This window comes from Oncorhynchus keta, chromosome 15, assembly GCF_023373465.1.
Source record: "Oncorhynchus keta strain PuntledgeMale-10-30-2019 chromosome 15, Oket_V2, whole genome shotgun sequence".
Lineage (NCBI taxonomy): Eukaryota > Metazoa > Chordata > Actinopteri > Salmoniformes > Salmonidae > Oncorhynchus > Oncorhynchus keta.
The window spans coordinates 15,042,212-15,158,494 of record NC_068435.1 but is presented as its reverse complement, the minus strand read 5'-3'; the positions used below and the strand labels follow the sequence as shown (position 1 = coordinate 15,158,494).

Below are 116,283 nucleotides of genomic sequence, written 5' to 3'. Positions count from 1 at the left end.
TGCTCACTGTTCTTGTGATCATTTTGACCCCACGGGGTGAGATCTTGCGTGGAGCCCCAGATCGAGGGAGATTATCAGTGGTCTTGTATGTCTTCCATTTCCTAATAATTGCTCCCACAGTTGATTTCTTCAAACCAAGCTGCTTACCTATTGCAGATTCAGTCTTCCCAGCCTGGTGCAGGTCTACAATTTTGTTTCTGGTGTCCTTTGACAGCTCTTTGGTCTTGGCCATAGTGGAGTTTGGAGTGTGACTGTTTGAGGTTGTGGACAGGTGTCTTTTATACTGATAACAAGTTCAAACAGGTGCCATTAATACAGGTAACGAGAGGAGGACAGAGGAGCCTCTTAAAGAAGAAGTTACAGGTCTGTGAGAGCCAGAAATCTTGCTTGTTTGTAGGTGACCAAATACTTATTTTCCACCATAATTTGCAAATAAATTCATCAAAAATCCTACAATGTGATTTTTTCTCATTTTGTCTGTCATAGTTGAAGTGTACCTATGATGAAAATTACAGGCCTCTCTCATCTTTTTAAGTGGGAGAACTTGCGTAACGGATGTGAAACGGCTAGCTTAGTTAGCGTGACGTCACTTGCTCTGAGACCTTGAAGTAGTAGTTCCCCTTGCTCTGCAAGGGCCGCGGCTTTTGTGGAGCGATGGGTAACGATGCTTCGAGGGTGACTGTTGTTGATGTGTGCAGAGGGTCCCTGGTTCGCGCCCGGGTATGGGGCGAGGGGACGGTCTAAAGTTATACTGTTACACTTGCACAATTGGTGGCTGACTAAATACTTTTTTGCCCCACTGTAACTAGACATGGCTGAACTGTCACAGAATTTCCCCATTATAAGGCTGTTGGTGACTAATAAGGAAGTTAGAAGAGGTCATGTTATTAAGAGGAACTTACTACTTTATACATGGCTTGGTCACATCCAGAATAGCGACTGTCCACTGTACACTCCCTTATGATATCAACAACTCAACGGTCACATTTTGGCACTGAATACTGGCCAATACAGCTGCGGTTTAATCATTATCCAGGGAGGACTTGTGTACCCAAACGTCTTTATGCAACATGCAAATCAAATCTATACCAGTTACCCATCTCAATTTCCCAGAAGTCGTTTTTTTGTGTGCAGTTACGTAGAATAATTTCAGTTTCAGTTTGAGGGAGGAAATTCTAACTATATATTTCACAGAGGAAGGTGGTGGACATGAGCAACTGGAACCGACTTCTGGCCTTCATGAAGAAACGCCACTCAGAGAACATCTCAATCTACTTCTTGTCCAAAAGTATAAGTAACACTGCATAAAGGGGTTGCTTTACCACCAGCAAACAAATTGGATACAGAGTGTTTTTTATAAGAAGGTTTCATTTAAAAGAGTGCTCTCTCTTTTGAAGAGAAGAATTTGGCTGTGGCTAAGTTCAATTAACTTCACCCATCAAAGTGATGCATTATTCCCAAATGCGTGAAGAGTCCGATGGACCAATGCGTCAAACGCGGCCTTAGTTAGTCAAAACAGAGAGCCGGGAGAATATCCTGACACATAGGCATTGGTTTAATCAGCTTAATCTACATTTGACATTTTTCACATTTTAGTCATTCAGCAGACGCTCTAATCCAGAGTGATTTACAGTTAGTGCATTCATTGTAAAATAGCTAGGTGGGACAACCCCATATCACAGTCATAGTAAGTACATTTTCCTCAAAGTAGCTATCAGCAAAGTCAGAGCTAGTAAGGGGGGTCTCCCACAACACCTCCCCCGTACACTGGTTGTGACCAGGAGTACAGCTACGACTGGTAGTGACTTTTGATAGCAGGTTAGGGTGAGCATTTTAGCTAACCCTAATAATTTTCCTAACCTTAACCTAATTCTTCTAACCTGCTACGAAAAAAGTAACTTCCAGTAGTAGCTGTATGGCACCTAGTCAGAACCCCGTACACAAGCACAACATATACGGTCATTGGGGTTTTCTCATTTGGGCAACAACCTGTCCTCCGTCCTCTCTCCTCCGTGACCAGGGAAGTAGTTGAGTGGTCGAGGAGTGTGTCAATTCGTTATAGGCAAACAGAAGAGTGTCCTCCCCTTCTCAACTGCCAACCTTCATTGAGGATACTCGTGTATCCTACCAGAGAAAGGTATGTCGCAAAACACTCCTGTGTATAGGTCCAAAAAGTTCCTATATGAAGCATCCCAAGGTTAATGCTATGTGCATCGTTTTTAAGGTATTGTGAAACTATTGAAATATGTAACTTTCCGGGTTTTATCTCTTTTATTGATTAGTTTACTGAGTTCCAAAATATACTAGCATGTTGATGGCTAGCTGGGATGTTGCCATTTTCTAGCGCGTCATTATCACAGATGTAGTCAAATAATGATTTACTTCTCTCATTGACTTCCCGGCCTGGTCTGCTTGGTCTGTTTCGAAAGCGTTCCCAGAAGTCTCACAATGTTGTGCATCTGGGTTTAGAAAGCTCCTGTTAGGTCTGAATGGGATAAATACCACTTGACATTGTAGCTTGTTTATAATAGTATTTTTGTACACGAGTTGTATTTTTTATATAACCTTTATTTAACTAGGCAAGTCAGTTAAGAACAAATGCTTATTTACAATGACGGCCTACCCCGGCAAAACCTGGACGACACTGGGCCAATTGTGCGCCGCCCTATAGGACTCCCAATCACGGCCGTTGTGATACAGCCTGGAATCGAACCAGGGTCTGTAGTGACGCCTCTAGCACTGAGATGCAGTGCCTTAGACCGCTGCACCACTCGGGAGCCCCTAGTTTTAATATGATCAACACTAAGAGGACCTAGCAATGCACTGCAGCAGCCATGGCATTTCTCTTGAAATGTTCTTTTCTTTTTCACTTTGACCTGCTGCTATCAGCAGTGACCTGCTGCTATCAGGCTGTTACTGAGTGAGTGAGTCAATGAATGGGGGAGGACCGGATGGGTGTGTGTGCGTTGAGAGCACTGGTTGAGAGAGTGCTGCAGCAAGAGCTGGGCTCCCGAGTGGCGCAGTGGCTGTATCACAACCTGTGGTGATTGGGAGTCCCATAGGGCAGCGCACAATTGACCCAGCGTCGTCCGGGTTAGGGTTTGGCCGTGGTAGGCAGTCATTGTAAATAACAATTTGTTCTACACTGATTTGCCTAGTTAAATAAAAGTGAAATAAAAATGGAAAAAAAGAGGCAAACTGGGTGGTTTGAACCATGGATGCTGATTGGTTGAAAGCCATGGTATATCTGACATGTACCAAGGGAATGACAAAAACACATTTTTACTGTTCTATTTACGTTGGTAACCAGTTTATAATAGCAATAAGGCAACTCAGGGGTTTGTGGTATATTGGCCATATACCACACCTCCTCGGGCCTTATTACTTACTCATAGCAGTTTAAAAATATTAAATCGCCATCAATTGATGTAACATTTAATAAGGGTGATTTATCTTTTCTCTTCCGACATATTCTTAAACTCGCAAGAATTGTTATTTTGATGGAAAACCAAATTTTGCTTCTTAGTCTACATTGTTAAAAATGAAGTTGATAATCCTTCTTAATTCCCTCGATAACATTATGTTAAAAAAAGGGTTATTGGATAAATGTGGTAACTTCTCTCTTGCTGCAAATGTTTTTGGGGCTAGTTTTGGTTTTCAGGGTCATTGGGTTTATATTTTAGCTAGACCTGGCAACCCTGTGTCTGATACATGTTTACTCGGTCTTGACTGGGTCTTGGACAGTGAGGACTCGTCATTTCTGCCAGAGACCATCCTAGACCAGCAGAGTAAAAACTAATACAGTAATTAACAGCTTCAATTGGACTGCAACAGGGAGAGAGAGAGACACAGCTACATGTGCGCTCTCACATTTTTCAACATGTTTTTTACAAAAAGATTTTGAGTTAGAAAAACGTGGATTTTTCGGCAGGGACATATACAGGATGCTACCCTCCACAGCAGATTCAAAACTCCAAAATAAAACCACATTTTGGACTAAATTACCTGGAAGGATTACTACTACCAAGGATTTCCTTTTCAAGCTATACAGAGGGTGCACTGGCAAACAAACAGCAGAGACAGACCAGATACAACTTCAATTCGCACTGCGGTGTGAAGTGAGAGGTGTTGAAGCCTTTGAGCCAAACAAATGGCAGGAGTCTCCCACAATCTCTCTACAAGAAATATGCCTCCAGAAATAAAAGCTTATCCCACAGTCTCTCTACAAGAAATATGCCTCCAGAAATAAAAGCTTATCCCACAGTCTCTCTACAAGAAATATGCCTCCAGAAATAAAAGCTTCTCCCACACCTACTCCCATTGCCTGCTGCACTGCTGCACGGATTCCACCTGGTGATCTGTTCACTGTCTGCCCTGGCCTGTCTCTCTCTGTCTGGTACAGGTACCCCCACCACACTCCCCCTCTCTGTTCACTGTCTGCCCTGGCCTGTCTCTCCCTGTCTGGTACAGGTACCCCCACCACACTCCCCCCTCTCTGTTCACTGTCTGCCCTGGCCTGTCTCTCCCTGTCTGGTACAGGTACCCCCACCACACTCCCCCCTCTCTGTTCACTGTCTGCCCTGGCCTGTCTCCCCCTGTCTGGTACAGGTACCCCCACCACACTCCCCCCTCTCTGTTCACTGTCTGCCCTGGCCTGTCTCCCCCTGTCTGGTACAGGTACCCCCACCACACTCCTCTCTGTTCACTGTCTGCCCTGGCCTGTCTCCCCCTGTCTGGTACAGGTACCCCCACCACACTCGCCCCTCTCTGTTCCCCGTCTGCCCTGGCCTGTCTCCCCCTGTCTGGTACAGGTACCCCCACCACACTCCCCCTTCTCTGTTCACTGTCTGCCCAAAATTCTGAATGCTGCCCCCTACCCTAGTGAGGTTAAAGGTAGCTGCCCCTATCATCGCCAAGCCTATATCCAACCTTTTTAACCTGTCTCTCCGTTCTGGGGAGGTTCCCATTGCTTGGAAGGCAGCCACGGTTCGTCCTTTATTTAACGGGAAGATCAAGCTGATCCTAATTGTTATATGCCTATTTCCCTGTTTATCAAAAGTGTTGGAATAACTTGTCAATATTCAACTGACTGGTTTTCTTGATGCCTATAGTATTCTCTCGGGTATGCAATCTGGTTCACGCTTAGGTTATGGATGTGTCACTGCAACCTTAAAAGGTCCTTAATGATGTCACCATTGCCCTTGATTCTAAGCAATGTTGCGCTGCTATTTTTATTAACTTGGCCAAAGCTTTTGATACGGTAGGCCATTCCATTCTTGTGGGCCAACTAAAGAGTATTGGTGTCTCCGAGGGGTCTTTGGCCTGGTGTGCTAACTACAGTGGGGAGAACAAGTATTTGACACACTGCCGACTTTGCAGGTTTTCCTACTTACAAAGCATGTAGAGGTCTATACTTTTTTTTCATAGATACACTTCAACTGTGAGAGAAGGAATATAAAAGAAAAATCCAGACAATCACATTGTATGATTTTTAAGTAATTAATTTGCATTTTTTACATACAGGAACTCAAGTCCTTCTGTTCACCTGAATTCCTCACAATCAAATGTCGACTGCATTATTTACCGAGAGAATTCTCTTCGATTATAATCACAGCCGTATATATTCCCCCCCAAACTTTATTTGACTCTATGTAAACTGGAAATCACATATCCTATGGCTGCATCCATTGTAGCTGGGGATTTTAACAAGGCTAATCTGAAAACAAGACTCCCTAAATTCTATCAGCATATCCTGGAAAACCCTGGATCATTGTTATTCTAACTTCCGCAATGCATATATGGCCCTCCCCCGCCCTCCTTTCGGAAAAGCTGACCACGACTCCATTTTGTTGCTCTCAGCCTATAGACAGAGACTAAAACAGGAAGCTCCCGCGCTCAGGTCTGTTCAACGCTGGTCCGACCAATCTGATTCCACGCTTCAAGACTGCTTCGATCACGTGGATTGGGATATGTTCCGCATTGTGTCCAACAACAACATTGAAATATACGCTGATTCGGTGAACGAGTTTATTAGCAAGTGCATCTGCAATGTCGTACCCACAGCAACTATTAAAACATTCCCAAACCAGAAACCGTGGATTGATGGCAACATACGCGCAAAACTGAAAGCGCGAACCACTGCTTTTAACCAGGGCAAGGTGACCGGAAACATGACCGAATACAAATAGTGTAGCTATTCCCTCCGCAAGGCAATCAAACAAGCTAAGCGTCAGTATAGAGACAAAGTAGAGTCGCAATTCAACGGCTCAGACACAAGAGGTATGTGGCAGGGTCTACAGTCAATTGCTGATTACAAAAAGAAAACCAGCCCCGTTGCGGACCAGAATGTCTTTGAGGACAATACAGTGCCACTGACACTGCCCGATACCAAAACCAGCAGACTCTCCTTCACTGCAGCCGACGTGAGTAAAACATTTAAACGTGTTAACCCTCGCAAGGCTGCAGGCCCAGACGACATCACCAGCCGCATCCTCAGAGCATGCGCAGACCAGCTGTTAGACCATATGTTTACGGACATATTCAATCAATCCTTATCCCAGTCTGCTGTCCCCACATGTTTCAAGAGGGCCACCATTATTCCTGTTCCCAAGAAAGCTAAGGTACCTGAGCTAAACGACTACTGCCCCGTAGCACTCACTTCCGTCATCATGAAGTGCTTTGAGAGACGAGTCAAGGACCATATCACCTCCAGCCTACCTGACACCCTAGACCCACTGCAAATTGCTTACCGCCCCAATAGGTCCACAGACGATGCAATCGCAACCACACTGCACACTGCCCTAACTCGTCTGGACAAGAGGAAGACCTATATGAGAATGCTGTTCATCGACTACAGCTCAGCATTTAACACCATAGTACCCTCCAAGCTCGTCATCAAGCTCGAGACCCTGGGTCTCGACCCCGCCCTGTGCAACTGGGTACTGGACTTCTTGACGGGCCGCCCCCAGGTGGTGAGGGTAGGTAACAACATCTCCACCCCGCTGATCCTCAACACTGGGGCTCCATAAGGGTGTGTTCTGAGCCCTCTCCTGTACTCTCTGTTCACCCACGACTGCGTGGCCATGCACGCCTCCAACTCAATCATCAAGTTTGTGGACGACACTACAGTGATAGGCTTGATTACCAACAACGACGAGACGGCCTACAGGGAGAAGGTGAGGGCCCTTGGAGTGTGGTGTCAGGAAAATAACCTCACACTCAACGTCAACAAAACAAAGGAGATGATCGTGGACTTCAGGAAACAGCAGAGGGAGCACCCCCCTATCTACATCGACGGGAAAGTAGTGGAAAGGGTAGAAAGTTTTAAGTTCCTCGACGTACACATCACGGACAAACTGAATTGGTCCACCCACACAGACAGCATGGTGAAGAATGCGCAGCAGCGCCTCTTCAACCTCAGGAGGCTGAAGAAATTTGGCTTGTCACCAAAAGCACTCACACACTTTTACAGATGCACAATCGAGAGCATCCTGTCGGGCTGTATCACCACCTGGTAAGGCAACTGCTCCGCCCACAACCGTAAGGCTCTCCAGAGGGTAGTGAGGTCTGCACAACGCATCACTGGGGGAAAACTCCCTGCCCTCCAGGACACCTAAACCACTCGATGTCACAGGAAGGCCATAAAGATCATCAAGGACAACAACCACCCGAGCCACTGCCTGTTCACCCCTCTATCATCCAAAAGGCGAGGTCAATACAGGTGCATCAAAGCAGGGACCGAGAGACTGAAAAACAGCTTCTATCTCAAGGCCATCAGACTGTTAAACAGCCACCACTAACATTGAGTGGCTGCTGCCAACATACTGACTCAACTCCAGTCACTTTAATAATGGAAAATTAATGTAAAAGATGTATCACTAGCCACTTTAAACAATGCCACTTAATATAATGTTTACATACCCTACATTACTCATCTCATATGTATACTGTACTCTATGCCATCTACTGCATCTTGCCATCTTTATGTAATACATTGTCATGACGTTGGCCTGGGGGGTTAGGTTTATGACAGTCATAAATACCTCTTCCCCCCTTTTCCTCTCTCTACCCTACTGATGTTACATTTGCAAAACCCTTGTTTAACATAGAGATTCTGGGAACATCAGTAGGTGGGGGGAAAGGAACTATATTCTGGTAATCCGAACAATTGAACATATGCGGTGGTACTTAATGAATATGATGTCAGTTTTGTTGTCATATGAGACATTCTCATCAATGATAAGATGACATAAACTCTACAGTGGAAAGTCTACACATCAGAGTTATCAGATTCACATGGAATTGTTGTTCAATTTAAATGATTGAATATGAAATTATTAAAACAGCTTGGAAAATTCAAAGAAAATTATATCAAGGCTTTAAAATTGGAGATTTACCTGTGGATGTATTTCAATGCCTACCTTCAAACTCAGTGCCTCTTTGCTTGACATCATGGGAAATTCAAAAACGAATCAGCCAAGACCTCAGAAGAAAAATGTAGACCTACCACAAGTCTGGTTCATCCTTGGGCGCAATTTCCAAATGCCTGAAGGTACCACATTCATCTGTACAAACAATAGTACGCAAGTATAAACACCATGGGACCCAACAGCAGTCATACCGCTCAGGAAGGAGACGCGTTCTGTCTCCTAGAAATTAACATACTTTGGTGCGAAAAGTGCAAATCAATCCCAGAACAACAGCAAAGGACTTTGTGAAGATGCTGGAGGAAACCGGTACGAAAGTATCTATATCCACAGTAAAACAAGTCCTATATAGACATAACCTGAAAGGCCGCTCAGCAAGGAAGATGCCACTGCTCCAAAACCGCCATAAAAAAGCCAGACTGCGGTTTGGTCTGATGAAACAAAAATAGAACTGTTTGGTCAAAATGACCATCGTTATGTTTGGAGGAAAAAGGGGGATGCTTGCAAGCCGAAGAACACCATTCCAACCGTGAAGCACGGGGGTGGCAGCGTCATGTTGTGGGGGTGCTTTGCTGAAGGAGGGACTGGTGCACTTCACAAAATAGATGGCATCATAAGGCAGAAAATGTATGTAGATATATTGAAGCAACATCTCAACATCACCAAGTTAAAGCCTAAGGAGATGATTGTGGACTACAGGAAAAGGAGCACCGAGCACGTCCCCATTCTCATCGACGGGGCTGTAGTGGAGCAGGTTGAGAGCTTCAAATTCCTTGGTGTCCACATCAACAACAAACTAGATTGGTCCAAACACACCAAGACAGTCGGGAAAAGGGCACAACAAAGCCTATTCCCCCTCAGGAAACTAAAAAGATTTGGCATGGGTCCTGAGATCCTCAAAAGGTTCTAGAGCTGCAACATCGAGAGCATCCTGACCAATTGCATCACTGCCTGGTACGGCAATTGCTCGGCCTCCGACAGCAAGGCACTTCAGAGGGTAGTGCGTCCGGCCCAGTACATCACTGGGGCAAAGTTGCCTGCCATCCAGGACCTCTACACCAGGCAGTATCAGAGGAAGGCCCTAAAAATTGTCAAAGACCCCAGCCACAGACTGTTCCCTCTACTACCGCATGGCAAGCGGTACCGGAGTACCAAGTCTAGGACAAAAAGGCTTCTCAACAGTTTTTACCCCCAAGCCATAAGACTCCTGGACTATTTGCATTGTGTGCGAAGTTAGCGTGTTTGAATGTTGCGAAGTGAGAGTACCGATAAAGGCGGGCAGGAGTGTTGGGTCAGTAACTGAAAGGTTGCTGAATCGAATCCCAGAGCTGCCGAGATAAAAATCTGTTGTTCTGCCCCTGTGCAAGGCAGTTAACACACTGTTAACCGGGTGTCGATGACGTTGATGTCGATTAAGGCGGCCCCCCCACACCTCTCTGATTCAGAGGGGTTGGATTAAATGCGGAAGACACATTTCAGTTGAATGCATTCAGTTGTACAACTGACTAGGAATCCTCATTTCCCTAAAGAGAGAGACAGACAAAGAGGGAGCATGCAGGGCTGTGGCCAATCTTTGCCTATTTCAGTATACCTATTAACACACCAGGAAGACCACTGTTGGCTGATTAGCTCACAAGCCTGTCCTCCCTGCCGTCTCTCTCTCCCAGAGATAAACACAGCGTGTTGTCGTTGCGTGCTATATTGCTCTGTGCATCTCCATTGTGGCATGTGTTGTGTTCTATCACTGTGTTCTAATCTAAACCCTGGCCTATTCAGAAAGTTGATTATTATCTAATTTCATTGCATAATTTTGAATTCCATCACTTTGGACTTGTTGTATTTCCTTGTAGTCTTTTGTGGTGTTGTGTCACGGCCTTCTTTCTCTGTGATATCTCTCTCATAATGTTGCTCCTCTGTTGTTTTGCCAGCCCATTAAGCATCTGACTGCAGCAGCATAAGATAAGCCCCCAAGGCACAAAGTCGTCACATGATGTATGATCCAGCCCATAATCATTTGAGCAATATGTGTCTGCCAGCATGCCATCCTCCTTCCCCATCAACCCCATCACCATCAAAGCAGGGATGGTCGTCTGGCCAACCCTTTCGCCAGATGAGACGTCTAGGGGTTCCATGTTGTTTCTGACTGGTTAAAGTTTATGTTATGGTGAAAGGTCATTGATATCATACTTCAAAGGCTTTCTTAACTCACCTCATAGTGATTATTGAATAACAAATGCTGTATCCAGGCCTCTGAGGAAGATGCAGGTGTCTCTGACCAGTGTCTTTTCGTTTAAATAAATGTGAGGGGTGCTCCAGTATGGATACTCTATATTGTTTTTCTAAGTAATTTGTCAACAAAAACAGACAAACAGTATTTTCTGCTCCTGTGCTCTAAGACCTGCTTGGATCGCCTATCACACAGATTCCTAGCTAATAACAGACTTGGTCTAAAGAGACTGGTAGGTGAATCTCAAGTATTAAGGGCAGCCATGTATACTGTATTTCTTTAAAGACATGCTCCGGAACGTTTGCAACAATCTTTTATTTAACTTTTATTTAACTAGTTAAGAACAAATTCTTATTTGCAAAAGGCAGACTGGGGCTCGGATTAAAAATAAAAACATATATAAAATATGAATATAGGACAAAACACACATCATGACAAGAGAGACGACACTACATAAAGAGAGACCTAAGACAACATAGCAAGGCAGCAGCACATGACAACACAGCACGGTAGCAACACAACATAACAACAACACGGTAGCAACACAACATGGTAGCAGCACAAAACACGATGCAAACATTATTGGGCACAAAGGGAAAGAAGGTGGAGACAAAAATACATCACGCGAAGCAGCCACAACTGTCAGTAAGAGTGTCCATGATTGAGTCTTTGAATCAAGTGATTGAGATCAAACTGTCCAGTTTGAGTGTTTGTTGCAGCTCGTTCCAGTCGCTAGCTGCAGCGAACCCAAAAGACGAGCGACCCAGGGATGTGTGTGCTTTGGGGACCTTTAACAGAATGTGACTGGCAGAACGGGTGTTGTATGTGGAGGATGAGGGCTGCAGTAGATTTCTCAGATAGGGGGGAGTGAGAGTTTTATAAATAAGCATCAACCAGTGTGTCTTGCGACAGGTATACAGAGATGACCAGTTTACAGAGGAGTTTACAGAGGAGTGCTGTGAGTGATGTGATGAGAGTGATGTGTCCTATAAGGAGCATTGGTGGCAAATCTGATGGCCGAATGGTAAAAAACATCTAGCCGCTCGAGAGTACCCTTACCTGCCGATCTATAAATTATGTTTCTGTAATCTAGCATGGTCATCTGAATCATGGTTAGTTTGACAGCTGGGGTGAAAGATGAGCGATTATGATAGAGGAAACCAGTTCTAGATTTAACTTTAGCCTGTAGATTTGATATGTGCTGAGAGAAGGACAGTGTACCGTCTAGTCATACTCCCAAGTACTTGTATGAGGTGACTACCTCAAGCTCTAAACCCTCAGAGGTAGTAATCACACCTGTGGGGAGGGGCATTCTTCTTACCAAACCACATGACCTTTGTTTTGGAGATGTTCAGAACAAGGTTAAGGGTAGAGAAATCTTGTTAGACATTAAGAAAGCTTTGCTGTAGAGCATTTAACACACAATCCAGGGAGGAGCCAGCTGTGTACAAGACTGTATCATCTACATATAAATGGATGAGAGAGCTTCCTACTGCCAAATGCTATGTTGTTGATGTAAATTGAGAAGAGCGTGGGGCCTAAGATCGAGCCTTGGGGTACTCCCTTGGTGACAAGCAGTGGCTGAGACAGCAGATCTTTTGACTTTATACACTTCACTCTTTGAGAGAGGTAGTTAGCAAACCAGGCCAAAGACCCTTCAGAGACACCAATACTCCTTAGCCAGCCCACAAGAATGGTCCTTAGCTGGCCCACTGCCTTTGGCCAAGCGTTGGCCAAGTCAATAAAAATAGCAGCTTAGAATCAACAAACATTTTTTTAAAAATGTAATACATTTTTTAATTACAGTTAAGAACAAATTCTTATTTTCAATGAAAGACTAGGAATAGTGGGTTAACTGCCTTGTTCAGGGGCAGAATGACAGATTTTGTACCTTGTCAGCTCGGTGATTCAATCTTGCAACCTTTCGGTTACTAGTCCAACGCTCTAACCCCTAGGCTACACTGCCGCCCCGTTAAATAAAGGACTAACCGTGGCTGCCTTCCAAGCAATGGGAACCTCCCCAGAACGGAGAGACAGGTTAAAAGGTTGGATAGAGGCTTGGCGATGATAGGGGCAGCAACCTTTAAAGAAGAAAGGTTGCTGATGTTTTTTTGGGGTCAAGTTTTAGGAGCTCCTTTAGCACCTCCAACTTAATGACTGCCTGCAGGGAGAAATGTTGTAGAGATCAAAGGGGAAAAAGAGGTAGAAGCATCGGGGATAGTTGCATTAGAAGGGGTGGAAGATGAGGAAATGTTGGACGGGCAATGAGGCATGATTGAGTCAAATTGGAATCCCGACTTAATGAAGTGGTGACTAAAGAGCTCAGCCATGTGCTTCTTGTCAGTAACAACCACATCCACTTTAAGGAACATGGGCAACTGTGAGAAGGAGAGTTTATTCTCTAGGTCTTTAACCGTTTTCTAGAACTTCTTGGGGTTAGACCCACAGAGAGAGAACTGCTCCTTAATGTAATTAACGTTGGCCTTCCGGATACCTGTTCCAGACAGGGGCAGACAACCAGGGCAGACGGTGAACAGATCGCCAGGTGGAATCCAAGCAGCAGTGCAGCAGGCAACGGAGTAGGTGTCACACCCACTTTGGCCACTTTGGAGAAGCTTTTATTTCTGGAGTCAGATGTCTTGTAGAAAATGCCAGTCTCTGAACAACAGGAGGGGTCTTCAAGGCCTCTGGATTTGGGTGGGGTAGCCTGCCATTTGTTGGGCTTAAAGGCTTCGACACCTCCCGCTTCACACGACAGTGCTAATTGAAGTTGTATCTCTGTGTCCTAGCAAGCATGGTAGCCTTAGCATTCAGTCCTTATAAAGTAAAATATACTAAGTACATGCATAATCTATGAGCAGAATTACTGTTTTACCTCAATTAGCCACAAAATGGAAGCTGTGCTGCTCCATATTACCTTCATTTCCCCCCAAATGGCCCAGCCTTGTAGAAATTTGAGTTCTAGCCAATGAGCTTCAGCCCTTGCCATTTGAGTGACAGCTAGCATGATGCACACACAGCAGAGCAAGACAAAGAGCAATGATGTGCTGTACATATCTGCACGCATGTGACGTAGTACTCAATTTTCAGGTGCCACTTTTGGCTTGTGAGCGCTACTTTTTTAAATTATTGAATTTTTTTTTTTAACCTTTATTTAACCAGGCAAGTCAGTTAAGAACATATTCTTATTTTCAATGACGGCCTGGGAACAGTGGGTTAACTGCCTGTTCAGGGGCAGAACGACAGATTTGTACCTTGTTAGCTCGGGGGTTTGAACTTGCAACCTTCCGGTTACTAGTCCAACGCTCTAACCACTAGGCTACGCTGCCGAACTACTGGCTAAAAAGCAAACAAAAAGATTGGAGAATCTCTTTTAGGGAGTCTGTTGTGTAGAGAGTATTGCTTGTCAACAGATGGTTGTCGGTTCAAAGATCATGGTTCAAAGATCTCAATTCAATCTCTAAATGATGTAACAGCTTTCATAAAATAATCTCACATCTTCTGAGATGTTGATCGTAGGAAACATAAGGGGGAATTATGCAATTAAAGAAGGCACTCTCAAACCCCATGAAAGCCCTGGGACAAATGTCTATCATGCTGAGAGAACTGGCCCAAATGTCAAGAGACAGCGGCTAGAGAGAAAAAGCTTTATGTTCACTCAGATTTGGGAGAAAACACACAGCTGTTTTTATAAACTCTCTATTTTTTGAAGTGGGAGGAAAAGTAAAGAATTTATTGCAGTGAACCACAATCCGGACATTAGAGGACATACCAATTAGTACATACCAATAGTAGTTAACACTCCTGCAAGCCTCTTTTTCATGAGTGATGCAGTTCTTGCAAGAGTGGCGAAATCTTCAACAGCATAAATTGGGTGTGAAACCAGAGGGTATAACAGGCAGGTGATCTTACAGTAAACTTGTTGCAAACCACCTTCAATTGGGGCAATTCTGTGTAAGTCCTGTTCAGCAAACATTTCATGTTCTATGGATGGAGATGGATCTTTGCAATGGATGATGCTGAGGTAACTGAGCAGTAGTAGAGGGCATTATCTGCCTGCCACCAGAGAACACTCTCATGAGGGCAGCTCTGATATGTTAACATGTTGTTGGACCCAAGTGCCTATATCCTCTCACTAATCTGGCTGGACCTGATGGAAAACATTGGATGTCCGGATTGTGTTTCTTGATTGATTCAATATTAATAGATCAGTGTGTGATATTACTATACATCATAGGGCAGAGCAGATGCCTTTTTCATCCTGGCCCTGAGCCCAATATAGGATGGGCCTATAAATGTAACATACATCACTTGGCTGCTCAGAGGATAACTGAATTAGGAGTGTAATCCGAGCAGGTGAGAGTATAGATATCCTGAGCTCCAACAATCTGTGCCAGCAGCAACATTTGGTCAAATAGCCTATGCTGTGGCCCCTAGCTACAGTAACACATAGATCTATGTCCATTGGTATTTCTCTAAAAGGTTTTGACATGAGACTTCAGAAATGATATCTCAAGAAGAAAATTGTGTGAACAGGAAGCCACAATGTGAAAGCACAGAGAAATGTGTTTGAATTGAGTAGGCCTACCCTCCCTGTAGTTGAGGGTCAATTTAAAAAGGCAATACATTGCCATATATTACTAATAGCAAATAATGGTATAACAACTGCCAAAACAGACCTGTTTATAATTGACCATGTGTATGGTAACAAAATATGTGCATGTCAAGCAAAAGCTATAGATTGTGTAGGCTACAATGCAACAAATACATTAAATCTCTATTGTTGCACGTGAACCATCCAGTTAGATAGCTAAAACGTTGAAAGGACGATGGGGACAATGAAAGGATTTTGATGCTACCATCGGGTACATAAAGGCAAACTGCAAACATTGCACACACAACAAGCCGAATATAATGTAAAAGCTGACTGGGAGAGTGCCACGTGAAGGTTTGAACAAATGAAAAGGTGCATTCAAGCATTCAACTCAATTGAAGTACTGGAGATAATCGCAAACGTAACATAACCATGTGACAGACCTACCATTGAGCCAGAGTAGTTTGGAGAGAAGAGAAGGGGTGCGCGCAATATGGGAGGGTGATTCTCGAACATCTTCAGCTAACAGTTCTCATGATGATGGTCGGAAAAGTAGGGGCGATACGGTTGCGACCTTTTCGTTTTTTAAACTAGCGCTAGCTACGTCTAGCCTTTTCTACAAGAGGCAGTTCTGAAAAGGGGACGATAAGGTAAACTACCATAAACATTAAAACTAATCTTTTTTTTTTTTAGCCTGCTCTACGTTTTGGGAACGTCCTGTTTTTATACGACGTTGTGATGAATGTTGTCTGGCTAGCTACATTGTAACGTCTGCTAGCTAGTTAACGTTATCCAGTTTGTTTTAGACAACCGCTATCTTGCATTGTTTCCAATCCATTCATTGTCGTCTAGCTGGCTAGCTATCTAAAGTAGCTAATATAGGTTGCTAGCTATGTTTTTGTAAATTACTCAATGGTGTATCGTTTGCAGTCGTCGTTCCTAACCCTTGGCTGTGGTGATTGCGATAGCTAGCTGACGTTACATCTTTAAGGCATAGAAACCTCACAAAACCCAACGGCAATTTCCAGGTTAGCAAGAGTGCCAATTTAACCTGTTACTGTTAGCTACAGTAACTAGTTATATGAAGTTAGCTATCCACCGTCTTATCTTTGTTGTGGGTTTTGGTGGATACAAACGTTTTTTTTAATTGTCTTGACATTTCGGGAAATGTAATTTGTCTAACTAGCTAGCTAAATTTACAATCTGCATTGATGTTTGTATTGCAACACGGGTATAATCTGTATAGTGAAATGGGATTTTGGGACCAGCAATACCGTTATTTTCCCTGCGCGCTAGCAAGGCGAACCAGCCAACAAACCAGGCAGCTATCGAGTTACATATGGCTCTGACGTTAGACTGGCAGTTACGAACGATAGTAACGATAATCATCTGGTACTTTATCTAGGGTTGGGTGAATATCCTCTTAGGTCTCCCTCGTCAACATTGACATTACCCAGTAACTCCCTGTACTAAAGATGTAATATGTAACTTTTTGGGCGACCCGAACAAATAGATTTGTCATTCTCATACAGTGTGACCATTTTACTCGCATATGCGCCTACATATTTTGATGTGCGACCTGGATTTTTAAAAACATTTTGGAGCACCAGTAGCCTAAACTGTAGTATTCTAGCTTTAATACGCCAAATATTTTTCTCCTAAATGTTGATGCCTACATTCACATGTGCTCCTTGTAAAAAGGGTCAGTTTAGAGCCCTGTAGGCAACAGTATAGATAATAGACTGAGTTGTAGCAGAAGTGTGTGTGCCAACTTGATGTAGGAGTTGTGCACAGCCACGCAGTCACGGATGAAACGGGTAGTTGGTCAGCGTGGTAAATGTGTTGTTGCCCACCCTCACTGCTTTGGGGCGGCTAGTAAAGAAGTTTAGGGTCCAGTTGCAGAGGGAGGTGTTCAGTCCCAGGGTCCTGAGCTTAGCGATGAGCGTGGAGGGGTCTATGGTACTCAAGTGCTGAGCTGTAGTCAATGAACAGCGTTCTTATGTGACTCACCACCTGGATTCAGTTTTATGTAGCAACATTTGAATTTCAGTTTTTTTTTATTGGATAAAAGTAGACTCAGCTACAAAATGGTATATCATTCACCACATTTTAGGAAACAATGGGAAAGTAATTCGTCGTTGAAAGTTGATCCATTTATAAACTCACTTTTGAGAACCGTCATTTTCAATGTTTTGGTACTACTGTTGGAGAGCCCTTTGTCTACACCCATTTAGCATTGTTCACACCCTCTTAAACCTTAGCCCCAACCACCTCTTTAAGGGTTGATCCAACCGTTCTGCACTAACTTGCCAGCTACTTCCAGACATAAGAGACAGAGCACAGCTCACTGAACATTACTCGCCCTATCGCTCTGTGGTTTTGCGTTCAGAGAGCACACTGGACACGAGTCAATAAGTAGGGTTGTTCCGACTGCTCTGAACCCACAACTACGGGGGAGGCAGGGTAGCCTAGTGGTTAGAGCGTTGGACTTAGTAACCAGAAGGTTGCAAGTTCAAACCCCCGACCTGACAAGTTACAAATTAGTCGTTCTCCCCCTGAACAGGCAGTTAACCGACTGTTCCTAGGCCTTCATTGAAAATAAGAATTTGTTCTTAACTGACTTGCCTAGTTAAATAAAGGTAAAAAAATAAAATGGTCAAGCACCCAAGCTAACTTGATAACATCAGCTAGCTTCTTCCAGACACATAATGAGAGAAGACCCCACTCTGACCATTTTACTTGGCCTAGCAGAGCTGGTTAGGCTTTTTTTCATGTTATCCAGAGCGTTGGTGACTAACTGCAGTTGGCAACAATTGAATTATGCTTTGTTGCCGACGTTTACTGACACCGGACATATTCAACGGGTGTTGAGCGCTAAAAAATGCATCCGTTGTTCTGCGCTCTCTCTGGCACACTAAGACAAGTCTTTTGTTAAGAAATGTAGCTAGCTAGATGGCTAGCTAGGTAAACAATGACTCATGACGTAATGTGAGTTAGTGAGCCAGCCTGCTAATGTTAGCTAGCTAGCTAACAGTACACTTTAACTTGAAATGAAAATACTTTGTCAAAATTAGTGGTGTCTTTTTGTTAAGACATTGAGCTAGCTAGCTAGCTAAACAATAGACCATAATCACAATTTATGAAGTTACTACCCTGCATGAATCTGCAGGTACCTAATCAGCCAGGTTCTATGGCTGTAACTAGTCAAGCAAATGTGTCTGAGATATGAAGAATAAGATCATACACATAACATTAACTAGCTGACCAAGCTAGCTGACAGTACATTTGAAATTAAACCACTTTCTGTCAAAATTAGAAACGTGTAATATCTGAATCTTACCAGTATACATCATGGTTGCGTCTCCTGTCTGATGCCATGCATGGTTGTCTTCGTTTTACGATGTAATCCAGACTGGGGTCTTCTCCTTAGCTATCATACTCGAATTCCACTGATTGCAAAACTGGGTCTTCCAGAAAGTGTAGATACACATAATGTTAACTAGCGAGCCAGCTAGCTAACAGTACACTTTAACTTGACGTTAGGTTTATGCAGTTTTACTACACAATACTTAAAAAAAAAAAGCATGCTATGTGATAGACCAATTCAAACCCATCTCTTGGCATGTCCAGCCCACTCATTATCTCAGCCCATCATGGCTAGCGGGAAGATTGCTCTCTTTTTTCTGGGGCTTAGCCAACTGCTCGTAACTTAACAATTTTCTTCGTATTTACAGATGGCATACAAATGTGATATTAAGGCACATGAAAGTTAACATGTTAGAGAAGGCATTTCTGCCCAAAAATGCATTTTGGTTAAAAATAATGAAACGGCTCTCCTGTGAAGTCGTGACTTGCGACATACGCCTACTTTCCTTAATTGGGTTACATATAGGTATTTGTTTTGTTCAGAGCCAGGTTTCCCAAAAGCATCTTAAGGCTAAGTTAACCGTTAGAACCTTCGTAGGAGCATCGTAATTCTCTGAACTGTTTCCCAAAACCATAGTTATTAAAATGCACTTGACAATGCTTATAATCTAACGCCTGCATCAGACCATTCGTAGAACAGCTAAGTGCGTTGTTTGATGCTTTTTTGCCCTTACATGTCACTTTATACGCAAGATATCTGCTTAACATAGAATCACAGGGTTTGTCTCACTGTGACCACCGATAACTTCAGAACGAAGTTGACTGCAAGAACAAAGTTGCCAATATCTTCGCAATTAATTCAAACAAGCAATGTATACAAATGTAATGGTTGATCAGTTGTCAGTATTGTGAAATATTTCTAATGTTAAGGTAATATTTTAATTGAGAAAGCTGATCAGAGAGCAGCTGTCTTTCTTTCAATCCCCTCAGTACCGACGCATGCTCCAACGATGTCTTAGCTACTGTTCTCTCTGCATGGTGCTTCTGGAAACTCATGTTACATCATTAAAACACTCAATAGCCTAAGTTCCATTGCTAGCAGGAAACCCGGCCCGGTTTGGTGAGGGAAGTATGGAGTGCAATAGAGATCGCATGATCTGTTGGGATGGTATGCGAATTGGAGTTGGCCCATGGTGTCTGAGATGATGGTGTTGTGAGCCATGACCAGCCTTTCAAAGCATTTCATGGCTATAGATTTGAGTGCTACAGGGCAATAGTCATTTAGGCAGGTTACCGTGGCATTCTTGGGCATGGGGACTATTGGCGGTCTACTTGAAACAAGTTAGTATTACAGGGTCAGGTAGAGGTTGAAAATGTCAGACACTTGCCAGATGGTCAGACCTTGCTCTGAGTACGTGTCCTAATATTCTGTGTGGTCCCATGACCTTGGAAATGTTAACCTGTTTTAGAGGTCTTACTAGCATCGGCTACGGGGCAAGTGTGATCACTGTCGTCTGGAACAGCTGGTGCTCTCATACATGGTTCAGTGTTGCTTGCGTCAATGCGAGCATGCGAGCATACATTTATAAGGCTGTCTTTTGAAAACTCTGCTGTACCTAATGTTATTGATACACAGTACCAGTTTGGACACAGCTCCTCATTCAAGGGTTTTTCTTTGTTTTTACATTGTAGAATAATAGTTAAGACATTAAAACTATGAAAAAACATATAGAATCATGTAGTAACCAAACAAAAAGTGTTCAACAAATCAAAATATATTAGAGATTCTTCAAAGTTGCCACCTTTTGCCTTGATTACAGCTTTGGACACTCTTGGCATTCTCTCAACCAGGTTCCAACAGTCTTGAAGGAGTTCCCACATATGCTGAGCACTTGTTGGCTGCTTTTCCTTCACTCTGCAGTTCAACTCATCCCAAACCATATCTATTTGGTTTAGGTCTGGTGATTGTAGATGCCAGGTCATCTGATGTAGCACTCCATCACTCCCCTAGGTCAAATAGCCTGAAGGTGTGTTTTGGGTCATTGTCCTGTTGGAAAACAAATGATAGTCCCACTAAGCGCAAGCCAGATGGGATGGTGTATCGCTGCAGAATGCTGTGGTAACCATGCTGGTGCCTTGCATTCTAAATACAGTGGAAAGAAAAAGTATGTGAACCCTTTGGAATTACCTGGATTTATGCAGAAATTGGTCATAACATTTGATCTGATCTTCATCGAAGTCACAACAATAGACAAACACAGTCTGCTTAAACTAATAAAACAAACAATTATATGTTTTCATGTGTTCAACAAAGAAATTAAAGGAGAGCCGCACACTAGGAGCTCAGATGCAATAATTGAATAACCTAATATCCAACGTTTCAACAGACAAGCTGTCTTCATCAGGATATAATGACAAATGCTGCAGGGTGACTAGTTTATATAGTGTCAAAGGACACACAAGTGTCTAATCATGGCTAGGTGTAGCCTGATTATTGGTTAATTGTCATTAAAATTGCATACAAAAAAACACATGGATAGCATACGATCACAGATACAATTTGACTAAATAAGCCTACAAACATTTACAATGAATAGCAAAATCACAAGAATGGCTTCAGATCAAAGTCTACGTTGAGACTGAAGGGAGCAGGGGTCTTTAAATTAAAGATCCAGACAGCCTCTCGTTTGACCAAATTGTCGAGGTTACCCCCTCCTAGAGAGGGTGACACGTTCGATGCCAATATAACGTAAGGAGGAAATCGAGGGGTTTGCTTCCAAAAAGTGGGCCCGCAACTGGTTAAGTTTTTGCACCTAATGGTGCTCCGAGATTCATACTTTTAATTCGCATTTTGTTTTACCCTCAAATTTTTACCACAAGGACAAATTATAAGATAAATAACTGCCTTAGTGGAGCATGTGATAACACCTTTGATTGGGATCTTTTTCCCTGTTTGGGGGAGTTTGAAGGATCTACATTTATAACTGCCATTGCATTGAGCACAGCCATTACCATGTAGTTTCCATCCAGTAGCGGTGCAACTAGATGTTGTGCAGGGATATCTTGGGGTGGTAAATCAGAGTTTACCTCTTGATTACTGCCCCGCTGTAATGAACTTCGTCTGTTGTTTGTAGAGAGTCAGACCGAAATGCAGCGTGTAGGTTACTCATGACTTTTAATGAAGAATAATGCGGTACATGAAATAACTGAAAAAACAACAAACGAGTGAAACTAATACAGCCTATCTGGTGACTAACACTAAGACAGGTACAATCACCCACGAAATACAACGCGCACTCAGGCTGCCTAAATACGGTTCCCAATCCGAGACAACGAGAATCAGCTGACTCCAATTAGGAATCGCCTCAGGCAGCCAAGCCTAACTAGACACACCCCTAATAATACACACTCCCAATTAATACAAACCCCAATACGAAATACAACATATAAACCCATGTCACACCCTGGCCTACCCAAACATATAACAAAAACACAAGATACAATGACCAAGGCGTGACACCCGCAGGAATACGACCAACATTACCCATACTGTCATCGGATCTTAGAATGTGCCAATGTTTGAACGATTTCATTCATTTGTTCAGAGCACGTTGAATAGCGGGTAGTTAGAGCGCCAGAATGCTTCTTTTTGCGAGACTGACCTTGAAAAAGATAATGTCTCGGTTTGTTGTGAATCTTCTCAATGGCAGTATTAATCTGACCATTTTTGTACCCCTTCTCCCTGAATTTTCTTTGTGTCTCAGACATATTTGGTGTCCTTGCAGCAATTCAACCAAGAAGGCCTGATTCCTCTGAACAGTTGATGTTGAGATGTGTCTGTTACTTGAACTCTGAAGCATTTATTTGGGCTGCAATCTGAGGTGGAGTTATCCTCTGCGGTCCTCATGAGAGCCAGTGTCATCGTAGTGCTTGATGGTTTTTGTGACTGCACTTGAAGAAACGTTCAAAGTTCTTGAAATGTTCCGCATTGACTGACTTTCATGTCTTAAAGTAATGACGGACTGTCGTTTTTTGCTTATTTGAGCTGTTTTTGCCATAATATGGACTTGGTCTTGTACCAAATAGGGGGTGGCAGGGTAGCCTAGTGGTTATAGCGTTGGGCTAGTAATAAAGTTCAAATCCCCTGAACAAGGCAGTTGACCCACTGTTCCTAGGCTGTCATTGAATGTCAGAACTTACTTGCCTAGTTAAATAAAGGTAAATAAAAATAGGGCTCTTCTGTATACCACCCCTACCTTGTCACAACACAACTGATGAACTTTTAACAAGGCACACCTGTTAATTGAAATGCATTCCAGGTGACTACCTCATGAAGCAGGTTGAGAGACTGCTAAGAGTGTGCAAAGCTGTCATCAAGGCAGGGTGGCTACTTTAAAGAATCTAAAATATACTTAGGTTCCTACATGATTCTTCTCTATGTGTTAGTTATGTAGAAAATAGTAAACATAAATCAAACCCCTTGAATGAGTAGGTGTGTCCAAAGGTGTGACTGGTACTGTACATGCAAGTTACCATACCCTGTCTCAGGGATGGATAATGCTGGAAATTAGGTAAATAAGCTTTTAATTTGTGGACCTTGGTGCCTCTAGGGCATTTCAGACGGCTGATTAATTAAGTACCTTTTTTTCTGAAAAATGTTTATTTTTATGATTTTGTTTTTTAAATCTGTTTTGCTTTTTGTATTGTGTATATTTTTATTACAGGGCTCATCTGTAAAAGAGACCGTGGTCTCCGCATGACTCTGTCAAAAGTGTTTGTGTTGAGTAACCTTGATTAGAGAACGCTGATGTGCACACTGGCTGGAATGTTCTGTTTTGACTTGACTGTTTCTGTGAGAAACAACCCAAAGCGGTGTCTGTCAGTGTACACTGTTTATTGAACATATGCTATGAGCAAGACTGAGAGACAGTTGTGTTATTAGTTTTTTAAATTTTTAATAATTAGTTGCTGCTATGAATAGTCCTCTCCGATAGAATCTTCTAGTCATACCTATAGAATCAGGATACAGTATGCCTTTTCTTTTAAGCCCTGGAGAATATCTGTTGCTCTTAACATTTTATGCTGCACCGTCTCTGTTCTACTGGTTGCTGTAAAGAGTTATTATAATCTTATTTCTACATATATTCTACACAAGCCTCGCCCATAAGAGAATGCTGCCACCACAATACTTGAAAATACAGCTTTTTTAAAAACTTTGTATTGGATTTGACCCAAACATGTAGTTTTTAATTTAGGCCAAAAAGTTAAGTGATCTTGCAAGACTCCAAAGAAATTAATGGCCTTGTTGCAAACAGAAGAGATGATTTGGAGGGGATTCTTTTAGCACAGGCTTCCTTCTTTTTCTCTTTGTCATACTGGCCATTAATGTGGAGTAAGTTTAATGTTCTTGATTCCAGATGTATTGTGGTGGCAGCATCATGAAATGGGTATGTTTGTCACCGGCAGGGACTGGAGTTTGTCATGATCAAAAGCCCAGGTAAAAAGTTAGAAGAAAATCATTAATGAGCTGAAGGTGAAGAGGGGAGTTGATCCTGATTTGATAACCCTCACAGATATCCTCCAATCACAATGATTTATCCAAGTACTGGGACTCTGTCACTTTTTTTTTTCTGTCACTTTTTTTTTCTCTCCACAGAACACCTTGGTATCCGATTGCTAAGCAACCATTTTTTAATTGTCCATATGACACCAGTCTGTCAAAAGTTGCTAGCTCACATCTAGATTTTCTAACTAAATACATACTGCAATTCCAACCACAAAACCTATTTGCTTAGATTTTAAGCATCAGAATACAACTAGCCTAGCAAACAGCTAAATGTTTTTTATTTTGTTATTTAAACTATGAGGCTCCACATATAGTCATGGAAAATGTTATTTTCAACGACCAATGAGCAACTCATTGTCTCTGGCAATGAGATGGTGTGCCAAGGCGTGGAATGTTAGCTAAAAAGACTGCTACTCAGACTACAGACATTCAATCCCCTTCTGGATCAAGATCCGTATTGCTTTAACTACTGCCAAATATTTCCATAAAGAAACTAAAACACACAGGTGCAAAATCAAGGTGACTTACAAAAATGAGAGAGACCAACAGCAAGCAAGGGATTGTGTTGATGTAGTGTCCACAACTTAAGAATATGGTATCTGAAAAGATGTATCCCAAAAGCATGATGGTGGGGACATGCTAACAGAAAGGAACGAGGTGGGTAGCTAGCTAATTGTGTCATTGTGGCAAGTATTTATGCGTACATGCATCTGATCTATTAAGTTTAATTTTTGTTCGATTATCTATTCATTAGGCCAGGGTTCACCAACTGGTGGCTTCTGGGCCAAATCTGGCCTGCCTGCAATATTATTTGGCCCCCCCAAATTAATTATTTAGATAAATAAATATATACAGTTAAAGTCGGACATTTACGTACACTTAGGTTGGATTCATTAAAACTCTTCTTTTTTTCATTTTTTTCAACCACTCAACAAATTTCTTGTTAACAGACTATGTGAAATGTCATAATAGTGGAGAGAATGATTTATTTCAGCATTAATTTTTTTCGTCACATTCCCAGTGGGTCAGAAGTTTACATGCACCCAATTGGTTTTTGGTAGCATTTCCTTTACATTTCCACAAGCTTCCCACAATAAGTTGGGTGAATTATTGCCCGTTCCTCCTGACAGAGCTGGTGTAACGGAGTTAAGTTTGTAGGCCTCCTTGCTCACACACGCATATTCAGTTCTTCTCACAAATTTTCTATAGGATGGAGGTCAGGGCTTTGTGATGGCCACTCCGATACCTTGACTTTGCTGTCCTTAAGCCATTTTTCCAGAACTTCGGCAGTATGGTTGGGGTCATTGTCCATTTGGAAGACCCATTTGCGACCAAGCTTTAACTTCCTGACTGATGTCTTGAGATGTTGCTTCAATATATCCACATAATTTTCCACCCTCATGATGCCATCTATTTTGTGAAGTGCACCACTCCCTCCTGCAGCAAAACACCCCCACAGCATGATGCTGCCACCCCTGTGCTTCACGATGGTGTTCTCAAGCCTCCCCCGTTTTTCTCCAAACATAACAATGGTCATTATGGCCAAACAGTTTTATTTTTGTTTCATCAGACCAGAGGACATTTCACCAAAAAGTACGATATTTGTCCCCATGTGCAGTTGCAAACCGTAGTCTGGCTTTTTTATGGTGGTTTTGGAGCAGTGGTTTCTCTTTTGCTGAGTGGCCTTTCAGGTTATGTCGATATAGGACTGGTTTTACTGTGGATATAGATACTTTTGTACCTGTTTCCTCCTCTTCAAGGTCCTTTGCTGTTCTAGGATTGATTTGTACTTTTTGCACCAAAGTACGTTCCTGAGCGGTATGACGGCTGTTGGGTCCCATGGTGTTTATACTTGCGTACTATTGTTTGTACAGACGAATGTGGTAACTTCAGGCGTTTGGAAATTGCTCCCATGGATGAACCAGACTTGTGGAGGTCTATAACAATTTATTTTCTGAGGTCTTGGCTGATTTCTTTTGATTTTCCCATGATATCAAGCAAAGAGGCACTGAGTTTGAAGGTAGGCCTTGAAATGCATCCACAGGTACACCTCCAATTGACTTAAATTATGTCAATTAAGCCTATCGGAAGTTTTTAAAGCCTTGATATAATTTTCTTGGAATTTTCCAAGCTGTTTTAAAGGCACAGTCAATTTAGTGCATATAAACTTCTTACCCACTGGAATTGATACAGTGAATTATAAGTGAAACATAAGTGAAACAATCTGACTGTAAACAATTTTGGGAAAATGATTTGCGTCATGCACAAAGTAGATGTCTTAACCAATTTTGCCAAAACTAGTTTGTTAACAATAAATTTGTGGAGTGGTTGAAAAATGAGTTTTAATGACTCCAACCTAAGTGTGTAAACTTCCGACTTCAAATGTGTGTCTGTGTGACCATTTTGTGGTGCTGAAACGTAGTGCTTCAACGGCAGCGCAATCAATAGGTGAACAGTGTCTTGTACTGAAAATATAGCTAAGTTATAGTTAATATAGCAACAGATGGGGAAAACAAATACCAGTCGAGTCATTTCAACAATCTTCATTTTAATTTGACTTTACTAAACAAGGGGGCTTAGTTGGAGTCTATTTCTTCTATAAAATAGCCTACCTCAGCCAGTTAAGTTGTGAGGCTCAACAGCATCTTTCACAATTTATTTTTATTTTTTAGGCCTATTTACAGTTGCAACTCAACAAAAATGTAGCATTCTAACAAAAATGTAGCATTCTAACAAAAATGTAGCATTCTACATAAAACAATCATTAAAAGAAAAAAGCGATGTGTTGATCAGGATACCCTGCTAATTAACGACAGAACAAACATAAATGAATGTCAGCTTGACATTAACAATAATGTTAGTATTTACTAAATATAGGCCACTAAGTGACTTACTCAATGAGAAAAGTTGTCGTGTGAGATGGGTTTGATTTTGATGCGCAGGCAGTCCTCGATTGACTTATGTGAAAGCCGGTTCCTGTTGTGAGTCTATATTGGGTTCATAGAGGAAAATGAGTACTTGCAGGTGTAAGTCGATCCAAACATTAACACACAAAATACAAGTTTCTTTATTGTGCTGTATTCCTCTGAGCATGCCACCCACAAGGCTTCGGCACTCCTGAGCACATCCCTGATGTGCTGAAGTACAAGTAGCTTTCCAGATGAAAAGTCCCAATCGAACAACTCGAGCTTCTTAGTGAAGGCCTCATGTTTTTCCACCATGTCCACGGCTGTTTTCCCTCTTCCATGTAACTGCAGATGTAACCCATTTTAAGTGACAGAATATGTCGGGCCAAAAAGCTGTTTGTGTAGCTTGCAGTTAATGCTTCAATGTTTGCCTCTGTCTGGGGCAGGAAGGCCACTTTGAATCAAATCAAAGTTTATTTGTCACGTGCGCCGAATACAGCAGGTGTAGTAGACCTTACGGTGAAATGCTTACTTACAGGCTCTAACCAATGGTGCGGTTAAAAAAAGGTGTGTGTATGTCGGAAAGTAAAGAAAGAAAGTAAAGAAATAAAACAACAGTAAAAAGACATTTGAAAAAGAGTAGCAAGGCTTTATACAGACACCTGTTAGTCAGGCTTATTGAGGTAGTATGTACATGTAGGTATCGTTAAAGTGATTATGCATATATGATGAACAGAGAGTAGCAAGGCTATATACAGACACCTGTTAGTCAGGCTTATTGAGGTAGTATGTACATGTAGGTATCGTTAAAGTGATTATGCATATATGAACAGAGAGTAGCAAGGCTATATACAGACACCTGTTAGTCAGGCTTATTGAGGTAGTATGTACATGTAGGTATCGTTAAAGTGATTATGCATATATGAACAGAGAGTAGCAAGGCTATATACAGACACCTGTTAGTCAGGCTTATTGAGGTAGTATGTACATGGAGGTATCGTTAAAGTGATTATGCATATATGAACAGAGAGTAGCAAGGCTATATACAGACACCTGTTAATCAGGCTTATTGAGGTAGTATGTACATGGAGGTATCGTTAAAGTGATTATGCATATATGAACAGAGAGTAGCAAGGCTATATACAGACACCTGTTAGTCAGGCTTATTGAGGTAGTATGTACATGTAGGTATAGTTAAAGTGATTATGCATATATGAACAGAGAGTAGCAAGGCTATATACAGACACCTGTTAGTCAGGCTTATTGAGGTAGTATGTACATGGAGGTATCGTTAAAGTGATTATGCATATATGAACAGAGAGTAGCAAGGCTATATACAGACACCTGTTAATCAGGCTTATTGAGGTAGTATGTACATGGAGGTATCGTTAAAGTGATTATGCATATATGAACAGAGAGTAGCAAGGCTATATACAGACACCTGTTAGTCAGGCTTATTGAGGTAGTATGTACATGTAGGTATCGTTAAAGTGATTATGCATATATGATGAACAGAGAGTAGCAGAAGTGTAAAAAGAGGGGTTGGCGGGTGGTGGGACACAATGCAGATAGCCCAGTTAGCCAATGTGCGGGAGCACTGGTTGGTCGGGCCAATTGAGGTAGTATGTACATGAATGTATAGTTAAAGTGACTATGCATATAAGATAAACGGAGAGTAGCAGCAGCGTAAAAGAGGGGTTGGGGGGGGCACACGATGCAAATAATCCGGGTAACCATTCGGTTACCTGTTCAGGAGTCTTATGGCTTGGGGGTAAAAACTGTTGAGATGCCTTTTTGTCCTAGACTTGGCACTCCTGTACTGCTTGCCATGCAGTAGTAGAGAGAAGTCTATGGCTGGGGTCTTCAACAAATTTCAGGGCCTTCCTCTGACACCGCCTGGTGTAGGGTAGCCTAGTGGCGGCAGGGTAGCCTAGTGGTAGCCCAGTGGTTTGAGCGTTGGACTAGTAACCGAGCTGACAAGGTACAAATCTGTCGTTCTGCCCCTGAACAGGCAGTTAACCCACTGTTCCTAGGCCGTTATTGAAAATAAGAATTTGTTCTTAACTGACTTGCCTAGTTAAATAAAGGTAAAATAAAAAAAAATAGAGGTCCTGGATGGCAGGCAGCTTTGCCCCAGTGTTGTACTGGGCCGTACGCACTACCTTCTGAAGTGCCTTGCGGTCGGAGGCCGAGCAATTGCCGTACCAGGCAATGATGCAACTGGTCAGGATGCTCTCGATGTTGCAGCTGTAGAACCTTTTGAGAATCTCAGGACACATGCCAAATTGTAAGCTCCATGCTTAGAGTCAAAAATACTTTGTAAACAGCAACATTTTCATTGAAAATAAGACACACTGGCTTGGTATTGGGAAAAGATGGTAAGATTGACGCATATCTCTCTGTACGTTGTTCCTTGGAACTTCGATTTTCACTATCCACCTTTTTTCTTTTGATACTTTTTGAGAGCGACATTTTCTCTTGCTATCAAGCAAATTATTCTGATCAAATGTTGACGTAAAAAAAAGGTGTAGGCTATGTAGACATGTTTTTCCCAACCAATCAACCCACAGAGAAATAGACTAAATAATATTTGAATATGAGCGTAATCAGATCGAAATTATGTTATTGTTACTGAATTTATTATGTAGCCTACTAATCGAATGTGTTAAACATGTTGTTCAATTTGTAGTTTCGGCCAATTAATTGTGCTAATATTATATACTAATTTATGTTCTGGCCCGCCGACTATTAGCTCAATAAAAATTTGTCCCAAGACCAAACCTAGTTGACAAACCCTGCATTAAGCAGTCATTTGTTTTTTTTCTCCAATAGGCCTGACATATCACCTCTTTCAAGAAACTTTCTGTGTTGATAGTTATTTTGCCTAAAATAGGCCTACCTATAGAAAAATGTAAGAACATTTACTTCCATGATCTAGCCCTGTTTATTACTAAGATGTAAAATAATTTAAAAGACCATTATTAATGTTTTGTGGAGCTTTTTATTCTAATATATTATCACACCGGTGTGTGTTGTGTGCACTTCCAGTAATACTGTGTATGGTACATAAACAGTATGACGTATGAAAATCTGGATACCACCTAACCCTGCCTTAGTCTTATGAAAAATAAAACTAGGCTTCGGTTTTCAGCAGGACATTTACTTGCATGCCAAAGACACACCAGAATGACTTTCCAAGAGGTGGTAAGTTTCCAAGGGGGGTTGTGTAGACTTTCACTAGCAACTGTATATTTAGCTCTAAATGACGTGCACATGTTTTATGCTTAATTTCTAGCCTAGGCAAGATCTCAGTCTTTCCTTTACAGACCTGTTCACAGTCCTCATTACAGGACTAAAGTCTAGACCAAGACTACACACTGTGGGATGACCAGCTTCTTCATAGGTGTCAATCAGTTGTGCGTGGCAGCAATCGTATCTGGTGGTTTTCTGGAGTTTGAGTGTGATTGTGTTGAGTAACTTTGTTTAAGAACGCTAATGTGCCCACTGGATGGAATGTTCTGTTTTGACTCGACTGTTTCTGTGAGAATCAACCCAAAGCGTTGTCTGAGTCAGTTTACACCGTTAATTGAACATATGCTATGAGCAAGACCGAGAGACCAAGTTGTGTTATTGCTTGTTTTTTTATGAAATGGCGTGCTATATGAGAAGCCTAATCCTGCTATGAATAGTCCTCTCCGATAGAATCTTCTAGTCATACCTATAGAATCAGGATACAGTATGCCTTTTCTTTTAAGCCCTGGAGAATATCTGTTGCTCTTTACATTTTATGCTGCACCGTCTCTGTTCTGCTGGTTGCTGTGAAGAGGTAATGTAATTCAGCTCTGTGCACAGTTGCCTCGCTCCACCGGGCTTTTAAAACCATCGTTAGCACATGCCCCCAGCTGTTCGGAAAGAGAAAAAAGACACTGAAATGGAATTTGATTTCAGGTTCAGTTTTACATGTCACATCCCACAAATCCAAGGCATAATGTGTCTCCACAGGGTCTGTGCTAGTATTGCACGGTATACCGAAACTTAAGTACATAAAAAAAAAAGTGTATATATATATTTTCGGCATTTAAATTTTTTACGCTCAGTACTACTGTCAAGTGTGTCTCACGTGACTTAGAGGATCAAGACTATCAATCAGTGCAGCCCCTTTATAGAGTGAAGAGCAGAGTGCCTGTGCCACCTATTCATTCATTGCTAGAGCTGTCTGGGCTGCATTGTTAGCTCCTCACTCATGCTGCACATAAGTTAACCCACTTGAATAATGCAACACGGCATGTAGAAATGTTGAAACTGTTCATTACAGTTTGAAAAACAGTGTCCATACAAGCTAGAAGACTTTACAAAATAAGTCCTAAAACAAGCTCAACTCAATGCATGCACTGTGAATAGACCTAGACTACATCTTGATTTACCCACTTTACCAATCAAATAAATGATTACCTTTATGAAATAAGTATGTTTTGCTTTACAAAGTACTAGGGTAGTGAATTAAGTTGAAAGTTTTATATTTTGTTTTTAACCAAAGTCAAATTGATCGTATAATTGATTAATGCATATATGGCTGTCTCTAAATAATAGACAAAGTCTGTTAAAAGTAATGGTATTGAGCTCAAAAGATTGCCAATGATTGAACAGGGCCTGGTTTCCCAAAAGCGTCTTAAGGCTAATTTCGTTAGAACCATTTGAGCTCGGACTCCCGAGATTAATCGTTAGAACCGGTCCCAGAGCAGTTGCTGAGTTTCTGTCTGGATCAAGTGCCATTCTGTGACTTGACCTAATATGCATTATTTATTTGTTTGTGGTATCGTGATACTAAGCCAGGTACAGGTATCGAAGTTAAAATTTGGGTATCGTGACACTATTCTGTGCATAATAATAGTCAATGAAGATGTTTGGGATTTGCTGCTGTGACAAAATTGCTTTGGTGTTGGGTTACATTTTTTTTTACGGTAGACATCCGGGCTGGGGTTATTTGTAAACTGCACAGAAGAGCTAAATGAATGTGATTAAGAGATGACCACCATCTCTTCACTCATCAGTGCTGCATTCAGATCTCAGGGCACGAGTGAGTAGGCATAGTGCCTTTTTGTCAAGGTGTAAACAATGTGGGAACTAGAGTTAAACCGTTTTATGATTTTTCAATATTGATTTATTGGAGGACCAAAAAAGGCGATACCGATTTAAATCGGCCAATCTTTTTAAAAGTGTGTGTGTGTGTAATGATGCCAATTACAACAATGATGAATGAACAAGGAACCCTTTCATTTGAACTTAATACATAATCTATTTAGTCTCAAATAAATAATGAAACATGTTCAATTTTGTTTAAATAATGCAAAAACACAGTGTTGGAGGAGAAAGTGCAATATGTGCCATGTAAAAAAGCGAACGTTTAAGTTCCTTGCTCAGAACATGAGAACATATGAAAGCTGGGGGTTCCTTTTAACATGAGACTTCAATATTCCAAGGTAAGAGCTTTTAGGTTGTAGTTAATCATCAAATCAAATGTATTTTTATATAGCTGATATCAGCTGATATCTCAAAGTGCTGTACAGAAACCAAGCCTAAAACCCCAAACAGGAAGCAATGCAGGTGTTGAAGCACATTGGCTAGGAAAAACTCCCTAGAAAGGCCAAAACCTAGAGAGGAACCAGGCTATGAGGGGTGGCCAGTCCTGTTCTGGCTGTGCCGGGTGAAGATTATAACAGAACATGGCCAAGATGTTCAAATGTTCATAAATTACCAGCATGGTCAAATAATAGGTCTGGGACAGGTAGCACGTCCGGTGAACAGGTCAGGATTCCATAGCCGCAGGCAAAACAGTTGAAACTGGAGCAGCAGCACGGCCAGGTGGACTGGGGACAGCAAGGAGTCATCATGTCAGGTAGTCATGAGGCATGGTCCTAGGGCTCAGGTCCTCTTGAGAGGGAGAAAGAGAATTAGAGAGAGCATACCTAAATTCACACAGGACACTGGATAAGACAGGATAAGTACTCCAGATATAACAAACTGACCCTAGCCCCCGACACAAACTACTGCAGCATAAATACTGGAGGCTGAGACAGGAGGGGTCAGGAGACACTGTGGCCCCATCCGATGATACCCTCGGACAGGGCCAAACAGGAAGGATATAACCCCACCCACTTTGCCAAAGCACAGCCCCCACACCACTAGAGGGATATCTTCAGAGCTTCCTGAGACAAGGCCGAGTATAGCTCACAAAGATCTCCGCCACGGCACAACCCAAGGGGGGGCGCCAACCCAGACAGGAAGATCACATCAGTGACTCAACCCACTCAAGTGACGCACCCCTCCTAGGGACGGCATGAAAGAGCACCAGTATGCCAGTGACTCAGCCCCTGTAATAGGGTTAGAGCCAGAGAATCCCAGTGGAAAGAGGGGAACCGGCCAGGAAGAGACAGCAAGGGCAGTTCGTTGCTCCAGTGCCTTTCCGTTCACCTTCACACTCCTGGGCCAGACTACACTCAATCATATGACCCACTGAAGAGATGAGTCTTCAGTAAAGACTTCAAGGTTGAGACCGAGTTTGCGTCTCTCACATGGGTAGGCAGACCATTTCATAAAAATGGAGCTCTATAGGAGAAAGCCCTGCCTCCAGCTGTTTGCTTAGAAATTCTAGGGACAATTAGGAGGCCTGCGTCTTGTGACCGTAGCGAACGTGTAGGTATGTACAGCAGCACCAAATCAGAGAGATAGGTAGGAGCAAGTCCATGTAATGCTTTGTAGGTTAGCAGTAAAACCTTGAAATCAGCCCTTGCCTTAACAGGAAGCCAGTGTAGGGAGGCTAGCACTGGAGTAATATGATCAACTTTTTTGGTTCGAGTCAGAATTCTAGCAGCCATATTTATCACTAAATGAAGTTTATTTAGTGCTTTATCCGGGTAGCCAGAAAGTAGAGCATTGCAGTAGTCATTTCTGGACAAAGTTTCTGATTCTTGCAATGTTAAGTAAATGGATAAAGCTGTCCTTGAAACAGTCTTGATATGTTCGTCAAAAGAGAGACCAGGGTCCAGAGTAAGGCCGAGGTCCTTCACAGTTTTATTTGAGACGACTGTACAACCATTTAAGATTAATTGTCAGATTCAACAGAAGATCTCTTTTTCTTGGGACCTAGAACAAGCATCTCTGTTTTGTCCGAGTTTAAAAGTAGAAAGTTTACAGCCATCCACTTCCTTATGTCTGAAAAACAGGCTTCTAGAGGGCAATTTTGGGGCTTCACCATGTTTCATTGAAATGTACAGCTGTGTGTCATCTGCATAGCAGTGAAAGTTAAAATTGTGTTTTCAAATGACATCCCCAAGAGGTAAAATATATAGTGAAAACAATAGTGGTCCTAAAACGGAACCTTGAGGAACACCAACATTTACAGTTGATTTGACAGAGAACAAGCCATTCAGAGACAAACTGATATCTTTCCGACAGATAAGATCTTAACCAGGCCAGAACCTGTCCGTGTAGACCAATTTGGGTTTCTAATCTCTCCAAAAGAATGTGGTGATCGACGGTATCAAAAGCAGCACTAAGGTCTAGGAGCACGAGGACAGATGCAGAGCCTCTGTCTGATGCCGTTAAAAGGTCATTTACCACCTTCACAAGTGCAGTCTCAGTGTTATGATGGGGTCTAAAACCAGACTGAAGAATTTCGTATACATTGTCTTCAGGAACAGCCTTTTCAAAAAATTTGAGAGGAATGGAAGATTCGATATAGGCTGATTTAGTTTTTTATATTTTCTGGGTCAAGGTTTGGCTTTTTCAAGAGAGGCTTTATTACTGCCACTTTTAGTGAGTTTGGTACACATCCGGTGGATAGAGACCTGTTTATTATGTTCAACATAGGAGGGCCAAGCACAGGAAGCAGCTATTTCAGTAGTTTAGTTGGAATAGGGTCCAGTATGCAGCTTGACGGTTTAGAGGCCATGATTATTTTCATCATTGTGTCAAGAGATATAGTACTAAAACACTTGAGTGTCTCTCTTGATCCTAGGTCCTAGAGTTGTACAGGCTCAGGACAACTGAGCTTTGAAGGAATACGCAGATTTAAAGAGGAGTCCGTAATTTGCTTTCTACTAATCATGATCTTTTCCTCAAAGAAGTTCATGAATTTATTACTGCTGAAGTGAAAGCCATCCTCACTTGCTTTTTAGGATTGTTCTTATTTTCCTCAATTAAGTTGTAAAAATAGGATGATTAAGCAGCAGTGAGGGCTCTTCGATAATGCACGGTACTGTCTTCCCAAGCTAGTCGGAAGACTTCCAGTTTGGTGTGGCGCCATTTCTGTTCCAATTTTCTGGAAGCTTGCTTCAGAGCTCAGGTATTTTCTGTATACCAAGGAGCTAGTTTCTTATGAGAAGTGTTTTTAGGGGTGCAACTGCATCTAGGGTATTGTGCAAGGTTAAATTGAGTTTCCTCAGTTAGGTGGTTAACTGATTTTTGTACTCTGACGTCCTTGGGTAGGCAGAGGGAGTCTGGAAAGGCATTCAGGAATCTTTGTCTGTGAATTTATAGCACGACTTTTGATGCTCATTGGTTGTGTTCTGAGCAGATTATTTGTTGCAAACGTAATAAAATGGTGGTCCGATAGTCCAGGATTATGAGGAAAAATATTAAGATCCACAACATTTATTCCATGGGACAAAACTAGGTCCAGAGTCTGACAGTGAGTAGGTCCAGAGACATGTTGGACAAAACCCAGTGAGTCAATGGCTCCGAAAGCCTTTTGGAGTGAGTCTATGGACTTTTCCATGTGAATATTATAGTCACCAAAAATTAGAATATTATCTGCTATGACTACAAGGTCCGATAGGAATTCAGGGAACTCAATGAGGAACTTTGTGTATATGGCCCAGGAGGCCTGTAAACAGTGTTTAAAAGGTGTGTTTTAAAAATGTTTTAACTAGGCAAGTCAGTTAAGAACAAGTTCTTATTTTCAATGACTGCCTAGGAACAGTGGGTTAACTGCCTGTTCAGGGGCAGAACAACAGATTTGTACCTTGTCAGCTCAGGGATTTGAACTTGCAACCTTCCGGTTACTAGTCCAATGCTCTAACCACTAGGCCACCCTGAGTTGGTTGCATAGATTTCATGACTAGAAGCTCAAAAGACATACTACTTTTTTTTTTTTTGTAAATTGAAATTTGCTATCGTAAATGTTTGCAACACCTCCGTCTTTGCGGGATGCACAGCCGATGTGGTCACTAGTGTAACCAGTAGGTGAGGCCTCATTTAACACAGTAGATTCATCAGGCTTAAGCCATGTTTCAGTCAGGCCAATCACATCAAGATTATGATCAGTGATTAGTTCATTGACTTTCACTGCCTTTGAAGTAAGGGGATTTAACATTAAGTAGCCCTATTTTGAGATGTATCACAATCTCTTTCAATAATGATAGGAATGGAGGAGGTCTTTATCCTAGTGAGATTGCTTGGTCGAACACCGCCATGTTTAGTTTTGCCCAACCCAGGTCAAGGCACAGACACTGTCTCAATATAGTATTTATAGGACTATTTCTCTCTATACCACTTGTATTTCATATACCTTTGACTATTGCATGTTCTTATAGGCACTTTAGTATTGCCAGCCTAATCTCGGGAGTTGATGGGCTTGAAGTCATAAACAGCGCTGTGCTTCAAGCATTTGCTAAGAGCTGCTCACAAACGCAGTAAAGTGCTGTTTGAATGAATGCTTATGAGCCTGCTGCTGCCTACCACCGGTCAGTCGGACTGCTCTATCAAATCGTAGACTTAATTATAATAAACACACAGATTCGAGCCTTTGATCATTAATATGGTCAAATCTGGAAAACTATAATTTCGAGAAAAATTTGTAATTTTCTTTCAGTGAAATACGGAACCAACGCTAAGTCTAAATATTGCTGTTACATTGCACAACTTATGTTATGTCATAATTATGTTAAATTCTGGCAAATTAATTACGGTCTTTTTTAGGAAGAAACACAGTTCGCAGCGAGCCTGGCGCCCCAAACTGTTGCATATACCCTGACTGCTTGCACTGAATGGAAGAGAAGTAACATCATTTCCCTAGTTAATATTGCCTGCATTTATTTGAACTAAATATGCATGTTAAAAAAAAAAACAATAATACGATTAGGTATATTTGTGCAATGTTGATGTAGGCTGTGATTCAATGATAAATTAACAGGCACCGCATTGATTATATGCAATCCAGGACAAGCTAGTTAACCTAGTAATATCAACCATGTGTAGTTTGTTTTTTATAAGGTAAGTTTAATGCTAGCTAGAAACTTACCCTGGCTCATTGCAGCTATAAGGTCCTTTTGACGCTGCACCCAGTGTAACAGGTGGTCAGTTTGCCACGTAGTTTCCTCATGGATTGCAATGTAATCGGCGTCCAAAAAGGCCATTTACTGATTATGAAAACTTGAAATCGACCATGCCGATTAATCGGTCGACCTTTAGTGGGAACCAATGGTTGGGGAGGCCAGTTGGATCATATTACCTCAGTTATGGAGAGTTTTTGAAATATAAACACGTCTGTTTATAGGCTAGGCTCAGCCTAGTTGGATGTTTGCTCAGCAGGAAACGTTTTGTTGACTAATTTCAACAATTGCAGTTAAACAGCTGACAGGCAGTGTGTGCCACCTTCTGCAACACACTGGCTTCTCATCTTCTCCCTCCCTTCTTGAGCACTGAGTAATGGAAAGCTGGAACTAATAACTTGGTTTGGTGAGCCACCTTATTGTGTAATCACCTCATTGGGTAAGCTAGTCTTCGATCAGTTGTCATTTAAAGAGAGTAGATTGGGAAAGGTTTAACAGCCTAAGCCATTTCTTACAGCCAGACAGCCTATTTGCACACATTACTGACTCCTCATTTCTCCTGTACTTTCACTTCTCTGCATCTCCTATATCCTTGTAGGTGATGTGCTGCATGGTGCCATGTGAATGACAGAACCACAATGAAGTCGTCACACAAGCTGCTGTTCGTCCTGTGCCCCATGCTGGTCCTGGGCTTCATCTACTACTCCTCTGGGAAGCTACACCTACATGTATGGGGCCAGAAGCCACGTGAGTTACACTAGAAAGCCTACGCCTCTCCACTCATCCATCCATCCATTTGTCTATCGTACTGTATGTTAGAGAGGAGACCGACCAGCAATCTATCTATATGCTTTTCAGCCTGTTGATTTACTCCTGTCTTTCTGTGTCTGTCTCTGCTTGTCAGTCAAGATCTGTGTCACTGGCCTACAGACAATACCCCCATAATGTCAGTGGATTTATTTTTAATACAAATTAATACAAAAATGAAAAGCTGAAATGTCTTGAGTCAATAACTATTCAATGCCTTTGTTATGGCAAGCCTAAATAAGTTCAGGAGAAAACATTTGCTTAACAAGTCACATTGGGGAAGGCTGAGGTTTCATAGTTGCTACCCATTGGTCAGAAACTGGTTGAATCAATGTTGTTTCCACATCATTTCAACCAAAGTATTCAATGTGATGTTGAATCAATGTGGAAAACTGATTAGATTTTTAAAAAAGTCTTCAACCTCAGGGAATTTTGTCTCTCACCAAACTTTTAACCTAAATCCAATGACATGGTGACATTTCTTGTTGATTTCACATAGCATTCAACTCAACCAAATGTAAATCAAAACTAGACATTGAACTGTCTGTGCCCAATGGGTAGTGTTACTACAAGGACTGTGATTGGCTATGTTACTATGGCATATCAGCACACAAACTGTAAGGAATATTTTCAAACAAAGAATTAAGGAAATTAAACAATGTTTTTTTCCCTGTAACTGAAGATGAGTTCTTAGGTTCTTATCTTTGCTGGAAATCAAGATGACGAAGTCTTACACTTCCTGTTCAGAGGCCACAATGTTGCAATGTTTCTCATGATGTTCAATGATCAGTACACAAGGTGCCTTCTGAAAGTATTCACACCCCTTGACTTTTTCCATATTTTGTTGTTACAACCTGATATAATTAAGATTTTGTCACTGACCTAAACACAATACCACGTGGAATTATATATTTTACAAATTTATAAAAAAGGAAAATCTGAAATGTCTTGAGTCAAGTATTCAACTCCTTTGGTATGGCACACCTAAATAAGTTCAGGGGACAAAATGTGCTTAACAAGTTTCATGGACTCAAACTTTGTGCAATATTATATAATGTCTGAATGACTACCTCATTTTTGTACCCCACACATACAATGATCTGTAATGTCCCTCAGTCGAGCATGAATTTCAAACAGATTCAACACAAAGACCAGGGAGGTTTTCCAATGCCTCACAAAAAAGAGCACCTGTTGGGAGATGGGCAAAACAGACATTGAATATCTTATTGAGCATGGTGAAGTTATTAATTACACTTTGGATGGTGTAGCAATACACCCAGTCACTACAACGATACAGGTGTCCTTCAAAGTTCAGTTGCTGTAGAGGAATGAAACCGCTCAGGGATTTCACCATGAGGCCAATGGGGACTTTAAAACAGTTAGTTTAATGACTGTGATAGGAGAAAACTACAACATTGTAGTTACTCTGCCATACTAACCTAATTGACAGAGGGAAAATAAGGCACTAAAGTAAAACTCTAAAACATTTAGCAGAAAAATTAACTTTATGTCCAAGAGTGCAAGGCGTTATGTTTGGGGCAGACGCAACAATGCTGAGTACTACCCGTCGTATTTTCAAGCCTATTGGTGGTTGCATCATGTTATGGGTATGCGTGTCATCGGCAAGGACTAGGGAGTTGTTTTTTTTTAAGATAAAAAGAAACGGAACAAAGCTGAGCACAAGCAAACTTACTTAATTCTGCATTATACCAGAGACTAGGAGAGGAATTCACCTTTCAGCAGGACAATAACCAATATACACTGGAGTGTCTTTCCAAGACCGCATCGAATGTTCCTGAATGGCCTAGTTACAGTTTTGACTTCCATCAGCGTAACCATTTTCAACTATTACCATATGTTTATCTAGCTGTAGTCAACAACCAACTTGACAGAGCTTGAATGGTTCTAAAAATAATTATGTGGAAATATTGTACAATCCAAGCATGCAAGGCTTAGTCTTACCTAGAAAGACTCATAGCTGTAATCACTGCCAGAGGGGATTCTAACATTCACACTTATGTACATGAGATATTGCTGTATTTTCAGTAAATGTGCATATTTTCACTTCATTTTTGAGTTATTGTGTGTGTGTGTAGATGGGTGAGTTCACATTTTGAACTACATTTCTGAACGGTCTGCGCACATACAGTAGCGCAAAAAAGTATTTAGTCAGCCTGCAATTGTGCAAGTTCTCCCACTTAAAAAGATGAGAGGCCTGTAATTTTCATCATTATTGACCAAATACTTATTTTCCACCATAATTTGCAAATAAATTCATTAAAAATCCTACAATGTGATTTTCTGGGTTTGATTTTCTCATTTTGTCTGTCATAGTTGAATTGTACCTATGATGAAAATTACAGGCCTCTCAGCTTTTTAAGTGGGAGAACTTGCACAATTGGTGGCTGACTAAATACTTTTTTGCCCCACTGTATATAGATTCATGCTACACACACACACACACACACACACACATCACACACATCACACACATCACATCACAACGGCTGCTACCAGACTTATTATACTGCTCAATTTGTACACTGCCCCCATCCCCTCAATACACGTGTACATCTTGGACTATAAATAGTTCCTTCCTTCCTGTTCCTAAAATATTTATTCTATTCTACTGAGACATTTACTTTATGTTCATATTATTTTATTTCTTATTGTGTCATTGTCGAAGGAACCTGCGAGTAAGGTTTCATGGACGATGTATCGCATGCATACGACTAATAAACCTTGAATCTATATATGTGTGTATTGCCATTCCCTAGGTAGCCGAAGCCAATTTCTCTCATCTATTTCCTGTAGTTGATGAGGACTAAAGTTCCAGCTGCAGGGTACCACTACAGGTTGACGGCTGTGAGAGCCCTGTGGTCAGCTCTGTACCCGCCTGGCATGTTTTGGGTGTCTGTTGGTTATGAATCAGGGATGGTAAATGAACAGGGCTACGTAATGGTGGAAAGCCTGACTCTCCCAGGGTGTGGATGGTTGGGTGACGTTTCACTGTTGAGTGGTCACTGAAATGTATCTTTGTAACCAGCAGAGGGGGCTAAAAGATTTCCCATAAACATTCCCTGGAACTTTTAGAACTGGCTGCCAGTAGGAAAACACTGTAGATGCACTTTTCACAGGAAGTGTTTGAATTGAAGTTGAAGTTTGTGCTTTAGACTGTGGTTGCCTCTGATGAGTAACTTGTAGCCTGAGACATTGTGAAGGAAGCTTGAGAAGCTAAGAGGGACATTTTGGAACACCGGAGGGCGTTGAAATCCCACAGTGAGACTGGCATCCAAGAGGGGAGGCCAAGCTTCTTCTGCAGTATAAAGTAATTAACTTCTTTTAAAGTTATCAGAAGCTCCAGTTAAGGTGTCTTACTCCATTACATTCCCAGTAAGCATTGTAATTTGCATTACTCATGCCCCTTCAAAATAACTCATTTGAGTATTTTTCATTTGGATCGAAGTTTGTCATTTTAATTATTCCAAAATTATTAATATGTCCTTTTGATTTATTCATAGATGATTCTGAAGTGACTGTTTCCAATTATATTTTTCAACACGAAGACCATAAACATTTAGTCCAGAAAAACCCTGGATTTGGGAGTTGTTGCTTTTTGCACACTGCTGCCAGATGTTAAGGTCCGGAGGTCTGTTTGTTCAAGAGGATAGGGAGCATGTTGACGTCCCTTTTGTGTACTCTCCCCGACTTTATCTGTTATATCACTACAGAGGATCAAACCGGATAATCCCTGTTCTATACTTTTGAGGTATTCTACTCTGGGAGTCTTTTTAAATCACCGTTCAGCACATTGTGTTGTGTATGAGTTATGGTGAAAAGATACCCTTTTTCTAACTACTCTTATGTAAATATTTATCCCTACAGTGAATATGCTGTTAACTTGCTGACCACCAGTGAATTGACTTCATGTTCTACAATGTAAAGCACTAAACTGGTGTGTCACTAATGATCAACAGAGCAGCTAGGCCACAGGGCTGAGTCATGTTGGAACCCTGATAGTCTATTTCTTAGCATGTCGACCTGGCAACTTGAACTTCAAACAAGTAGATATTGATGTTTTTATTCCCACTGCAGCAACTCCAGAGCATGTTTTGACACTTCTGAAGTTTCTGTGACAAGACCCCTTTGTGCATTGCCTTTACACTGTCAATATTTAGAGGGTTTCCTCCTCTAATTTCAGGACTAGAGTAGTGAGGTTGGCCCATATAGTCTGGTTGTAGTGTCAAGAGACTGAACCCCTTCTCACAAATCTAAATGACCACGGACTATGGGAACTTATTCATCAAGATGGATTTGAGTGAGTGCTTCAGTCAGTCTGTCAGTTTGATATCAGAGCCTCTCGAGGCCTATACAGTGCCTTGCAAAAGTATTCAGAACCCATGGATTTCTTCACATTTTGTCTTACAAAGTGTAATTAGAATTGTAATTAGTTACTTAGGTGGTGGGCTGAATGAAAATGTGAAGTTGATGTATCCCCTTCAAGGGAGGAGCTGATGATCATAATGTTTGTGTATATGACAGTAAAACATTCTTACTATGACTATATACATTTGTTGGCACCTTCAATTCTTGCATTTTTTTCCCATAAAAAGGATCATTCTTGGCCGCCCAGGCAAATTTTCTGAACTTCTAAACTTTGGGCTCCCGAGTGGGGCAGCAGTCTAAGGCACTGCATCTCAGTGCTGGAGGCATCACTACAGACCCTGGTTCGATTCCAGGCTGTATCACAACCAGCCGTGATTTGGAGCCCCATAGGGCGGCACACAATTGGCCCAGCGTTGTTGGGGTTTGGCTGGGGTAGGCTGTCATTGTAAATAAGAATTTGTTCTTAACTGACTTGCCTATTTTTAAATAAAGGTGTAAAAAAAAAATATTGGAACCAATCAGTAGCGTGCAATACGAATTGTCTTGATCATATGAATAGGGAACTCTGTAGACAATTTTTTTGAAAGCTAGCCAATGCTTGATTATATTTACAATCTTTATCCTTTTAGATTTGTGGTCTTAAATTATTACTTGGAATAAACTGATAACTAAATGATCCTTGACCTGGAATGACATCATCTCCTGCTATATAGCAACAGTGTTGTAATTTACATTGCTAGCTACATTACTATGGTTCTTTTGTGTTCTAAATTGGTAGTCATTTTACAGCTTGCATTGGTGGTATCATGTTTCTATAACTAAATAGACTACACGTTTAAAAAAGTCTTACCTGGTAGCAGTTTGTCGGACTGAGTTCTCTCTTGAGCTGTAATCACCAGCTGTCTACTACCTTAGATACGAATAATGTGATTGGCAGACATGATCAGCAGGGAGTGCCATGGATAGTACACAAGTTTAGCTTGGTTTACAGTTCAGTACTCTGCGGCATTCGCCTGTCCCAGCTAGCAAACATAATTATTGCAATTTTATTTTAAAAAATGTAAAAATTGTTGCAAGAATTATCATTGCCAACAAACAGAAATGTGTTCAGAATAAATAAATCTACACCTGCTCCTCCATCGACAGAGATAGATCATCTTGATAACTAAAGCAGATGGCTTGCTACGGCCCACCACCTAACTGTAAGTAGTCCTCCACCACAGACAAAATAATGTAGTGACAGGAAACAGATTGAGGGTGTGATATGAAGTGAGAGAACATTTTCACACTAATTTTTGTATGATGTTGGTGTAGTTAGCATTGTAGAGGAGCTGTTGCTAGAGCAAAATGGAGAGGACCGCTCGACGTGTTCTTCTCCCAGCCCTCAGCGCTGCTGCTTGCTACCTTGCTGCCTGCTACCCTCAGCACTGTCATGCAGGTGTGACTGAAAGTGGACACTCACTGTTTCTGTCTGCTGGTACATCACATGAGGGTGTCAACTGTGAAAGGCCACACCTGTGCAGGGTTCTCTGGATCAATAAGGGGTTCAGGTGGTGGACAGGCTTGGGATTTTAGGGGGAAGGCCATTTGCCCTTCTATAGGTGTCCAACCTGCCAGGGCACCAAGGCAATCTGCCAGGGCACCAAGGCAATCTGCCAGGGCACCAAGGCCTTTAACCAAAATAGTCAATTAAATTGATTTGAAAACTGAAAAAAATGTTGCCGGGGAGGAAGAAAACCGCTCAGGGATTTCACCACGAGGCCAATTTTAAAATGGTTACAGAGTTTAATGGCTGTGATAGACCGCTGCACCACTTGAGTACTAAGGCACTTCATCTGTAGTGACGCCTCTAGCACTGAGAGACCCTGGTTTGAATCCAGGCCGTATCACAATAAGCCGTGATTGGGAGTCCCATAGGGCGGCTCACAATTGGTCCGGGTTTGGCTAGGGTAGGAAATCATTGTAAATAAGAATTTGTTCTTAACTGACTTGCCTAGTTAAAGGTTAAATAAAAAAAAGTATATTGAGGATGGATCAACATTGTAGTTACTCCACAATACTAACCTAGTTGACGGAGTGAAAAGAAGGAAGTCTGTATAGAATACAAATATTCTGAAACATGCATCTTGTTGACAATAAGGAACTATAGTAAAACTGCAAAAAATGTGCCAAAGAAATGAACTATGTCATGAAAACAAAGTGTTTGGGGCAAATCCAACACATCAAATGACTGAGTAGCACTTTTCATATTTTCAAGCGTCGTGGTAGTTGCATCATGTTATGGGTATGCTTGTCATCGGCAAGGCCTAGGGAGTTTCTTTAGGATACAAAGAAACGAAACCACTCTGGAAAAACACCAAAAGAAAGATGCCCAGGGTCCTTGCTCGTCTGCATGAACGTGTCTTAGACATGCTGCAAGGAGGCATGAGGAATGCAGATGTGGCTAGGGCATTAAATTGCAATGTCCGTACTGTGAGACGCCTAAGACAGCACTACAAGGAGACAGGACGGAACGTCCTCGCAGTGGCAAACCATGTGTAACAACACCTGCACAGGAACGGTACATCCGAACATCACACCTGCGGGACAGGTACAGGATGGCAACAACAACTGGCCGAGTTACACCAGGAACACACAATCCCTCCATCAGTGCTCAGACTGTCCACAATAGTCTGAGAGGCTGGACTGAGGGCTTGTAGGCCTGTTGTCTGGTGAGGACTTGCCTTACATCTCCTATCGGCACAAACCCACCGTCGCTGGACCGGACAGGCCTGGCAAAAAGTGCTCTTCACTGACGAGCGGTTTGGTCTCACCAGGGGTGATGGTCGGATTCGCGTTTATCGTCGAAGGAATGAGCCTGTACTCTGGAGCGGGTTCGAGGTGGAGGGTCCTTCATGATCTGGGGCTGTGTGTCACAGCATCATCGGACTGAGCTTGTTATTGCAGGCAATCTCAACACTGTGCGTTACAGGGAAGACCTCCTCCCTCATGTGGTACCCTTCCTGCAGGCTCATCCTGACATGACCCTCCAGCTTGAAAATGCCACCAGCCATACTGCTCGTTCTGTGCGTGATTTCCTGCAAGGCAGGAATGTCAGTGTTCTACCATGGCCAGCGACGAGCCCGGATCTGGTGCAGTTCATGAGGAGGAGATGCACTGCAATACTTAATGCAGCTGGTTGCCACACCAGATACTGACTGTTACTTTTGATTTTGACCCCCCTCTTTGTTCAGGGACACATTATTCAATTTCTGTTAGACATAAACTGAACAAGTTCCATAGACATGTGGCTCAGTTGTTGATTCTTATGTTCATAGAAATATTTACACATGTTAAGTTTGCTGAAAAGAAACGCAGTTGACAGTGAAGACTTTTTTTTTTTGTTTTTTGAGTTTATATATAGATGTGTGTTTTCACTTTGTCATTATGGGTTATTTTGTACACATGGGTGAGATTTAATTTTTTGAATCAAGATTGTAACACAACAAAATGTGGAATAAGTCAAGGGGTATGCATACTTCCTGAAAGCACTGTATATAGTCTAAACGGAAGTCATGTTTGACAGTCTGTCGTATGTATGTATGTATGTATGTATGTATGTATGTATGTATGTATGTATGTATGTATGTATGTATGTATGTATGTATGTATGTATGTATGTATGTATGTATGTATGTATGTATGTATGTATGTATGTATGTATGTATGTATGTATGTATGTATGTATGTATGTATGTATGTATGTATGTATGTATGTATGTATGTATGTATGTATGTATGTATGTATGTATGTATGTATGTATGTATGTATGTATGTATGTATGTATGTATGTATGTATGTATGTATGTATGTATGTATGTATGTATGTATGTATGTATGTATGTATGTATGTATGTATGTATGTATGTATGTATGTATGTATGTATGTATGTATGTATGTATGTATGTATGTATGTATGTATGTATGTATGTATGTATGTATGTATGTATGTATGTATGTATGTATGTATGTATCATATTAATGTCTAACGGCTTGATTCTGTCATACTCGAGGCACTGTTCGCTCAGATAGGACAAAGTCCAGTGCCTGTTGCACACCACAACGCCACCCACCGCAATCTGAGCGGAGGCAGTCTAAGATTTTAAAACTTTTGAACCATAAACGTAATTTTTTTAACCTGGACGTTTTTTGCAGGGTAATTTTATGAGGCATGTCTTACCGTGTTCCGACCATAGGAATGTTAAGGGGATTATTTCATAACCTTTTCCTCTTATGCCATTGAAACCAGTATTTCTCTCATGTTCTCAACTTTCTTTCCAACGACACAATCCCTGTCATTAACATCCCATGCTAGTTGTATAATTGACATCTTCCCTGTTTAAACACTTACCAATGATATTTGAGTCTGTCATATTAACAACCATTGCTAGTTGTTTAAACACTTTTCTAAAGGATATTTGAATCACTGTCCTGAAACTGCTCGCATTTGTGCTTTTTTATATTTGGAAACATTTGCGCTTCTAGACTACTGCCATGTGATCATTGTTGCTCTTATTATGTTAAGAAATTAGTTAATTTATTCACATTTTAAGCTTAAAGTTCTGATCTGTTGCTTCAGCCTCATTGCTTTTAAAAGTTATTTTTGAAAGTGGTTGTATTAACTTGATCTGTTGTCCCACAACTGTCCCAAAGACATTTTTTTATTTTTTCTATTTCTCACACAGAACAACAAGCTGACTAATAGAATGGGTAAACTTTTGTACTATGGGGATAGTAGATTGACAGGCTAGTTATTTTGCTGTTCAATACTGATCTTGTTGGCTGATGAAAAGTAAACGTTGGACAGTTCTTCAATATGCGCCTCGGAACTTGTATTTATAACTTGGGAATTATAATTACTATATTCAGCCCAAGGGCACAATGGCCACTTTGGCCGCAAGACATGAGTGGATTTGACGGCCATGGCGAGGTAATGGGCGTGGTCGGTGCGGCTAAATTGTAGAGGCCCCCATCTTGGTGGTATAGACATTTTTGCGTTTTTAAGCCAATATTCTGCAATTCTATGCATTTTGCCATGGCTAATGCTGTGTTCTTATGCTCAAACATAGTAACACAATCAATACTGCTGAATTGTTTTTGGATTCTTCAATTCTTCTTCAATTCTTCCTGACTGTTTAGCTTTTATTTTGTAGATGTATTTATTTTTCTTCTCAAAGATGTTATTATTTAATATTGGTCCATTATGTTTCTACTCCCTTTATCTGGTTTTAGTTGTTTTAAGTCGACACAAGATAATTTTCCATTCTGAATTTTTATTTTATTTTTATACAATAATAATATACACTATATACAGAAGTATGTAGACACCCCTTCAAATGAGTGGATTCGGCTATAAAATCGAGCACACAGCCGTGCATTCTCCACAGAGCTCCGTGAATTTCAACGTGGCACCGTCATAGGATGCCACCTTTCCAACAAGTCTGTTTGTTAAATGTCTGCCTTCGTAGAGCTGCCACGGTCAACTGTAAGTGCTGTTATTGTGAAGTGGAAATGTCTAGGAACAACAACCGCTTAGCCGTGAAGTGGTAAGCTACACAAGCTCACAGAATGGGACCCGCCGAGTGCTGAAGTGTGTACCACTTATCTAGTTTTGTCCTCAGTTGCAACACTTACTACCGAATTCCAAACTGCTTTTGGACGCAACGTTAGCACATGAACTGTTCGTTGGGCGCTTCATGAAATGGGTTTCCATGGCCTCGCAGCCTCGCACAAGCCTAAGATTACAATTCGCAATGCCAAGTGTCGGCTGGAGTGGTGGAAAGCTCGCCTCCATTGGACTCTGGGGGCAGTGGAAACGTGTTCTCTGGAGTAATGAATCACATTTCACCATCAGGCAGTCCAACAGACAAATCGGGGTTGCGACCTGACCGACTGCATAGTGCCAACTGTAAAGTTTGGTGGAGGGGAAATAATGGCCTTGGGCTGTTTTTTATGGTTCGGGCTAGGCCCCGTAGTCCCAGTGAAGGGAAATCTTACCGCTACAGCATACAATGACATTCTAGACTATTGTGTTTCCAACTCTGAATGTTAAATTCTGTGTTTCCAACCGTTTGGGGAAGTTCCTGTTTCAGCATGACAATGCCCCCGTTCACAAAGCAAGGTCCATACAGAAATGGTTTGTTGATCGGTGTGGAAGAACATGACTGGCCTGCACAGAGCCCTGACCTCAACCCCATCGAACACCTTTGGGATGAATTGGAATGCTGACTGCGAGCCAGGCCTAATCGCCCAACGTCAGTGCCAGACCTCACTAATGCACTTGTGGCTGGAAGTAAGTCCCCTCAGTAATGTTCCAACATCTAGTGGAAAGAGTGGAGGCTGTTATAGCAGTAAAGGGGCGACCAACTCCATATTAATGCCCATGATTTTGGAATGAATGTTCGACAAGCAGGTGTCCATATATTTTTGGTTATGTAGTGGATAGATATATTTTTTTTACACTGTTTGGACTTATGTGGCCCGACAAAGGATTTCAAACTGCTATGTTTGGTGCATCACTCTCTTGTGGTAGACTGGCTCCTGTGATGATGCCTTACCCATTACTTAGGTTTTAATTTGGGCAAGGCAGCAAGCACGCTAGGCTATACAATTAGATAACACAGTAAATACTCAATTAGGAAGTTAACACCGACTTGTTGCACCACTAAGGGATAGTTTTTAAGTTTGTTAAAATGTCAGTTTTAGTGCAATCTCCACTTAAATAAAAGGATAGTACCAAACAACCCAGTGTTTGCCAGCCTAGAATCCCTTTGCCCCCTGCTCTGCTTTCATGTTCACACAGACTGCAGTATTTCTTCCTTCTCATTGTTCAGCAGAGGCCTGTTGGTTGGGTTTAATAATCAGCAGTTAGATAAAAGAACACGACAGCTGTCCTCTGCTTATTTTGATTAAGGAACATTTTGTTGCTTTTGAAGACCTGGGATGGTTCTGTTTGAACTTGAGCTTTCATTATGCAAGAGTTCACCCTTTTTTTATCTCTTTGAAATACAAATTAAAAAGACAAATATGTAAAGGAAATGTGGATCTGTTGCCAACTGGTAAAGATAACAAACAACATTTGTGAACGGAGCAGGGGGATTCACAGGTCAGGGTGGGTCTGCAGTGCTTTACCCATCCGATGGGCAACAGTTGCATTTATGAGTCCAGCATTCTGTAATGGGCCAGTGCCTAAAAGTCTAATAGATTGTAGGAGTAGCCGCCTCTGTCTTGAAAATACTTTGTTTGGCAAAGAAACAATACGGTCAATAAGATGCGTCTCTGTTATTGAGTTTTCTATCTGACTGTCTGTTTGTGCTGGTTTGTCCTTGTCTGCTCTACCTGACTCCCAGGCCTATTCTTCCTGTCCAGCTCTCTCGGTCTCAGTTGCTGAGCGGACATTCTGTCTCATCTGACGTCCTCTCTAACCCTTCTGTTTGCAGAGATTGATTCGGAGTCCACTCTCATAGTCCCGACTAAAGGTCAAAGCACCACAGGTAGACTGAGGCGCTAGCCCCTTTACATTGAGTGGTGGTGGGAAAGTGGTGCAACCGGGCTGCTTAGGGGCTCACTTTGGTATAACAACTTTCCACTAACAACAAAAACCTTGCATTTGATCCTCTCCTCTTGTTGTCTGACCAGAATGTATTCATTCACTCATGTACTGTGGTCTTTGCTGTTACCTTTCAGAAACCACAACCACAAATACTAAAATAATCATAAATGTGCATTTCGTAGATGATTACCAGCACAGTGGGTAGGCATCTTGATTTTGGGGGATCCAGACTCTTGGTTTTTAATGGAACCTTGGGCTACTAACGTCACTAACCTCTTCCTCATTGGCCTCTGTGGTATTAGGGATTTGTGTCTTGTGCGCATTTCCTGCCTTAACCTTATCGGGCTGCTGACACTGGTTGCTGTGGTTAACCCCACCGGACCGGGCCTAACTGACCCTTTTTGTGTTTCAGAGTTGGAAGCGGACGTTGCTCTCACCGTGGGACAAATAGTAGGCTCAGGTACAAACCTTCCCCCTCCCTCTTTAATAATGCAGCTCCATGTTCCTCCTGGAACACATCACACCCCACCAGACAGGTTGGGGGGTTCCTCATCTAGAAGATGTTCATGCTTCTCACAAAGATAATCCTCCACTATTTTGTTTCTTGCAGAGAGAGCTTCTCTGCGGTTGACATCATCCCAATTACAAGTTATGTTTTCAAAGGTTAAAGGTGTAATTTATGATGAAACTATCAGTAAATCGGATCTTTGACAGATGGCAAGTGCTACAGGGTGGGACATGGTGCCGGGCCAGACTCCCTGCAAGGCTCTGTCGCTGACCACTGATTTTTACAAAGGTCCCATGCTTGGCTCCTTTTTCCTGGAAAGGACTACTGGACAAACTCCCAAACTGTTTTTGAAATGTGTCCCATTGGCATGGTGAGAGAAATGAGTGTGACTGGCAAATGTGATTCTGTTTCTCTTCAACCTTTTGAACCAAGTCAACAACCACACACCGGACGGTACTGGTGTCCGTGGGGTTTCAGTTGGTTTGATCATCCCAATGTGAATGGAGCAAATAAAGCACAGCTGAATCATTCATGTCACTCCATTGAATGATGCAACAGCTCCCTCTGTTGTTGAGCATAGAACAGCAGCTCTATATCAGCCTTTTTAAAAAGGAACATCAAGTTAAAGGTTAAGCAGTGACAGAGTCTAAAGGGTGTCTGGTACTAGGTGGTTTCAGTGGCTGAGGTTTATGATACAGACAGGGTCCTGCTGCTTCCTCTGCTCAGCTCTGGCTACGACACACACACTCATAGCTGCTGCATTAAAACCCATGGCCCATCTCAAGGCAGCCTCCTCCTCTTCTCTCCTCTAGCATCCCTCTGAAGGCACAGTGCAACCACAGGAGTGCTGAGAACTGCTTCCCTTTCTCCCCCTTTGCTTATTGTGTTATTTTGATGAGGGGTCATTTATGTAATTGCTGTCCTTACATGTTTACTCAGTCACAGATATTCAGTATTTACTGGCTTCATCAGAAGATGCTGTTCAGTTAAGAGTAATGGTGACGGTCTGGATAATTGCAGGCTGTAGTAGCTAGTAGAGATTCACTAGTAACACGTGTTCACTGTGTTTCACAGATCAATGGAAATAGTTCAGTAGTAGTAGGTTCCAGAGACCTGGGGTATTGTGTTGACCTAACACTTTCAATGGAAATAGTTCAGTAGTAGTAGGTTCCAGAGACCTGGGGTATTGTGTTGACCTAACACTTTCAATGGAAATAGTTCAGTAGTAGTAGGTTCCAGAGACCTGGGGTATTGTGTTGACCTAACACTTTCAATGGAAATAGTTCAGTAGTAGTAGGTTCCAGAGACCTGGGGCATTGTGTTGGCCTAACGCTTTCACAGAATGATATATGAACTAAGTCAGCATGCCTCGTAGTCTATTGGCGTCATGCCGAAACACATCCAGGTCACAATGATGGATACATGTGTATTTTTAATTAATTATTACACAAACGGACTGAAGTGGAATTCAAATAACTGTCTTGCGGAATTGATTTCCCTGTTGAAGGACACTATTACTAAGCTGTTAACCGTTTTCTCTTGTCCAAGCAGAAAAAAGCAGGTAGATCTTTTTAAAGACGTTAGGCCTTTCGCTTCTTTCCCCTTCGCTACTAAAAAAGCCTAAATGCTGATGAGGCTGGAAACGGCACCTATGGACCGACCCCACACGGTCCTCCTCCATAGGTGAACCACAACTGCTGTTTTGAACTTATCATTTGGACTTGAGACACGGTGAATGTTTTTGGCTTTCCCTAACCCCCGCTTGTTTGACCGGCTGCGAAGATCTCTAACCTGCTTTCAACAGAGTGTTTTTGGCTTTCCCTAACCCCCGCTTGTTTGACCGGCTGTGGAGATCTCTAACCTGCTTTCAACAGAGTGTTTTTGGCTTTCCCTAACCCCCGCTTGTTTGACCGGCTGCGAAGATCTCTAACCTGCTTTCAACAGAGTGTTTTTGGCTTTCCCTAACCCCCGCTTGTTTGACCGGCTGCGAAGATCTCTAACCTGCTTTCAACAGAGTGTTTTTGGCTTTCCCTAACCCCGCTTGTTTGACCGGCTGCGAAGATCTCTAACCTGCTTTCAACAGAGTGTTTTTGGCTTTCCCTAACCCCCTCTTGTTTGACCGGCTGCGGAGATCTCTAACCTGCTTTCAACAGAGTGTTTTTGGCTTTCCCTAACCCCCGCTTGTTTGACCGGCTGCGAAGATCTCCAACCTGCTTTCAACAGAGTGTTTTTGGCTTTCCCTAACCCCCGCTTGTTTGACCGGCTGCGAAGATCTCTAACCTGCTTTCAACAGAGTGTTTTTGGCTTTCCCTAACCCCCTCTTGTTTGACCGGCTGCGGAGATCTCTAACCTGCTTTCAACAGAGTGTTTTTGGCTTTCCCTAACCCCCGCTTGTTTGACCGGCTGCGGAGATCTCTAACCTGCTTTCAACAGAGTGTTTTTGGCTTTCCCTAACCCCCGCTTGTTTGACCGGCTGCGAAGATCTCTAACCTGCTTTCAACAGAGTGTTTTTGGCTTTCCCTAACCCCCTCTTGTTTGACCGGCTGCGGAGATCTCTAACCTGCTTTCAACAGAGTGTTTTTGGCTTTCCCTAACCCCCGCTTGTTTGACCGTCTGCGAAGATCTCCAACCTGCTTTCAACAGAGTGTTTTACTTTGGTTTCTTTTCTTTCTGAAAATCCACAGGCTGTTTACTTGGCGAGAGACATACAACTATGGCTAGGACACTGATAGTTGACTATGTTCAAGATGAGGATGGATCACTGTCTTCATCAATGGGATGATTCTTGGTTCACAAGCCATTTTGAATCCTGTTTGTTCATTTCAGTTTTCTTACCCCTTTTCTGTCTCTTTCTTTCTTTATAGTGTATGATAAGCAGGGCTTTCTGCTGAAGCTGGATGCAAAGTTGTAAGTAAAATTACATTTTGTAAAGTAAAATGTCATTTTAAACCCAAAGGGAAACATCTTTCATCTCCAATTGATAGTTGTAGCAGATGCTAAATATGCTAATTTAGCAGATGCATATGCTAGTTGTCTGATCTTAATGGGCTAAATTCAGTTTTAACAAATCAGAAACTGAACTGGAACTAGTTGCCTGAATATTAGTATTGTGGCCTATTAATCTCATTTGCATCGCTAGTCAATTCAAATAAACATAATTAATTTGAATTATTTTTGCCAACTTTACACCAAGCAATTATGCTGGGTCGAATTATTATAACCACTCATCAATCCCTATATGATTAATAAATGTCAATGTGTGTTTAGATAAATATCTGTTGGTATGGCTTATATGCAAACTTGAGTAATTGTATTTTGTTGGCATGTCTGTGTGTTGATGCTCCCTCCCACTGTAAACTTAAATTCTCATCACCCCTCCACCATGAGTATTCAAATTTACAGAAGTCAATACTTTGTAGACTGATTACAGCTGTGAGTCTTTCTGGGTAAGTTTATAAGGGCTATCTGCACCTGGATTTGTGCAACAAAAAAAAAGTTTTTTTTAACGTTTATTTAAATAGGCAAGTCAGTTAAGAACAAATTCTTATTTACAATGACGGCCTAGGAACAGTGGCCTTGTTCAGGGGCAGAACGACAGATTTTTACCGTGTCAGCTCAGGGATTTGATCTAGCAACCTTTCGGTTACTGTCCCAACACTAACCACTAGGCTACCTGCCGCCCATTTATTATTTTCAAAATTCTTCAAGCCCTTTCGATTTGGTCGTTGATCATTGCCAGACCACAAATTCAGGTCTTGCCATAGATTTATGTAAACCGTAACTCCGCCACTCAGGAACATTTACTGTATTTTTTTGGTAAGCAATTCCAGTGTAGATTTAGCCACGTGTTTTAGGTTATTGTCCTGCTGAAAGGTGAATTCATCTCCCAGTGTCTGGTGGAAAGCCGACTGAACCAGGTTTTTCTCTGGGATTTTGCCCGTGCTTAGCTCATTCAGTTTTATTTTTATCCTGAAAAATTCCCCAGTCCATTACAATCATACCCATAACATGATGCAGCCTCCACTATGCTTGAAATATGGAGAGTGGTACTCTGTAATGTGTTGTATTAGATTTGCCACAAACAACTTTTTGCCCAGAATACAATGTGTTAATTGTTTTGCCATTATTTTTGCTGTATAAATTTAATGCCTTGTTTCAAACAGGATGCATGTTTTGGATTTTTTAAATTCTGTACAGACTTCCTTCTTTCCCCTCTCTGTCAATTAGGTTTGTTTTGTGGAGTATCTACAATGTTGTTGATCCATCCTCCATTTTCTCCTATCACAGCCATTAAACTCTTAACTATTTTAAAGTCACCATTGACCTCATTGTGAAATCCCTGAGCGGTTTCGTTCCTCTCTGGCAACTGACTTCGGAAGGAAGCCTGTATCTTTGTAGTGACTGGGTGTATTGATACAACATTCAAAGTATAATTAATAACTTCACCATGCTCAATAAGATATTCAATGTCAGCTTTTTATTTTTACCAATAGGTGGCATTGGAAAACCTCCCTGGTCTTTGTGGTTGATAATGTGTTTGAAATTCACTGCTCGACTGATGGACCTTACAGATAATATGTGTAGGGTACAGAGATGAGGTAGTCATTCAAAAATCATGTTAAACACTATTACACACAATGACTCCATGCAACTTATTATGTGACTTAACAACATTTTTACTCCTGAACTTTATTTAGGCTTGCCATAACAAAAGCTTTGAATACTTATTGGCTCAAGACATTACAGATTTCATTTTTAATTCATTTGTAAAAATTCTAAAAACATAATTTGACTGACATTATGGGGAATTGTGTGTAGGCCAGTGATAAAACATCAACATTTAATCTATTTTAAATTCAGGCTGTAACTCAACAAAAATGGAAAAAGTAAAGGGATGTGAATACTTTCTGAAGACACTCTCTATAGGCACAACTTCAGGAGAGGGTTTAAATGCTGCTTCTCATCATCTAGACCTGCTATTACAACTGCCTACAGCAGTGGTTACCAACTGATCACTTCCTCTGACCTAGCAAAGATGGTCCGTTAGCAAAGAGACTCCAGCCCAGTCCAATCCAGCTGTAGCCTGTCTATGGGCACACACCCCCTTCACCCTGCCATGCCCCCATCTCATCAACACTTCCTATGTGTGACGGATAGGCCTCCCATAGTGCACCCCCCCTGTTTATTTGAACTAGTCACGTGCCATATAGCGGTTAATTCATGAGCATGATAGTAATGAGGAGGAGGTAAAATGGGCTGCTGGATGGAGTGTTAGAACGTGACCTCTCTCCTCCTACATGACCTCTAAATAGAACAGGACAGGCATGGGATGGGCTGAAGGGAACATGTGGAGAGGAGAAAATAAAATCAACATCTTCTCAAACTATTTTTAGTTATTTCTTCCTGGGAGATCTTTGTCTAAATTGGATTGTGTGGAAGTGCAGTGTTATCTGGTCATGTTGTTCTCAGTCTCATCTAATAACCTTTTGTCCTTCCCTCTTGGTGACATTCACAGGTCAGCAGAATTGGCGTACAAGTATGGCAACCTCAGCGAAGGAGTGTGCAAGCCAGGCTACGCAGCTGCCAAGATGACTGCCATCTATCCAAAGTGAGAAACTCTCTCCAGGGTTTGATTAGCGTCCTTGGGTGCATGTTGAATCTTAAGAGGATTCCTCTCCTTGTACTTAAGAGGATTCCTTTCTACTTTGCACTGCTGAAAACTGGTCATTTGAAGCCAAATGTTTTATATCAGTTTAGTTCCATTGAAGGAGAGGAGTTCAGGAGAGGCAGCAACTCTAAGCTATTGAGATGCACCCCTAGAGACGTTATGACATTTCTCCAGCCAGCATGGCCCACGGGGATCAACTCGGGAATAAAAGCCCCCACATTCCCACACAATCTTTTTAGTCATTAATTTATATCCTCACTACACACACTATACCAGGATCAACTACATTCAGCCGTGGGCAGATGGTCAGGGGGCTGGAACATAATTACAAATCATTTGTAGACTACAAATTGACCGCAAGAATCCCAAATGGATATAATATTTGACTAAAATGTAATTTCAGGCCTTGCTTACATTTGTATACGATCACAGATATCTCTCTATTATGCGTGGGAATACTCGGGGACAAATAGAATCGGGCTGCCAGCTGAGGAACCTTGCACTATGCCATGTCCTCGTCAGCTTTCCGAACACAAAAGCATCTCTGTTGGCAGAGCGTAGCCCTGTCCTACCCCATTTGAAATGGATGCCAGAAATTAGCCTTTTGTCCGAGGGGCAATGACTTCCTGTCCAGGAGGGCATGACCCATCAGATCTTCCTTCACGGAACACTCAACGGCCCTCCATGATGTCACTGGGCCTTTGATGCCATTCCAAAACCGTCTCCTCTTCAGCCATGGGTCATTGTCTCATGAGTGCTTAGCAGGTCTGGCTAGTAAAGGGGCATGTTGAACAGAGCAGAACAATGGCCCGGGGCATTTTTCCTCAGCTGCCCCTAAATGTGGAAGATGGCGACTCCACCTTAACATAATGTACGATGATGCTGTGATGATTCATACGTAGTCTTCAAAAAGACAGCTAGTGGTTGCACAGAATGCTTCAATTGGGTTAGACAGTTTTGAATAATGAAGAAGACCAGCAATGACAGGATATTTCTTGTATTTTGTGTTTCTTATTCTTTCTGAAACAACATATTTGTATGGTTAACTATGACTCTCATACGGAAACCAAAAAGGGGTCATCGTGGTATGTTACACAAATAGTCTTAGGCCTTTTCTCTGGAGTCAGATAGCTCGCCCAAAGTTAGGATTACTACGTTGGGGCGCTGCTAAATTACAGCAGTCGTTAAAGAAGAAGCCCTACGGTTTTCAGGCCCGTCCAACTACGAGGCTATGTGTTAACAATGTCTCCCAACGACTTCCTCTAATCAGCCACACGTGTCGGTTCAAAGTTCCCTACAAACAGCCTCCGCTGGGACAGCATTGATTATTACCACATTCACAGTAACACAATTCAGTTAGTACAATTAATGACTTATAGTGACAAAGTTGTGTGTCTGTTAGATGTCCTGTTAGAGTTTGAGTGCCATGTGTGAAAAAGCGAAATGTCTGGTTCGTTCATGCATGACATGTGCAACCACAGATTCTAAATAAGCAAACGGCTACCTCTTCTTGGCCACTTTGCTTCCCTGTCAGGCCACTTACATACAGAGCTGGGGATGCCACTCATCTATGCCACATCTCAATCCATGTTTTGGTCTCACTCTCTCATGACCAAATAAGTTGATGATTCATGTAAAAACGTTGCCTACTTTTTCTTCTTGGCAAACTGAATTTCACATGAATTATTTAATCTGTAGTAGAAACAAAGTATATACACTGACAGTTGTTAACTTGACCAAATAAACCCCACCCCCTCAACCTTCTGAAGCGAGACCCCACCCCCTCCATCCCCCTTATTTGTTCTCTTCCAAAAGGCCCTGCCCCACGGAATACAATATTTTCAACACCTCCCCTCACGCCAAACTGTTTGTATTGGAGCCCTAAATCAAGTGTTGGCGGTGAACTTGAGCGGAGCGGTTATGAAAATATGGCCCCCAGTGAGAGGAAATGAGCACAATGTGCCCTGGCCTCACGTTTTGGGAGCCCTCTCTCTTTAAGACAAGCAGACCAGATCCCTGTCTGTCCATGGACGAGGAGACTCTTGACCGTCCCAGTTATTTATACCGCGGCTGGACCCCTGTTGCCACATGTTGATGAATTGCGGTTTGTTTTGGCAAGGGTCTACTTCTCTGTCAGGTGAGGTGAGGAGAGAGCTCGAGAGAGATGGAGTCAGACATGACTGACTTTTTTTTTTCTTATTTCTCCCTTCTGACACTGGTACAACTTGTGCCTCAAGTGCAATTAAGGAGTTTGGGGGAAGTGTCACATTTTGGGAAGTTGAAAAGAGTCTCTTCTTGTTAAACATGTTTGGCCATTGATTTCAGACACGCTTAGTAGGAAGTGAAGTCTGGTAATCTGATAGCGGACTCGGATTCCTTTGGTGTTAGCCATCTTCCGCTTGACTTGTCGCACTTAACTGGCGGCAGGTAGCCTAGCGGTTAAGATCATTAGGGCAGAAAACTAAATGTTGCGGGTTCAAATCCCCTAGCAGACTAGGTGAAAAATATGTCAATGTGCTCTTGAGCAAGGCACTTAACCCTAATTGCTTCTGTAAATCACTCGGGATAAGAGTGTTTGCTAAATTACTAAACTGTGGGCAGCTATAACTAGAGGTTGGTTAAAATGGCCCATGGCTGTAAACACAGCCCCACTAGGGGTTAGTTAAGCCACTGAGTTCCTCCTTCAGATGTGGAGGACATGTTGTGGTTTGCGCCCCGGACCTGTGAGTTGTAGAGAATGTCTTGTTATTGTCAGTTTAAACTGAGAAGCTACCGGTGTTGTATAGACATATAATTAGGATCTCTTATGGCGTGTTAAGGTTTCATGTGATGCCAAATGAATTGTTCTTATTAGGAAGGTAAGTACTTCAAATGGGTTTATCATGTAATTAATAATGCATTTCATTCAACATTTTCGGACTAGAATCACCAAAATGTAATCAACATTTTACCAAACTCACTTTTAAAAAAAAGCTACTAATCATACAAATAACTTCTCCGCAAGAATAGTGTCTGACATGAACCATCCTAGGACCAGTAATGTCCTTGTTATCCCCCTCTGTTTAAATACCAGTCTGCGAGCTTGTTGTGAAAACCTTCACTGTGAGCTGTAAAAGTGGAGCATTGGAGCTGCAGGCTTGTTAAACGACAACCCCTGTGCTCTCCCCAGCGAGACAGCAGGTCATAAAAACAGACATCCATCGTCCGGCCACACTTCCAGAAGCAGCACGTACAGCCCAGGTCTGAGGGGCCTGACTGGGGGAAGTGGCTACTTCTGATTTGAGAGGAGGGCTTTATCAAAGGGGGTCGTCACAGCCAGGGGCCGGGGGTGGAAATGCTTAAATGTGCCGTGTACCCTTAACAGTCACAGCTTCTTTGAGTATGCCAAATGCCATTAGTTTTATTTGAAGCCTCCGAGGGCAGGGGAAGTGGGTTTGTAATGTCATGGCACATTTTCCTGGAGCCTAAAAATGTTTTAAAATCTTCAAAGGATGATTTTTGTTGTTTGCTTTGTTTCTGTACATCAAACCCGTCTGTATACCTGTAACTAACTAAGTTGGTGTCGGAATACTTTTCTAGTGCGCCAACTGTTTCTGCACAGATTACCAATCAACACTGCCCTCTTGAGTAAAACGGCCCCTTCCTCGAAACAGCCAGGCCCCAAATCATCTGGGACAGAAAAACACTGACATCAATACATCGTCAGGACACGTATACCCAAACTATGCGTCAAGAATGATTTAGACCTTTTCCTGGGAAAAAAACTTTGTCAATGAGGGTACATGCAGGAGGCTTGTTCTCTTTCTCCCCTGTGTTGTGTCTTTTTCTCCCTTGAGCCAGACCGTTTTGCTCTGTGTGTGCAGGATTGGTTTGGGGAACGGGGCGAAGCGGAAAAGTGGGATGACGTTGTTAGATTGATGAGTGGAACAAGCGTCTCCTCTTACGGTCTAGTGTCTTTAACTCCTGGCAGGACATTCACACCAGAGCCCTAGGGGTCACGGCAGAGATGAGTGGGGGCCACTTCCTTCTCGGGGAGAACAAGAGAAGAAACGCTTTTAGAAAAAAACTAGTGTCCTGCGAGACATTGGTGTACCCCCAGACACATGTTCTCTGCTTGATCCCTCACTCACTCACCCCTGCATGGGCGTTCAGGTTAACTCCATTGCTCATTGACGAGTGTCAATCTAACTTGATTAACACGGCACGTTATCTGTGGTGGACCTCTCACAGCACGTTATCTGGAATAAGACAAGGGTTTGGCTGGCTTTTGAACTATGCATCTGGAAATGAGAGGGTGCAACTAAGTCAACACAACTCAAAAGTAGGCCTATTTTGTTTAACTTTAGTCCTCCTGGACCTTCACATGGTTGAACAGACAAATCCTCTAAAATATAATCTCTCCCGTTCTTCTCTCTGCTGTTCTCACAGGTTCATGAAGCCAGCTCCCATGTTTCTTGACCGGAACTTCAAGCGTCTGGCCAAAGTCAGCAGTTACTTACCTCCATTTGGATTCAAAACACAAGGTAAGACACATTGCGTGTCTAATGTGCACAAATTGGACTATGCCCCCTTGAGCAACGCACTTAACCCTAATTTCTCCTGTAAATCACTATGCCCCCATCCATGTATCTCATTGATGTCAATGGATGTGTCATTAACTTGTCATTGTGGTTTTGGAACTGCGTATGGATGGTGGTTTGAGCTGGATAGGTAAGATAAAGAGAAGAGGGTGCCAGGGCTCTACCATCCTTATCACCACGCGTCAGTTAGCACATCTTTACTCTTGGTGATAGAGCTGGCAGAACAGCCCTCCTGGCATACTTGGTCTAATTCTGCTCCTGTCATGCTCTCTGATGTCTCTACACACTGCCTCTGACCGTGCCATTACCTGGGGTGGGGGGCAGGGTAGAGGGTGAGAATGGGATGCATGAATACTACAGGACATTTCTTGCTATGGCAACATCTGGATAGAGACAGCACTTTTCAATTTCTCTGAACTTCTACAAACTTCTATGGCATTTTCCAACTTCAACACCCATTCTAAATGTATGGCAAAATGCATTAAACTATAAAGCGACTTAACATAAATTATTATTATCAGACGCTCTTATCCAGTGTGACATACAGGAGCAATTAGGGTTAAGTGCCTTGCTCAAGGGCACATTGACAGATGTTTCAGCAAGTTGGCTCGGGGATTCGAACCAACATCCTTCCGGTTTCTTGCCCGACACTCTTAACCACAAGCATTTCGCTGCACTCGCATTAACATCTGCTAACCATGTGTATGTGACAAATACAATTTGATTTGATTTGAACTGCTAGGCTACCTACCGTTCTTTCCTCGACTGTGAAGTAGTCATGTCTCAATACGGGGTTAGGTAGCTCACTGACTGCCAAAAGACTGACAATCTATGCATTTCATGAATCAAACTTCAGCACATCCGAATTGGGAAGATGAGGTAAAAAGGGTGTGGCCTGAGTGCATCCTCTCGCATATTTTCCAATACTTATGAACGAAGTGAGCGTAAAGGTACACTGAATGTTACCTATGTGCTCTGGCAAGGGCCCTCTGCCCACTCTCACATGCTGGTTTTCAAAGGCAAGCACCTTGTGTGCACCTGGTTTCTGTTTTCTCCACGGATGGTGACTGCAGTACTGTTTCCCTTGTCTTTGTATGGAGAGAATACGTGTGGATCTTGAATAGCACTCCAAAGGATTCCAAATTAGAATCCCTACAAAATGTTAAGCATGAAAATAAACATTTTATTTGAGCTTTTTTTGCTGCCAAGCTGCCACGGAGGTTTACCTGAAACAGTCTTGTTCGCTAGACTTTATGCAGGTGAAAGCCCCTCCATCATGCTATAAGCCAGCATGGGGAGCATTTTCTTAAAGGGACCTTTTTTACCACCTAAAGCAAGGGATTCCTAACCCCCCCCCCAGGGACCCCAATTTCAAGACCCCCACATTTCAGGTACCCCTATTTCATGCCCTCCCCCAACGCCCGATTAATTATTCATTTGTTTAGCTTTTTTGTTTCCCTGCCATGTTACATTAACATGGCTCATGACATCTTTTGGATGGGGCTAGTTCATTCAGGATAATATGGTCAAATAAAACCTAGACCTGATTATTTTAAAATGTAACTATTATGTTAAAATATTATTTATATACATTTAAGTATACATTTATTTGCATAAAGGGAATAGCTCAATTATTGCTACAGAGTCACCCATTGTTTAAGATGCCTTCCCATTCAAAGTCCATTTGAATTGTTCTCCTTTTTGTACCCCTTGACTTTAGCTAGTCATGTCTAAGCCTCTGACTGTTAAATAGACAAACCAAGGATATCCCCATGTGCATCGGAGCTAAGCTTTTGGATTGCCTAGACCAGGCTTTCCCAATCACCGGGCCGGGGACCGCTGGCCTAGACCAGGCTTTCCCAATCACCGGGCCGGGGACCGCTGGCCTAGACCAGGCTTTCCCAATCACCGGGCCGGGGACCGCTGGCCTAGACCAGGCTTTCCCAATCACCGGGCCGGGGACCGCTGGCCTAGACCAGGCTTTCCCAATCACCGGGCCGGGGACCGCTGGCCTAGACCAGGCTTTCCCAATCACCGGGCCGGGGACCGCTGGCCTAGACCAGGCTTTCCCAATCACCGGGCCGGGGACCGCTGGCCTAGACCAGGCTTTCCCAATCACCGGGCCGGGGACCGCTGGCCTAGACCAGGCTTTCCCAATCACCGGGCCGGGGACCGCTGGCCTAGACCAGGCTTTCCCAATCACCGGGCCGGGGACCGCTGGCCTATACCAACTGACCAGACCACAATGCACCTAGAATAGATAGTTTGATAAAGTTGAGATATTTCTGACCTGTATACAATTATGCTCTTTGCCAATCCCAAGTGATTCATAAGCATTGACGATGTATTAATGTTAGACTGACCAGTCTCCAGTGTTTCCCTTTACCTTTTGTCTACTCTGCTCTATAGCTGCATGCTGTAGCATAATTATCAGAGACCTCCAGTCCCTCTTCCATATTTCAGCTGAAGATTTTCATCGGCAGAACCGTGTACGTCAAGGCGATGGTTTTGTCTGAGCTGCTGCCCAGACATACTTGGCTGAAGTGTTTATCCTAGTCGCTAATAACAATTAGCAGTCATGTCTCCCCCCTTGAAGAAAACTTCCCTTCTGCGATTTCGCACCCCCTCGAGTCGAGTGTGGTCTGGTCCTTTGTTTTTGCTACCCGAGGTGATGCTTGATGCCGGACATCGACACCTTGTCCAAACAATGGGCCGCTGCTCTTTTTCTGCTTTTTAATCATTAGAGGGATAAAGATGTAAGCCTGCTGCATTACTCTTGCAAGAGACCCATGTAGATGCTTAAATGTGATTATACACTATATATACAAAAGTATGTAGAGGGAAATCTTAATGCTGCAGCATACAATGATATTCTAGACAATTCTGTGCTTGCAACAGTTTGGGGATGGCCCTTTCCTGTTTCAGCATGGCAATGCCCCCGTGCACCAAGTGAGGTCTTTACAGAAATAGTTTGTTAAGATCAGTGTTGAAGAACTTGACTGGCCTGCACAGAACAATGACTTCATCCCCACCGAACACCTTTGGGATGAATTGGAACGCCGAATGAGACATGTGCCGACCTCATTAATGCTCTTGTGGTTGAATGGAAGCAAGTCCCCGTAGCAATGTTCCAACATCGAGTGGAAAGCCTTCCCAGAAGAGTGGAGGCTGTTACAGCAGTAAATGGGGGATCCACTCCATATTAATGCCCATGATTTTGGAATGAGCTGTTTAACGAGCAGGTCTCCACATACTTTTGGTCATAAGTGATACTTTCAAATATTACTTTTTTGGACAAAAGATATACACTACCGGTATAAAGTTTTAAAACACCTACTCATTCAAGAGTTTTTATTTTCTACATTGTAGAATAATAGTGAAGAGATCAACACTATAAAATAACACATATGGAATCATGTAGTAACAAAGTGTTAAACAAATCAAAATACATTTGAGATTCTTCAAATAGCCACCCTTTGCCTTGATGAGTAATGCCAGATATGTAAACATTAAGTGGTTAAGATAACGTAGAATAGTATAGAATACTGGATATACATATGACATGAGTAATGCCAGATATGTAAACATTATTAAAGTGACTAGTGTCCCATTCCTTACAGTGGCCAGTGATCTCTGGTCTATGCCTATAGGTCGTCTCTAATGTGCTAGTGATGGCTGTGTAACATTCTGATGGCCTTGAGATAGAAGCTGTTTTTCAGTCTCTCGGTCCCAGCTTTGATGCACCTGACCTCTCCTTCTGGATGATAGTGGGGTGAACAGGCAGTGGCTCGGGTGGTTGACGTCCTTGATGATCTTTTTGGCCTTCCTGTGACATCGGGTGTTGTAGATGTCCTGGAGGGCGGGTAGTTTGCCCCCGGTAATGCGTTGGGCAGACGACACCACCCTCTGGAGAGCCTTGCGGTTGCACCGGGCGGTGATACAGCCGACAGGGTGCTTTCAATTGTGCATCTGTAAAGGGTTTTAGGTGATACCCACATTTCTTTAGCCTCCTGAGGTTGAAGAGGCTCTGTTGCACCTTCTTCACCACACTGTGGGTGGTCCATTTCAGTTTGTCAGTGATGTGTACGGAACTTGAAGCTTTCCACCTTCTCCACTGCAGTCCTGTATATAGGGGGGTGCACCCTCTGATGTTTCCTGAAGTCCACGATCATCTCCTTTGTTTTGTTGATGTTGAGTTAGCGGTTATTTTCCAGGCACCATACTCCCAGATCCCTCACCTCCTCCCTGTAAACTGTCTCGTCATCGTTGGTTATCAAGCCTACTACTGTTGTGTCGTGTGCAAACTTGATGATTGAGTTGGAGGCGGTTCTCATGAGAGCCAGGTTTATCATAGCTCATGAAGCTGGTTGAGACAATTCCAAGAGTGTGCAAAGCTGTCATCAAGTCAAAGAATGGCTACTTTGAAGAATCTCAAATATATAAAATGTATTTTGACTTGTTTAACACTTTTTTTTAGTTACTACATGATCCTATATATTTTATAGTTTTGATGTCTTCACATTTATTAGAAAATAATAAAAAATTAAGAAAACACCATGAATGAGTAGGTATTCTAAAACATTTGACCAGTAGTGTAGGTCTCCCAATAATCTGGCCATGGTAGATCTATGACTCATATGAGAAGCAAAGAGCCAAGAGGTGCTAGCGGGCTGTGGGGGCGAAGACCAATATGTCTTACAACGGAAGACTTCTGATATATGTATTTTACAACGTTAGTCACCTGGCCTGTGGCTTATCCTTATCTGTAATTGAATAAATGTGGGGGATGTTCTCTTCTCCAGACCTCCAACTCTCCCAAGGACCACCTAGCCTGCTACAGCATTTTCTGGGAGTTGAAGTTCTCGACAATTGTTTATTGAAGAGGAGCTATTAATCCTTTTATTATTTTTGTCTGAACTAGCAATAATAATTCATTGTAGTTGATATCTAAACTCTTTTTATTTTATTTTTAGAAACAATCATAGACATTATTCTAACTGCCACAAAGAACTATGGGCTGGGTCAAGACGTTGACAGGTAATTACCACAGGAACGAAGTACACTCGCACACAAACGCAAAGTGTTGAAGTCGGAAGTTTACACCTTAGCCGTACACCTTAGCCAAATACATTTAAACTCAGTTTTTCACCATTCCTGACATTTAATCCTAGTAAACATTCCCTGTCTTTGGTCAGTTAGGATCACCACTTTATTTTAAGAATGTGAAATGTCAGAATAATAGTAAAGTGATTTTATTTCAGCTTTTATTTCTTTCATCACATTCCCAGTGGGTCAGAAGTTTGCATACGCTCAATTTGGTAGCATTGCCTTTAAATTGTTTAACTTGGGTCAAACATCTCGGGTAGGTCCAATGTTGGTCCATTCCTCCTGACAGAGCTGGTGTAACTGAGTCAGGTTTGTCGGCCTCCTTGCTTGCACACGCATTTTCAGTTCTGCCCAAAAATGTTCTATAGGATTGAGGTCAGGGCTTTGTGATGGCCACTCCAATACCTTGACTTTGTTGTCCTTAAGCCATTTTGCCACAACTTTGGACATATGCTGGGGGTCATTGTCCATGTGGAAGACCCATTTGTGACCAACCTTTAACTTCCTGACTGATGTCTTAGGATGTTGCTTCAATATATCCACATAATTTTCTTACCTCATGATGCCATCTATTTTGTGAAGTGCACTAGTCCCTCCTGCAGCAAAGCACCCCCACAACATGATGCTGCCACCCCTGTGCTTCACGGTTGGGATGGTGTTCTTCGGCTTGCAAGCACCCCCCTTTTTCCTCCAAAAATAACGATGGTCATTATGGGCAAACAGTTCTATTTTTGTCCCCATGTGCAGTTGCAAACCGTAGTCTGGCTTTTTTTATGCCGGTTTTTGAGCATTGGCTTCTTCCTTGCTGAGCAGCCTTTCAGGTTATGTCGATTATAGGACTCGTTTTACTGTGGATATAGATACTTTTGTACCTGTTTCCTCCGTAGCATCTTCAGAAGGTCCTTTGCTGCTGTTCTGGGATTATTTGCACTTTTCGCACCGAAGTACGTTCATCTCTAGGAGACAGAACTCGTCTCCTTCCTGAGCGGTAATGGCGGCTGCGTGGTCCCATGGTGTCTATACTTGCATACTATTGTTTGTACAGATGAACGTGGTACCTTAAGGCGTTTGGAAATTACTCCCAGATTTGTGGAGGTGTACATATTTTTTTCCTGAGGTCTTTGCTGGTTTCTTTTGAATTTCCCATTATGTCAAGCAAAGGCACTGAGTTTGAAGGTAGGCCTTGAAATACATCCACAGGTACACCTCCAATTGACTCAAATGATGTCAATTAGCCTATCAGAAGCGTTTTAAGCCATGACATAATTTTCTGGAATTTTCCAAGCTGTTTAAAGGCACAGTCAACTTAGTGTATGTAAACTTCTGACCCACTGAGATTGTGATACAGTGAATTATAAGTGAAACAATCTGTCTGTAAACAATTGTTTGAAAAATCACTTGTGTCATGCACAAAGTAGATGTCCCAACAGACTTGCCAAAACGATAGTTTGTTAACAAGAAATTTGTGGAGTCATTGAAAAATTAGTTTTAATGACTCCAACCTAAGTGTGTAAACTTCTGACTTCAACTGTACATACTAGCACTTACACACATTCTCTTTTCAAACATTCTAACTGGCCAGACATTCTTCTCTTCCAGTTTAATTTGTAAAAGATGCATTATCGTGGGCAATGGTGGTATCCTGGCTAATAAGTCTCTGGGCTCCCGAATCGATGATTACGACATTGTGGTGAGGTGAGTCTTTACTAATGTAAGGGAAACGCGATGCTAGTTCCAGGGGTAAAGAAAAAAATTAAGTCCTTGTTGTTGAAATTCTTACACAGGGACACTTGAAGTCAATCTTAAAACAATCATTGTTTGTCAGCACGCTGAAGAGGTTCCAACCAAAGCACCACATGTCAATTTATTTATTTAATTTAATATTTTTAACTAGGCAAGTCAGTTAAGAACAGATTCTTATTTACAATGACGGCCTACCGGGGAACAGTGGGCTAACTGCCTTGTTCAGGGCCAGAACAACAGATTTTTTACCTTGTCAGCTCAGGGATTCGATCCAGCAACCTTTAGTTTACTGGCCCAATGTTCTAACCACTAGGCTACCTGCCGCCCCAATCAATCAGGAGCTCTGCTTGGGCAGTCCCAGCAGTTGTCTTATGCTATGATGATCTGGACGAGACTGCTGTACATAATACAAGTTATATTTGTGATTTCGCTTAATTAATCATTACCATTTTGTTTCATTCATGTGACCAACTAATACTGGTTCATAACATGTGACAGACCAAAACCACAAGGCTTCTTCTCTTTAAGCTAAGACCTTGAAACTGCGAGATCGTTCGTCCTCAAAACAAGTACTGACAAAATGCAGATACTGACGAGTGAGGATTTGTTCAGTCAGTCACTTGCGTGAACACAGAAATTGGTTATTAGATCAGCGCTTGAATAGAAGACAGAAATTAGTTATAAGAAAAGCACAAATGTTAAAATTCCAAAAACACTGAATTTGATGTGATTATATCCTGCTTATTGTCGATTCCTCCTGAACTCTGAAGCTTGTTAATGTTGATTGACTTAGGTTAGGGCTTAGATTGATATGAGTGTAAACCTACTGTTTTATCAGTACACCATGAAGGATACTGGGCATTTGTTGGCAAGCCCAGTATCAGAATGAAACTAAATAGAAGCTAAATGACCATTTTATTGTTTTGATTGGCAAAAATTGTAGTCATATTTGAGAGGGAGTGAAACTTAATTCTCAAGTCCCCAGTCTTGTTATGATGTCAACACACAATGTATAGAGCCCCACAGTGGAGCTGTCATAATACCCATAAAACCTGCGGTCAAACGGAATGGTTCCAATTGTTTTTCCACCATTCATTTTTCCCATAGGGAATTTCGGAAACATTTCAAAATAGGGTTGTGTTTTGTGTAGGCTTACCCTGGCGTGATGTTTTGATAACCTTGTAAATCTCTCGGACAAGGTAACTTTAATATATTTGGCTCTATTTACTCAGATTCTAAAATGCTAATTAGCATCAAAGTAGACAACATTCAAGACTACAAATCACAGCAAGCTCCCGCACATCATCTTTACTGATGGGTATTGTGTCAATTTAAAACTATCAAGAGACAGTTCACAGAATTGTCAATTTAAAGAAATTTAGCTGACTTATTCATTACTAAATTTAGCTATTAGATAGTTAATCCAGAGATTCTTACCTTTGTCTTGATTTGGCAGTCTCGTCCAGATCATCATGGCATTTGTAGTTCTTTATGGTAGCGACATTAGCAGCTAATTAGCATTTAATTTTGGGGGGATAAATACAGGCAAATATATTGATAAAAGTAATGTTGTCCTAGAGAGAATTACACGGTTCTCAAAACGTCACACCAGGGTAAGCCTACATGAAACACAGCCATTATTTTAAGTGTTTCTAGAAAAACGATTTTTGTTTGATTGCTAGGTTTTATGGGTATTATGACTCATGCTGTGGTACTCTATTCGCCCACATAGCGCTTCTTCTCCAACCGCAGGTTGAACGAGGCTCCGGTGACTGGTTTCGGCAAGGATGTGGGCACCAAGACCACCATGCGTATTACCTACCCCGAGGGTGCCATCCAGAAGCCTGAGCGATACGAGAAGGACTCGCTCTTCGTCTTCTCTGCCTTCAAACCGCTGGACTTCAAATGGCTCAGACAGATGGTCTTCAGAGAGAAGCTGGTGAGGCATAAGTCCAGGCTGACTGTTGTTACCTTTGCTCATTGGGACCACTAAGAAATCCATCACACACAGTTAGTTGGTCATGTTACTATGAGCTTGTGTGCATTTCCACTGCTCTGAAAGATGATAATGATTTCTTTTGCATATTGTCCAGCCCCACCTCCTTTCTAGGTCTTCCATTGCTTCATAACATTGAGGCGACCACATACGCATGAATCCCACTGGATGTTTTGGCTAGTTTAAGTGCTTTCTGTGGCACTGAGTGACTAGTTAATTTTTTTGTTCACGCCATTTTGGTCGTAAACAGACTGTCTTCTGTCGCAGTCACTTGCTCGTCCTGTGACATTTAATAGATGTGGTTGTGAATTCTCACAATGCTTTCCCATTTTATCATGAATATGGAAATCACTTTAAATTGTGGTTTTATAGAAAAAACTGTCTGAGTTAGTGTTCCTCTCAGCTTTTCATTCTGCCATGACATAAAACAATTTTCCCATTTTAAGGACCTTTTGACAAGCCACTGACTGCCACGTTTGAGTGACAGCCTGTGAATTGGCCTCTTAATCTATGGCTGGGTGACTGAATGGGTCTTTCCTTATCTCTGACGGGAAGGATGGCAGTCATTTGAATGACTCTGAGGACACAATCTGTTATCACTGAAAGAGCTTGCACAAGCACTCTCGCTTGTCTGTAGTCACTCCACCGCAGTCAGGGTAGGGTATGCTCAATTCAAGGACATTCCCGATGGAGCAAAAAACGGTGCCTTTCTTTGAACTTCAATCTTGGCTGGGTTGAGTTTCTCCATATAGGGGGCTTCCTGCTCATTTTCTACAGGGATTCTTCTTGCAAATCTGGCAAGCCAGCGTCTTGGGAACAGACTTCCTATCCAGCACAGCTGTGTGACTTTCAAAATACAAGTGACTTTCAAAATACAAGCTTCTGGAGAGATGGAGGGGTTAGGAGGAAGGGAGTGAGAGAGGGGTTAGGAGGAGGGAGAGAAGAGGGGGTAAAATAAGGGTTAGAGTGAGCGGGGGTACTAGTAAGTGAGAAAGAGAGAAATAGTTGGCTGCTTGATAGCCCCTTAGCCTTTCGAATTGGGCAGATTTGTCTGGACTAATCAGCTGGTAAGTAGCGGGACAGTGGAAATGGCGGACGGAGATAATTGATCTGGCCTCTGGCTTCTGACAGATCAGCCTTTGATCTGCAGGGGAAGGAATCATTTTTCTCATGAAGTAAATTGCTGTTCAAAAGTACCGGCTCTTTTCCATGACAGCGTTTTAGCTGTGATGGCGCGCATGCACTGAACTCATAGTCACACCAACTCACTATTTCACTGAACTCATAGTCACACCAACTCACTATTTTGGTTTGACTTTGCCCCATGGAGCTCATTGTAATTAACTACGCAAATGTCTGAATTTTAGAAGCTGGACTTTTTTATTGAAACTGCGAAAATCACTGACAACCATAATAGGGCTCTGAGATCAACTCAAGGCATTATTTTATTTATTTAATTAAGCAAGTCAGTTAAGAACCTCTTACGTCCACCCGACACGCAGGCGTCGCATCTAGCCATCTGGAAGTGCAAATGCGCTACGCTAAATGCTAATAGCACTCGTTAAAACTCAAACGTTCATTAAAACACACATGCAGGGTACTGGATTAAAGCTACACTCGTTGTGAATCCAGCCAACAAGTCAAATTTTTAAAATGCTTTTCGGCGAAAGCATGAGAAGCTATTATCTGATAGCATGCAACACCCCGAAATACCTGAAGGGGACGTAAACAAAATAATTAGCATAGCCGGCACTACACAAAACGCAGAAATAAAATATAAAACATTCATTACCTTTGACGATCTTCTTTGTTGGCACTCCTAGATGTCCCATAAACATCACTATTGGGTCTTTTTTTTCGATTAAATCGATTAAAATCGGTCCATATATACCCTAAATATCGATCTATGAAAAGTGTGTGATCAAGGAAAAAACTGTGTTTTAAAACGCAATGTCATTTTTTAAAATTAAAAAAGTCTACGATAAACTTTCACAAAACACTTAAATACTTTTGTAATCCAACTTTAGGTATTAGTAAACGTTAATAATCTATCAAATTGATCACGGGGCGATGTGTATTCAATAGCTCCACGTCTTCAAATCATGGTCGGAAATTTCTCATCCAAAACATCCTGTCTGAGACCGGAAGGAATGGGCTCTCTCTTACTCGTTTGACCAAGAAACAAAGCCCAGGCAATTGACAAGACTGGCGACATCCTCTGTGGAGAGGGTAGCAAGTTTTAAGTTCCTCGGCATACACATCACAGACAAACTGAATTGGTCCACTCACACTGACAGCGTCGTGAAGAAGGCGCAGCGGCGCCTCTTCGACCTCAGGAGGCTGAAGAAATTTGGCTTGTCACCAAAAGCACTCACAAACTTCTACAGATGCACAATCGAGAGCATCCTGGCGGGCTGTATCACCGCCTGGTACGGCAACTGCTCCGCCCTCAACCGTAAGGCTCTCCAGAGGGGTGGTGAGGTCTGCACAACGCATCACAGGGGGCAAACTACCTGCCCTCCAGGACACCTACACCACCCGATGTTACAGGAAGGCCATAAAGATCATCAAGGACATCAACCACCCGAGCCACTGCCTGTTCACCCCGCTATCATCCAGAAGGCGAGGTCAGTACAGGTGCATCAAAGCTGGGACCGAGAGACTGAAAAACAGCTATCTCAAGGCCATCAGACTGTTAAACAGCCACCACTAACATTGAGTGGCTGCTGCCAACACACTGTCATTGACACTGACCCAACTCCAGCCACTTTAATAATGGGAATTGATGGGAAATGATGTAAATATATCACTAGCCACTTTAAACAATGCTACCTTATATAATGTTACTTACCATATATTATTCATCTCATATGCATACGTATATACTGTACTCTATATCATCGACTGCATCCTTATGTAATACATGTATCACTAGCCACTTTAACTATGCCACTTTGTTTACTTTGTCGACATACTCATCTCATATGTATATACTGTACTCAATACCATCTACTGTATGCTGCCCTGTACCATCACTCATTCATATATCCTTATGTACATATTCTTTATCCCCTTATTGTTAGTTAGATTACTTGTTGGTTATCACTGCATTGTCGGAACAAGAAGCACAAGCATTTCGCTACACTCGCATTAACATCTGCTAACCATGTGTATGTGACAAATAAAATTTGATTTGATTTGAAGCTGTAGGACTTGCAATCTCAGCCCCATGTAATTTGCTTTCCAATAGACAATACATGCAAGTGCCGCATATATTTTCCAGATTTTGGTGATCAGTTTTTCTTCCGCTTTTCGATGAAACACACGTTATGTTATAGTCACAGCCGTGATTTAACCAGTTTAACCAGTTTTAGAAACGTCAGTGTTTTCCATCCACACATACTAATCATATGCATATACTATATTCCTGGCATGAGTAGCAGGACGTTGAAATGTTGCGCGATATTTAACAGAATGTTCGAAAAAGTATGGGGTAGGCTTAACAGGTTAAGAACAGATTCTTATTTACAATGACAGCCTACCAAAAGGCAAAAGGCCTCCTGCGGGGACAGGGGTTGCGATTTAAAAATATAGGACAAAACACACACCACAGCGAGAGACTTAAGACAACAACATAGCATGGTAGCAACACCATATGGTAGCAGCACAAAACATGGTACACACATTATTGGGCACAGACAACGGCACAAAGGGCAAGAAGGTAGACATAACAATATTACACTAGTTACCCAAGATAATTTGCTTTTAAGTGAATACTTTGTAAAGTATTTTTAGCGACTGTATTGAAATGTTTTAAATTGGTGCTGACTGCTGAGATGTTTTACTTGTAACGTTTACTTTTATTCTACTGACACACACAGACCGGGACAGCCGCAGTTGTACACCGTGTTTCCAGCGAGTCCACTTCAATACGTTCGTATGTAGTAAGTGTATCGACGTTTGAATTGTCTTTTTAAGTGTTTTGTCACTTGACAAATGAGGCCCATCATTGTGAATTCCTGCTGATGAAAAATGATCCTAGATTCTCTGTTTGCTCCTAGAGATGGATTAGTATTTTACACACGCGCGCATGCGCACACACATTCCAGTTATTGCCGCAACCAGTTTCTCAGCTTGTTTAACTTTGGATGTTTTTTCTTTGACGGGTAAATAAAAAGGAATGACATTTAATGTTCAACCAGACATTCAACTAACATCAAGTATTTACGTTAAATTAACCTGAGTAGAGACAGTATGGGTGATTTGGGGGAATTGAGTCATGAAGATGCTTAACATGATATTCTCAGTAAACAACCAGTTACCATGGTAACAGTGTAGACAGTCATATCTGTTGACTGGAAACTATTTAACTATATCTGCTTTTTAGTAATTTTGGAAACCCTCATCAGAAGACAAGTAAATCCTGTTGACTGGCTATAAGCGTAGCTTCATTGCTACCGAAGTAACTGCATCATAAGTGGCCTAAACTATTGCTGTGGAAATGCATACATACATACATACATACATACATACATACATACATACATACATACATACATACACACACACACACACACATACATACACATGTACACACACACACACATACATACACATGTACACACATACATACACATGTACACACACATACATACACATGTACACACATACATACACATGTACACACATACATACACATGTACACACACACATATACACACACACATACATACACATGTACACACACACATATACACACACACATACATACATACATACATACATACATATACACACACACACACACACACACACACATATACACACACACACACACACACACACGTTATGTCTTCAGGGACTGCGGCTAGCAAGCTTCATTGTGCTGTCATGTTTTTAACCCCTCGCATTTTCACCTCTAATACCAGAGCATGAGCAACTGTACAAAGACCACGAGCTTTAGAAATATCATGTTTTTGGACTCCTGGTATACTGATCCTTACACACAGCCCCCTCCTCCCTTTATATTTAACTTTGAACAGTTGCGCTGTGGGAGCTTTGATATCCTTTGTGTGGCATGGCCGCTGACAGGTGAAAGGAATGCGAGGCGCTTTCATGATGCCTATCTCTCACCAGCTTTGAAAGGGAAGGTTTCTCGTTGCTTCTTTAAGGTGGGTGGGAGGTGCTAATTAATTAAAGGTGCTAATTAAAGTGACTCCCCTGTCATGGCAGTCCCCTTCCCCTTTCTCATGGCGGAAGTGTTTGGATGAGTAACTGACTGAAACCTTGTTACTAAAAGACATTAAAGGTTGAAATGCCATAATAATTTGCAAAGATGTTATTCAGTGAACTGTTATTTAGACACGTCCCATGAGAAGTCAGGAAGTTTGACGTTGCAGTAAAAAATTGAGTAAAGTGAATTAATTAAAATGAAAGGTGTTAAACACTACATAAAAAAGTGTTTGGACACTTGCTCGTTGAACATCTCACTCTGAAATCTTGGGCATTAAATGGAGTTGGCTCCCCCTTTGTGTGGTTTGCACTGTTCTGTGAAGGGAGTAGTACAGTGTTGTACCAGTTCTTCAGTTTCTTGACAATTTCTTGCATGGAATAGCCTTCATTTCTCAGAACAAGAATAGACTGGCGAGTTTCAGAAGAAAGGTACTTGTTTCTGGCCATTTTGAGCCTGTAATTGAACCCACAAATGCTGATGCTCCAGATACTCAACTAGTCTTAAGAAGGCCAGTTTAATTGCTTCTTTGGAAGCGCTCCTGAGCCCGTTGGGGCGACAGGTATTCTAGTGGTTAGAGCGTTGGACTTGTAACCGAAAGGTTGCAAGATCGAATCCCCAAAGCTGACAAGGTAAAAATCTGTTGTTCTGCCCCTGAACAAGGCAGTTATCCCACTTCCTAGGCCGTCATTGAAACTAAGAATTTGTTCTTATCTGACTTGCCTAGTTAAATAAAGGTTTAAAAAAAAAGAAGCCCATTGGAAGCCCAACACCTATCGCTTACAGTACACCTACGGTGTAGCTGGGCCCTCCAGACATTCAGAACACCCAAGGAGTAGGGCTACTGGGACGGGGTATGGGGGTTGTTTTTGGACAGGGAGGCAGCGTCCCTCTCCCTGCTTCTCTCTGGTTTGCTGTTACCCTGTCCAACTTGGACTGACTGTCTCGGCTGGCTGCTTGTGGCTGGGTGCAGGGTGAAGAGTGTTTGTTTTCATTTGCATAGGGGGGCCTTATGACCATCTGCGTATGGCCTGCAGATGTGAACGCTCTCACTTGCTTGCCCCTCTCTCCCTTTCTTCCTTTTGCCTTTCCTCCTTCCTTCCCTCCCTCTCATTCTATATGTCAAGCAATGAGTTAGAATACTAGAATACGTACTGTATAAAAAACGTCTAATTTCACTTTAACAGTGTTCCTGCTATTTATGAACTGAAATGCAAACAGGACGCCATATAGGCTAGACATCTCCAGGGTGTTCTATTCTGGGGCCGCCTTCATCCCATTGAGAATAAAAACATAACATGAGTGGCTTATCGTCAATTACACATCTATGGAGGGAATGCACTTTGTTATATTGTGTTTATGTCCACCCTGCGAAGCACCTGCGGCAACTATTAGGAGTTTTTAATTATATTTTTACGAGCCCCATCTCTTTTCGGTCTTATGTTCCAAAATTTGAAATGCTTTTTTTGACACTGGAAAAAAAATCACATCTTCAACATGGTATATCACATGCTGCAATTGGAGGAACAATGGGAAAGTAATGCTGCTTGGAAAGTTGATAAACTTGTAATCCCACTTTTGAGAAATGTTTTAGTTCAGTTTTTACACTTCATTGTTCACACCCTCTTAAGCCTTAGCCCCACCCATCTCTTTAAGGATTCACATGTGAAGCCATGTGCTAAACAGAGTAAGGTAGTGTAGTAAACAACCGAAGATTAAGACTAAAAGGGCTGAAAGTAGTCTACAATAAGGAAAAACTCCAGGTAAAAATACACTTTACAAAATAATGTCAGCTCAATAAAAGTTATGTAAATCATGTTGGTGGTCAATTAAATAATCAAAATGTTTATGCTTTACATACCAAGTGTTGTCATCGATTCCTTATAGAGAAACCACACCGCTGCGTTTGTCACATGAGATGGCAGCAGCTTTCCACCAAACTTTTTGTCCCGGGTGGCGTCCTGGTACTACTATTGCGTTATCCTCTGCACAATTATTGATGAAGTTCACAACTTGCTGCAAGTCTTCATGCTTCAGGTGTAACCTATGCTTGCTTGGTCCGGCTCTCTTTTTGATGGGATGCATTAGACTGTTCTCCTTGTATGACTGGGGGAGGAGAGTCGGGTGTGTTCTGCTATTGCTGAAAGACAAATTATAGATACATATATTTTAGCATTATTAGACTAGGCTTACCCAGACACGCTTGTCTAAATTGATGGGTCATGTGAAAGAGCGGCTCTAACCACCCACAAGCCACATCTAGCTAAGTGGATGATTCTCTACTGTCTATACCTGTTCACATGTTCATGAAATACAATAGATGGCCGTAATCACGTAGACACCTGGCTAAATTGATGGGTTATATAATCATCAGGCTATAACTAGCAATGCAAACGTCTTTCTGAGATTTGATTAATATTACTAAACTCAGCAAAAAAAGAAATGTCCCTTTTTCAGGACAAAGATAATTAATCAAAGATAATTCGTAAAAATCCAAATAACTTTACAGATCTTCATTGTAAATGGTTTAAACACTGTTTCCCATGCTTGTTCAATGAACCATAAACAATTAATGAACATGCACCTGTGGAACATTCGTTAGAACACTTAACGGCTTACAGACGGTAGGCAATTAAGATCACAGTTATGAGAACTTAGGACACTAAAGAGGTCTTTCTACTGACTCTGAAAAACACCAAAAGTAAGATGCCCAGGGTCCTGCTCATCTGTGTGAATGTGTCTTATGCATGCTGCAAGGAGGCATGAGGACTGCAGATGTGACCAGGGCAATAAATTGCAATGAGACGCCTAAGACAGCGCTACAGGGAGACAGGACGGACAGTTGATCGTCCTCGCAGTGGCATACCACGTGTAACAACACCTGCACAGGATCGGTACATCCGAACATCACACCTACGGGACAGGTACAGGATGGCAACAACTGCCTGAGTTACACCAGGAATGCACAATCTCTCCATCAGTGCTCAGACTGTCTGCAATAGGCTGAGAGGCTGGACTGAGGGCTTGTAGGCCTGTTGTAAGGCAGGTCTTCACCAGACATCACCGGCAACAACGTCGCCTATGGGCACAAACCCATTGTCGCAGGACCAGACAGGACTGGCAAAAGTGCTCTTCACTGACGAGTCGTGGTTTTGTCTCACCAGGGGTGATGGTCGGATTCGCGTTTATCGTCGAAGCAATGAACATTACACCGAGGCCTGTACTCTGGAGCGGGATCGATTTGGAGGTGGAGGGTCCATCATGGTCTGGGGCGGTGTGTCACAGCATCATCGGACCGAGCTTGTCGTATTGCAGGCAATCTCAACGCTGTGCGTTACAGAGAAGACATCCTCCTCCGTCATGCGGTACCCTTCCTGCATTCTCATCCTGACATGACCCTCCAGCTTGACAATGCCACCAGCCATACTGCTCGTTCTGTGTGTGATTTCCTGCAAGACAGGAATGTCAGTGTTCAGCCATAGCCAGTGAAGAGCCCAAATCTCAAACCCATTGAGCATGTCTGGGACCTGTTGGATTGGGGGGTGAGGTCTAGGGCCATTCCCCCCCAGAAATGTCCGGGAACTTGCAGGTTCCTTGGTGGAAGAGTGAGGTAACATCTCACAGCAAGAACTGGCAAATCTGGTGCAGCACATGAGGAGGAGATGCACTACAGTACTTAATGCAGCTGGTGGCCACACCAGATAATGACTGTTACCTTTGATTTTTACCCCCTCCCCCCTTTGTTCAAGGACACATTATTCCATTTATCTTAGTCACATGTCTGTGGAACTTGTTCAGTTTGTCTTGTTGAATCTTGTTATGTTTATACAAATATTTACACGTTAAGTTTGCTGAAAAGAAACGCAGTTGACAGTGAGAGGACGTTTCTTTTTTGTTTTGTTTACAAATATCATACACTTAGTTGGAAAGCCAGCCAGCTAAACATTAGCGAGGTAGTATGCTTTAACTTGCAATTACAAATGTATAATTTCTGAAAATGTAGCTTGACTCTTACAGGTATACATGAATGAATGCTTAACTGACATGGTTGCTTTTAGTTTGAAGATGTAATCTAACTGCGGGTGTTTCATACAACAGCCTTCTGTTTTCTCTTTTCGATTGCTTCTGCATTTTCAATCAAACTTCAGAATGTTTTCATACTCCGCTTCCAGCGGGCATTCCACTGATTTCAAAACTCTGTCAACTTCTTCCGTGACAACACTGTCCCCATCACTGTCATCAGAAGACTCTACAATGTCTGGTTAAATTAAAATGTTTTCACTTAAGTCAGGGATTCCTTTTTCAGAATCAGCATGGCATGATCGTCCTCCAGAAAGTAGTCCATCACAACTTTTTCCAGCTAGTCTTTGTCAATACCACCTGTGAAATTTAGGGCAGCAATGTTGCTGAGAGCAGGAGCAACACTTTTGCAATTCTCTATGGCTATATCTTTCAACTCATGGTAGCAAAGATTCTGAGCAGCTTATGTAATAGACAGAAGGTAGCGGGAAGGTTCCTATCTTTTTCGTTTCCAAACCAACGAGGCTCGTAATTGAACGTTTTTATTTGGATTTACAGATGACATAAATGTGTTTATTAAGGGACATGACAGTTCACATGTTCAAGAATGCATTTTTTCAAATGAAATGCCTCTCTTGTGATGTCTGTCATATGCCCAGCTTTCTGTAACAGGTCACATATGTTATCTGGCGGGGGGGTTGTGTGGGGTGTAGAGGCTGGAAGGGTTATCGCTGCGATTACAAATCAGTCCGGAACATGCAGACCTTTTTGAGGAAATCTTCCATACACTTCAGATGTTTAGATGCTTATGTTCCGCCACCACTTTTTCCAGTGAGGGATTTCAAAATCTTGTTTGGGATTTGTGCCTTTTTAGTCTTTTCAACACACCTGTCCTCAAACGCCACTTTCATCAGACTGTTGGTTGCCATAATTTTTTTCCACTCCGATTGATCCCCTGTTCTCTGTACATCTTAATCTCCCGGGTCTGTCATTGTCTTGCTCTAATCCTGCCCTTGACTCTCTCGTGTAGGTTTATCTTTTTCCTAGACGGAGCCACTTACCAGAGCCTCTGTAGTGCACTCAGCAGTTGATTTATGAGGCAGTCAATGTTTTTGAAGTATTAGACTATTCCTGCAAATACAAACCGTATCCAGACATTCCTAGTTAGTCTCCAGAAAAAAACACACTACTTGACATTTTGATATTTGTTCAGTCTCCTCAACACAATTTTCTAAAATGGGAGCATTTCTGGGAATGTATCTCCTCAGGGTCACTAGTGTTTACCATCCATACACACATTCTGTCTTCCACAGACCAACCTGTTATTAATCATGGGGGGAAAGTGTTTACCTTACCAAGTCTTGCACCTGTTTTATGATTGTTGTTGGTAGTTAGAGTAGATATGAAATGACTTTCTATTCATTTTTTTTACTCAGATTTGTTAAACTAAGCAGTGTTTTAGTTTTTTTGTGCATTGAGGCTGTTGAAGAGGGAAGATTTTAGAGACTGAGTCATTGAGTAGGAGGCCAAGAAATTAAAGCTCAGACGCACTGGTAGGATTGTCAAACGTTTGCCTGCTGACAGTACTTAGCACCTCTGACTGCCGACACTGTTCAATCTCTTTTGTGTTCACACAGCAAAGACCTTGGAAGTTGTCAGCCAATCAACTTGTTAAAATACTCCAAGCCAGAAGGTGGCAGTAGTGTTGTTTGGCAATTCATATCTGTGTGTATTGCTTATGGCCTAGATTTCAAGCTATCTGTGCTAATGTTGCTATTTTGTAGAAACCCTTGTTGATACAGTACTAGCCAGATGGTAACAGCTACAGTGCCATCAGAAAATATTCATACCCCTTGACTTATTCCAGATTTTGTTGTTACAGAATTCAAGATTGATTAAATATAAATACACACAATACCCCATAATGACAATGAAAACATGTTTTTAGAATTGTTTGCAAATCTATTGAAAATGAAATACAAAAATGTATGTAATTTACATAAGTAGTCAATACTTTGTAAAGCACCTTTGGTGGCAATTACAGCTTTGAGTCGTTTTGTGTATGTCTGTCAGCTTTGCACATCTTCCTTTCAGATTTTTTCAAGCTCTGTTAAATTAGATGCTGTTCACTGCCACTCCCCAATCTTTAAAAAAAAAAAAAAAAAATGTTTATTTTATATTTAACCTTTAATTAACTAGGCAAGTCCGTTATGAAGAAATTCTTCTTTCCAATGACGGCCTACCGGGGAACAGTTTTTAACTTCTTATGGCTTGGGGGCAGTATTTTGACGTCTGGATGAGAAGTGTGCCCAAAGTGAACTGCTTGTTTCTTCAGGCCCATAAGCTAGGATATGCATATAATTGCTAAATTATGATAAACACTAACATTTCTAAAACTGTTAAAATATTGTCTGCGTGTAACAGAACTTATATGGCAGGTGAAAACCTGAGAAAGTCATCCAGGAAGTGGGATTTTTTGAGGTGGGCATTTTCAATTGAATGCCTATAGAGTATCTAATGGGTTAGGACCCAGATTGCTGTTCCTATGGCTACCACTAGATGTCAACAGTCTTTAGACATTTGTTTCAGGCTTGTTTTCTGAAAAATGAAGAATGAGACCTTTTGTCAGTGGACTGAGGAAGAATGCAGAGCTGGTTTGTGCGCATGACCGATATTCGCACTGTTGTTTTTCCTTTCTATTGAATACGCTATTGTCCGGTTGAAATATTATTGATTATTTAGACAATTGACAACCTGAGGATTAAATCTAAACATTGTTTGATATGTTTCAACGAACTTTACCGGTACTATTAGAATGTATTCGTCTGCATGTTTTGACAGTGGACTACTGAACAAAACGCGCAAACAAAACAGAGTTTTTGGGATATAAAGAGGGACTTTATCGAACAAAAGGAACATTTATTGTGTAGCTGGGACTTGTGACTGCAACCATGTGAAGATCTTCAGAGGTAAGTGATTCATTTTATCGCTATTTCTGTCTTTTGTAATTCCTTTACTTGGTTGTAAAATGTTTATGCCAATTCAGTGTTGCTTTGGCTGTATGCTTGGGGTCATTGTCCTATTGGAATGTAAATCTTCCCCCCAGTCTAAGGTCGCTTGCACTCTGAAGCAGGTTCTCATCAAGGATTTGCCTGTATTTGGCACCATTCATTGTTTCCTCTATCCTTAACAGTCTCTCAGTCCCTGCTGCTAAATAGCATCCCCATAGCAGGACGCTGCCACCACCATTCTTCACGGTAAAGAGGGTGTTAGACAGGTGATGAGCTGTGCCTGGTTTTCTCCAGGCATAGCTCTTTGAATTCAGGCCAAATAGTAAAATATTTCTCATCAGACCACACAATCTTTTGCCTCATTATTTCAGTCTTTCATGTGCCTTTTTACAAATTCTAGGCATGCTGTCGTGTGCCTTTTTTCACAGGAGTGGTTTCCATCTGGCCACTTTCCCATAACGCCCAGATTGGTGAAGTGCTATAGAGACTGTCCTTCTGGCTGGTTCTCCAATCTCATCCAAGGAACTCTAGTTCTGTCAGAATGGTCATTGGGTTCTTGGTCACCTCCCTGACCAAGGTTCTTCTTGCCCGGTTACTCATTTTGCATAGAGCTGGCCGTCCGACTAGAGTCTGGGTAGTTCCATATTTTTTTCAATTTCCCAAACGATGGAGACCACTGTGGTGTTGGAAACTTTCAACACTCTAGAAATAGTATTTTATTAATTTATTTTACCCCTTCCCCAGATACCTCATCACGATTCTCTCTCGGAGATCTACGGACAGTTCCTTGGACTTCATGGTCCAGTTTCTGCTCTGACATGCACTGTCAACTGTGGGACCTTACACTGAGTATACAAAACAAATCTTCTATTTTCATGACAGACTGACCAGGCGAAAGCTATGATCCCTTATTGATGTCACTTGTTAAATCAGAGTTGATGAAGAGGAGACTGGTTAAAGAAGGATTTTTAAACCTTGAGACAAGGATTGTGTATGTGTGCCATTCAGGCGGTGAATGGACAAGACAAAATATTTAAGTGCCTTTTGAACGGGTTATGGTAGTAGCTGCCAGGAGCCCACGTTTGTGTCAAGAACTGCAACGCTGCTGGGTTTTCCACGCTGTATCAAGAATGGTCCACCACCCAAAGGACATCCAGCCAACTTGACACAACTGTGGGGAGCATGGAAAGGGGGTGCAACTCCATATTAGAAAGGTGTTCCTAATGTTTGGTATACTCAGTGTACGCACTAAACACACACATGCATAATTGACGCCACACACAGTCACACTTCACACAGGCTGCTGCTACTCTGTTTTTCTATCCTGATTGCTTAGTCACTTTCACCCATACCTACATTTGACATTTGAGTCATTTAGCAGAAGCTCTTATGGAGAGCGACTTACAGAAGCAGATCGGGTGTAGTGCCTTGCCCAAGGACACATTCTTCTTTCTTTTTTTCCCCCCACCAAGTCAGCTCAGGGATTCGAACCAGCGACTTTTCAGTTACTAGCCCAACGTTCTTAACCGCTATGCTACCTGCCACAATGTACATATTACCTCAACTACCTTATACCCCTGCACATTGACTCGGTACCGATACTCCTTGTGTACAGTCGTGGCCAAAGGGTTTGAGAATGACACAAATATTAATTTTCACAAAGTCTGTTGCCTCAGTGTCTTTAGATATTTTTGTCAGATGTTACTATGGAATACTGAATTGGGGGGCAAAAATAGACTGCAATTAATTGCATGGCAAAAAGAGACTGCAATTAATTGCAATTCATCTGATCACTCTTCATAACATTCTGGAGTATATGCAAATTGCCATCATACAAACTGAGGCAGCAGACTTTGTGAAAATGAATGTGTCATTCTCAAAACTTTTGGCCACGACTGTAGAGTCTCGTTATTTTATTGTTACTATTTCCTTTTTATTTTTGCCATTTTTTTGGTTCTTTTTAGCTCTGTTGTTGTTGGGAAAGTGCTCGTAAGTAAGCCTTTCACAGGAAATTCTACACCAGTTATATTCAGAGCATGTAACATACAATTTGATTAAATTTGAAAATGCAAAACCCTGTATGGGATTATTGCTGGAAAGGACAGAAGCTCATTTATTGTACTGTCAGAAGATGTCAGAGTGTGTAGAACAGAGACAAAAGGGAAAAACACATCTGAACAGCACCCACAAAGAATTTCAGGATAAAGACGAGGTGAGCCTGCTATTATTTTATTTTTGGAATTCAGTCAGGATTCGTCTCCTGATATCATATGAACACATAAGACATGGACATTTTTTGAATTTAAGGAGATGTGTGCTAAAATTGCTAACTTTTCTCCACTCAATGACATAATGTGTGGAATTGCAGAGATTATGCTTTTAAACTGCACATTTCTCTCCGTCAACAAGAAGGGTGTAAACATTTTGGTGTCGCATGGGCTGTGAGATTGGGGTTTGTTACTACGCCAATCATTTAAAAAATATATATTTTATCTTTATTTAACTAGGCAAGTCGGTTAAGAAAAAAATATTATTTACAATGACTGCCTAGGAATAGTGGGTTGACTGCTTTGTTCAGGACCAGAACTACAGATTCTTAGCTTGTCTGCTCTGGGATTTGATGTAGCAACCTTTCGGTTACTGGCCCAACACTAACCACTAGGCTACCTGCCGCCCCAATGACTGACTATATATCCATCCGGACCTTTGCCACCTAGGAAATTTGTGCGTCTCGACCATCTAAAATAGTACTTGGGTACCACTGCTGTAAACCTACAACTCATACACTACATGGCCAAATGTATCTGGACACCCCTTCAAATTAGTTGCTTTGGCTATTTCAACCACACCTGTTACTGACAGGTGTGTAAAATCTGGCACACACCCATGCAATCTCCATAGACAAACATTGGCAGTAGAATGTCCCGTACTGAAGGACTCGGTGACTTTCAATGTGGCACCGTCATAGGATGCCACCTTTACAACAAGTCAGTTCGTGCACCAGTCAACTGTAATTGCTGTTATTGTGAAGTGGAATCGTCTAAGAGCAACAATGGTTCAGCCGCAAAGTGTTAGGCGACACAAGCTCACAGAACGAGACTGCCGAGTGGTTAAGTGTGTAGCGTTTAAAAATCGTCTGTCCTCGGTTGCAACACTCCCTACCAAGTTCCAAACTGCCTCTGGAAGCAACTTCAGCACAATAGCTGTTCGTCTGGAGCTTCATGAAAGGGGTTTCCATGGCCAAGCAGCCGCACACAAGCCTAAGATCACCATGCGCATGTGTCGGCTGGAGTGGTGTAAAGCTCGCCATCATTGAACTCTGGAGCAGTGAAAACTCCTTCTCTGGAGGGATGAATCACCATCTGGCATTCCGACTGACAAATTTGTGTTTAGCGCATGCCAGGAGACCGCGAGCTGCCCGACTGCATAGTGCCAACTGTAAAGTTTGGTGGAGGAATAATGGTCTGGGGCTGTTTTTCATGTTTCGGGCTAGACCCTTTAGTTCCAGTGAAGGCAAATCTTAATGCTACAGCATACAGTGACATTCTAGATGATTCTGTGCTTCCAACTTTGTGGAAGGATGTTTCCTGTTTCAGCATGACAATGCCCTGTGCACAAAGCGAGGTCCATACAGAAATTGTTTGTTGATCGGTGTGGAAGAACTTGACTGGCCTGCACAGAGCCCTGACCTCAACCCTATCGAACACTTTTGGGATGAATGGAACGCCATCTGAGAGCCAGGCTTAATCACCCAACATCGGTGCCTGACCTCACTTGTGGTTGAATGGAAGCATGTCTCCGCAGCAATGTTCCAGCATCTAGTGGAAAGCCTTCCCAGAAGAGGCTGTTATAGCTGCAAAGGGGGACCAACTCCATATTAATGCCCATGATTTTGGAATGAGATGTTCGACGAGCAGGTGTAGATCATTGTAGTGTAAATCGTTCCTAGCCTCCACTGCCTCCCTACATTATGTCCCTAACACTTTAAAAAAAAAACTGAAACTACATTTAAAAAAAAAAATTGTTAACTGAAACTGAATAGAAACTAGTGAATCAAGTCTGAAATCGAACTGAAACTGAATATCAAATAAAAGTCTGAAAACAAATAGAAAATCACAACTATAATAACCTTGGACCCAAAAGTTTGGTGTGCTTTTTGCCATGGAAATGCAATACAAACACCACAATTGAGTACGTACACTTGTGGATGCTGGGGCTGTGGAAGAGGAATTGATGAGCCTTTTGTTAGGCATTGAAAAAGGGTCACCTGGTAAACCAAGGTCAACACTGGTGGAACTGAGGTAGTTTGGCCAGATCTGAGGCCCTTGTCTGGATGAGAAATCTTAAACGTACTCCCATTCTCTCTCCCTGCTATGCAAACAATTACCTTTCCAATTAAGGTCTGTTTTAACAGGTGCCAGCGTCAGGGCACACACTTCAATCTAATAATCTAGACTAATTTAACCAAAAACCTGCCTTGAGAGAAGGGAAACAGCCATTTGCTCACTGCCATTGCCCAACAAGCCATACACACTCCTGCTCACCCCAGTGTGTGCGTCCGTGTGTATGTGCACACACATTCATCTGTGTGTAAGTATGGTTGACTCAGGTTTAGTATGGCGTGTGATCCTGTCCTACTCGCTCAATCTGTAGCTTCCTGTTTGAAAAGATAAAACAGACCATCAGGTGAGTTTCTCCTGACTGACTGGTCCAAGGGTCACAGCGCAGTGGAAATCACTTCCTGTCCCCCAGGGGCCTGTTCAGAGACTGTTCTCAGGCTTCTGAGTGATAGAACTTAATTCGATATGTAAACCTGTATCTAATCTGATGTTATAGGCCTAGTAGCTTCATTGGAAATGACCCGTGTGCATTGAAAAGCAGTGCTGTTACCTGCTAATTAGTTGTCCTCTTGGATGTATCTTTCTGAACTTTCTCTTATTACTCATTTATCTGTCTCCTACGTCATACATGACACTCTTGTCTGTACGGTGTATTTGAGTCGGCACCATCCCTGCTCTCCACAATAAAAAGCATTTACTTACAGCTTCTGCAGCGCTTCCTGCCAAACAGATCCCCAAACACAAGCAGTATGTTGACAGGAGAGATTAGGTTTTCCTGCCACGGCTTGCCGAGGAGGCGGGGGCCCCTGGTTGAAAACACGCTGCTCAAAGCCACCCAACTGCCTCTCTCATTGCCCCCTCCCTATATCAAAGGCGGCAGGGCAGGACTATTTGAACAGGTGATTCCCATTTACATCTGCTGACCCCTTTGGCTGTGTGCCAGGTAGTCAGTCAGTCAGGCAAGCAGCCAGGCAAGTGTCAGCCAGTGTTTGTGTCAGAAAGCTACTGTAATTTGTGTGGGACATCACGCCTGATGATGCCTGATGAGGGATGTTGACATACAGAGGACTAGGGCTAGCCGTAGCTACTTGGCTAACGTTTTAAAATATTATTGTGGATTTGGAAGGTATAATTTTTTAAATGTACTAATCAGATTTGAATGTTCATTTTCTGGCTTTAGATGTGCCTTGAGTGAAGTAGTGCCTTGCGAAAGTATTCGGCCCCCTTGAACTTTGCGACCTTTTGCCACATTTCAGGCTTCAAACATAAAGATATAAAACTGTATTTTTTTTGTGAAGAATCAACAACAAGTGGGACACAATCATGAAGTGGAACGACATTTATTGGATATTTTAAACTTTTTTTTAAAATCAAAAACTGAAAAATTGGGCGTGCAAAATTATTCAGCCCCCTTAAGTTAATACTTGGTAGCGCCACCTTTTGCTGCGATTACAGCTGTAAGTCGCTTGGGGTATGTCTCTATCAGTTTTGCACATCGAGAGACTGACATTTTGCCATTCCTCCTTGCAAAACAGCTCGAGCTCAGATGGAGAGCATTTGAACAGCAGTTTTCAGTTCTTTCCACAGATTCTCGATTGGATTCAGGTCTGGACTTTGACTTGGCCATTCTAACACCTGGATATGTTTATTTTTGAACCATTCCATTGTAGATTTTGCTTTGTTTTGGATCATTGTCTTGTTGGAAGACAAATCTCTGTCCCAGTCTCAGGTCTTATGCAGACTCCATCAGGTTTTCTTCCAGAATGGTCCTGTATTTGGCTCCATCCATCTTCCCATCAATTTTAACCATCTTCCCTGTCCCTGCTGAAGAACAGCAGGCCCAAACCATGATGCTGCCACCACCATGTTTGACAGTGGGGATGGTGTGTTCAGGGTGATGAGCTGTGTTGCTTTTACGCCAAACATAACGTTTTGCATTGTTGCCAAAAAGTTCAATTTTGGTTTCATCTGACCAGAGCACCTTCTTCCACATGTTTGGTGTGTCTCCCAGGTGGCTTGTGGCAAACTTTAAACTACACTTTTTATGGATATCTTTAAGAAATTGATTTGTTCTTGCCACTCTTCCATAAAGGCCAGATTTGTGCAATATACGACTGATGTTGTCCTATGGACATAGTGTCCCAACTCAGCTGTAGATCTCTACAGTTCATCCAGAGTGATCATGGGCCTCTTGGCTGCATCTCTGATCAGTCTTCTCCTTGTATGAGCTGAAAGTTTAGACGGACGGCCAGGTCTTGGTAGATTTGCAGTGGTCTGATACTCCTTCCATTTCAATATTATCGCTTGTACAGTGCTCCTTGGGATGTTTAAAGCTTGGGAAATCTTTCTGTATCCAAATCCGGCTTTAAACTTCTTCACAACAGTATCTCGGACCTGCCTGGTGTGTTCCTTGTTCTTCATGATGCTCTCTGCGCTTTTAACGGACCTCTGAGACTATCACAGTGCAGGTGCATTTATACGGAGACTTGATTACACACAGGTGGATTGTATTTATCATCATTAGTCATTTAGGTCAACATTGGATCATTCAGAGATCCTCACTGAACTTCTGGAGAGAGTTTGCTGCACTGAAAGTAAAGGGGATGAATAATTTTGCACGCCCAATTGTTCAGTTTTTTTATTTGTTAAAAAAGTTTTAAATATCCAATAAATGTCGTTCCACTTCATGATTGTGTCCCATTTGTTGTTGATTCTTCACAAAAAAGATATAAAACTGTATCTTTGTTTGAAGCCTGAAATGTGGCAAAAGGTCGCAAAGTTCAAGGGGGCCGAATACTTTCGCAAGGCACTGTATGTTTTGGCATTCTAGAGCATATGAAGTCAGACAATGAGCGGCAGCCTTACGAGGATTAACACGCTTGAATGACTTACAAACGAACTCCGTGGAGATCGTAAGAATGTAGCCCTCGCTGTCCTCCGGGACACTCCTCAGCAGCTCAGTCATATGCTTGAAGTGTGAGAAAACGGTGTTTACTGTAGCTCGTCCAGTAGGGCAGCATTGGTGTCTGCTACGTGGCTGGCTTTCTTTTTGTAATCCATGATACCTAGCCGTGCCACATACGCCTCGTGTCCAACCTGCTGAAGTGTTCCTCCACTTTGTCCCTAAAGGATGTCTCGCCACCTTGATCAATGTGCGTAGGTTGTATTTGTGCTGTGTAACCATACTATTGTCCCTGCTCATCTTGCCCTGTTTATAAGCAGCATGTCTCCTTCAGTTTCCCGACAAGGCTGTCATCAATCCACATTTTTTTGATTTGGGAGAGAAAAAATTGAAAGATGCCATTGGTATCACATCCTGTCTTTTTTTTTTATGAATCCGGTAACTGAGTTGGAGTATTCATTGATGTTCTCACCAGAGGTGACCCGGAACATGTTGCAGTCCACGTGAAAACAGTCTTGGAGCAGGTATTCTGATTGGTCTGACCAGCATTGTACAGACCTGACAGCCGGAACTTCCCTCTTGAGTCTTTGTAGGTGGGGAGGAGCAAAATGTAGTCATGGTCATTTTGATTTGCCAAAAGGAGCGTCCCACCTAACCAACAGCCAGTGAAATTGCAGGGCGCCAAATTCAAAACAACAAATCGAATTAAAATTTTAATTCCTCAAACATTCAAATATTATACACCATTTTAAAGAAACTTCTGTGTCTGATGTCAAAAAGGCTTTACCACGAAAGCACACCTTGCGATTATGTTAGGTCAGCGCCAAGTCACAGAAAAACATACAGCCATTATCCAGAGAAGGAGAGGTGTCACAAAACTCAGAAATAGCGTTATAAATATTCACTTACCTTTGATCTTCATCGGAATGCACTCCCAGGAATCCCAGTTCCACAATAAATGTTTGTTTTGTTCGATAAAATCCATAATTTATGTCCAAATACCTCCTTTTTGTTTGCGCGTTTAGCCCAGTAATCCAAATGCACAGTGCGCTAGCAATTAGTTTAGACAAAAAGTAAAAGTTATATTACAGTTCGTAGAAACATGTCAAACGATATATAGAATCAATCTTTAGGATGTTTTTAACATAAATCTTCAATAATGTTTCAACCCGGACAATTCCTTTGTCTTTAGAAATGAAAAGGAACGCAGCTAGCTCTCACGGTTCCCAAAGAAGTTAAGGTCCCCCCACGATAATGAAATCTGCCAATGAAGTCCAATAAAGATCTTTGATTAGCATTTTTGGTGTCAGTTTGGGTCTCAATGTACACATCTGTGGGAATAATCCCTGAGCCCCCCCCTACGGTAGGTAAAAAGGGTGGATTTAATGACCGAGATTGGCCTTCCTCCATGTTACCCCCAAGGCTCAGAGCCATTCTCCCAATCAATGTCGGGAGACAGTTTGGAGGTGGGCCTCTCTGGGTGACGTGACCTGTGGTTCTATGTCAATGTTATTGAAGATAATCTTTGTTTAAATCTCTGTCTACCTCATACTTAAGTAATCCTTTTTAACCCCAAAATGATCATTAAAAATATTGACGAATACGCTGATTCGGTGTGCGAGTTCATTAGAATGTGCGTTGAAGATGTCGTTCCCATAGCAATGATAACATTCCCTAACCAGAAACCGTGGATTGATGGCAGCATTCGCGTGAAACTGAAAGCGCGAACCACTGCTTTTAATCAGGGCAAGGTGTCTGGTAACATGACCGAATACAAACAGTGCAGCTATTCCCTCCGCAAGGCTATTAAACAAGCTAAGCCTCAGTACAGAGACAAAGTAGAATCTCAATTCAACGGCTCAGACACAAGAGGCATGTGGCAGGGTCTACAGTCAATCACGGACTACAAGAAGAAACCCAGCCCAGTCACGGACCAGGATGTCTTGCTCCCAGGCAGACTAAATAACTTTTTTGCCCGCTTTGAGGACAATACAGTGCCACTGACACGGCCTGCAACGAAAACATGCGGTCTCTCCTTCACTGCAGCCGAGGTGAGTAAGACATTTAAACGTGTTAACCCTCGCAAGGCTGCAGGCCCAGACGGCATCCCCAGCCGCGCCCTCAGAGCATGCGCAGACCAGCTGGCTGGTGTGTTTATGGACATATTCAATCAATCCCTATACCAGTCTGCTGTTCCCACATGCTTCAAGAGGGCCACCATTGTTCCTGTTCCCAATAAAGCTAAGGTAACTGAGCTAAACGACTACCGCCCCGTAGCACTCACTTCCGTCATCATGAAGTGCTTTGAGAGACTAGTCAAGGACCATATCACCTCCACCCTACCTGACACCCTAGACCCACTCCAATTTGCTTACCGCCCAAATAGGTCCACAGACGACGCAATCTCAACCACACTGCACACTGCCCTAACCCACCTGGACAAGAGGAAGACCTATGTGAGAATGCTGTTCATCGACTACAGCTCGGCATTCAACACCATAGTACCCTCCAAGCTCGTCATCAAGCTCGAGACCCTGGGTCTCGACCCCGCCCTGTGCAACTGGGTACTGGACTTCCTGACGGGCCGCCCCCAGGTGGTGAGGGTAGGCAACAACATCTCCTCCCCGCTGATCCTCAACACTGGGGCCCCACAAGGGTGCGTTCTGAGCCCTCTCCTGTACTCCCTGTTCACCCACGACTGCGTGGCCACTCATGCCTCGAACTCAATCATCAAGTTTGCGGACGACACAACAGTGGTAGGCTTGATTACCAACAACGACGAGACGGCCTACAGGGAGGAGGTGAGGGCCCTCTGAGTGTGGTGTCAGGAAAATAACCTCACACTCAACGTCAACAAAACTAAGGAGATGATTGTGGACTTCAGGAAACAGCAGAGGGAACACCCCCCTATCCACATCGATGGAACAGTAGTGGAGAGGGTAGCAAGTTTTAAGTTCCTCGGCATACACATCACAGACAAACTGAATTGGTCCACTCACACTGACAGCGTCGTGAAGAAGGCGCAGCAGCGCCTCTTCAACCTCAGGAGGCTGAAGAAATTCGGCTTGTCACCAAAAGCACTCACAAACTTCTACAGATGCACAATCGAGAGCATCCTGGCGGGCTGTATCACCGCCTGGTACGGCAACTGCTCCGCTCTCAACCTTAAGGCTCTCCAGAGGGTAGTGAGGTCTGCACAACGCATCACCGGGGGCAAACTACCTGCCCTCCAGGACACCTACACCACCCGATGTTACAGGAAGGCCATAAAGATCATCAAGGACATCAACCACCCGAGCCACTGCCTGTTCACCCCGCTATCATCCAGAAGGCGAGGTCAGTACAGGTGCATCAAAGCTGGGACCGAGAGACTGAAAAACAGCTTCTATCTCAAGGCCATCAGACTGTTAAACAGCCACCACTAACATTGAGTGGCTGCTGCCAACACAATGTCATTGACACTGACCCAACTCCAGCCACTTTAATAATGGGAATTGATGGGAAATGATGTAAATATATCACTAGCCACTTTAAACAATGCCAACTTATATAATGTTACTTACCCTACATTATCATCGACTGCATCCTTATATCATCGACTGCATCCTTATGTAATACATGTATCACTAGCCACTTTAACTATGCCACTTTGTTTACTTTGTCTACATACTCATCTCATATGTATATACTGTACTCAATACCATCTACTGTATGCTGCCCTGTACCATCACTCATTCATATATCCTTATGTACATATTCTTTATCCCCTTACACTGTGTATAAGACAGTAGTTTTGGAATTGTTAGTTAGATTACTTGTTGGTTATCACTGCATTGTCGGAACTAGAAGCACAAGCATTTCGCTACACTCACATCTGCTAACCATGTGTATGTGACATAACATTTGATTTGATCAATTGAATTACATTACATTTAAGTCATTTAGCAGACGCTCTTATCCAGAGCGACTTACAAATTGGTGCATTCACCTTATGACATCCAGTGGAACAGCCACTTTACAATAGTGCATCTAAATCTTTTAAGGGGGGGGGTGAGAAGGATTACTTTATCCTATCCTAGGTATTCCTTAAAGAGGTGGGGTTTCAGGTGTCTCCGGAAGGTGGTGATTGACTCCGCTGTCCTGGCGTCGTGAGGGAGTGTGTTCCACCATTGGGGAGCCAGAGCAGCTAACAGTTTTGACTGGGCTGAGCGGGAACTGTACTTCCTCAGTGGTAGGGAGGCGAGCAGGCCAGAGGTGGATGAACGCAGTGCCCTTGTTTGGGTGTAGGGCCTGATCAGAGCCTGGAGGTACTGAGGTGCCGTTCCCCTCACAGCTCCGTAGGCAAGCACCATGGTCTTGTAGCGGATGCGAGCTTCAACTGGAAGCCAGTGGAGAGAGTTGTTACTTTCAATGCCTCCTGAAACTCACAATCTCCTCTTTTCTCCCTCTCTCTTAGCGTGGTACAGAGGGCTTCTGGAAGTCAGTGGCCCGTTACGTCCCGAAGGAGCCCACAGAGATGCGCATCCTCAACCCCTACTTTATCCAGGAGGCTGCCTTCCAGTTCATCGGCCTGCCACTCAACAACGGCCTCATGGGGAAAGGGGTGAGTGACACTCAGACAGAAACCCGCTCTAGTTGGATAGAAATATAAATGTATCTAACAATTTCTGCATTGGAATGTTCTGAGATGAACCATCAGAATGTTGGCAGAACCCATCTACGGTGCTATGTAGACGTTGGAGGAAAGTATGATGTCCGTCACCTGGTTTATGGTGGATAAACTCGGTTTGCAGTCTGCATTCTGCATTCATTCTGCATTCAGTCTGTATTCCGCATTCACGCAAGCAGTACCTGGGGCGGCGTTTCGGAGCGTTGGGCCAGTAACCGAAAGGTTGCTGGATCGAATCCTTGAGCAGACAAGGTAAAAATCTGTCGTTCTGCCCCTGAGCAAGGCAGTTAACCCACTGTTCCCTGGGCGCCGAAGGCGAGGATGTCGATTAAGGCAGCCCCCCGCACCTCTCTGATTCAGAGGGGTTGGGTTAAATGCGGAAGACGCATTCAGTTGAATGCATTCAGTTGTACAACTGACTAGGTATCCCCCTTTCCCTACAAGAGTGCATAGACTCTTACTCACACCCATGTATATTAAGTTCAAGAATACACACACAGGCACACCCTGACAATCCTTCTTTCAAACATTAACACACTCTCACACACATGCTACAAAAAGGTACACAACCCATATGCAGCCCGGGAGTTGATGACCGACTGCACGGTCATAACCAAAGTGTGTTTGACACACTTCAGGCCCCAAACTCAAACCTCGCTCCCAATAGAACCCCTGTTCCTATGACAACCGCTGCAAGGCAGCACCTTGCCATGCCATCACAGGAAATTAAATCGTTATAACAACTCTGCAAACATCTCTCTAGATCAAGGGTCCGGAACCCAAGTGACGAGACATTTCTTCAAATGATTACAAAAACCTTGTGCTCTAGTAGCTGCATTGGATGAACCTCATGATTCAGAGAGCAAGACAGAGACATTGGGCACCTGACTGCATTTCAAACTAAAGGAAACAGAATTGTGTTGAATAGTTTGTCATGGAGCCACAAAGGGGTAACTGAAGAGCCACATAAGGCTCCAGAGCCACACGTTGCAGACCCCTGCTCTCGATGAAAAGGAGAGATTTATGGAGGTAAAATGAAGCTTTGGGCGTATTACCTCATTAACTCCTCATTTTGGTTATCAGATGAGACTTTAGATTCTGGACTGCCGCAGGCTCTGCTGCTTTTCTTCTCTCCTTGGCACGTAACTAATCAATCAAACGCATTGATTGGCTTCATGAGGCCACTTACCTGATTTACCAGGACTATGGCTGTTTGATCAAAGGGAATAGGTTAGATAAAGACCAGCAGATGCTGTCACCCCTCCTGGACTGGAACTATGCAGCAGACTAGCTTGAGAGGCTGATGAAGTTCTACATAGGAGTGCAGGGGGTAGGGAACATGCTTCAACAGGCATTAGAAGGATGGGAAGGGGTACAAGGAGTGTGTACAGCCTTCTACCCTGAAGGGGTGACCACCAGGACACCCCTGGCTGAACTTTGGTGTACAGGAGGAACATGTGTGGAACATGTGAGTTGCCCTGGTGTTGGGGGTGTTGGTCTCATATAATACTGATCAAGACGGGATACAGCCTGACACATCCTTCCCCTAAAATGCCTGCCTTTCCCCTGATTAGTGCAGTGTGTTTGTATGATATGTGCGTTTGCGGGTTCACGCAGCGGAATGGGGGGGCTTAAGCTACACCTACCCTTAGGGCTTCAAAATCAAGGTAATGGTTTAGAGCCCCCCCCCATCTCCTCCCAATTAGGCCCTAGGGTTTGAGGAAGTGGAGGTCTGCCCTCTCAAACCGCTGTGTCATTGTGCGGCTGCGTCTGTTTAAGCAAGTTGTTAATCACTCTCAGCTCAAGACGAGTTAACAACTCCGGCCCAGGACGAAGCCAGGAACACGAGGAAAGGTGGGGTGGTGCATACCGGTCACAGACTAGGGCCAAGAAAGATAGTGGCGGTAAAGAAACATGATGTTAATATAGACATTTTCAGTTTTTATTTCATTTTCAATGCTTGCTTTTACTACATACTACTGTTAGAGGAAAAGGTGTTGGCTTGTTTACACTCTCATCTCCCCTAATAATAATGCTTTGTTACTATAATGCACCCCAACATAAGATACAATATACAGGTAAATGCCAACATAGTGTCTGAATAGGGCGTTGGGCCATCACGAGCCATAAAACCTTCAAAGCACCTTGGCATAGATTCTACAAGTGTCTGGAACTCTATCGAAGGGGTGTGACACTTTTCTTCCTTGAGAAATTCCATAATTTGGTGTTTGGTTGGAAAATGCTGTCTCAGGCGCCCTTCCAGAATTGTCCTTTTTTCCTGTGTTCAAATTGGGTTGAGGTTTGGTGAATGAAAGGCGCTGCATGGTCAATCCCGACGTCTGCATTGGCCGTACAGCATTTGGCCTCTACATGCCTCCAGAGGCACCGGACTTGTTACAGGACTTGTAGCAAAGCACTGATAGACAAGGACAGTCACACAAATAATGGTAGCAAAAATCATGGGCAACTGAGTGTTTTTATACGTGACCCTAAGCATGATGGGATGTAAATTGCTTAATTAACTCAAGAACCACACCTGTGTGGAAGCACCTGTTTTTAATATACTTTGTATCCCTAATTTCCTTAAGACTTTCCTTTATTTTGGCAGCTGTCTGTACGACACACTACAAAGAAGTGACATGGCCTTTTTGTGCTTTTCCCTCTTCAGAACATTCCAACCCTGGGTACGGTCGCCATAACGATGGCCCTGCATAACTGTGACGAAGTGGCGGTGGCCGGCTTCGGCTACGACATGAACACGCCCCACGCGCCCTTGCACTACTACGAGACGGTCAAGATGTCCGCCATCAAAGAGGTGCCTGTTTTTGTTGCATTCAAATCCACTTGAAATGGATCTTGGAGTGGTGTTTCCTCTCATTGTCTACACGTGTCAAAGAACTAGAAAGGTGAAAATGCATTCTCAGTAGACAAACCCACCATATTGTTTTCAGGAAAGTGCAGATTAGAGAGACTATATTGGCTCCCCCCTAGACCTATTAGGCTAATATTGGCTCCCCCCTGTGCATTTTTTGTTTGGCTCTCTCATCCCCCTCCTCCCTTCCAACTAGGACCAAATAAATGACCCCAAGATGGAGCCTTTTAATCCTCCACTCCCGACTGCCTCTGTGTTCTATTATGCCAGATGTCACAGAGGGCAGCTGACGTATGACCTCAGAATGATAACCTTTGTCTGAACTCCCAATTAACTATTTTCATGTAATCAATGGAAACCTCATCTAGTAGGTCTATCGCCATTGGAACACTGAAAGACTTCTGCTCCCTCATGTCATATCTTTCCACTGGTGGTAATATGCTGAGGTCACCTCAGGGGGTGTGAGATGCAGTAGTATCCTTACTCAACTGTCGGACTTGAAACAGTCCCCTCATAAAACAGGGCTACTCGGCTTAAGCTCAGGATGGATCCAGGTGCTTCAACTTTCTGTATGTCGGTGTGAAGGGACCGAATAAGAGTGACAATAGAATGTCACACTGTTCAGTATGTCTGTACACACCATTCGTATGTGTTCTGTAGATGCCAGCATGTTAAAGAGAGGAGGTTGTTATCCTCGTCATCCTCTCTCTGACCTAGCTCGTCATCCCAGACCACAAGGCCTGAAGACACACACACACACCCTGGTGTTACTGCTCACATGGCACTCCCGGCCCTGCTCCCTGTAGTAAAGCAGTGAAACTCTAGCCATGGATCCGTGTGGTTCTGTGTATGAGTGTGATCCGTCACAGAGTCAGGGCCAGGCCAATCCAGACAGGCCAGTGGCTCTCAGGAGAGGCTCGGGCCCCACAGCAAGGACCCACGCAGGGCTCTGGGGCCCGGTTCGGCCCAACCCAGCCAGGTCCTCCCACTCTCAGGCCCCAGAGCCTCCCACAGGAATACCGGACTCTAGTTACACACTGCCGACTAGACTGCGGGCCCAGAGCACAGTGGGGAAGGAAACTGACCCAATGTGGCTCCACTCTCACACAAACAAACAGACACACTTGTATTTATTTATTTTAATTGGGGGGTGGATCAGCTTTAATATTGCGGATAGATTGATGCTTCCATCAATGTAATTGTCTGCATCATTTCCAATCCCCCATATATTTTTGGGAGATATATGTCTCACTCTCTTCATTCATTCATACACACACTTTTTTTGAATATACCTTTATTATTCCCTGCAAACCCTACCACCCTTCCCCCAACTGGAGTAAACTATAACACTTACCTTCAGTTTATACATCTTATACACGTTTTACAGACAATCTATTTTACAATAGTTATATTTAGTTTGTTTGTAGTCCTTCTTTTTCTGATGTCCATCCAATTTGATTTCTATTTGTAACTGTGCTATTTCACAATAGTTGCTTAACCTATATACATTTTACAGACCCTGTATGTTTTACATTGGTTATCTTGTTATTATTCCCACCCTTCAGCTCCATTCAACCCATCTATCTCTTAACAACATCCATTCCAATATTTTGTCGTTTTTTTGGCACAGCTGTCAATTTTTTGGTCCTTAAATGAAACTGGTATATATTTTTATTTATCCCCATTTTCTTTAACCATTTAACAAGTTCCTTACCTTTTCCGCCTTCCACTTGCCTCTTCCATTTTTGTCGTAATGCTGCAATTAGTTGGTTGTAAATTTGGGTAGAGCAGACATTTCCATATGACTAAATGACAACTCCACCAGTCCTATTTATGATATAATTTACAATAATTATACTTTTATTTTGATCAATTTGTATATTTGAGTTTAACCACAATATTTGTTGAATTATTTGTTTTGTGTTTTCAGGTGGATTAAACTGAAATAGCAACCAACTTTCTATGGCTTGTTTAAAAAAGAATTATATTTTGTTTTCAAATAACTGAAAGTGAGTAATCTGAATTACGGGAAAAAGGCCATTCTTGAACATGGGGTGAGACATTCTTACTAATTTACTGGAGAACCATTTTGGATTTAAGTATAACAGATGCCTTTCGTGAGAGGTCTAATGATTTCATATTTAATCATTTCTACCCTCTGAATTCATATTCATTTTTTAAATAGGTCCTTTTAATTTTGTCTGGCTTGCCATTCCAAATCAAATTTAATATTTTTTGCTCATATAATTTAAAAAGCAGGTTGTTAGGTGTTGACAAAACCATAAGCAAATAGGTCAACTGTGATATGACTAAAGAGTTAATCGGGGTGATTTTTTTCCACAAATAGACAGGTATTCTCTTTTTCATGGTAGCAAGATCGTATCTATTTTTGCCAACTTTCTATTAAAATGTATTGGAGTGAGAATTTCTTTCTTTGGGGATTTGCATACCGAGTATGTCCACATCTCCGTCAGACCATTTTATTGGTCACAGTAATGCAAAAGTAGCATGTTTTTTTGTGATCCAATATGTAATATAGTACAGTTATCCAGAGAGGTTAGAGCAAGTATCTAGATCCTATATGAGGACTTGGGGGGATTCTAATTGTGGTTTTAAATGAAAACATGAATCAGAGTAAAAACACCTTTGTTTTTAAGCCCTGGATTTGTAGTCCCTTAATATGTTGGATCTAATTTTAACAGCTAACATTTCGATGGCAATAATAAATAGATATGCCGATAGTGGACAACCTTGTTTTACTCCTCTTGACAGTTTATGAGATGTAGACATTTTTTACTATTTTACACCTAGGGTTACTATACATAACTTTAACCCATTTTATAAGAGATTCTAAAAAGTTGAAACATTCCAGGTGTCTTTGTATAAACTCCATTTGTTCTTTTATCAAAAACATTGACCCGGTTCTTGTCGTTGACCCTGACCCCCACTGATCTTTGACAATCTTCTTGTTTCTCATCTTGTTCCCCTTCATCTCCCCAGTCCTGGACACACAACATATCCAAGGAGAAGGAGTTCCTCCGCAAGCTGGTGAAGGCCAACGTCATCACGGACCTGACCAACGGCATTTGAGTCTAACTGTCCCAGAGCTTTGCCTTTTTTCAAAAGAACCACAGAACAGAGGATTCTGGGAATTAACCTGGATGGGTGGTGTGAGGGGGGGGGGGACCCAGACCCAGACCCTGGTGGTCTGTATACTGCCTAAGTTTTTATGAAGAGAAGATTTAAAAGGACGACTCAGTGGAGAGACGCACATACTTGCCTTCTGACCCAGAGGCTCCTGTGTCAGGAGAGACATAGGCCTGGATCGGACATCTTCAGGACAGTCAACGATCCGACAACCATGTTTACCGTTTCAATACCCCTGAAAATCACGTGAACGAACAAGTGATATGGAAGAGGATGATTATGGATGGCAGAGGATGGAAGGCCTGACGGACGGCTGTAGAGACGGACAATCTGCAGAAGAGGGACAGATGGTTACAGCAGTGCCAAACGTACGTACCTCGTTACAAAGGGGGGAGCAGAGGCCTTCTCCCTGTACTGCCTGAATGTATTCACAAAACAATGTAAATATCAAAGATCATTACCATGCTGCAGCAACCCCCCATCCGGGCATTGGCGAGCCTCCCTCCATCTGGGTATCAGCATGCAGTACATATCCCACCTCAGACCCACACAAGGCCTTTTTTTAAAACCTTTGTCTCTCCCCCTTATCGCTTCCATATCAGCAGGCCTTTTTGAGGCTGCCCTGCATTTTGAGATTATCATTACAGATGTTAATATCCAGCAAGAGAAGAGGCCTGGATTATTTTATTTAGGTTTAATTTATTTATAAATAGGCTGAGAATTGGTGCAATTGTTCTAGTTCGCTACAATGTGCTTCCTCAATGACTCACTGAGGTGTCATTAGTTGTTGAGTGGATATCCCTCAAACCTGAGACCCTAGTATTTCCAGTATGCCTTTAATATAAGCCCAAGTCCAAGTCAGTATTATCATTTATGTCCAATATTTCAGTCAGATTTTTGTGTTGTGAAATTTGTATTTTTTATGTTTTGAACATAAAGTATCACAAGATGAAGCCCCAACAGATCAGTATTACAGAGAGAGAGAACCAATGGTCTGGGAATAGTGTTCCCGTTCACACTCAAGTGTCCAGAATAATTTGCCACTTGTCAAGTATTTCAACAAAAACCCAAGGGGTCCAATATTTCAGTCAGATTGTAGTAAGTCGTATTACAATATTAAACCATATTTCAGTTATATCCTGTTTGGTTTGTGATATTAAACCCAAATTGGTATTACAATGTGAAAGCTTACTGATCCACTGTTTCTCAGTGAAAGGCCCATTTGGTTAGTAGTTACAGTTCCAGCATTAACGGATCAGTATTTAAGTGTTGCTCCGGTGGCTCAGTATTACAAGATGAGACACCACGCTATGGTTACAGCCTCACACGCTGCTTCCCTCATCATCAACTACACTTCAACTGAATGTCATAATCAGCTTTTTTAGTTCTTTCTACCTTTTTCTTTTGGATGACATTTTGACTGTTGCTTAAATTTTGTATTTCATTTTTTTTTTTTACTGTCTTCGTGGAGGTGCATACTTACTGTACACCTGTATCCACTTATCTTCCTGTCCATTAGTAAGGTATTAGGGTTGTGTTCATTTGGCGAGAAATAGAAGAAAACATACTAAAACGTTGAGACTGACTGGACTTCAAATTACAAATGCTAATTTGTGTTCTATTGCGAAAGGTTTTAAATAGTTTTCCTTTGTGTACTGTAATGAACACTGACCAGTTTCAGAGAGGCGTCACTGCTCTCTCTTGCTGGGCTTCCACAACAACTTTTCTCACTTCTGTTCACGATGGGAAAATTAAAGAATATGGGGGAATCTTAACCTAGCCTACCATATTGGTGTACCTATCCAGGCCCTTCAAATTAGTTAGGGGAAAGTAGGCTGCTTTTACACAGGCAGCCCAGTTCTGATATTTGTTCCACTAATTTGTCTTGTGAAAAGATTTGATTGGTCAAAAGACCAGTTAGTGAAAAAAGATCACAATTGGGCTGCCTGTGTAAATGCAGCCTTTGTTATGTAGGTTGGAGGGAAGGGATGGATCTTTCAGAAATGGAACCCTGCATAGGACGTTCACTGCTAGGGTCCTAAGAACAGCTCACCTATGCACTGCCACCTGACGAGGCCCTCTCAGGCTGTGTTTACAGGGTTGGACTCAATTCCATATCAAATATAGACGAGTTAAGTCGTCAAGTCATTTTCAATTAGGATTTTTTTTTCATGAATAAAAAATGAATTATGTGCACCCTGGAATGGGCAGGAATTGAAACAGAATTGACCCCAGCCTGGTCTGTAGGCAGAATGTCATTATTAGAACTGGAGACGACAATGACATCATACGGGAAACCATATCATCCAACGAGAGAGAATCAGTCATCACCTTGCCCTAACACAATCAATCACTGGCAAGGTCGTTACAGATCAAATCACAAGTGTTACTGTTTCTTTTTCTAGATTATATGAAATCGAGACTGTCATATTTGCAACTTGTTAATAAATACGTTGACCCTTTTGTCGCTTTGTAAGGTGGCTGATGGTGTGTGTGTTTCTTTGTTTTTATGTGATCACACAAAGCACTGTCAACGGGTTGTCTCTGGTATGCAGGCAACCCTCTCCGCCAAATGTAAGGCCTTTATGGGGTTACAAGGCCCTGGTGTTCTTTCCTGTTGTGCAGCCCTCATACTATAGCTCTGTCCATTATTCTGTTGGAGTTTAGACTCCACAGGAAACGTAGTGTCTGTTATTCTGTTTAAGAGCTTATAGACTCCACAGGAAACAGTGTTAAGATGAAGAGGATGGGTCTAAGCGTGGATAAGGATTTCCTCTAAATCCCTCCCACCTGCTGAGAGGGGGGGAAATAATGGTTCAATCCCCTATCCACTCTACTTCCTTTCGAGCACTCTTGCTGTCTCTCACTCTCATTCTCTCTTCTTCACCTGCCAAACCCAAATGAGCATCTAGTTTCATTGTAGTGGCCCTGAGGGACCCATCCAAACCAGGAGACACACTGTTGCAGTGATACTTTAATACCCACACACGTACATTAGCATATATATATATACACACACACACACACAAACAGAAGGGGGGTGAGAAAGCACTGCTGCTGGTGCTGTAAGTGAATAGTGAGTGCTGGAAACTGGAGCTCTTTAAAGGGCATTTGGTGCTGTTCCATGCTGCTGTTGGAGTGCCAGTAACACCCGGCCCGTCGCGCTGCTGGTCACCAAAACTCTGCACTGATGGCTCTGACTCCACAGACCTCACTGTCCTGCCGGCGATACGTAACAATGCTCCGGCTCTCAGCGGCGCCTGCACCCCTTCAGCAGACTCCCCTTTCATTCCTGGCGACAGGTTCTGCACTCCGCCTCCTCCATGGGCTTGGAATGGGAAGGCTGTGACCCCTTGGCCCGAAACCTAAACTCCTGGTAAAAGTCAAGGAGAGCTGGAAGGGAAAGAACACGCGCTCGCACAGATGGGAGAACAAAATCTGTCTTTCAGTCAGTTTACTTTAAAGTCAACTGAGATGATGGAGAGCAGCCTGTCTGTCCTCTCGTCTCTGACCGGCGCTGTCTCTTTGTACCCATCCCTCTTCGATCCATATGTAATCAGTGTCAAGGTTAGGACTTCTTAGGGAATACTGGATCGACCGTGTGACTAACGATCTTCAGAAAGTTTTTCCCCCCAAAACTGTCTGTAATTGGCACCCCACTGACATTCACACATACTTTAGGGCTAAATATAACCGTATTCTCAATTATACCGTATTCTCCTCGTCAGTCTTTCATGTAATACTTTACAAAGAGTTGGTTATTTAAAATTCCCCCCGGCCCTCTGTGATTAAAATGGCCACAACAGGAACCATTCAGAAAAAGACAGAAACATCTGGAATAGTAGCAGCCTAGTATCGTCTGTCAACACTGGAACATTCACTAATTACCATTGCAGTGGTAGACGCGCTACCAAGACTTATGCCTGAAAAACAACTTTATTTTTATTTCCCCCAAAATACTATTATGACCAAGTGGCAGGGTTGGTTCGTTAGCTTTTCCAACCTTAAAGAATCCCCAATAGTGCTCATGATCATAGTGGGATTACAGCCTCGCAAACAAAGGCATACAGTATGTAGGCTGTATTTTATTGTCTGTTTGCATAAACACTACCATACGTCTTGAGACTGCACACTTGAAAACACCCAGAGTAATTTCATAAACTGAGGACTGAAATTACTTCAATTGGGTCTGTTCTGAGTGACTTCGATGGAGGTTCCCACTTGTAAAGAGAAAACGAACTTGTACAGGACAGTTGGACAAGACCCAAGGAGGAAAGGCACCTTGGGATACACGAGGGTGGGGCAGTGAGTGGACCTGTGCATTAGATGAAACTGGAGAAACCAAAAGGGAACCGAATTCTCTTAACTGTACCTCACATCTGGAGTGTGCACCACACTCTTTCTAACCCCCTCCATCCTTCTCATCATACCCCCCCCCATCCTGTCTGGAAACAGAGCGGGGACACGGTCAGGTCCAACGGCCCAGATGTCCATCCAGTAACCATGGAAACTGCTCTGGACAACCCCCTGCTGAGCAGTGCAGGAACTTGAGAACTCAGCGTCAGCAAAGAAGCATTTCTGTAATAATGAAGTATGATAGTCATCTATTCCTTATATCCAACCATGTCCAAAAGACACATCCTTTAATAGTCCTCGAGAGGAATCTTTTGAAAATGTAAGCCCATCCCTGTGTTGCCTGAGCTTTGCCAGCTTCCCAACCAATTGCCTTACACATGCCGACTCAATAAATAAGCAGCAGACAAATTGGGTAGATTGTGTTCAAAGAGGATCACAAAGGAGGAGAACTCATGTGCGCTGGAGTGAGAAGCCCTCTTAAATTCAGCTTTTCATCTCAAAGGCCTTTTCTCTTTTAAGTGACTATGCAACATTTATTGAAAAGTGTGATGAATAAATTAGTTTCAGAGTATAAGTAGTCTATGGAATGGGAATGAGCATGTTATCCTGCAGTGGTCATCAACTATACTGAATAAAAATATAACTGCAAAATGTAGTGTTGGTCCCATGTGTCATGAGCTGAAACTAAAGATAGCAGAAATGTTCCAGATTCACAAAAAGCTTATTTTTGTGCACACTTGTTTACATCCTTGTTAATGACCATTTCTCCTTTGCCAAGATGATCCATCCACCTCACAGGTGTGTCATATCAAGAAGCTGATTAAACAGCATGATCATCCCTGTCACAAACTCTGATACCTCCTGCGCCTCAACCTGTTTTTTTTTGCCTGTTTTATTTTGTTCGTAAGTGTTTTTGTCAACACCTGCTACCAGCTAGTTGGCTAGCTAGGTTGTAATGGAGCCCGCTTCGCCTGGAGTCTTGGACCGGACAATATTGATCATCCAGAGTTCCAATGCGGCAACTGTTTGTTTGCAGAGGATTACAGGAATGAGGTGGCTATCCTTATCAAGCAAATTTCAATTCTGCGCAAACTTGTGGAAAACGCAAATTGGAACTCTCTCATTCTCAACTCCTGTGGCTGGACGCCGCTCGGGCTTGATGGATGTATCACCGCCTCGTCATCTGTTCCTATCCAAATGGCCTGTGCTACCTGGAACTTGCCGACCAAGGATGTCGTCTCTCTGCTTCTCCTCCCCCATCCCGTAGTGGAGTAGACGGAGAACAGCAAGAGGATTGTTCAAATCATCGCTGGTCCAATGTCACAAATCATGGAAACCGATGGCAGCGGCCTGCTGCTAATCTGACTGGAGTGTCTGCGAGAGGTTTGGAGCAGATTGACATAAGGAATAGCTTTGCCGCACTGGTGCCTGATCTACCTGCGCCTTTTTCGTTGGGATTGCCTGTGTCTGCGACGGCTGTGCTGACTCCAGCAGCGGCCTCGTCGTCGAGTTCGGGTCCTTTCCCTCTCTCTGGATCTGACGGAGCACTGCCTGCTGTGGAAGGTCTGGACCTATCCAGCCACCCTAGTCATAGACTCCTCTTTGCTACCGCACCGCAAGTGGTACCGGAGCGCCAAATCTAGGTCTAAAGGCTTCTTAACAGCTTCTACCACCAAGCCATAAGACTCCTGAACAGCTAATCAAAGGGCTACCCAAACCCCTCTTTAATGCTGCTGATGCTCTATGTTTATTATCTATGCATAGTCACTTTTACTCTACCTACATGTACATATTACCACAATTACCTCGACAAACCGGTGCAACCGCACATTGACTCTGTACCAGTACCCCTGTATATATCCTCACTATTGTTATTTTACTGCTGCTGTTTAAATATTTGTTACTTAAAAAAAAATGTTTTTATTTTTTTTACTTATCTATTTTCTACTTAACACATTTTTCTTAACTTCTTAAAGAATTTTTGGTTAAGGGCTTGTAAGTAAGCATTTCATTGTAAGGTCTACTACACCTGTTGTATTCGGCGCATGTGACAAATAATATTTGATTTGATTTGGAGATGGATTTTAAAGAACTGATTGGGTCTCTGCTTGACACCAACAAACACCCCATAATATCTGCCCCTGTGCCCTTCCTAAATAGTGGCTTTGAGCGTTTCAGCAGACTAAGACTTTTAGCCCTCCCGCTATGGCAAATATGAGGGTAACATTTATTGACCACTTTGATACCTTCTGGAAACAAAGATCATTTTAAATGGAGATGGGATCCACCCAAATCATTTGGGTTCCTGGATCCTTTCACAATATTGCCACTCCTATTTGCCATATTTTCAATCTAAGCCTACTAGAAAGTGTGTTCCCTCAGGCCTGGAGGGAAGCAAAAGTCATTCCACTACCCAAGAATAGTAAAGCCCCCTTTATTGGCTCAAATAGCCGACCAATCATCCTGTTATCAACCCTTAGTAAACTTCTGGAAAAAATAGTGTTTGACCAGATACAATGCTATTTTACTGTAAACAAATTGACAGATTTTCAGCTTATAGGGAAGGACATTCAAATAGCAAGTTACTTACACAAATGACTGATGATTGGCTGAGAGAAATGAATAATAAAATGTTTTTGGGAGCTGTTTTGTTGGACTTCAGTACGGCTTTTGACATTATCGACTTGTAGTCTGCTGATGGAAAAACGTATGTGTAATGGCTTTACATCGCCTGCTATATTGTGGATAAAGAGTTACCTGTCTAACAGAACACAGAGGGTGTTCTTTAATGGAAGCCTCCAGCAATATCCAAGTAGAATCAGGAATTCCCCATGGCAGCGGTTGTCATTTTTAACACCTTTTTCTTTTGTGATTATGATCTTGTCTCAGCACTGCAACTCCCCAACAGGCTCGGGGGAGGCGAAGCTCGAGTCATGCGTCCTCCGAAACAGGACCCACCAAGCCCACACCTCTTAACACCCACTCGCGTAACCCAGAGGCCACCTGCACCAATGTGTCGGAGGAAACACCATTCAACTGACGAGCGAAGTCAGACAATAGGGCCCGGCCCACCACAAAGAGTTGCTAGAGCACGATGTGCCAAGTAAAGCCCCCCCGTCCAAACCCTCCCCTAACAACGCTGGGCCAATTGTGCACCGCCCTATGGGACTCCCGGTCACGGCCAGTAATGACACAGCCTTGGATCGAACCCCAGGCTGTGGTGACGCCGCAACACTGTGATGCAGTGCCTTAGACCACTACGCCACTCAGGAAGCTCCCTTTTCTTTTTTTTCAATCTTTACTAAGGACATGTCTCTGACCTTGAGTAAAGCCAGTGTTTCTATGTATGCGGATGACTCAACACTATACAGGTCAGCTACGAGAGCGAGTGAAATCACTGCAACACTTAACAAAGAACTGCAGTTACTTTCAGTATGGGTGGCAAGGAATGAGTTAGTCCTAAATATTTCTAAACTAAAAGCATTGTATTTGGTACAAATCATTCACTAAATCCTAAACCTCAACTAAATCTTGTAATAAATATGGTGGAATTTGAGCAAGTTGAGGTGACTAAACTGCTTGGAGTAACACTGGATTATAAACTGTCATGGTCAAAACATGTTGATGCAACAATAGCTAAGGTAGGAAGAAGTCTGTCCATAATTAAGCGCTGCTCTGCCTTTTTAACAGCACTATCTACAAGGCAGGTCCTACGGGTTTTAGTTCTGTCGCTCCTGGACAACTGTTCAGTCATGTGGCTCAGAACAGGGCGGCACGGCGGGCCCTTAAATGTACACGGAGAGCTGACATTAATAATACGCATGTCAATCTCTCATGGCTCAAAGAGGACGAGAGATTGACTTTTGTAAAAAAGTGTTGACATGCTGAATTAACCGAGGTGTCTGTTTAAACTACTAGCACACAGCTCAGACACCCGATCATACACCACAAGACATGCCACCAGAGGTCTCTTCACAGTCCCAAAGTCCAGAATAGACTATTGGAGGTGCACAGTACTACTTAGAGCCATGGCTACATGGAACTCTATTCCACATCAGGTAACTGATGCAAGCAGCAGAATCAGATTTTTTTTAAACAGGTAAAAAATACACCTTATGGAACAGCGGGGACTGTGAAGAGACACACTTACACATGATAAGACATGCACTCTAAACACACATGCACATGATAAGACATGCACTCTAAACACACATGCACATGATAAGACATGCACTCTACACACACTTACACATGATAAGACATGCACTCTAAACACACATGCACATGATAAGACATGCACTCTAAACACACATGCACATGATAAGACATGCACTCTACACACACTTACACATGATAAGACATGCACTCTAAACACACATGCACATGATAAGACATGCACTCTACACACACTTACACATGATAAGACATGCACTCTACACACACATGCACATGATAAGACATGCACTCTACACACACATGCACATCATAAGATATGCACTACACACACGTGCACATCATAAGACATGCACTCTACACACACATGCACATCATAAGACATGCACTCTACACACACGTGCACATCATAAGACATGCACTCTACACACACGTGCACATCATAAGACATGCACTCTACACACACGTGCACATGATAAGACATGCACTCTACACACACATGCACATCATAAGACATGCACTCTACACACACGTGCACATCATAAGACATGCACTCTACACACACGTGCACATGATAAGACATGCACTCTACACACACGTGCACATCATAAGACATGCACTCTACACACGTGCACATGGATGTTGTATTGTAAATATGTGATAGTGGCGTAGTGGCCTGAGGGAACACAGTAAATGTATTGGGTAAAGTGTTATGAAATAAAATGTCATGTAATATTTTCAGTTGTATATGCATTCGGAAAGTTTTCAGACCTCTTGGCCTTTTCCACATTTTGTTATTTTACAGACTTATTCTAAAATGGATTTAAAAAAAGAAATCCTGATACATCTACACACAATACCCCATAATGACAAAGTGAAAACAGGCTTTAAGAAATTTGTGAAAATATCTTAAAAATAAAAATGGATACCTTATTTGCATAAGCATCCAGACCCTTTACTATGTCACTCAAAATTGAGCTCAGGTGCTTCCTGTTTCCATTGATCATCCTTGATGTTTCTATAACTTGATTGGAGTCCATCTGTGCTAAATTAAATTAATTAGACAGGTGTGTACCTTTCCAAACCATGTCGATATAAGGTCCCACAGTTAACAGTGCATGTCAGAGCAAAAACCAAGCCATGAGGTCGAAGGAATTGTCCGTAGACCTCAGAGACAGGATTGTGTCGGGGCAGAGATCTGGGAAAGGGTACCAACAAATTTCCGCAGCATTGAAGGTACCCAAGAACACAGTGACCTCCATCATTCTTAAATGGAAGAAGTTTTTAACCACCAAGACTCTTCCTAGAGTTGGTCTCCCGGCCAAACTGAGTAATTGCGGAAGAAGGGCTTTGGTCAGGGAGGTGACCAAGAACCCAATGGTCACTCTGACAGAGCTCCAGAATTCCTCTATCGAGATAGCTCTGGATAAGAGCGTCTGCTAAATTACTTAAATGTAATGTAAATGTAAATAGGAGAACCTTCTAGAAGGACAACCTTCTCTGCAGCACTCCACCAATCAGACCTTTATGGTAGAGTGGCCAGACGGAAGCCACTCCTCAGTAAAAGGCACATGACAGCCCATTTGGAGTTTGCCAAAAGGCAGCTAAAGGACTCTCAGACCATGAGAAACAAGATTCTCTGGTCTGATGAAACCGAGAATGAACTCTTTGGCCTGAATGCCAAGCGTTACATCGGGAGGAAACCTGGCACCATCTCTATGGTGAAGCATGGTGGTGGCAGCATCATGCTGGGGGATGTTTTTCAGCGGCATGGACTGGGAGACTAGTCAGGTTCGAGTGAAAGTTTAATGGAGCAAAGTACAGAAAGATCCTTGATGAAAATCTGCTCCAGAGCACTCAGGACCTCAGACGGATGAAGGTGTGCCAAGCTTGTAGCGAGGCTATAATCGCTGCCAAAGGTGCTTCAACAAAGTACTGACTAAAGGGTCTGAATACATGTAAATGTGATATTTTTGTTAATATATTTTTTTTATATATTAGCTTTTTTTTTAAACAAGCTATTTTTGCTTTGTCATTATGGGGTATTGTGTATAGATTGATGAGGGGAAAAACTATTTTATCCATTTTAGAATGAAAGAAGCAATTTCAGTTCTGATCATCAACAAAAAGCTTTGCTTTCCACTACACACGATAACAAACGTCTATATTCACACTAAAATCCAACATGAATGTTCTGAACTGCATTTTGATTGGACGACGAGTGAACAGTAGAAGAGAGCTGCCATCCGGTCTCCTGTGGCTATTACATGTTGATTCTTCATAAAACATAGCAAAATGTGTAAAAAGTCAAGGGGTCTGAATTCTTGGAACCAATGGGGATATATAATAAATAAAAATACCCATGTCTACTTTGTGCTGGGGACAATAAAAGGCCACTCTGAAATGTGCAGTTTTGTCACAACACAATGCTACAGATGTCTCAAGTTTTGAGGGAGCGTGCAATTGGCATGTTGATTGCAGGAATGTCCACCAGAGCTGTTGTCAAATACTTTCTCTACCATAAGCCACATCCAGAGTTGTTTTAGAGCATTTGGCAGTATGTCCAACTGGACTCACAACCCCAGACCACGTGTATGGGCATCGTGTGGGCCAGCAGTTTTCTGAAGACAATGTTGTGAACAGAGTGCCCCAGGGTGATGGTGGGGTTATGGTATGGCAGACATAAACTACTGACAACGAACACAATTGCATTTTATTGATGGCATTGTGAATGCTCAGGACGACCACAACGAAATCCTGAGGCCGTTTGTCATTCATCCTCCACCTTTAACTCTTGTTTCAGCATGATAATATAGAGTCCCATGTTGCAAGGATCTGTACCCAATTCCTGGAAGCTAAAAATGTCCCAGTTCTTCCATGGCCTGCATACTCACCAGACATGTCACCCATTGAGCATGTTTAGGATGCTCTGTATCAACGTGTAGGACAGCGTGTTCCAGTACCAGCCAATATCCAGCAACTTCGCACAGCCATTGAAGAGGAGTGGGACAACATTCCACAGGCCACAATCAACAGCCTGATCAATTCTATGCGAAGGAGATGTGTCACGCTGCATTAGGCAAATGGTGGTCACACCAGATACTGACTGGTTTTCTGATCCACGCCCATACCTTTTTTAAGGTATCTGTGACCTGTCGTGAAATCAATAGATTAGGGCATAATTCATTTATTTAAATTGACTGATTTCCTTATATGAACTGTAACTCAGTAAAATATTTTAAATGGTTGCATGTTGTGTTTATATTTTTGTTCAGTGTAGATTCAGCCGTGGGCCGATTAGTTTCTTGAGCGGATGGTGGGTGCCAGAACAAAATTACAAATCATTTGTAGACTGCAAATTGACCGCAAGAATCCCCAAAATATATCATATTTGACTAAAACATAATAATTATTAAACTTGCTTACATTTGAATACGATCACGTGTCTCTCTATTATGTGTGTGAATACTTGAACAGATTTTCCTAATTAAAATCAATTTGAGCTGATTGGTGGCTGGTCTTTTATGTCCAATCTTTTTTTTTGCTCATGAAACTTGGGTAAATAAAATGGGCCGTTAGTTTGGGAACCCTGTTATACTGTATGTGAAGTATCAGATTTAGCGTTGTACAAAGTACGGGTATGGAATGTCTGTCATTGCAGGTGGGGTCAGGATGTCATATTCATGAGAGATAAAGATTAATGAGTGTTTATATAACAGTTTAGCAGTCATGTAACTTTGTCATTTATCCAAAACCTTAGTTAACTACGTTTCTCTGACTCGGCTACTCTTGGGAGAACTGGAGGACGCAGGGCTCAGAGTTACAGGGAGAGGTTTCACGTGTTGACATTACTGTTCTGTGGGGATGAGAGTAGCGAGGTGACATTTGCCCAAAGTTTGGTTCAGTGACAGCATTCTGCTTGTTGGCACAGCTTAATTTGTGTGTGCGTGCATGTGTTTGAGTGTGTGTGCGTTTTGCATGCCTGAGTGTGTTGTCCTTGTGCTCATGGGGCTTAGCAATGGGTGTACACACAAATGCCGTACAAGTTCATTACCATCTGTCAGTGTGATGGCTTGGCATGCAGTCACAGAGGTGCTCATGGCTCTTGTCGTAAAGTTATGCATATCAAAGCACATTCTTCTTATCAAGTGACAATGCCGAAGAACTGATGTCATGGCTGTAAAGTAAAGTAGCCTGTGAGAGAACATATACAATTCATTGTGAAAATATTCAGACCCCTTGACTTTTTTCACATTTTGTTACGTTACATCCTTATTATTGAAAAACAAATCCAATACCCCATAATGACAAAGCAAAAACAGTTTTTTAGAAATGTTTGCAAATGTATAAAAAAATCTATAACACTGAAATAGTACATTTACATAAGTGTTCAGACCTTTATGTAGGCCGTGGTGGAAAAAGTACCCCATTTTCATACTGTAGTAACATAACTTAGTAGAAAATGACTCAAGTAAAATTGAAAGTCACCCAGTAAAATACTACTTGAGTAAATGTTTAAAAGTATTTGGATTTGAATATACTTAAAGGAAAAGTATAAATAATTTCAAATTGATCATATTAAGTGTCACGCCCTGACCTTAGTTATCTATGTTTTATGTATTCTTTTGGTCAGGTCAGGGTGTGGCGAGGGTGGGTATGTGTGTTTTTGTCCTGTCTAGGGTTTTTGTATATCTATGTTTTTTTGTATGTCTAGGTAATGTAGGTCTATTGTGGCCTGAATTGGTTCCCAATCAGAGGCAGCTGTTTATCGTTGTCTCTGATTGGGGATCACATTTAGGTAGCCATATTGCTTGGGTATTTTGTGGGTTATTGTCTATGTGTAGCTGCATGTCAGCACTTGTTCTATATAGATTCATGTTTGTTTAGTGTTCTTTCTTTATTAAAAGAAGAATGTATTCATATCACGCTGTGCCTTGGTCTCCTCCATACAACGAACGTTAAGCAAACCAGACGGTACAATTTTCATGTTTTAATGTTATTCTTGGCCAGGGGCAAGCCCCAACACTCAGACATCATTTACAAACTAAGCATGTGTGTTTAGTGAGTCCGACAGATCAGAGGCAGTAGGGATGACCAGGGATGTTTTTTTGATAAATGCGTGAATGTGTTAATTTGAACATTTTCTAGCCCAACTGAGCATTCAAAATATAAAGTGTACATTTGGGTGTCGGAAATTAAAGTAAAACGTATATTATTTTCTTTAGGAATGTAGTGAAGTAAAAGTAGCAAAAAATATAAATGATGAAGTACAGATTCCCAAAACAACTTAAGTAGTACTTTCAAGTATAAGTTCTTTACACCACTGTATGTAGGCAGCATCTATATGCCAGAGGCATGTTCTCAGAAGACCCTGTCAATCTCCTTTTCAAAGAGCTTTGAAACTGTCATTCATTAGTTTCCTTGTTGTCATGGTTAAATACAACTCTTCTGCATTGATGCAGCTTTAATACGTATGCTTTCACAATCCCTTCTCTGACTGTGTGAGAGTCATCCTGTAAAATGTAGTAAACATGTATTGTGTAATCCTCCCATCTGTCTCACCTTGCCCAGGTGTCCCCTTGCCTTAGGGTCCCTCTCTGGCATAGGCACAGTACAGTCCACAGGTTCCACTATGTTGTTGAACCTGCCATGCTCAGCTGTGTGTGTATAGTTACCTGGGTTCTATTAATAGGGATCGCGGGCAGGGATCCTCCCTTGCGTTTGTCTCTGCCTTCTGTGTGGTAGAGAGGAGAGCTGGGTGAGCGAGGCGCTGTTTGCCCAGGCTTTTGTGTTCCGCGGGCCCCAGTGTTTGCCCTGGAGGGAGTGCTGGAGCTGGCCTGATAGAGGGGGTGGGGTCGTTTGGGGAGGGGAGGTGTGTGCCGTACAGTGCAGCAGCTGAATCTGAAGTATGTCAGGCAGGCCCTTTCTGAAGGAATCCCCCTTCCTCCACCCTCTGCCCTCCCTCCATCTCTCTCTCCACACTCTGCCCTCCCTCCATCTCTCTCCCTCCACCCTCTGCCCTCCCTCCATCTCTCTCTCTCCACCCTCTGCCCTCCCTCCATCTCTCTCGCCACACTCTGCCCTCCCTCCATCTCTCTCGCCACACTCTGCCCTCCCTCCATCTCTCTCCCTCCACCCTCTGCCCTCCCTCCATCTCTCTCTCCACAATCTGCCCTCCCTCCATCTCTCTCTCCACAATCTGCCCTCCCTCCATCTCTCTCTCCACACTCTGCCCTCCCTCCCCATCTCTCTCTCCACCCTCTGCCCTCCATAAATCCCTCTCTCTCTGCCCTCCCTCCCTCTCTCTCCACCCTCTTCCCTCCATCAATCCCTATCTCTCTGCCCTCCCTCCATCTCTCTCTCTCCACCCTCTGCCCTCCATCAATCCCTATCTCTCTGCCCTCCCTCCATCTATCTCTCCACCCTCTGCCCTCCATAAATCCCTCTCTCTCTGCCCTCCCTCCCTCTCTCTCTCCACCCTCTTCCCTCCATCAATCCCTATCTCTCTGCCCTCCCTCCATCTCTCTCTCTGCACCCTCTGCCCTACCTCCATCTCTCTCTCCACGGTCTGCCCTCCATCAATCCCTCTCTCTCTGCACCCTCTGCACCCTCTGCCCCCCCTCCATATCTCTCTCCACCCTCTGCCGTCCATCAATCCCTCTCTCTGCCCTCCATCAATCCCTCTCTGTGGATTACAGTAGACTTGGTGACAGTCTATAAGGGAGGCCTTGCCATGGCTATGCAAATATTGAGAGGAGGGTGGCAAATACACGTGTGTGTACAGTATCTTTTGTTAGTTCATGAAGAATGTAAGAATGCAGTACAATCACTCAAGTTTATGGGACAGAGCATAAACAACTTGGGAGTCAGTCCATGCCCACTGGGCACACACTGGTTGAATCAATGTTGTTTCCAACCAATGTGGAATAGGCGTTGAATTGACATCTGTGGCTGAGTACATTTCCTTAAAGTATATGTAGGCCTCCTGTTTATATTTTTGCTAGGAACCTTGTTGTTGTCAATACCAACGCACAGACACGTATCCATATCCAAACCCTTTCAGATATGACAATTCCAATGCGCCCTCCCCATTAACAAAAATATATTTGAACTATGCAGAGGGGCAGGAAAAATCACAGCACTCTCAAGAGCGTCAGTGCGCTCCCGTCTCACAATGATTTTGACAGGCAGAGCAGCGTGGTGAACATATCGCCTCCTGTGCTTGTGTATGGTATAGGATCTCTAGTGTGCGCCCAAATACACAAAAGAGCTGCAAAGTCGCTGAATATTGGATACCTTTTAGTGACGGATACCCACTCAACAAAGATCGATAGCCTACATTGATGATTTGGTAACAGTTGCACTGCCACCGCGTAATGGCATGACGCATGGAGATGCAATGTTGAAAATACTTTATCCTCAGTTGTGGTGAAGTACATTTTGACGTGGAGGTCACATCGAGAGTTTTTTTTAACCTGAACTATATCTGTGAAAAACAACAGGTACCAAAGACAAAAAAAACGGTTCTGAATGCAAGAACGCCATCGAGTTCCAAGTTCTGGGCGAGGGACACTGTCTGAATGTGAGACGCAACGTTTCCATACCAAGGACATAACCGGGCTGCGGTTCTATATCCAAAACATAACTTGTACCTTGGAACATTTTTGTTTGAACATTTTATTGTGGAATAATCCTGGAAAAGCCTTAAGGTTATGCGCGTTCCTGGCGCTTTGTTTACTTGTATTTGTATCAATGTTAGG

The 116,283-nt window shown here is 42.5% G+C and overlaps 1 protein-coding gene and 1 long non-coding RNA gene across 3 annotated transcripts; one reads left to right on the top strand and one right to left on the bottom strand.

Annotated features, from left to right (window-relative positions):
- The first annotated feature begins 15,693 nt into the window (after window positions 1-15,693).
- Window positions 15,694-102,474, top strand: LOC118394497 (CMP-N-acetylneuraminate-beta-1,4-galactoside alpha-2,3-sialyltransferase-like). Of its 2 annotated transcripts, XM_035787718.2 has the most exons (13): window positions 15,694-15,897; window positions 38,015-38,163; window positions 50,090-50,143; window positions 50,615-50,662; window positions 53,575-53,617; window positions 56,226-56,318; window positions 60,807-60,901; window positions 65,932-65,995; window positions 67,664-67,759; window positions 69,560-69,746; window positions 93,763-93,909; window positions 96,644-96,790; window positions 99,848-102,474. In XM_035787718.2, the coding sequence occupies exons 2-13, from the start codon at window positions 38,055-38,057 to the stop codon at window positions 99,935-99,937; spliced, it is 1,173 nt and encodes a 390-aa protein (XP_035643611.1). In that variant the 5' UTR covers window positions 15,694-15,897; window positions 38,015-38,054; the 3' UTR covers window positions 99,938-102,474. The 2 variants fall into 2 exon arrangements, with proteins under 2 accessions (XP_035643611.1, XP_035643612.1); XM_035787719.2 differs by lacking the exon at window positions 50,090-50,143.
- LOC127907604 (uncharacterized) lies at window positions 32,343-45,738 on the bottom strand. The gene is made up of 2 exons (XR_008065109.1): window positions 43,460-45,738; window positions 32,343-33,016 (listed from the first exon to the last, which is right to left on the bottom strand). It is a non-coding gene; the product is annotated as an uncharacterized LOC127907604 (long non-coding RNA).
- Window positions 102,475-116,283: the final 13,809 nt, after the last annotated feature.

Coding starts and splice junctions, on each gene's coding strand:
- LOC118394497 (XM_035787718.2), top strand. CDS start 38,055: ATGAAGTCGTCACACAAGCTGCTGTTCGTCCTGTGCCCCATGCTGGTC. Junction 65,996..67,663: donor CTGGGTCAAGACGTTGACAG/GTAATTACCACA, acceptor CTTCTCTTCCAG/TTTAATTTGTAAAAGATGCA. Junction 69,747..93,762: donor TGGTCTTCAGAGAGAAGCTG/GTGAGGCATAAG, acceptor CCTCTCTCTTAG/CGTGGTACAGAGGGCTTCTG.